The sequence below is a fragment of the Cupressus sempervirens genome, chromosome 3 (assembly GCF_028749045.1).
Source record: "Cupressus sempervirens isolate cs-2001-9-10 chromosome 3, ASM2874904v1, whole genome shotgun sequence".
In the NCBI taxonomy this organism is placed as follows: domain Eukaryota; kingdom Viridiplantae; phylum Streptophyta; class Pinopsida; order Cupressales; family Cupressaceae; genus Cupressus; species Cupressus sempervirens.
This window is the reverse complement of record NC_143120.1, coordinates 730,069,080-730,213,258: the sequence shown is the minus strand read 5'-3', so window position 1 is coordinate 730,213,258 and position 144,179 is coordinate 730,069,080. Positions and strand designations below refer to the sequence as shown.

Sequence of the window (144,179 nt, the reverse complement as noted above, 5' to 3'; positions counted from 1 at the left end):
GTGCTTTTACCCCATTACAAACATCTATGATCCACTAAATGAATTCGCAGTGAGGATTATAGCTCACAAATTCTATCAACAAAGTAGATTGAATAATGTGCCTTGTATGACTATGGATCAAGTGTGGAAGATTGTAATGAAAGATCATGAGTATGATCTTGCCGAGCTACAAAGAATACAACTTGCAAAAAATATGTCATCCATAAGAAAAGAAAAGAATTCAATGTCAAAGGATGAAAAAGAGAATGAGGGTACCTAAAGAGTTTGTCATGAAATATTACAATGGCATATATTTTCTTATGGATACAGAAAACACTTTTGTATATGCAATAAAGTTGATGAAGGGTTGGATACAAAGTTTTGACTATAAGATTGATAGTGATGTAGTGAGTGTGAACATTGATGCACTACTAAAAGAAGAGATGGATGTCGAGGCTAAACCTTTTGGAAAATATGAAGAAGCTAAAGTAAGAATTACTATGAATATCAAGATAGCTTCTAAGGAAAAGAAGAGGAAGAAAATGATTGAAGATTTAAAAGAAAAACTGGGCATCTTAGGCAAGGGAAAAAAACCATTACAATTGACTCAAGGTCTTGGTGAAGATGAAGAACAAGATGGTGGTGATGAGGAAGATGGAGAAGAAGAAGGTGACAAGGTTAAAGCCCTAGCTATTATCATGCCACTGAGCAAGAAGGCTCAAGGAATAAAGAAGAAGCTGAGAATGACACCCATCTCTCCTCCACTACCAAACAAGCCAAGGACTAGGGCAACTACTAGTGTCAAGCAGTTTGCAAAGCATAAGGTAGCAGAAGCTACTGAGCCTAGTGCCCCCAAAATCAAAAGAAAGAGATTGATCAGAGGACCACCCAATGGGATATATAAATCATTTGAAGAGGTATGTACAAATATACGAGGATCTTTAGGATTATCTAACTTAAAAATTTTAAAGTATGATACATTAGACAATGTAGATCAAACTAAGATTGAGGAGGCTATGGTGGATATGATTTCTAATCATAAGTTAGCTCCTAGAAAAATTGAGAAAGGGATACCCAAAGATTTATTTGAGAGACTAGAAAGGAGATGACAATAGGCAGAAGTAGAGGAGAAAGAGATAAGAACTGACACATTAGTCAGAGCTATGCCTGATTTGTCACAGGAGCAACATGACACATTTTTGGAATAGTATAGGAATAGATTTGTTCCTAAGTAAAAAATGTTTTTTTATATTATAGAATAAAATGGAAGATGTAGAGCATCAATATGAGTTGCTTTGGAAAAGCATTTTTGGGTTAATAGCAAAGACAACAAAGATAGACACTATAAACATCAAAGATGATTACAGTGGTGGAGGAAGCTCGAGAGTGTTGAATCTACAAGGTAGCATGTCCCCTATACATGTTGACACCCCTGACACTCCTAAGGCCGAGAAGTCAAGGCTCATAGGTATAAAGGTAGATGGTGAAGAGAAAGAAACAAGTGTAGATAATAAGATTGTTTCAACACCTCACATTAAGGAAGGAAAAGAATCAATTGAAGTTAAACCAGTGCAATTACTATTGTCTCGAGAATAGATGCACGAGCAAGAATGAGTGGTGACATTGACTCTCAAGATAGTGTCAAGCAACAACACTCCTTTACCTAGCAGAAAGTGAAAAGCAATCAAAGATGTTTCACCAGATATTGAGGTTAGTCTAGATGAAATCATTGAGATGCCACAATTGGATCTGGCAAATCTCACCTTGGAGAAAATAATTTTTCTGCAATAAGTTTTGGTGAAGAAGAAAAGGTAGGAAGAACTAAGAAAAGAGCTTAAGCAGATGCAGGTACTACATGATGTAAAACATATTCTTGTTGATGCTTTTGACATTCAAAATTTTGATGAAGATGCACCAATCATCAATCAACTTGTAAATATAATTGATCAAGTGAATGTTGGAAGTATGGAGTCAAATGAGAAGCTCATGGATTGGTCTGGTAGAAGATTTGAAATTAAGGTTGTGGACAAAGTCTCCATAAACATTGCCAAGTAGAAAGTGCAATTACAAGAGAGAGTACAAATTATGATAAAACTAATACAAAAGGTACAACATTTGTAAACAATTTTGTTAGATGTGCCAAGATTCACAAATAATATTTAGGGCACAAATAAATCAAATTCAAGCTAAGATAAAGAGATCCAACAACATTATTTCAGAGTCAGCAGGATCAAACATTGATCATTTCAATAATTTACTGCATGCTTAAGGTACATTGGTCGAGCTTCAAGTAGCTAATAGCAATATGAGATCCAAATTGATCTTTATTTAAGCAATGATGATAACTGATTTGCAAGTCATGCAGAAAGAATTGAAAATAACCTAGGATCTTATCATAGAAGATCATAATCTTTTAGTGGTTGATATTTTAATTGATTTGGTTGCAAGAATTTAATTGCAGAACCATGTTTTGGAAGGATCAAGAACCACATGGGATCATGCATTGTCCATGATTACTAGAGTTCACAAGGAATGTAAGGAAAATCAGGTGCGGAAACAACTTCCTACACTAATCTCTTAAGAGAAGTATGGTGCAAATCCTATTAAAATCTTTTACACTTAAAGATTCAATATCATGTAAACAACAATATTACAGCCAACCAAGCATAAAGAAAATAGATAGAGAAACAAACACATAACACAAAGATTTTTCGGTGGCGAAAAACCTTTCGGTAAAACAACCCCACCCCTCCAGAACCTGCACAATGTATTATCTTCAACACAAGGTTACATACACTTGCAATGCAAGTTCAACAGCGACAACAAAAGACTCCAGTAGCAACTCATAGTACCAACAATACACTTTCTCACATCCCTTCTCTTCATGACCCTAAAAATGCTTATATCATGTGCTTCACTTTAGGGCTACTCCCAAAGGTAACCGTATTAGGGTTTTACCATTCTCCGAGAAAATAGGAACCCCAAAAAAAATTTGTGGGGTAGAGTGTACAATACTCAAATTTATCAGTTGCCACATGTCTTCACCTATCATTGAATCTTCCTAACATAGCTCTTACGTGTCATAGGAATCCGTCATAACTGTTTTAGTGATGATCTCCTTATACACAATTCAAGATGCCGACACATCAACATTATTTGTAAGAAATACATTTTACAAAACAAATAATAAGAATAGGAATTATCCAAGGTTGAGACACCTTATTTCTAACAAGGAATTCATTGGAAAATATGGATTACTTCCACCTATTCAACCCCAGTAGTAATGACATTAGTGTTCAAAAATAAGGGGAAAAAGAGTTTTAAAGGGGGAAAGAATATTAGATCAGTAATGAGATGTCAAATAAAGGCAAAGGGAGAAATACAAATTTTAATAAAGGTGAGATTGATTTTTTATTCATTTTTCATTGTTCATTCATTATTCATTGGCATAAGTCACGAGACTTAGGGGGGGAGCTCATTTATCAAATTGTATTGTAACGATGTAAATCTGACAAAGTGTTTTTCCACTAATGTCAAAGGGGCAGATTGTTGGTATCTCTAACCATTATTGTCTATTAGTGTCAACCACTTATTCATTTACAAGTTGAGTCAAATGGTCATCACTCTGACCGAGCTACTCTACATAGGCCAAGTCATGTACATACGCAAGTATGTATTGAGCTCTATAAGAGCTAAGTAAGTGTATGGTCACTGAGTATTTCAATATGACTGGAGCTCACTAGCGACCGTGCAAGTATCAAGTATACAAGAGTCGAGTTACATAGTGTGTGTCAAGCATTAGAAGAGTAATACAGGCCAAGCAATAGCAATGTCAAGCATCAAAAAATTGTAAAGACTGAGCAATGCAGAGTTTACATAAAAATCATAAATGGAACATAATTTGAGGTAACATGTTTTACAAGCTGACTTGGAAGGAATATTTAAAGATTGTAGAGGTTGTTATAGAACGTTTAAATGACATGGAACAGATCCCTATGTGGTGCAATCAATGATTCAAATGAAGAGGCTATTATGGAAAAATCTAGAGAAATCTTCATGAAACTCTTTAAATAGAGATGAGCTTAATCTAGGTCGAAGAGTGTGTGAGAGTTTGAGAGAGTGTAGGAGAGTCTAAGAAGTGTGCAAAGTAAGAGCAAGAGTAAAGAAGTATATGCATACAAACAAGGAGTAAAGTGAATGATTGAGATCAGATCATAAGTTAGTGAAAGTCTGTGACATGCATCAAAAGAGTAATACAGGTTGAGCAACAACAATGTCGAGCATCAAAAAACAATAAAGATTGAGCAATGCAAAGTTTACATAAAAGTCATAAATGGAATATAATTTGAGGTAACACATTTTACAAGCCAACTTGGAAGGAACATTTAAAGATTTTAGAGGTTGTTACATAACATTTCAATGACATGGATCATAGATCCCTATGTAGTGTGATCAATGATTTAGATGAAGAGGTTATTATGGAAGGATCTAGAAAACTCTTTATGAAACTCTTTAAATAGAAATGATCTTAACCTAGATTGAAGAGTGTGAAAGAGTGTGAGAGAGTGTGAGAAGCGTGCAAAGTAAGAGCAAGAGTAGAGAAGTATATGCATGCGAACAAGGAGTAAAGTGAAGGATTGAGATCAAATTAGGAGTTAGTGAAAGGGTTTTGTTATCATCTAATATAAAAAGTGACCTATTCATGGCAATGAAGTGCAAGGGAAAGATAAGTAATATTAGATCAAAGGGGAGGATCAGTTAGTAAGGAGGAGACTCAAAATCAACTTGCAGAGAAAATTGAGTCGGGTACTAAATCAGTTTTAACCAACTTGAATCGGGGTAAATCTCTTAACAAAGTGGTCTTAAGAGATCTTTGTAAATCTCCTAATAGAGTCCTTACTTTTTTGTAAGTGTTAAATCCTCTAACAAGGTGAGAATTGGTAGTCTCTTAAGATTTTAACAGGGTAGAGCCTTCACTGGGTAGATCATATCTTATGATCAAGCATCATAACCTTAACAGGTTAACTTTGTTACTACAGTAGTGAAGATTTTTGGGTGTCATCCCCACCCTAGTTTTACCATCACCTTGGAGGGTTTATGGGTGACAAATATTATGTTATGTGTTTCATTTTCATGCATGTGATTGATCAGATATATATGTTACAATAGATTTACATTACAAGTTTTACATGTACAAGTTTACTAATAGATGTAAGTGAATGAATTGATGAAAAGTTTAAAGATTTAAAGATTTTGATTCACCCCCCACCCCCCCTCTTATTATCTTGTTATATTTTTTATACCTCCATCAATCAACAACCATTCCGACTTTTAGGCAAAAAACACAAAATTAAGAGAGCACTAATTCCTTCATCAAAATCAACATTTGAGGAAGATAATTAACTAGTAACCATACTAAACTCATTTAAATGATAGTCATATACTATGATAACACTATTGCAATCAATATATCAAAGAACCTAGTGATGCATACCAGAAGAAAGCACATTGCTATAAAATATCACTTCTTAAGAGAATTGGTGCAAGGTAAAGAAGTCATATTGGAATATGTAAATACAAAAGACAAAATCATAGACATATTCACCAAGACATTACTGAAATATGCATTTCTTTATCTAAGAGGTAAGCTAGGGGTCATTCCCCTATCTGAAGCTCACTAAATGAAGATTAGTGATGCATCAACCAGAGCATGTTGAAAATTAATCAATCGATACAATATTGATAAGGGTATATTGCAAATGAATCAGTACTTAAGGTACACTAACATTCACTAATCATTGTCTTTTGCATGTGTTGTCAAAGAGGGAGAATTTTATTGTCATATCTCATTTAAATTTTTTAAATAGGGGAAGTTTTTTGTAAGAAGGAGAAGTTTGTTTTCATAGAAATTTTATGAAGGGATATCAAAGAAGAAGATTGAACTTGGTCTGATATCAAAGGTAGAGTTTGCTATCATAAGAAGTTGCTACAGACAGAAGTTTTCTGACAGAGCGAGAAACTAAAGACAAAAAGATTTCACACTAACAGAGGAATTTCTCATGGATATGAATCAGAGTGAAACTAAGGATATGTTCCTTACTTTATTCTTGTTCCAAAAAATTTATTGTGTTATGACATGTTGCGTTGCCATCAATGCCAAAGAGGGAGATTGTTGGATACAATTGATTAATTGTGTATTATCTTTGATGTTACACAAATGTCATATTATTATCAATCAATGTATGTCGAGTTCACTCAGGCATTGAAGATAATTTTTTGTGGCTACCGAGCAATCCAAAGTTTGCCTAGTTTAGAAGGAAATGTCTACCAAGTTCACTTGGGCGCCAAAGGAAAGTCTGCAGATGATGAATGTTAATGGAGCTCACTCGATTAATGAAGGAAATGTTGGATGGAACCAATGCTAACCGAGATCACTCGATTACCAAAGGAACTTTGCTAGTATGTGATGTTGACCAAGTTTCACTTGGTTAACACAGGAAAATCATTTCGGAGTTAGTGTCTACCGAGTAGGGTCGACTATTAAAGGATTTTCTTATTTTGGCATATTGAGATCAATTAATTTATCTATTGGTTCCAGCCAACTAAGAAGATGAATATTAACTATTATAAGTTATATACGAGCTAACTTGACAAATGAAATATATAAATAAAAGATCAAGTTGAGAATTTGGACATAAGAAATTGAGAGATGTATATGTGATTTGATGATGCTAAGAGGAAGTGAATCAGAAGGATAAACATAATATCCTTGTGGAGTTGAAAGAATACATTCAATCAAGAAGGATCAAGTACAAGCCATAATTGAGATCTATAATCAGCAAATTCAGTTGCATCCAAGTTAGGTCATCTCATTGTTACTCTCTAACCATTGTAGAAATTATCTAAATCTCTTAACAGAGTTGGCTTAATAGCTATTTATAAATCCTTTAACAAGGTGGCAGTTCTATTAAATTGTTTAAAGACCTCTGACAAGGCCACTCCTAACAGGGTGATTAAATCCTCTAACAAGGTCACACCTAACAGTGTGTTTTGTAACCTTTAACAGGGTTGGCTCCTAATAGAGCTCACTTTAGAAGAGTGAAAATAGTAACTAGTTGCAATTGGTTGTTTTTCCAAAATTGGGTTTCCACATTAAATCTTGGTGTCAAATGTTTTCATGTTATTTCTTTTCTATGTTTGCAACTAAGTTAAAGTAATGATAATCACAGATAACATCTTAAGATTTGCATGTTAATTAATTACTGAGTATTCTAAGTGTTTACCGAGTTACAACATTTCTTTATTTTCCTAGCAATAGTAGAATGAAGTTTTGATAGAATTATTTTATTGACATCTAAGGGATCTGAGGTTTATTTTTGCAGTAACTGATTCACCCCTCTCCTCTTAGTTACTCCTCTTATATTTCCAATAGTTTATACCTCCATCAATCAACAACCATTCCAACTTTTAGGCAAAAAATACAAAATTAAGAAAGCCCTAATTTCTTCATCAAAATTAACATTTACATAAAATAATTGACTAGTAACCATATTAAACTCATTTAAATGATCAACAATCGGTCCACCTTTGATCATCTTCATATTAAATAAATGCTTCATGAGAAATACCTTGTTTGAAGTAGAGGGTTTTTCATACAACTTTGCTAGGGTTTGTATCAACACTTCAATTGACTTCTCTTTCATAATATTAAATGTCATTGATTACATGTCAGGCATAAACATATACTTCTAAGTGCCTTTCTGTCCAAAGTATCCCAACCCTCATTTGTCACAATTGTCAGTTTCTTAGATTTTCCTTTCAATGGCCACCATTAATCCTTCGGATAAAGATAATCCTCTATTTACTTTTTTCAAAATTGAAAGTTCTACCCATTAAACTTCTCAACCTTCAGCTTACCCTCATCTATCATCACTCTCACTCAATCATGAGACTCTCACTCAATTGTGAGACCTTCCTGCAGTAGATAACTGAAACAACCTCACTTTGATACCACTTGTTAGGATTAAAGAGACCGAAATAACAATTACAACCAAATATAACCAATATTAAACTACATAGAAGAGAATAGAAGACACGAGGATTTAGTGTGGTTCATCTAATCCTTGGGCTATGTCCACCAACAATGAGTCCAATATTCTTATTATCTAATGATTACAACCTGATTATAATATGCAATCCCTTATAGCTCAATATCATTGCAAGAAGCTACAATCTCATCATACATTATGAAATCCCTACCCCTAAGCTATTTTATACAAGCTTTGTGTTGCTTACAAAATTAGGGATAGAATAAGGGAACATGAATGATGCTTTGCCCAAGACCTCACAAGTGGCGCTACCCCTTAACCCCATCTTAGGGGCGCTTCCCCAAAACCCCAATCTAGGGGAACCCACATCGAATAAAGTGGGACAAATTAACCTCCAAGTCTAATTAGGCTCCACATCGCAACAAAAATGCCATGTTGTCCAACATAATTTTAGTAAGATCAAAACCAAATTTATCCACATAGAACACACGACTAATGTAGAGAGGGAATTGAACAAAGTGTTTCCCTCCCTTAAAAACATGGGATGTTTTAAAGTGTTTTAATTTTGTCAACTTTTTACAAATGATAGAAATAATTCTTGATTAATCTACCATATATGCACCTTACCATTGGCTATGCGGTTTGCAATAATTTGGGATCCCACTTCCAAATGTAAATTTTCCACTTTGGTCTCATTAGTCAATTCAATTACAAGAAGAGATGCCTAAACCTTTGTAGCATTATTACTATCATCCCCTAATTTCTTTGTTTCAATCGCTAGATGTTATCTTTCACATCTCTCGTGACACAATGTGTCCCAAATAGCCTTAGAAATGTATTGAAGCCCCATTCAAGTTGATTTTAACCCACCCTAAATTTGGCTTCATCCACTATACTTTATCTCTGAAACAATTATTAGGATCAACCCTAGAATGTTCCTTAAAAGGAAACACTCAAACAATATTAATGTATGTTAGATAGTAATAAATGTAACATGTCTTTGTTATAATGTTTAGAATAACTGAGTGGTGGGGGAAGTGAATTAGTTAATCAAGGTTCATTAGTACCAATTGAACAATCAAACATTTAAACATTATTTGTTTTGCTTATCCTGTTGTAACTCGATCTCTATTATAATTTGAATAACAATATTAACTAGTAGTTCACTATCATAATACAATAGACTTGCTTAATGTAAACATATAAATGTAAAACACCACAAAAACACAAGTTTGACACTAGGATTTAATGTGGAAATCCAATTTGGGAAAAACCACTAGCAACATGTCACCACTTTTTTCACTCTTCTGAAGTGAGCCCCATTAGGAGCCAACCCTATTAAAGGTTACAATACACACTGTTAAATGTGACATGGTTAAAGGATTTAATCACCATGTAAGGAGTGGCCTTGTTAGAGGACTTTAGAACATTCCATTAGAATGTCACCTTGTTAAAAGATTTACACAAAATTTCAAGTCCTTAATGACTGTTAGGTCAACCTTTGGTTAAAGAATTTCAATACAAACTATCGACAATGATTAGGAAAATAAAAATGAGGGTTTGATATGTATGATTACAACTCACTTTTATAGTTTCAAATCTCAATTTAGTTCATGTGCTAATTCCCCAATAAACCTTCCTTATTGCCTTTATCCTTGATTTTCTTGTCAACTCTTCAAGCATTCACCCTTCTCTTCACAACAATCTTAAGCCTTTTGCTTAGACTCACTTATCAACCTCAACACCTTTGTTCCATATCATTGGAAACATGTGTAGCTTCTCTGTTATGTTCTCTTATTTACATATATCATTGGTGCTCTACTCACCCTCTTTTGTAAAAGTTCATCTTTTTACCTCCTTAAATAGGAAATTCTAGCCCTTTGCCATTTTCACAATCACCGTAGATATTAGGGTTTACGATTTGATCCAATAGATCCATTATATTTGTTCATCTTCCTTCTTTTCTAGAAACTTCTCATCGAGTTTGTTCATTAGGTATCTTACCTAATCCTCTCCTTAAATTAAATGATCCAACTCATCAATCATATCTTCAACATGCTTTCCATATCCCAAGAAATCAATTGAGTCAGCTAGAAATCACGATTTCTCATACGCATTCAAAATACTGTTACTCGACCATTACTAACTTCTAACACTCGATCATCACTGATTTGCTCGATCATTATAGAGCTTCTATCTTGACATCAATACTGAATTTACTCGATCAATAATAATGTTCAATCAAAACTGAATTTTCTTAGCACTTAGTGTGGCTTGGTTGACACTAGCATCACTCAACATAAACTTCAAGTTCTTTAATCTTTTGCAATCTTTCTCAGTCAAGCTTATGCAATCTTTTCTAATATCTTCATATTATAAACAATCAAAGTATCTTGTCAAAGTCTAACTAATAAAGCATCCATTGTAGCTTCCTTTTCACAACTCAACCTTTCCTCTAGGTGCTTTTCTTATGAGCAACTTCTCAAATCCTCTTCATCAATCAAATACATATGACATTTAGATCAGATAGCAACATGTCTCATTAGTATATTTGACATCAATAACAACACAACAATTATTTCAATTTTAGTTTCTAACAATCTTATGTGGTACTACCAAAATAGGAGAATAATTCTAAAATGAGTAAAATAGGCTTAGTTCCTTAGAATTATAATAATGCAGTGCATTTCAAATGATCCATCAATCATATGTCTACTACTAATTTAATATAGTATAAATTATAACTTTGGAAAAATACAAATTATTCCAATAATCATGTTTTAAGGTGGTACATTTTACACATTGGAGAATATTTAAATGAATGTGACGTGTTTAATAAATTTACAATTGAGGCTTTGTAGTGTGCACTTGAGGAGATATTCTTGATTATTTGTCGCAAAAATATTTTCTTCGAGATATTTGATCTGTGTGGAAACAAAGGTATTTATTTGCAGGTCACAATCACAAATGCTACTGGCATAAATATCATAAATATATTGACATAACAAGAGCTTTGAGAGAGCTCAAGTCCCTGCCTCGTGCAAGGATAGAAGGTATGTTAGACATGTGACTTTGACTTTGTTGAGATCATTGAGCCCTAAAAATTAGGAGGTCACAAAATTTTGTGAATGTTCTAAAATAATTCTTACAACAAAATTTCAAACTATTAAAACACATCTCTAAAATCCTAAATAATCACATCAAATGGGTTGAAAAAATAGAGATACTATGAATAAATATAAATAATTCAATATACAAATAAAATTATTTTGTCTTGTGAACTAACACTTCTCATTTTGATAAAGCATAAAAGGGCCCATTTGGTAGCTGGAATTAGAATGGAATTAGCATTTGGAATTCCAAAAATATTCTAACCCATTGTTTGGGTCCGCACAATCGAAATTGGAATTGGGAAAAATAGAATCTGGTATCCCTATTTGACCCCCAAAACAAGAATTCCAAATTCCTTCAAAATACTTATTATTTGGAATTTCCATTTTTTGAAAATGAGGATTTCAACTAAAGTAAAATTCAATTGGGTTTGACATTTGGATGCCCATTTGGGGGCACCTATTTTTGCACAAATTTTTGAAATATATATTTTTTAAATGGGGGGAAATTTTCCGCTATTACTTGCTCATATGTTTGTCGCATCTAAAGTTGCTCACACTGATCACTGCCTTCATATATATCCTTCATACCTTTTGTTGTTTGTATTTTTTGGACTAGATGTTGGTAACAAAGACACCTGATACATATCTGCATTTTATTTGTCATAATGTTTTTAATGTTTCTTAATCACCGTCTGTTGAATCTGCCCATGATTGTATATTGAATCAATGCTTGAACTTCTTTCTCTTTATAAATGTGCATGTCCTTCTCTCTATTCAATGCAAAAATTGTATATATATATATATATATATATATATATAGCATTATTCATACCATCACCATTGCTGCTGGAGTGAATCAAAACTTTTAATAATATCGGGCCTTCACCAATTAGTATTGTTGTTGTGTATGCTCATTCACTTTTTAATTCATATAGTTATTTTGGCTAGTATTCCAATTCCACAATGTGCAACCAAACGAAGGAAATCTATATTCTCGTAATGAATTCTTGGTCAACCAAACAATCCCAAATCGAATTCCCTAATCATAATCTAGATTCCAAATTCTAGAATCCCAAGCTAGCATTCCAAATGTCAATGCTTAATTTATATTCCAGCAACCAAACAAGCCCTAAATAATTTTTCAAAGATTTATAAAGATGTTATATTTTTTAAATAAATAAAAGTTTGAATGTATGAAATGTTACGTATGAAATGTAGACTTAATATTTTTTCATATATTATTGATATTTTATAAATTTCAAAATTTAAATATTTTTAAATTTGAAATATGTTTTTCATATTTTTATGTTTCATTTTTTTTTTTATTGGTAAGAGGCCGAAGCCAAGATTCATTATTATTCTGTGATTTATTATTAATTATTAAGCTTGTGTAGAGTCCTTTTTATGTTTCATATTTATTGACTTATAAGTTTTATTTTTATTTTTATTAGGTTTATGAATTATTTTTATCGTCTGTAATTTTAGAAAAAAAAAACTATGTAGATATTAAATTTCTTAAATTTCATTATAATAGTTTTAAATTTAAACATATTCTACTTTTTAAAAAATGATCTTACAAATTAATAAATAAAAATAAATAGATTTTCTTAAGTTAAATGGAGCGAGCATAATTGTGATCTAACTTAGTTGATGATCTGAAAGTTAGTTTTAATTAGTTTCTTATATGTATTAAAGTGAAAAATCAAGTAAGAGTTTTTAAAATTAATTGAATTATTATTCAAAAAATATATAAAATAAATATTTGAGAGTTTACAAATTATTATAGAAATGTAGAATTAAAGGCTTGGATCTTAGGTTTTACCCCATGTTGTTGCTTAAGTACAAGGAGTTAGAGTGTTCCCATGCTATTTTTCAATTGCTGAAAAAAAGATAATTTAGAATCTATCCCTACTTTTGTCGAGTACCCACCACTTAAAATATAGAATTAAGCATTGAAAAAAATTGGGGGCTAGAATAAGTAGCTGCTGACATGTGACTCCACAAACTTGGTTTCCTTTTCTTTTATTGCATTTTATTTTTTCTCAAAAAAATTATCTATAGTATTAATTATTAAAATTTCAATCTAACATTCTATATTGGACGGCTAGAAAGAAATAAGTAGCAAAATTTAACAATTATGAGGTCATCATCTCCACAAATTGTTGCTAAATATGTTGAACAGCGGCTAGTAGCCAAAACAAGCTTAGTAGCCACATTGAAGCCTACCCTTAGAGTGTTAATATTCAAGCTGATAGGCTTATTGTGGGAGCATTGCTCCCATATTTTATTTGAAGCTAAAATTACAAATTAGAAAGTTTCAAAATTTTCTTCAGTTTAAATTCCAAGTAATTTTTCATTATAGAAGTTTTCTAACTAATAATTAGAAAGTCCCACCTTTATATTGAGGTCTATAAAAAGTTTGTGATCTAAAAACATAATTAATAATTAGAAAGTTCTGGAAACCATTTCTATAAAATATTCCCACCTTACATTGAGGTGTATGATTTCTTTTTATAGTATACCTTTTATTTCCTTACCTCCATGAATTTTCATGCATGCCTTCCCATTCCTTGAACAAATCTAGTCTCAATGGTGGAACATAGATAGAAGATCAAACCAATTTATCTCTCATCCAAAACAAGCACATTGGTGACTAAAACTTGTTCAGGAATAACATGCAACTTGCCTTTTGAAAGCTTTGTTATTTATAAGACTTTTTTTGGGGGGAATTTTGTTGTTGTTTTAACATTATCCATTATAGACACTTGAAAGTACATTATTTTTTCCTAGACTTTTATTCGGATCACATCTCTTTTGCTTCTCCTTTGTAAACCCCCCATTGTCTCTGTTTCCAATTTGCCATTATCTTTGTTAACCCTTGTTGTTGTTCTATTTTGATCACTAATCTTTCACATAAGGTTTTTGCCATTAGAAAACCTTGCTCTATCTTTCCTTTATTCTTTGGTTAAATGAATGGTTACGCATCGTAAATCTAACATCGTCATGATTGTGTAAATTGTGATAGATAAACCACACCGGGTATATGAAATATTAAAAGATCTATTAAATAAGATATGTTTTATTGCACTATGGAATATTAGAACCTCTATTAATTAATATATTCATTTTGGAGGTTTGTTTTTAAAGAAGCATGTTCTTTTAAAGGGTGAAGGGGAGAAACGAACGTACACTCTGTCTTTTTCATTATGATTCATTATAGTTTTTAGCCCGAACCTATATTTCACCATTCAAGTAGTTTTCTTATTTCTCTAACTTTTTGGGTCTGAACAATATTTTTAATTAACTATATTTGCTTCTTCTTGTTTATTTTGTCTTAATAATTTACAATATGGCTTGAGTTTGGATGCCAGAATAAGGTTGTGATTTCAATTGAGTGTATTTCCTCATAATAAAAAAGTATTCCACTTTTAATTCTAGATTATTACAAAGGACAAATTTTTCACTTTTTGATTCAAAGATCCACAAACTACATTATTAACAAGTTCAATGCACATATTATATCGTTCCAAATTTCATATGTCAAAAATACATGAAACAAAATACAAATATTTTTCTTCGATTTAATCCAACCTACAAGGTTATAATATCCAAATCTGGAATTTTGCATTTCAAAAGTTTTCAGAATTTATATGTTTCTCTTCAATTCTTATGTTCGTCTCTTTACTAGAGTTTTTTATAAGGTTATAATATCCAAATATAAAATTTCGCATTGGAAAAGTTTTTCAAAAAGTTTTCAGAATTTACATGTTTCTCTTTATATGTTTATCTCTTTACTGGCTTTTTTTTAAAGATTAAACAACACGAAATTAATTTCCAGTAATATGATTTCTAAAATCAAAATTTTGTAGAAGTTATACACCAATTGCCATCAACATTTATTTTAAACAAAAAATCTTTCTACACTTCAGCTATATGCTGATGTAAATGGCAGTAAGCTTATTAAAAATGTACTTCCAAATTTCATGGTTAATTAATAAGTTCAATGGAGGGATTATATAGTTTCAAAATTTATGGATTTGTTGCAATCTATTTCAAGGCTATATTATCCCAACTTATGACAATAAACTCCTATCGACTATATATATTGGTAAGAGGTCAAAGTCAAGATTAATTATTATGTGTTTTGATATATATGTATAACACACACACACACACACAGAGTATCTATAATATGTGTGTGTGTGTGTGTGTGTGTGTGTGTGTGTGTGTGTGTGTGTGTGTGTGTGTGTGTGTGTGTGTGTGTGTGTGTGTGTGTGTGTGTGTGTGTGTGTGTGTGTGTGTGTGTGTGTGTGTGTGTGTGTATTGGTAAGAGGTCGAAGCCAAGATTAATTATTATGTATTTTTTAATTAATAATAATAATCTATTTATTTAACTCGAGTAGATTCGAACCCAGTACCTCCCAAATAAGAGGCTCACAATTTGCTATTATGTTGCAGGCTCTTACTTTATTATCATATTCTTATTATAAATCATATTTATTTAAAAAATAAATATTAATAAATTAGTTTTAAATGTTTACTATAAAATGGTACATTACAATACTTTTGTATATTCCAAATGAAATGACCAAAATCTTGGGGATATTTCATCGCAGATTACAATTTTTTACTGAACAATGAATAAATCACATTCAAAAACCAACTATATAGTTTCAAAATTTATGGATTTGTTGCAGTCTATTTCAAGGCTATATTATCCCAACTTATGACAATAAACTCCTATCGACTATATATATATATAAAAGAGACTGAAGTCAAGATTAATTATTATGTGTTTTGATTATTAATAATAATCTATTTATTTAACTCGAGTAGATTCGAACCCAATACCTCCCAAATAAGAGGCTCGCAATTTGCTATTATGTTGTAGGCTCTTACTTTATTATCATATTCTTATTATAAATCACATTTATTTTAAAAATAAATATTAATAAATTAGTTTTTTGTGTTTACTATAAAAATGGTATATTACAATACTTTTATATATTTTAAATGAAATGACCAAAATCTTGAAGATATTTCATTTCAGATTACAAATTTTTACTTAACAATTAATAAATCACATTCAAAAACCAACCATGCAAATCCCTTTAGAAAGTATTGATCAAAAATTATTTTTACAAACTGTCAAGAATATAAACATTAAGAATAAAACTATGAAGAATTGTTAATATCGCTTGGAAAACTAAATCGTCAAAAAATAAACTAAGTATCTCTTTGGTGAGAAAAAATATGTCATTGAATATTGATTACAGAGACTAATAAAGTGCTTTGGACATAATGTTTCTTATTTGACTTTGGATTCAGGCAATACAAAAAGTTGTGATATTGCTATTAGGATTTAACTGTGTAGTTTTTGAGTCAAACTCATTGACCCATATTTCAAAAGTAGTGATTCAAAACGAATCCATCTCTCATGATAATAAATTCAAAATTATTATGTGTTTTGATATATATGTATATATAATACACACACACATAGGATATATAGTATATGTGTGCTAAAATGTTGTCACACTTCTATGAATCATTACATGTAAGAAAACTCAAGAATGAGCCCTCACAAATCGATCCATAGCTCTCTACTCATAGAGTGCAAGGGTTTGCAATGGAAGCCCTCAGTTTGACCTATTTTTGTGCCCATGCAAGTACACCATGAGATGAGAGATTCAAAGAGGAAAAGCAAGAATGCTAGTCTCCATGATCTTCAAATATGCATGAAAATAGGATCTAATCTATGAAAGCAAAATCTAATCTATAAATGCAAGATCTAAGCTAAAAGCCCATGATGGGTGCAAGAGAGAAAAAGACAAGAAAATAGAAGTTCTCCACAAAAAGCTTTTGTATTCAAACTCCTTCAAAAATTGGTCTTCAAACCTGCAGCATAACGATAGCATAATCATGGGTGTCTAACATGAGGAGAGGGCTCTCCCTTATAAAGGAAATTATAGAGGTGAGAGGCTTCTCACAACCAATATGGGATAATAGAGCTTGATCCATGTGAGAAAAAATTCCACCAATGAGAAAAGAGGAGTGGTTGAGAAGAAAGTGGTGATCCATGTAAGACAAGATTCCACCAATTAGAAAAGAGGAGTGGTTGAGGAGAAAGTGGAAAGATAAATCCCACTTAGATCACATTTTTAAGTGTAGAGAAATTAAATAAAAAGAATTTATTTTATTTCCTTTTTTCATCAAACGAGATATTTAAGTGGGATTTTTATTTAATTAAAAGGGAGCAAGTTCTTTTTAATTAAATAGAAGATATTTAATTAAATTAAAAGAGATGTTTTTTTTTAATTAAATGGGGATTTTATTTTATTTAATTAAAAGAGAAGATTTTCTTTTAATTAAATAAGACTTGGAATAAAATGATCAATCTTAGAAATGAAATAAATCGAATTTGATCAAGGAAATTGATTTGAATTGATTTAATAAAATATTACAAACCATTGATTCAGAAAATTTGATAAATTGATAAATTGAATAATGGGGGCCCATAGTCTAGGTGACCATTTTTGGGTGCATACATTTGCCCCTCTTTGACTAATGCGTGATCGATTTGGGAACACATGCAGTCAAAGAAAGAAATTGAAGTGTGAGGTCAATTTGGGATCACAAAACAACTCAGATGTGTGGTTGACTCGGGAACACATCAAGACAAAGAATAAAAATAAATTTTAACTTGAAAAAGTCGAAGATAAAATTGATAAAATTGAATCAAAGATTGAAATTGATAATTACTGCCCCCTCGTGATCGAAATCGAAATGAGATAGAGGAGAAACAACAAATTGATAAATTTGATCAAATCAAACAAAAGATAAGGTTCTTGATGTAAGATGAAAGATATAAGAATCATAGAACCAAGGTAGATCATCAAGCATGAAATATTATGCCCCAAAGGTGATTTAGAAGAAAAGAAGTGGGAAAAAAGAAAATGGAAGATAGAAGTTTGAAAGATATGGAAAGAAATAGAAATAAGAAAAGAAAATGCTCCAAAAATCAGTTAATTGTTTAAGATAGAAATTTTGATTGAGATCATGAAAGAAAATAAGGAAATGAAGATCAAAATGTGACCACAATTGATTAAATGTCCACAATAAAGATGAAAGGAGAACCCTCTCAAACTCATAATGCAGCCTAAAAATGCAAACTAACATGAAGTCTAATAATGCAAGCTACATGAAATGCAATGGTGTACTTGCAAAAGAGCAACTATAACATAGGATTTTGTGTTCATCATTCATTAGAGAATGTAAAAGAACTTATTTTCATCATTGGGCCATTATTAACGGACATCGAAAAATCACACAATCATCACTAGTTACAAATGCAACTATGAAGATATGAATGCGATTTATATTGGATTGAAATGTGGAAAGATTCTAACATAAGCATCAAAGACATAAATGTCAAGATGACTTCGATGTTAGCTTACCCAATTTAATATAGAAAAACTATGCTCACATCAAGGCATAGATGCCAAGATGACTATAAGAATGGTTGTGCAAAAACAATCAAGGATGGTGTCTCAAATCTCCTAAGTGTTTCAAGGGGACAACAAAAGACACTCTAGAGTTCAAGACCACACCCACAAGCAAAAAATAAAAATAAATAAATAAATAAAAACATGTCTCATGCCCCAAGTCTTCTAGCGATACATCATGGAGAGACTTATCAGACAAAGACACTCAACAAAAATCAATAACAGTTAGTACACAGAGATAAAAAAATCATGTTGTGTTTAAAAATTTAAGTGTGTTAATTGATACTGAGTTCTGAGGACAAGGATCAAATGCTTGCAGGAAGGTAAGATCACGTGATGATACTGGGTAAGACCAAACCAAAGCTAACATATTTATGCCCCCTAGACAAAGACCAATTCCAAACCAAGGTAACAAGGACAAGGCATGGTGGAGAAAGGCTAAGTGTCGAGGACATGTGCTAAGAAATAGGGGTGCAAAGGCCTCAAGTAGCGCCCGTTTCCAAGTTTTCACCACTTGGATTTTTATTTTTATTTTTATTTTATTTATTTTTTATTTTTTTAAAGGACTTTTTGTTAAAAAAAAAAAATTTGGAATATATAATTTTTTTGAAGATAGATCAAAGTGCCTTTTGCTAGGTTGTCACTAAGATGATCATTTTTTCAGGACATTTTTCAATTTTTAGAATTTTTTACAATATACCATTTTTTTGGATTTTTGAAATATATCAATTTTTTTGAATTTTTTTCAAGATCAATAAATATGTACAAAGATACCCCTAGACAGAATGTGCATTAAACTCTTAAGCAAGATCACATCATGCAGTCCCAATGTCTAACAAGGTGGAGGACATGATGAAGCAATAAGCTAATGGATATTATGGATAAGCAAGGAGTGTATGAAGCAAGTGAAAGTGATCTTCAAAGGTTGACTCCTCAAGAGTACCCAAGCTAGGGAAAATTTGTCATGTAAAGAACATTTGGACAAGAAATGAAAGGCCAGTATAGGATAATTCAAGAAAGCATAATGTAAAAGTGGGAAAGATGCAATCCAAAGAAGTAGACATGTCAAGAGACTTTATAGCATCATATTTTACTCTATTTTATTAGATCAAGACCAAAGGGGTAAATGGGAAAAGGGTATCAAAAGGCTAGAATGAATGGAGGAAAATAGATATGAAGGCTAAACATGAAAGGAATGAAAACAAGATCATCATAAGATATCTCACAAGATAGCCAAATGTTTGTCTATAGGTCAACATTGTCAAGATCAAAGAGAGAAGACGAAATGAATGAAAGATGTAGAAGAACTACGCATGATGCCTATTTGTTAGGTTTTCATCATGGTACTTATCCAAGGCACCACAAGAGAGTGGTTTTCACCATAGGATGAATTTATTTCTCTTTACTTTTGCTACCAAGGTGCCTGATTACCAGGTTTTCACCAAGGCACATTTTCGAATTTTTCATTTTTTTTCTTTCTTTCTTTTTTTCAATCTTTTTCAATTTTTTTTGGAAGAAGTCAAGCTTTTGAGATAATGCTCTTTGAATGTTTAAACCATGATATACAAAGGAATTCAAATGATATGCTCAAAGATGCTAATAGGGAAAGCAAGATGGGAGACAAAAATGGAGAATATGGCTTTATGCGAAGTGAGTAAGATTGAAAAATGGAAATGAAGGCAAGAACAATGTCAACGCACACCTTGAAGGGTGGCGAAAGGATGGAAAAAATGTGAATGAAGGAATATGTGAAGGAATATGGTGAGTGGATAGAAAAGGTTGCAGTTTAGGCACATGGAATGGAAGAATGCTTTTGGAAGAAGATGAAGAGGAATTCTTTGGAAGCTTGAATGTCAACTTCAATTGTTGTTCAACATTAGACTTTCTCAAGAAAGAGTTTGGAATCCATATAGCCGTAGGCTTCTTTTCATTTCTTTTTGATGATTTAGAGATAATATCTTCAATGATGGATTTTGGAACCCATACTTGTCTTGTAATTTTTTTCTTAGATATCTCTTTTGACTTAATGCCCCCATGTCGATTAGAAGAGACATGGTGGTCTTCTTTTTTATATGGATTCTTGAATTGCTTCTTTTGCTTGTATTGAACATTCAAGTTACTTCCAAAAGACTTGGGACTTGTGGAAGAAGAAGGATGATATGACTGGTTTAGGTGAGTGGGTGGATGAAAAGGATTCAAGGATATGCATCTACGTTGATCTTGAGGAAAGATAGGAGAGGGAGGGACATAAGGACCCAAAATGGATGAAGAACTAGGAGAATTGGGAGGGGAAAGTGAAGGGACATAAGGACCCAAGATGGAAGGAAAATGTGAAGGATTTAGTATTGGTGGGGGAGGTCTAAGGATGGATGCGGAAGATGCAAAAGGATAATCAATAAGTTCATTAACATCTATATGACAATCAAGGACATCAACATCTTTAGAGTGAGCATCAGGATTTTCAATAGGAACATAAACATCTTTAATAGGAGAAACTTCTTTGATAGGAGAACTTATAGCTTGAGAAGACTTAGGAAGAGTAGAAAGTGGAAGGGAACATGGAGTGGTAGAACAAGAAGATGGAAGACTTTGATCTTGACAAGGATCTTTGGATAACATAAGCATAGAATTGTTCTCTTGATTTTCAATAGGCTCAACATTGGAAGTAATAGCATCATTTTTAATAACCTTAATGGAAGTATCACCTTTGGAAGGAGAAAGTGTACTAAGGCCATTTTTATTGTCAATAAGCTCAGTGGTGCAAACAGTATCTTGATCTTGCTTAGGAGAAGACTTAAGACATGGTGGAATGAATGAGAAAGGGTGTAAGGGATCAAAAGAACCATGAAATGTATCAGAAACATTGTGAAAAGGATTGGATGACATGGAAGGTTCTTGATCTTGATCTTTTTTTATATTCTTTTCTTTATTATTTTTAGAGTCCTCTTGACAAGAAGCCAGTGCTAAGGAGAAGGAAGCATGTTGGAATTGTATGGAAGACTCTGGAATAGATGATGAAGGACTAGCTGAAGTAGGTATTATAGTGCATGAAGGCTTAGGCTCTTTAGGTTTAGCATTGTCAAAGGTATTTGTAGCCAAGTGAAGGTTAGCTTGAGTTTCTTTAAGAGGTAGCCCTTGAGGATAACTATAGGGAACTGCATGAAAAGCATTAGGATCTTTGTTGGACGAATGATTGGTAGAAGATTTGAGAGTCTCAGAATCTTTAGGGAATGTATGGATAGTGGAGGAAGTAGAAGATGGAAGGGGAGCATCAGAAGACAAAGGTTCAACATTAACATGATCTTGTTCAAGAGTGTAATCCTTATTTTCAGCATGAGGGTTCTTAGAAGAGGAACTCTTATCCCATTGATGTTGTATTTCAGCACAAAAAAATGCTTTCTCTTCATCAAAAAATGCAGATTTATCATTTAGGTATTGTTCACAAAATTTATCAATGTTGTTTTCAAGATTTGATTCATGTGAATTACCATCAATATCTTTTCGTGACTCATCCCCTTTAAGCACAAGCATAGGACTAGGAGGACTTTTAGGAACTGTTGGAATGTAATAATCATCACCATCATAATCATTGTCACTAGAAGAATTATAGATAGGCATATCACAAGACTTTTCATGTTGTTCATTATCATATGTCTTAATAAGAGGAATAAGACTCTTGGTAGAAGTAGAAGAAGAATGATATCGTGACAAAGAGGTAGGTGAAGACCTAGATGGATGATATCTAGAAGAGTCATGGTAAGATTTAGAATATGAAGAATGTGAATGATATTTAGAAGAATTATCATAAGACTTCGAAGATGAAGAATATGAAGGATATTTAGAAGAATCATGATAAGACTTGGAAGATGGAAAATATTTGGAAGAAGGATATTGTGATTTAATCTTGCACATGATCCTAGCAAACGTGTCTGATTTATCCATTTTTTAAATCATTTTTGTTGCAACGTTAGCATCCATGCATCTATTGGAGTGACAACACTTTTCAAATTCAAGAAGGAGGTGGATTTCATCTGAGCTCAAATGAGGATCCCTAAAAAGATATCCAAGATCCATGGCTCTAGAAGAAGAAGAATCAAGTATGGAAGAAGGGAAAGAATGAATAAAAGAAGGTAGACTATATGATAATAGGAGGAAAAGAATCAAGAAGACATGAAGAAGAGGAATAGTGGAAATGATAGATTAGAAAGACATGGAAGATAAAGAAGAAAGAAGACCAAGAGTCATTTTGGAAAATTTGATACCATTTGAGATCATTTGAATGTTGAGCAACATGTAATAGCACTTGTAATCAACATGAAAGAAAAGACACTAGTTGATAGGATAACCCTAAGAAACGTTGGTACCAAACTAGGATAGTAAAAGCTCTCACTTGTCCAAAAAAGATGTGATAAGATAAAATTTTGCGATAGGTGTAAACCAACACTACCACAGAGGTGCCCACAACTTTGGGTGAATACCCTAGCACATATGGACCAAGAGGATAATTGACCCAAATTATAAATAATTAAAATTGAACTTTGATGAAAGTGAATGGACAAGAGATTACTAAGACTCTCCAAGTGTAATATCAAAGGATCCAAGTGTATATCTTTCTCAATAAGGACGGTTTCTAACTTACCAACTCCAAACAAGGTCTCTTGCGAAATCAATGATTACTAGTTCAAGAGGTCAAAGCACAATAACCCATGGTGCAAAAAGGCTTTTAACAATGAGAAAAGTAGCCTAATCCAAATAGGACCAACCTAGGGAGACTAGAAATAATGGGATAACAAAGTTATTCGATCGTAAAGTCTCAACTCAAGAACTCAGATTTTGTTCATTTTAAATATCCAACTAGATGTATCAATAGATTCTTTATCATAAACCAAGCACACAAGATAGAAAATAGGGATTTCAAGCAAACAGTCTTCAAACAATGAACAAGGAGCAAAGAAACCTTGCGCATGAGCAATCAAGTGACTTAGTTTATGCTAATCCCTAGGAGAGCTAATTGTGTATGTTCTCAAAGAGTTTCACAATCATTGCATACATCCCTAGAAAATAAAAGTTGGCCTCTCTAAGGTTTTTAGTAATGGTTTGACTCTGCAACTTTTATGATTCATAGGGGTGACCTCCAATCCCGGCACACCGAGGTTTTGACACAGTCTAAGAACTTAATCTTCAAGAGCTGCTAAGGAGATCTGACAACCCACAATGAACCATACCCCATGGAGATTTCTTCCACGAGGACATTTATATAGCGATTGTTGCAACCACGACAGAAGTGGCTATTATCGCTTGAGGTTCCGTCCACAGTTTGCCCTGTATAGGGATTGTCTGCTATGGTTAACCCTCTCTAAAGGTGACCAACTCACAATAGTGGACCACGAGGGGACTTAGCTTTCAGATCCAAGGTTTTGACACCTTTTCACTTTTAGCCCAATCAAAGCAAGCAGATTAATTCGACACGCTAACTAAGATTATCTCAAGATCTATGATATCAACCCCTAGTGATCTATCAACCTCTCCAGAGAAAGGATGCCTCAATCAACAAGTTGAAGATCCATCTATCTAAGAGATTCTCAAAGTATCCTCCCCACCTACAAGGAATCCGTCTTTGAGAGGAGTTTCACTAGGAACTCACTCCCTCAAGATCCATGAATAGTATTCATGGGGCCTAATTACTATGTGTGTACAGATGTTAATTCCCCAAAAGCAAATCTATCCAAGAATAATAAAAAAGCACAAGGTGGTACACTTAACACTTTAACTAATGCAAGGTGAGTCCAAAGATGTGGAACACTTAACCCCTCACACAAGCCAAAACGAGTCCACAACTCAAAGATTAGTGAGTTGTAGAAAGCACAAGAGGGTTGCCAAGTGGAGCACTTAACGCTTCTATCCTGTAGACCCCTCCCCTTTAATGTGGCGCTGATCTTGTAACCACGGGGTGGAATGAGGGGCCGACGGATTCAGCGAGTCCAATAACCCAATATAGCTATCTAAATCTATCACTAATAATCAAGCTTGCTAAATAAAAATCAATGGAAATTACAACCTAGTATCAATTATGCATGTGTTTGAAAAATAAAAGCATAAGCAAAACACACAAGCTAGACACATGAGAGGTTTATTTTAAGGTTCCAAATCAAAGTGTTATCAGCCAAAGAAGAATACCTAAAGTCCTCGCAACGCGCTTAGTAGATCTTACCTATTTTTAACAACTTTAGCACGTTTTTCCAATGAAATCATAACTTGCTGCTATGCTGTTCTAAAAAAATCAGAAAACACAGAAAAACCCAAAACAGTGAGCAGTTAGCAGAAAAAACCAGAAAAACACGAAAATCCCTGCAAAAAAAATACGAATAACCTAGTCAACATGATTAGACCTTTTTTTTGCTATGATTTTGGACACAAAAATAGAAAGGAAAAGAAGAGACCCCTGCTAAAAACTAAAGAGATTTCCAAAAATGTAAGAAATTCAAAAAAATCTCTTCATTTGTGCCCTAGGGACCCAATTTTTCAAAATAGGCCAGATTCATCAAATCGAGTTTTTGATCCTTAATACGGCCTCAAAATTCAAAACACAAAGAAAGAACCCCCCTTAGAATTCAAAAAGCTTTATGAAAATGTAAATTTTTTTGAAAAATACGCTGATTTGCGATCAGAAATGGCTTTTTATGAAAAATAAAGAGAAATTCATAACTTACGCAAATCATGTCAAAATGCTCTAAAAATTGAACTGGAACATTTTGGGCACATATCCAACCCACAAAAAAAAATCAGAACCAAACTATAAGTGGTTTAAAAGATATGATTGAATCTTTAAACCAACTAGATTTTTTGCCTGCAAACCAATCTATATATGAGTTGGCCTTAAAACCAAAGTGAAAAATTTACAAAAGAACTTGATTAGATCCAATATGTTGCTGTAAAAAAATCAGAGATGAAAAATAAAAGTAAATGGAGCTAGAAACTTGATTCAAGCCCCACGGTGGGCGCCAAAAATGTGTGCTAAAATGTTGTCACACTTCTATGAATCATTACATGTAAGAAAACTCAAGAATGAACCCTCACAAATCGATCCATAGCTCTCTACTCATAGAGTGCAAGGGTTTGCAATGGAGGCCCTCAGTTTGACCTATTTTTGTGCCCATGCAAGTACACCATGAGATGAGAGATTCAAAGAGGAAAAGCAAGAATGCTAGTCTCCATGATCTTCAAATATGCATGAAAATAGGATCTAATCTATGAAAGCAAAATCTAATCTATAAATGCAAGATCTAAGCTAAAAGCCCATGATGGGTGCAAGAGAGAAAAAGACAAGAAAATAGAAGTTCTCCACAAAAAGCTTTTGTATTCAAACTCCTTCAAAAATTGGTCTTCAAACCTGCAGCATAACGTTAGCATAATCATGGGTGTCTAACATGAGGAGAGGGCTCTCCCTTATAAAGGAAATTATAGAGGTGAGAGGCTTCTCACAACCAATATGGAATAATAGAACTTGATCCATGTGAGACAAAATTCCACCAATGAGAAAAGAGGAGTGGTTGAGAAGAAAGTGGTGATCCATGTGAGACAAGATTCCACCAATTAGAAAAGAGGAGTGGTTGAGGAGAAAGTGGAAAGATAAATCCCTCTTAGATCACATTTTTAAGTGTAGAGAAATTAAATAAAAAGAATTTATTTTATTTCCTTTTTTCATCAAACGAGATATTTAAGTGGGATTTTTATTTAATTAAAAGAGAGCAAGTTCTTTTTAATTAAATAGAAGATATTTAATTAAATTAAAAGAGAGGTTTTCTTTTAATTAAATGAGGATTTTATTTTATTTAATTAAAAGAGAAGATTTTCTTTTAATTAAATAAGACTTGGAGTAAAATGATCAATCTTAGAAATGAAATAAATCGAATTTGATCAAGGAAATTGATTTGAATTGATTTAATAAAATATTACAAACCATTGATTCAGAAAATTTGATAAATTGATAAATTGAATAATGGGGGCCCATAGTCTAGATGACCATTTTTGGGTGCATACAGTATATATAACATATGTGTATATATGCATATATGTATACATATGTGTATATATATAATGCATGTGTGTTCGAAGCCAAGATTAATTATTATGTGTTTTGATTAATAATAATAATATATTTATTTAAATCAAGTAGATTTGAACCCAATACCTCCCAAATAAGAGGCTCACAATTTGCTATTATGTTGTAGGCTCTTACTTTATTATCATATTCTTATTATAAATCATATTTATTAAAAAATATATATATTAATAAATTAGTTTTAAATGTTTACTATAAAAATGGTATATTAAAATACTTTTATATATTTTAAATGAAATGACCAAAATCTTGAAGATATTTCATCACAAATTACAAATTTTTACTTAACAATGAATAAATCACATTCAAAAACCAACCGTGCAAATCCCTTAAGAAAGTACCAATCAAAAATTATTTTAACAAACCGTCAAGAATATAAACATTAAGAATAAAATTATGAAGAATTGTTAATATCGCTTGGAAAACTAAACCATCAAAAAATAAACTTTGAAGTATCTCTTTGGCAAGAAAAAATATGTCATTGAATATTGATTATAGAGACTAATAAAGTGCTTTGGACATAATGTTTCTTACTTGACTTTGGATTTAGGCAATACAAAAAGTTGTGATATTACTATCAAGATTTAATTGCGTAGTTTTTGAGTCAAACTCATTGACCCATATTTCATAAGTAGTGATTCAAAACGAATCCATCTCTCATGAGAATAAATTCAAAATTATTATGTGTGTTTGATATATATGTATACCACACACAGACACAGACACAGACACACACACACACACACACACACACACACACACACACACACACACACACACACACACAATATATATAATATATACGTATACATATGTATATATATGTATACATATATAATATATATGTACATATGTGTGCGTGTGTGTATTGGTAAGAGGTCAACACCAAGATTAATTATTATGTGTTTTGATTAATAATAATAATCTATTTATTTAACTCAAGTAGATTCAAACCCAATACCTCCCAAATAAGAGGCTCACAATTTGCTATTGTGTTGTAGGCTCTTACTTTATTAATATATTCTTATTATAAATCACATTTATTTAAAAAATAAATATTAATAAATTAGTTTTAAGTGTTTACTATAAAAATGGTATATTACAATACCTTTATATATTTTAAATGAAATGACCAAAATCTTGAAGATATTTCATCGCATATTACAAATTTTTACTTAAAAATGAATAAATCACATTCAAAAACCAACCATGCAAATCCCTTAAGAAAGTACTAATCAAAAATTATTTTTACAAACCATCGAGAATATAAACATTAAGAATAAAATTATGAAGAATTGTTAATATCGCTTGGAAAACTAAATTGTCAAAAATTAAACTTTGAAGTATCTCTTTGGCAAGAAAAAATATGTCATTGAATATTGATTACAGAGCCTAATAAAGTGCTTTGGACATAATTTTTCTTATTGACTTTGGATTCAAGCAATACAAAAAGTTGTGATATTGCTATCAGGATTTAACTGTGTAGTTTTTGAGTCAAACTCATTGACCCATATTTCATAAATAGTGATTCAAAATGAATCCATATCTCATGAGAATAAATGGAACACTTAGCACTCATTGGATCTAGGTGATGGTCACAGACGTGAAACACTGAGACTTCCTTGGAGGTCATCCATCCTAGTATTGCTCTAGTTTGAGCGCGCTTAACTACAAAGTTTCCTCCATGGTTAAACCCACTCTGCTTGCAACCCCACTTGTAGAACCTTCACCAAGTGTTGTGCCTTATGAACCATTCATTTGAAAGCCCCTTAAGCTCATTAATTGATAAGTACGAGATAATTCTAATAACAAGACAAATTTTGATATTGCTATCAAGATTTAACTATGTAGTTTTTGAGTCAAACTCATTGACCCAAATTCCATAAGTACTGATTCAACATGAATCTATCTCTCATGAGAATAACCAAAGAGAGTTTAACCATGGAGGAAACTTTGTAGTTAAGCGCGCTCAAGCTAGAGCAATACTGGGATGGGTGACCTCCTAGGAAGTCTTAGTGCTTCACCTCTATGAGCATCACCTAGATCCAACGAGTGCTAAGTGTTCCATTTATTCACAGGAGAGATGGATTTGTTTTGAATCACTACTTATGAAATATGGGTCAATGAGTTTGACTCAAAAACTACACAGTTAAATCCTGATAACAATATCACAACTTATTGTATTACTTGAATCCAAAGTCAATAAGAAACATTATGTCCAAAGCACTTTATCAGTCTCTGTAATCAATATTCAATGACATATTTTTTCTTGCCAAAGAGATACTTCAAATTTTATTTTTTGACGGTTTAGTTTTCTAGGAGGTCAATTTTTGTAAGTAGATTCAAACCCAATACCTCCCAAATAAGAGGCTCACAATTTGCTAGTATGTTATAGGCTCTTACTTTATCATCATATTCTTATTATTTATCATATTTATTAAAAAATAAATTAATAAATTAGTTTTAAATGTTTACTATAAAAATGGTATATTACAATACTTTTATATATTTTAAATGAAATGACCAAAATCAAGAAGATATTTCATCACAAATTAAATTTTTTTACTTAACAATGAATAAATCACATTCAAAAACCAACCGTGCAAATCCCTTAAGAAAGTATCGATCAAAAATTATTTTTACAAACCATCAAGAATATAAACATTAAGAATAAAATTATGAAGAATTATTAATATCGCTTGGAAAACTAAACCATCAAAAAAAAAACTTTGAAGTATCTCTTTGGCAAGAAAAAATATGTAATTGAATCTTGATTATAGAGACTAATAAAGTGCTTTGGACATAATGTTTCTTATTTGACTTTGGCTTTAGGCAATACAAAAAGTTGTGATATTACTATCACGATTTAACTGTGTAGTTTTTGAGTCCAACTCATTGACCCATATCTCATAAGCAGTGATTCAAAATGAATCCATCTCTCATGAGAATAAGTTCAAAATCATTATGTGTGTTTGATATATATGTATAACACACACACACACACACACACACACACACACACACACACACACACACACACACACACACACACACACACACACACACACGCGCGCGCGCGCGCGCACAAATACGTATATCTATGTGTGTGTGTGTGTGTGTGTGTGTGTGTGTTGGTAAGAGGTCGAAGCCAAGATTAATTATTATGTGTTTTGATTAATAATAATAATCTATTTATTTAACTCAAGTAGATTCAAACCCAATAGCTCTCAAATAAGAGGCTCACAATCTGCTATTATGTTGTAGGCTCTTACTTTATTATCATATTCTTATTATAAATCACACTTATTCAAAAAATAAATATTAATAAATTAGTTTATTGTGTGTACTATAAAAATGGTATATTACAATACTTTTATATATTTTAGATGAAATGACCAAAATCTTGAAGATATTTCATCGCATATTACAAATTTTTACTTAACAATGAATAAATCACATTCAAAAACCAACCATGCAAATCCCTTAAGAAAGTACCAATCAAAAATTATTTTTACAAACCATCGAGAATATTTAATTAAGAATAAAATTATGAAGAATTGTTAATATCACTTGGAAAACTAAACTTTGAAGTATCTCTTTGGTAAGATAAAATATGTCATTGAATATTGATTACAGAGACTAATAAAGTGCTTTGGACATAATGTTTCTTATTGACTTTGGATTCAGGCAATACAAAAAGTTGAGGTATTGCTATTAGGATTTAACTGTGTAGCTTTTGAGTCAAACTCATTGACCCATATTTCATAAGCAGTGATTCAAAATGAATCCATCTCTCATGAGAATAAATGGAACACTTAGCACTTGTTGGATCTAGGTGATGCTCACAGAGGTGAAGCACTGAGATTTCCTAGGAGGTCACCCATCCTAGTAGTGTGCTAGCTTGAGTGTGCTTAACTACAAAGTTTCCTCCGTGGTTAAACCCACTCTTCTTGCAACCCCATTTGCAGAACCTTCACCAAGTGTTGTGCCTTATGAACCATTCATTTGAAAGCCCCTTAAGCTCATTAAATTGATAAGTATGAGATAATTCTAATAACAAGTCAAATTGTGATATTGTTATCAGGATTTAAGTCATGACTTTGGATTCAGGCAATACAAAAAGTTGTGATATTATTATCAAGATTTAACTGTGTAGTTTTTTAGTCAAACTCATTGACCCATATTTCATAAGTAGTGATTCAAAACGAATCCATCTCTCATGAGAATAAATTCAAAATTATTATGTGTGTTTGATATATATGTATATAACACACACACACACACACAGTATATAATATATATGTATATATATGTATACATATATATACATATATATTATATACTGTGTGTGTGTGTGTGTGTGTGTGTGTGTGTGTGTGTGTGTGTTGGTAAGAGGTCGAAGCCAAGATTAATTATTATGTGTTTTGATTAATAATAATAATCTATTTATTTAACTCAAGTAGATTCGAACCCAATACCTCCCAAATAAGAGGCTCACAATTTGCTATTATGTTGTAGGCTCTTACTTTATTATCATATTCTTATTATAAATCACATTCATTTAAAAGAATATATATTAATAAATTAGTTTTAAGTGTTTACTATAAAAATGGTATATTACAATACTTTTATATATTTTAAATGAAATGACCAAAATCTTGAAGATATTTCATCGCATATTACAAATTTGGATTCAGGCCGTACAAAAAGTTGTGATATTGCTATCAGGATTTAATTGTGTAGTTTTTGAGTCAAACTCATTGACCCATATTTCATAAGTAGTGATTCAAAATGAATCCATCTCTCACGAGAATAAATGGAACACTTAGCACTCGTTGGATCTAGGTGATGCTCACAGAGGTGAAGCATTGAGACTTCCTAGGAGGTCACCCATCCTAGTATTGCACTAGCTTGAGCATGCTTAATTACAAAGTTTCCTCCATGGTTAAACCCACTCTGCTTGCAACCTCATTTGAAGAACTTTCACCAAGTGTTGTACCTTATGAACCATTCATTTGAAAGCCCCTTAAGCTCATTAATTGATAAGTATGAGATAATTCCAATAACAAGTCAAATTGTGATATTGCTATCAGGATTTAACTATGTAGTTTTTGAGTCAAACTCATTGACCCAAATTCCATAAGTAGTGATTCAAAATGAATCTATCTCTCATGAGAATAACTAGAGTGAGTTTAACCATGGAGGAAACTTTGTAGTTAAGTGCACTCAAGCTAGAGCAATACTAGGATGGGTTACCTCCTACGAAGTCTCAGTGCTTCACCTCTGTGAGCATCACCTAGATCCAATGAGTGCTAAGTGTTCCATTTATTCTCATGAGAGATGAATTCATTTTGAATCACTACTTATGAAATATGGGTCAATGAGTTTGACTCAAAAATTACACAGTTAAATCATGATAGCAATATCATAACTTTTTGTATTGCCTAAATCCAAAGTCAATAAGAAACATTATGTCCAAAGCACTTTATTAGTCTCTATAATCAATATTCAATTACATATTTTTTCTTGCCAAAGAGATACTTCAAAGTTTATTTTTTGACGGTTTAGTTTTCTAAGAGGTCAATTTTTGTAAGTAGATTTGAACCCAATACCTCCCAAATAAGAGGCTCACAATTTGCTATTATGTTGTAGGCTCTTACTTTATTATCATATTCTTGTTATAAATCATATTTATTAATAAAAAATATATATTAATAAATTAGTTTTAAATGTTTACTATAAAAATGATATATTACAATACTTTTATATATTTTAAATGAAATGATCAAAATCTTGAAGATATTTCATCGCAAATTACAAATTTTTACTTAACAATGAATAAATCACATTCAAAAACCAACTGTGCAAATCCCTTAAGAAAGTAACAATCAAAAATTATTTTTACAAACCGTCATGAATATAAACATTAAGAATAAAATTAGGAAGAATTATTAATATCACTTGGAAAACTAAACCATCAAAAAAGAAAACTTTGAAGTATCTCTTTGGCAAGAAAAAATATGTCATTGAATATTGATTATAGAGACTAATAAAGTGCTTTGGACATAGTGTTCTTGTTTGACTTTGGATTCAGGCAATGCAAAAAGTTGTGATATTACTATCAAGATTTAATTGTGTAGTTTTTGAGTCAATCTCATTGACCCATATTTCATAAGTAGTGATTCAAAACAAATCCATCTCTCATGAGAATAAATTCAAAATTATTATGTGTGTTTGATATATATTTATATATAACACACACACATATATAGTATATAATATATATGTATACATATATAATATATATGTACACACACACACACACACACACACACGTGTGTGTGTGTGTGTGTGTGTGTGTATTGGTAAGAGGTTGAAGCCATGATTATTTATTTTTATGTTTTGCTTAATAATAATAATCTATTTATTTAACTCGAGTAGATTCGAACCCAATACCTCCCAAATAAGAGGCTCACAATTTGCTATTATGTTGTAGGCTCTTACTTTATTATCATATTCTTCTTATAAATCACATTTATTTAAAAAATAGATATTGATAAATTAGTTTTAGGTGTTTACTAAAAAAATTGTATATTACAATACTTTTATATATTTTAAATGAAATGACCAAAATCTTGAAAATATTTCATCTCATATTACAAATTTTTACTTAACAATGAATAAATCACATTAAAAAACCAACCATGCAAATCCCTTAGGAAAGTATTGATCAAAAATTATTTTTACAAACTGTCAAGAATATAAACATTAAGAATAAAATTAGGAAGAATTGTTAATATCGCTTGGAAAACTAAACCGGCAAAAAATAAACTTTGAAGTATGTCTTTGGAAAGAAAAAATATGTAATTGAATATTGATTATAGAGACTAATAAAGTGCTTTGGACATAATGTTTCATATTGACTTTGAATTCACGCAATACAAAAAGTTGTGATATTCCTATAAGGATTTAACTGTGTAGTTTTTGAGTCAAACTCATTGACCCATATTTCATAAGTAGTGATTCAAAATGAATCCATCTCTCATGAGAATAAATGGAACACTTAGCACTCATTGGATCTAGGTGATGCTCACAGAGGTGAAGCACTGAGATTTCGTAGGAGGTCACCCATCCCAGTATTGCTCTAGCTTGAGTGCGCTTAACTACAAAGTTTCCTCCATGATTAAACCCACTCTACTTGCAACCCCATTTGCAAAACCTTCACCAAGTGTTGTGCCTTATGAACCATTCATTTGAAAGCCCCTTAAGCTTATTAATTGATAAGTATGAGATAATTCCAATAACAAGTCAATTTGTGATATTGCTATCAGGATTTAACTATGTAGTTTTTGAGTTAATCTCATTGACCCAAATTCCATAAGTAGTGATTCAACATGAATCTATCTCTCATGAGAATAACCAGAGTGGTTTAACCATGGAGCAAACTCCATAGTTAAGCGCACTTAAGCTGGAGTAGTGCTGGGATGGGTGACCTCTCAAGAAGTCTCGTTACTTCACCTATATGAGTATCACCTAAATCCAATCAATGCTAAGTGTTCTATTTATTTTCATGAGAGATGGATTCATGTTGAATCACTACTTATGAAATATGGGTCAATGAGTTTGACTCAAATCCTACATAGTTAAATCTTGATAGCAATATCACAATTGACTTGCTATCAAAATTATCTCCAACTTATTGATATAGAAAGTTCTTTGTATCATTTTTGGGGGAGAAATATGAGACACTGATGAGTTTTCGCATAGACCCACAATATGATTGATCATTTAGTTCCCTGCAAAAACCTTCTTGAAAGTTTTGTCATTTTCTAGGCTGCATATGATGATTTTTCTCGCTGAGGCTTCGGGTATGGTACTATAAGGAATATCCATTTCAGTTATTGTGTCGGCCCCAATCACCTCATAAATAGATGCAGGGTTAAAAGTGAATCTGCTCCCTCCACTTCTCTTCTCATGTCAAGAGTAACGAATTCAACCTCTTGCATCTACTATTGTCATCCTTTTGTGACAACTTAAATTGCAAGTTGGAAGCTATCAAAGCTCAAGACAATTCTTGATGTTTAGTATTGTAAGCTCTTTAAAATCTTCCATTCCTAGAAACCCTTCCAAATTGTTTCAATTAATCAACTCAAGATATTTCAGTTTTCTACAATTCAACATTGTATGGTCTTTACACAATATAGATTAAGAAGGCACAACTCTCTTAACTCTTCACACTCTTGAATATTCAGTTCTACAAGCATTTCATACTCATCCTACCTAGTTGAAGACTGCGAAGCGAACAAAAGTCATCCCCAAACACCTTGAAAGATATCTCTTTTGCAATGTTGTCCATGGTGTGTCAATTTGTGTTAAAAAATCAAACTTAGGTTGATAGCAAAGCAAATTGCACAGAAAAATACACTCCTCCAAATTTTTCTAGACCAGGTCTGCTTGACAAATTCTCACAGTGTTCTATTGTAGGTAGCTCGTTATCAAATTCAACATTTACCTTGAGAGGTTGTAGGAACCCCAATCGGTTATAACTTCTTCAAACACCAAAATCTTCTCTAGTTAGTTGTTTGACATTTTGTCAAACACTTGCAAGCAAACTTTGATACAAATATAATAACCCCAACTAGTTATAACTTCTTCAAACACCAAAATATTTTATACTTTAGTTGTTTGACATTTTGTCAAACACTTTGCAAGCAAGCTCTGATACCAGTGTAATATCCTCTTACAAGGAACTAATATGCAAGTGCGATTCTTTTGGTATTTTCAATGCAAATAGATGGAAACTAGATATGAAATGCATACCTATAGCTAATTGACATTTTGACAAACAATTGACATACAATAATGATTACAGTAATGCCAAAATTTGATTCTGAATTATCACAACAAAATCATATGCTTATGAAGTACAATGATAACTACTAATAGTTACAAGAGGAACCTAATAATAGTGATGCCCAAGAATGGAAATGAATCAAACATAGATATTGCAACATGACATCGTGCATGCATATAGTAGCAGCCAAAATCTATTCTCCAATTTAAGCACAAATAGAACTCCTGAATTGAAGCTCTCCTAAATACCAAATTCAATGGATATTTCACCACTTCAAATGGTTGCAACACTGAAGAGTTGACATTCTCCAATGGCTGATTGAAATCAGAAACCTTAGTTTCTTCTTCCAACTTAATATCAAATGCAATTCACAATAATCAGATGATAAACAATGAAGCTCTCACCTCTATTTATACTTTTCCTTCACCTTTATAGAAGGAAATAAAATATTAACTAATTGTATTCTCTAGAAGCTTCCCCCTTCCAATAATTAATGCACTCTCTTGAAGTTTCTCCCTTGCAATACAATAATTAATTGTGCTTCTAGAAAATCAAATTACTAGAAGCTTCCCTCTTCCAATGATTAATGCACTCTTTAGAAGTTCCTCCCTTGTAATACAATAATTAATTGTGCTTCTAGAAAATTAAATTACTAGAGGCTTCCCCCTTTCCAATAAGTAATGCACTCTATAGAAGCTTCTCCCTTGCAATACAATAATTAATTGTGCTCTTAGAAAAATTAAATTACTAGAAGCTTCACCCTCTCCAATAATTAATGCACTCTCTAGTAAATTAACTTAATTAAATATAAAGTCACCCTTTTTTGAGGTGACGACAACCCTGCAAAAATGTGATAGGGACACCTTGTCCACCTCTAGTAGTTGTAGGCACAACTTCAAGAGGTTTTTAAATGGCTAGGAAGGATTTAGAAGAAGTTTATAGAAATTTATTTCTTAAAATTTTTTGCGTCACTAAACTAATTTTACCCTAGAAAAATTACTTCTAGCCAATCAAAAAATAGTAATTAGTGATTGAAAATCAATTTAAAAATAAATTTGCATTTTAACTTTACAAGTTTAGTAATTGTAGCTATAAAATTAATTGTGACACCTAACTGAAAACATTAGTTCCTCTAACTAAAAAAATAAGAGACTGGCTTGAGGTTTCTAATAGAGATCTTACATAAATTCTAAATGGGAACATAAGACAAGTAAAAATATAATTCTTTTTTAACAACATATGGAAGAATTAATCAACAAAAGTTCAATACAAGGTAACTCATGTCAATTTAGATAGAAGTTGGGTAAATGACAAACCTCTAAGAAGGAATGAGAAGAAAGAATGTGCTATAAGCTATAGGGTTGCCAAAGGTGAAGTGAGATTGCACCAACACATCAACATTTGCTGAGATCCATATTCTCAAAATGACAATTCCATGTCCAAAACTCATTAATCTTATCAATCATCACCGAATAATTTTTTTTTTATTCCATCAAATATACTATTAAAAAATTATAAATTTAGGGAAGGGCCCTAGTTCACTCCTTGCTCACCTAATTCCTTAATTACTAACCTTAAAGAAAAATAAGATGATTAAAAGCCCCTTTATAAATTTCACATTTACCAATACACTCCCACTTATATCCCTAATAGTCAAAAAATTAGACTTTAATTGGAGTTGTATGAAGACTTTAATTGGAAGATTCACTTGACTTTATTGGTATCTAGAGTGAACGAACACATAAAAATTGGAAAAAACAATAATTAGAAGAAACTGTATTAGTTCTTACAAGACTAGTATTGGATAAGTTGGACAAACTTTTGAGGTGCTTGTAATGCGTTGATATTGGGGTATCCTTAAGTAGTTATTAGAACAACATTTTTGAATTTAGCCTTCATGTAAATATTGAATCACATAATGTTTGTCTTAACTACTAAAAAGCCAAAACTATATATATATATTTATAGAATACATGAAATTAACTATAATACCCTTCTACATAATCCACTAAGATTTACCCATGTTTGTCCTTATTCACCATTTGATGATGAAACTCAATCCAAAAGTAGTTCCCAACTCCAACCACTTGAGAAGACTAGAGGTTGTGTGTTTAACTTGGGAAATCAGTTGTGGGGTTTATCTACCCCCAACTTGCTCACATGGGAAAAAACAGCCAAAAGGTGTGTAAAAGCATGCATTGACCATACCAAATGGCACTCAAAAGTAGGTCCCTCACTCCATACGTACTTAAACTATTAAATTAAACTTTTGCTTTCATATGGAGAGCGGGGAGCTCAAAAAATCTCCCTTTCCCAACATTGCCAAGCTTCAATGTCCACGTCGCCACAATAAGATTTCCACTTGGCATTCCAATTCTCTTTTGTTTTCTGAATAAAATAAATGGGAAAAAAAAGCAGAAAAACAGAAAAAAGGGACCCCTGCAGGCCCCGTCAGTGAACGGAGGCCGAGTAAACTACTTTTTTTTTAATCGCAGGCAAACGAACGCCTGCAAAAATTACGACATCCCGTCAGCCTGCCGGCCCTCGATTTTTTAATTTTTAAATAATTTTTCCTCCTTCATCCTCTTTTCTTTTCCCGTCATATGACGAGTACTGTTGTACAATGGTACATTTACCGCAAGAGCAGTGGGAGAAGGCGAGGGGTGTGAGGCAAAGCGAGAGAGGAGCTTCTCAAACTGTGGAGCTGGTTCTGCGACGCCCATAGAACTTTTAGTCTACGCCAGTCTGAAAAATAGCTGGTTAATTTGGTTGCTGTGCTGTGAAATCGAGTGTCCTGGAGGATTCTGCTGGAGTTTTGGCGCTGAAGTTTCTGTGGTGAGTGGAGGCCTTGCTAATGCTATTTTTTATGTTCTTGTGTACGATTACAAAGTTCTTGGCTTTTTTTCAGCGGTGAACTGGATCCGGGGTTTAGGTGTTTGCAAGATTAACGTGATCCAGGGTTTGATGTATTTATTTTGAGTTAATTTTTTTCTTTGAATTGAGGTGTATTCAGGGTTTCATACGTTCTGTGTTCGGAGTTTGGCCACATTATCTGGTGCAAGAAATGAACATTTCGTTTTTTGAAGTTTTCTTTGTGGCGGATTGTCAAATTTATAAACGGGGCGCGGGGACTTGCATTCAGCTTATAAGACTTACGTGTGCAATGCTGTAATTTATTTTATAATGCACATTATTTACGTGCCCGTGGGGGATTTGAATCTACATTTTTCCAATGAAAGCATTCACTCTTTTAACTGTTTCAGTTGAGTTAATCTAATGAGATTTAGCCAATGAAGTTTTAATGCATATCCAGTAAAATGCGTGATCTACTTTTTATTCGTAAATTTCCCTTTTTTGGGACCACGGCACAGCCTTGGAGATATCGTGGGTCAAGTGCATTCCACTCTGTTGAATTCACCAAAGACGTTCACCCGTCCTTAACTTTTTAACTTAATACTACACATTGTCTGTCTATCAAAGGTTTAAACTCGTGGGTTTACCAGAAGTTTCTGTTCATTCGCCACCTTAACTCATCACATTGGACACCAAAGAATTTAACTGTTTCAACTTCTGAGTATTCTTTATTTTGTGGAGTTAATTAATGGCGTCAGACCTTGATTTCTTGATGGCTTTGAATTCCAATTTTCTTGGATAAAGGAATAACTCAATGCTTATTTGAATTTTTCTCCTGGGTTGATTGGAAAGCAGGATGGGTAGAGTTGGTGTGGGCACAAACCTGGTTAGTGAAAGGCATTGCACATGGGTGCAAGTAATTTGGACCTGATTCATATTGAGGCCTTGTTGCAGGTATTACCGGTACACGATGAGAGTTATCAATCAATCTCCAGGTGTGTCTTTGTTATGACCATTGCGACCTACACTGAAATTAATTTGGGATGAAACCTAAACCGGCCTATGTATTTACACAGGTTTCTTGGTCGGAAAAGCAATATGAGTGTCATAATGTCATAATAACGGTTAATGTAATTGCCTCCATTTAATTAGAAACAACTGTACTTGATGGGGGTTACTGATTTAAAACAGATCACTTCACCAAAGTTGTGTCTGAAATTGGTTGACGTGTAACTTCAAAGGAGTGGTTTCAGAGAATATTTTGACTTTGTACCATAGATGTAGTGGATTTATGGAATTCTCTGCTCACACCGGCATCTGGTGCAGATGGATGGATGTTTTAAGGGTTGAATTTATCCTTAAACTCTTTGAAGGATCAACCTTTAGAGAAGGCAAAGTAGTCAATTCACTAGAATCAATGCTAAAAAATCTACCCATCTGGAGAAATGAGCATCAACTCTCAAACTTGCATTCTCTTTTTCTTTCATTGAACCTGTGTTCTATTGTGGAGTGAGTTCCTGTTTAGAACACATATTCCAGGAGATGGAGACTAGTGGCATCTCCTTGAAGAAAATAAAATCATCATTGTCTTGGAGTAAATAATGTTTAGATTTTGCAAGGGGAATTCTAATACAATTAATTCAATTCTTGCATAGATCAAATGTTACTCTATTTTGCAACTGACAATGTACAAAAAACAGTTTAAAATCATTTTAGGCTTTGGCAAATTTGAAACACTGACAAAAAGTTGTAGGCATGTTGTATATATGACAATTACTTATTACAATCATGCTATGCGTAGAAACAGGTTTATGTATGGAATGCTATTTCTTGTATCCTGTTCAGAATAATTCTACACTGAATAGATTATAAATTAGAAAACTGTTAACAATATGGGACTCTATATTCACAAGAGTTTGTCAATATAAGTAACATTATATTTTAAAATTACTACGATAAGGCCTGTAAGTGGATAAGACAGATGAGCATAGACAAAATGATAACTAGCTCACATAACTGTCACTATTTTGAGGGTTTGGAACTGCATCAATAACCCTTTTTGGATGAAAGGTTGATATTAACATTTTCCATCAACAGCTTGTGAAATATTACTATCAATAACAACAGAGCTTGCAACAATCTAAAGATGACATGCAGTGGATTTTGTCATTGACTGAAAAATGGAAAGTATTACAGGTCAATAATTGTAGCTGATAAAAATCCCTGCATTATGGTCCAATCGATTTGCATGGTCTAAATGGAAAATACTAGTTCGTGGGCAGTCTGGAATTTAATATAATTGAAGTGTAGGGAAGATGTCAAACCGAGGATACTGGGGATATTGTGCAGATAATTCTTGTCACATGTGTGGCTTTTCTCCTCACTTTTGATCTTTGATGCATCTTTGGTGCTTTACTTGTCATGGAGCATGCAGTCTACCATAAGCATTTTTGATGTGTCAGTATCTCAGCTTCAAAGATTTTGTAGCTAATTGTGGGTCTCATATCATTAGGTATGTAATATTCTAGTCATTTGTGTTGTTAACCAGTCATGTTAAACAGAAGGGGGACAAAAATCATAAACTTGTTAAGTCCTTGCATTCAAATGTTTATTTTTTTAGTACATGATTGATGTTTGGTGCATCTCTAATGCTTCACTCTCAATGGGAATCATCTAGCCTACCATAAGGTTTTTTGATGTTTCATGCACCCCCTTTGTCTGAAATTGTTTCGAACTGACTGATGGTTCTAGTTAAATCAGGCTGGCAATAACTAGTAATTTGACTGGTGTTCCTGGTTTGTTTGCATTATCTGTCCGCACTTCTATTTTTATTGTTTTCATCAATTTCAGCATCAAATTGGACTGCTCAGATTTGTTGTCAATGAAATGCTGGTCACAATCTTATGAAATTCAGGCTTCTTGTGGGGTATCTCATTCTAACCAGCAATTAAACATTTTCGGGTTGCCCTGTTTTCATCTATATTCTAAATTCAGTTGCAAAAACAGACTGGAATATGCCGAAAACTTAACTTATGGGGCTGATATATCTAACCAGTGAGTATTTTCTGGTCAAATACTGTTTAGAATAGTCTTGCACCCTCTTTAACCAATATATCTTTGTCAACTTCCTGAAATTTTGTTCATATTAGAAGCATTTTACTTGCACTACTGCTCTAACAATGACAGTCCTTTATATTGTTAAATGAGATCACCTGATTTGCTAGCTTTATGTTTGTTTTGAGGGGAAAATCTGCTGCCAGCCCATCTACTTAAAGTAATATGTTCATTGATGAAGATGATTGTCTATGGTTGTCATTATAATCGGTTTTGAATTGCTACTGTTCTCATCATAGTTATAACGTATAGTTAAAAACCTGGTTGATAGAAGCTGGAAGCACGTTGGATCTGAAAACTGCTGAAATGATGGTGTGGGATAGAAGCCCAAGGAGGAGAGCACACTAGTATTGAGATTGTTGCAGCTTAAGCCATTTATGGCATCAGCGAGCCTAGGTCACAATGGAGGCGTAGGGAGTTCAAGGACACTCAACAGATTGAAAGCACCCAACAGTATCGACTGGCTTGGACAGGAGATGCTTGAGATGAGGATAAGGGACAACAAGCTGGACCTTGATGAAGAGAAGGTAAGACAGTAATTTTCTGTTGAATATATAATGGATTTTTCAAACAAGATGTTAAATTTTGAAAAAATAGTCAGACAGCTTTTTTCCTTGTAAACTTTCGTAAGTATGGTTGTTTAATGACGTATTAATGTATATGAATTTCAGGATATTGAGCCAGCTATTGTTGATGGTATGGGTGCAGAGGCAGGCCATATAATGGCTACAACCATAGGTGGCAGAAATGGCACTCCCAAACAGGTTTATTAAGAAAATTGTGGAGAATTAAAGGTTCTGTAGGCCAACACTAGGAGCCAAATTGGAACTTGTTTAGTTCTGCACTTGTATCATCCTTTACTAATTTTGTTTTTGTTACTCTTATTTACCAGATAGTCGGCTAAACTTAGATGATTAAATTTTGTTTTTGTTCAGGATCTTTGCTTATCAACTACTTATTTGCTCTTGTTTTGGCTTGCCAGACTATCAGTTATATTGCAGAACATGTTGTTGGAACTGGATCTTTTGGGGTTGTTTTTCAGGTGATAACTACCTCTGCTTGTTGCGAGTAGAAAATATTATTCAGTTTTTGTTTTGAATTTGAAGTAAAATTTTCGAGTTACATTCTGTAGGCAAAATGCAGAGAGACAGCAGAAATTGTTGCAATCAAGAAGGTTCTCCAAGATAAGCGGTACAAAAATCGTGAGCTGCAGATAATGCATATGCTAGACCATCCAAATATTGTTGCTCTTAAACATTGCTTCTTCTCTACAACAGACAAAGAAGAACTCTACCTGAATCTTGTATTAGAGTATGTGCCAGAGACAGTTAATCGCATTGCAAGGCATTACAACAGAATAAATCAAAGAATGCCTCTCTTGTATGTGAAGCTCTATACTTATCAGGTTTGTAACTGTTCACTTCGTTTGTGTTTATTTGTTATTTGTTATTTGTTGAAAGAGTGGTAGTTTTTTCTAGGGTGAGAAGCTGAATGAAAGCCTGTCCTGCCAATGAAAGTAAAAGCTTAGAATGAAGGTTACACTTTGTGTAAAATTATTATAACACTGAACCTTGATTAGTTGGAGGCTTGGAGCTGATTGGGCATTCATAGTTACGTATTTAATCATCCTTAAGGGTAGTTAAAGATTTAACAGCAAGCCTTGGACTTTTTTTCACCTGAGAGTACAACTACATGTAATTGAGAAGTTGGTGAAGAACTAATTAGATATTCTGAAGTCAAGTTTCTTGCAATAAACCAACGTCTTCCTTTCTCATCTTGAATTTAATATAAGAATAATGCTGTTTAAAATGGAAGCCCAAGCCTCAAATATTCCAAGGTATCATCCACATGGATCCAAAGGGCTTGGTATTGCTCCAGAGCTTTCTGTACATTGAAGTCATCGCTGTTGGCTTCATAGTTTTCGATTAATTCAAAACAGGTTTTTAAAGGGCCCTGAAACCCTTTACAACAGCATTACAATTAGATATTCAATAAGTTCATTGTCTCATAAGACCAAAACATGACACACCCAAAGCAAACATAACAGGAGACACAAAATACTGCTTAACCAGCAGTCACGACTGGCACAAACATCCAGCAAAACAGAACAAGCAAAACAAACCAAAACAGAATGCAGAACATTTAAACCATCTTTTTGAGGATCTCTGCTGTTTCCATCTCAAGATCCTCCATCCTCTGGAAAGCTTGGTTGATTTCATTGAACTCAGAAGGCTCCTGCTTCTTAGTTTCTTTTATGGCTTTCTTTTTCAAACTGCTTCTGGCTCTTTTCCGAGGTCCCTCACTCTGACCAGCAGTCGAATCTTCTTCAAGATCCACTTTGATGATCTTGTTGCTTCTTTTCTCCAGCATGACATAAAGGCATTTTAGATTACTAGTAGAAGCTTTAAGGCCCTTATGATTATGAATGAGAATTGACCTAAGAAGAGACTCATTTCACCGTCAATCAAATTCTGCTTTTTTTCATCCATAATATCTTTAGCTTTCCTCGCTAGAATGGCCTTAGTCTGCTCATATTTAACCTCCTTTCTGTTAATGTCCCTAGTTTCAAACACCTGCCCTTCAGCAATATTGGCAGCTTTCTTCATTTTTTCCTCAATTTTTTTGATCTTGTCATGAAGATCATCGACTTCATTGACCATCCATTTATCAATGCAGAATGAATAAATATACCTGGCCTTGGCTGTCTGAAGAATGCCTAGTGTGCTATCCTGTCATCTTTTAGATCCTCCAAATCCAGCTGAATGGATTGCTCCTTCAGGTTCTCTGCTTCAGTAGTGGGAATAGTACCACTTGGGTAAGGAGCATAGTTCTCCTGCAGTGGGGAAGCAAAATCCTCGTAATCCACAAGATTAGGATTACCTCGAGTGATCTTGTTCCTACCACCACCCATCTGCACAACCTTAATAGTTTCTTTATCCTGGGTGATACCAACAGACACCTTATCATGGGGTTTTGCAGAATCCACCCTAATGTTAGAAGCACCCAAGTTCGGTTCACCTTGATCATTCTCTATACCCTTGTCATTTCCATCCTTGTTCTCCTCTCTAGCCTCAATTTCCAAACCCTTCTTAGTCCCAGTTACCAATGTCCTTAACAGCCCCTTTCTTATTCTTCTCCACAGCCACAGGTTCAAAACCTTTCGCAGAATCTTTCTCACCACTAATTTTTTGAAGAATGGAAGCCACTTCGTCTTCAGGCCCACTTTGACTACTCATCATCTGAGTCTTCGATAACCATGACCTCCATAGTCTCTCTTTTATTCAAGACTCTCCAACAGTTTGCTTACCCTTTTTCTGACTCTTCACTTGGCTCTCGTTCTTTTCCTTGCTTGAATCATCCGTAGAGAAATCCTCCTCTTCGTCTTCAGTGATATAATCATCACTGTCAAAAACCTCCATTTTTGAGTCATTATTTTTTCCATGGGGGTATTTGTTCTTTTTTTTGGAGCTAAGAATCCTCCCTTTTTCTCTTACTTTGCTCCTTTTTAGGTTCCAGCAAAGAACCCAACTTATTATCTCTACAGTGCTCATAAATGAGCAAGATCAACCCTTCATGTAGAACTGATTTTGTTGGGTCTTTTCTGTTCTTCTTAATACTTTTCGCTAGAGAATAATAGAGATTATAAGGAAAAGAGATCCATATTTTATGGCGAAAATGATTTAAAAAGACAAAGTGAAAATTACTAGCATACCTTCCATCCAAAGTGAAATACTCCATAACCACTTTAAGAATTTTGACCCAAAAAGGTTTGATTTGGCGCACTTAAAAAAATTCTAGCTTAGACTTAACCAGAAGATCTTTTTCCTTCTGTTCTTTAGGAAACTTAAGCACACCAGAGTCTTAGAAATTTTCACATCTTTAAAGACCTTCATACTAGAATTCGATAGCCTTGTTATTTCGGCAATTAAGTCTGTAATAACTTGAATGCTCCTACCACAGATGGTGACTTTACCATTCTTCTAGTGCTCCACGAAACTTCTGGTTATTTCAGGATTGTTGCCATGCAACTTCTCTAGATAGGGTGTAGCTCCACCTTTAGCAAGTTTCTTCCACACTAGATCATTGTTCTTCCATTCACAAGCTTTCAATTCTTCATGATTAGTCCTTCCACCCAGTGTCACAGAGAACACCGAGAACTTGCATATAAAACAATGAGAGTCTCCAATAATTCAAGACACTTTTCATCCCCCAGAAAGCTTACTTGCAAAGATAACAATGTTGGACCTTTAAAAAAGGGACGTTTTTAATTGCCCATAAAGCATGTGGCATAATTATCAAAGTTATGAATATCGACGCCAGCATACAAATGGGGATTGAGAAGTGATTGCAGCGAGTACCAAATGTCATATCAATCATTACTCAAAATGCCCCCCTGCTCTAAGGGAGCATTTATCATAATTAATGATATCTTTTAATTCATTGATTATCTCAAAAGTACCATTCCATTTTCAAATATGATTACTTTTTGTACCAATATTAGCTAGTAAATCTGCCGCTCTATTTTTTTCCCGGAAATCATGAGATATTTTGAAGTTTCTAAAACTTTGAGAGACTTTATTTTTTCGATGATATGGTTTATGGAAACCTTTGATGTTATTAACAAATTATAGCGAGTCCCCGACTAACTAAATATTGTTGCATCCCTTTTCTTTAGCCAAGCTAATAGTTTGCAAGGCAGCCATAGCTTCTGCCACATGGCTAGTCTGAATACCCAAAGGCATAGCAAATGCAGCTAGACAACCCCCTCCTTCATTCCTTAAAATTCCTCCACATCCAGCATTTCCCGGATTTTCTTTGGCTTCTCTGTCGAAGTTTTCCTTGATCCATTGAGCTGGCGGAGCTGACCAACTCAAGTTTTCTCTGACTTTTCTAATATCTTTTTCCATTCCAGCAAAGTTCGAGTTCCTCAGATTGTTTCCATCGTCCTTCTTGAACACTTTACTGTTAACTATCAGATTTTTATTTACATTTCTAATTTTTTTTTCTCCAGTGATCTTTGCCAAAGTGTGTTTATTACAAAATATTCGATTATTTCTTTCTTTTCAGATATTCCATATAGCATGGGGTGCAATAAGCATCCAAATATTCTTAGGTCCTTCATTAGTAACCAGACACTTTCATTGTTCAAAGAAATGCTGGATAGGATTAGGGAAGACCTAGTTCAGATTTAGCCTATGGAAAATGAAAGTCCAGACTTCAGCCAGATAGGAACAATTCAGAATAAGACGAGTCGAAGATTCAGCTTCCTTTCAACAAAGATAACAACGGCCAGGAATAATGAAGCCTTTTTAACTGAGATTATCAATGGTTAGAACTTTATTTTGTTAAAAAACCCAAAAGAACATATTAATCTTAGGAATTAAAATTTTATTTTAAGCTCTAGACCAAAACGGTTTCTCAGAATCTTTGAACCAAAGAGAGTAGGTAGATGAAGTAGAGAACCTGCCATCAAATTTAAGCGACCAAATCAGCAAGTCATTATGATTAGGCCTAACAAACCATAAATTTAATTCCAGCTCAATAGAGGTGAGCCTGGGATCAATATCCTTTAAAACAATCCAATCATTATTTCTCCAGTAGTTTATAACTTCACTTCCAAAAGAGTTTTTGCAAATCTCTGCTAATTGAACAAAATCCGGATCCTCAACCAGAGGTATATTCTTTAATGAGCAGTCATCCCAGAATCTTATTCTCCTATCATTTTGTAGAATCCATTTCTTCCCTTGACTAGCAGTAATTTTAGCATTCTGAATACTATTCTAAATCTTAGATCCACTAATCAATTGATTACTTACAAAGAAGTCTTCTTAGTAGGGAACTCAGAGATATTTGTTTAAAATGATCCTATTCCATTCTTTTTCCTCTTAAAAGATTCTCCAACATTGTTTTGCCAGCAAAGATTTGTTTACCGTTCTTACTGGTCTCAACCCCAATCCAACCTTATTCCTAGGCTTGCAAACAATATCCCAAGACACCAAAGGAAGCCTTCCCTTAACTTCAATCCCAGACCAGGGAAACTTCTTCTGAATGCTATCTATAATATCCGCATATTTGGCAGGGATAGAGAAGAGACTAAGAGCATACACCGGCATATTTTGGAGAGTAGATTTAAGAAGCTGGACTTTTCCTGCTTGACTAAGCAGTGTTCCTTTCCATCCAGCCAGTTTCTTATTAATCCTATCAATAATGGAATTCCAAAAAGCAATAGGAGGTTTAGATCCAAGAGGGAGATCTAGATATGTTGAAGGAAGCAGAGCAATGTTACAGCCAAGAATTTTAGAGATCTCTTTTTGTCTATCCTCAAGAGTATTAACAAAGAAAAGATTTGTTTTATCTCAGTTGATAAGTTGACCTGTGGCATTTGTGTAAGAGTTCAGAACTATCTTCAAGTTTTTTGCTTCTTTAATAGTAGCTGCCCCTAGAAAGATGGCATCATCAACAATTTGTTCATGAGAACAGGTTAAAGGAGTTGAAGAAGTTTGTAAACCAGCAATCGTACCTTCCTGAACAATTTAATTTATATATCTTCCCAAAGATTCCGCCATTATAGCAAAAAGAATGGGAAATATAGGGTCTCACTGCCAAAAACCCATAGAGGGTTTGAATTTTTTTGAAGAAGATCCATTCACCAGGATTACTGCCAAAGAAGTTGAAATAAGCTGGTAAGTAAGATTAATGACTCTGGTATTGAAGCCAAAAGCCTTTAACATTTTACTTAAAAATAGCCAATCCACTCTATCATAAGCTTTCAAAATCCTTGGCTTCAGAGTTTCTGTATATAGGCTTTCACTTATTTGATTTTGAAAAAGTAGCTGCACAATCAAAATCTAATCGCTTTCTTCCTTTTATCTGTCCTCTGGGACTGCAAATATTGTTCATCTCAGAGCTTCTAGATGATTAATATTCAGTTTTGGAAGACTATTGTTAGCACCTTTCTCTCACTTTATCCCTTACCAAGAATTTGTCCTATCTTAGTCTTATGCATCTGTTATTCTGGGACGTTTAACAGGAGGAGAGGTTAAGGGATCGGAAATTCTCTGCTGGTAGAATGCTTGAGGCAGCATCCTGCTGCTCCAATACCAGAAGAGATTGAGAAGTTATAAAATTGAACCAATTAGATAGTATTTTTGTACCTTTATAATTATAGCCTTTCATGGGTAGCAATACTCACTAGGAAATTCATGTTCAGCGATGGGATCCTATCCGTGTGGTCATATCCACACATCTTTTGGTGGATGTATTTGACAATGTTGTTTGTATTTGTTCCATATCTTATACCCTGCTTGAAAATGATGTATCTGCTTGTGTATCCATATATTATAGGTCTAGATACAATGCATTAAAGCTAAGGGTGGGACTGAGGGCATTCTTTTGTAGGTAGAGAATGAAATACAGTCTGATATCATGGGATTCCATAGAGTGTCCTCAGTACACACTTTACTGAGATGTCCATTCCAGTAATCATCTTTGCACCTGAAAGGAATGTCTTAGAACCTAAGATACCGATTTGGCCTCTGGGAGACTGGATGCAGAAGCGGATAGACGGGTGCTGGAGGTGGATGGGTGGCACCCTCAGGGCACCCAGGAGCATCCATAGGTTCCCTCGCCCAGAAAAGAAAGACTTACATTTTTAAAAATGTCTTTAACATGTGGCGTGGTTCAATTTGGCTTAAATCATGAGTAAAACGAGTGAAATAATTAAACAAATGTAATGAAAGATAAGAGCGATATGATAGAGTTGAACAACAATTAGCCATTGATGCCTCAGAGAAACTGTGTGTGTGAAAACTTCAACCAAATGTGACTATATGCCTAGTGCTTAAAAATGGCTTACAAAACTGATTCCACAGCTCCTTTGGAATTGCAATAGGTTTCTTTTGGGTTGCAGGCTAGTTGAGCTTATATGGAAATGCATTTTGCAAAGCTTTTCAAGTTTGATGGCATTTTAAGTTGCCATTTTTGTGACAAATAGTGAGAGGAAATTCTCTCTTCAAATTATAGGGCAGGATTTTTTTTATAAAATTAATCTATTCCTAAAATCTGAAACAAGTAAACAGATTGCTGATTATGTACCTCGTACAAATAACTTTCTAGGGGTTTAGCATCTAAACAAAATACTTGAAAGAAACAATGTAGATCATCTTTTGATATAGAAGGTAAGAATACAAGACTGAAATTACTTATTTCTTTGCACACACACACACACACACACACACACACACACATATGATATAGAAGGTAAGAATACAAGACTGAAATTACCTATTTCTTTGCGCACACACACACACACACATATATAGCTGAGAACTAATGGGTTAATCCCCTGCTACAACAGACAGGGCAACCTGAGACCTTTTACAGAGAGTCCATGATGACACAGACACATGTAGATTGAGAATGATTCAGGTGTTGTTGCAATATGAACTTGTAGGGCTAACCATGAACTCACTTGCGGCATCATTAATTCATATGGGGGGATTAAAATTTGAAAAATGTCCTAGGTAGTGAATATGGTCGAGACCCAGACTGAAAAAATGGCAGGGAGGTTATTCAAAGGATTGAAATCAGTAACACAATATTCTATTCTAACACTTGCTCTTTTGGTGCAGCATGGTCTTGTTGATGTGAGTTTTATTCCACTACAACATGCAGAATCAAACACTTAATGTTTCAAAGTGAAACACCAAATATTTAATCCTCTGTTGATATGAGGTCATCTCTCATGCTAAGCTTGCAAAGTAAGATCATGAAATGACTTTAGGGTTCCCTTCAACGGTGGATGCTCGCTCAGTGAAATAGGTGATTTGTTGGTAATCACTTAGGGGACTTACGCTATTCATTCAATGGACATCAACTGTTGATCTTCTAAAGAGTTAACTTCAGAATGTGCAACGAAAATATGGTCTGATTTTTCCACTTTAGCTCTAACTTAAACTTCTAGCTTCTATTTCTACTAAAACTTCTACTATGAATGCAAGGAATCATGGATGAACTTGGACTCTACTAGATGTAGTTTAATCAATGATTCCAACCACCTAGTGCAAGCTTATAAGGATATACTCAAATGGTTTTCAAATCAATATCTACCGTCTTCAATCCCATCAATGGATGCAAACTAAAGATTGGATACCAATTGAAGTTAAGTTTTTTCACTAGTTCACCATACAAGGCACTCCTACCATCAGCAAGAGGCTAGTGGCCTATTCTATATTCAAGTCAAACAAGTGTACATCTACAATTCTTTCATCCAACTAAACTACTTCTAAACAAAATGAAACGAAATCCTAGGCCATTACTATCTATAGGCCTCATGGATCAATCATCCACACCTATTCATCCGATGCCATAGTGCCGAGGTAGGGGGTGGGCGATAGCCCTAGATATTATATACGTAACATGCCCATGCACCCTGGCCCAACCACGGAATAGTAGGGGGAGAGGATAGGGCATAGAATAGTAGGGTGCGATTCTACCTTAGAATAGTAGGGCACCCACCCCCAACGAGACCCTTTAGAATAGGGCGGGGCCTCCCCTTGCACGCCCATGTGACGTAAACTAAGTAGGGAAATATGGGTCACCATGCGATAATGCAAATTTGATCACGACAGTTCACCATGCAAGACACAACAATGAAAAGTAGAGCAAATTTGGCATTATATTAGCAGCAATTCTCCAACAAGTCCTACTTTACAAATAAGAGGGGTGGGGTTTATATAGGAGCCCCAATTGCAATGAATGACCAATATTGATTTGAAATAGACCCAAATTAATCCATTACAAACCCTAATTAGGGCAACAAAATGTTGCCAATCGAAATGAAGCACCGCAAAATTATTACAATAATAGATAAGTCGTCTATTATTAGTTAATGGTTATCTTGTAAATATCTTAAGCTTTAGTTTGCTTTCGTTTTTTGCTTTCTCTAGAATAGAATGTTTCTATTCTTTATGATCGTTTCCTAAGGAAACATCGTCTCATTCTTTTGTATAAATTGACCTCTCGGTCTCTGTTAATAACAAACAAGTATTTACCAATTACCTTATAATATGGTATCAGAGTTGATACTAGAATTTTTTCCAAATTTTTTTTAATTTCTTTTTGAAATTATTTGTTTAAATTTTTTCAAAATTATTTTCAGTCAATTTCTCAAAAACCCGCCTAGGGTTTTTTGCCTGGAGAAATTCGAATCCAACTAAAACTCAAGCTAGGGTTTGACCCCTTTATGCAAATCAAGTGTTGAAAAAAATCGCAGGTTTTTGTACTCTCAAAATTGCGATTTTGCAACTCACAACATCTATCTACAAAATCGTGGATTTTCTTTTTTTGGGCATTTTCGTAGCTCAGTTTGTAACTTGCTATTTGTTGCTGGAGAAAACTCGCGATTTATTGTTGGAGAAACTCCCATGCTGCTTAGCTCGTATTTCTTTGCGTAGTAAAATGGCTCTGCATTTTTTTACAGACGGCTTGGATTTCTCTGCACACGATTACCATTTTTTTTGGAGGTTTGACATCCACGTTTTTCATGGTTGTTTTTTTTGTCCCATGCGTGACCTCAAGGCGTCGGTTTTCTGAGTTTTCTCCTCCATCCTGTTGTGACCTCCTAGCACTGGTTGATTGTAAAACCACCATTTTTTTTTGCAAAATCAACCTTCAAAGCCGATGGCTAGGGTTGTGCCCGATACCCTACTTTTTGGGTCTGGAAATTTTTTTTGTTTGCAGATTCTTGGTGGGTTTTTTCGAGAGCTCAGCAAGGTTGTTCGTTTTTCTGGGTGCCTCGATTTTTGAGTCAGCGGATCTAGAAAATGACAGTAGATTCCTTCTAGGTTTTTCGAGCTCTCTTTTGGGTCACTCTGATTCTTCTGGGTCTTTCGTATTTTTGCCTCAAAGAATGTGCCTTAACAGATTTTCACAGTTTTTCATTGAAAAACATGCCATGGCATTCCTGACAAATATTTTGCTCGAGCATAATTCCAAATTCAATGGTCGCAATTATGGAACCTAGAAGCAGCGCATCATCGCAATCTTTGAATATCAGAACACCGATCAACTAGTTCTGGGTGTTACGAAGTGTCTGACTTCTCTGGGTCTTGATCAAGATACATGGGATTTGAATAATCGAGAGGCAGTAATGCTCCTCAGATTATCCGTGGCTAATGATCAAGTTTCTCAGATTCCATCCGACAAGACAGCTGTCGCAATCTGGACACATCTGAAAGGTCTTCATGAGACTTCCGACAAGAGCAGAGCCTTCTTTCTGAAAAACACTCCGTTTTCTATTGTCATGGATGAGTGCACCATGCTCTAGGCACACCTGAATCGGATTTAGGAAATCCGTGATCAACTACTTGCCATCGGTCGCAAGATGAAGAAGATATTGTGGTAATCACTCTTTGGAGTTTACCAAAATCCTATGAGCATTTTATCGAGACTCTCAACATCACATCAACTAGTGTTGATCTGAAGGTCATTGATCTCTGCACCCTGTTACTTTAGCAAGATCGGTGGAAACAATAGTTTGGTAGGAGCTCCAGTTCCACCTCCACTGAGCAAGCCTTTGCTGTGAAATTCTTTCAGAAGGATAAGTGCAAGTTTCAACAACCATCTCAGCAAAAGTCTTCTGCTCCAGCATTCGATGGTACCAGAAAGAAGAACATTCATTGCAACTACTGCCACAAGTTTGGTCACATGAAGGTTGAATGTCGGAAACGCTTAGCTGCCCAGTCTAAGCATTCAGGGTCGCAACCCAAAGTGAACAGTGTAGAGCACACTGAGCAGGCAGAATTTGCGTTTTACGCCTTTATGGCTAAAAGACTTGTAGATCATGTGAAGTCGTCTGCCTAGTACATTGATTCAGGTGCCTCTTGACATTTAACTCACCACAGAGACTGGTTTACTAACTATCAACCTTATTCCAACTTTGTTATTTTTGGTGGTAGAAAAGAGTAAACAGTTGTCGGTAAAGGCAACATTCAGATTCAGTCTGTTTTGAGGAATCTCATATTCCTTGATGTGTACTATGTTCCAATGATGAAACTAAATCTACTCTTAGTCAGTTAGTTGTTGCAACATTCTCCACACTTGGCAGTCACCTTTAGTTCATATCAGTCCACCATCACTGATAGGGCGACTAAGTCTATTGTTGCAGTAGGTCTTGAGGATCATGGTCTTTTCAAACTTATTGATTCTGGTGATTCTTAGGACTTAGCTATGGCTGCTCGACGATCTTCTGTCAGCACACTTTGGCATTAGCGATATGGGCACTTAAATGTGCATTATCTCTCACAGCTTGCTCGGGATGAGCTTGTTCTTGGTTTGCTAGAGATTCATACTCAACACCTTGGAGTTTGTGACGCATGTTAGGCTGGGAAGCAACATCGCACACCTTTCACTAGTGGCGATTCTTGGCGAGCTTCTCAGGTACTTCAGCTTGTTCATGCCGATATCTGCAGCCCTATGGCCACTCCTTCCATTCTTGGGTCCAGGTATTTTTTGTTGTTTGTAGATGATTTTAGTAGAAAAATGTGGGTGTATTTCCTTAAAAAGAAATCAGATGCATTTCCTATATTTTAGAAGTTTAAACCCTTAGTTGAAAAAGAGTCTAGGAAATCTATTATTACTCTTAGAGCAGACAATGGGGGGGGAATTTTGTTCTAATGTTTTCTCCAGCTTCTTGGATACACATGGCATCAAACGTGAATTAACCACACCCCACACACCACAACAGAATAGTGTAGTTGAACATTGGAACAGGACAATCATCGAGATGGCTCGTTCCATGCTCAAACACAGACATGTTTTGAAGTAAGTAGGAGATAATTTCCACAGCAAGTCAAATTGTGATGTGAATATCAGGATTTAACTGTGTGATTTTGAGTCAAACTCATTGATCCATGTTTTGAAGTAGTTAACACTGCAGTTTATCTATTGAACTGGTCACCCATAGTGGCGGTCAAAAGTAAAACTTTGGAAGAGGCCTGGTCAGGTCGCAAGCCTAGAATCTATCACTTGAAGGTTTTTGGCTCTCTTGCTTTTGTTTGGATCACTGATGCTTCACACACCAAGTTGGATGCCAAGAGTTAGAAACTCATGCTTGCTAGATATAACAGTCTTCACAAAGCCTACCGCCTGCTTGATGTTGAGACATCTCATCTCATATACAACCGTGATGTAGTCTTTGATGAGCAGTGAGGACCATTCATGCCGGTTTCTTCTGTTCTTGATCCAGCAGACCAGCCTATGCAGGCTCATGATTTGGGATTTCAGATTCCATTAGGTCCACCTGATGGGAGGGCTCCAGTTCTTCCAGTGATACTTGTACACTTGTACAGACTCCTCTGACTTCTCCTACAGGATCACCTCGCTTTGTAGATGCTTCACTTGAGTTTGATCCAACTTCTTCTGATGAGGATCTTGCTGATCAAGCATCTCCTAGTAATACTGTTGGTCATTCTCCTATCCGGCCTAAGTGGTGGGCTAAGACACTTGCTAATCTCCGTGATGATGAGCTCATTGATGGGAGAACTGCTCGAAAAAAGAGCAAAACTACAAATTCTGTTAACTTTGCTCTTATGGCCAACATTCACAGTATGTTTGAATCTCAAACATATTGCGAGGCTAAAGGAATTCCAGAGTGGGAACAGGCCATGACATCTGAACACTAGAGCCTGCTGAAGAACAACACTTGGGTCCTTTGTGATCTTCCCGCAGGGAAGAAACCCATTGGCTGCAAATGGGTCTACAAAATCAAATACAAATCAGATGGTACTTTGGATAAGTACAAAACTTGTTTAGTGGCGAAGGGCTTTTCTCATCGTCAGGGCATTGATTATGAGGAGACCTTTGCTCCTATTGCAAAGATGAGCACCATTAGATTAGTCCTAGCCATGGCAGCACAGTTTGGCTGGAAGGTCCATCAGATGGACGTCAAGAGTGCTTTCCTGAACGGTGATCTCCATGAAGAGGTCTACATGACGTAGCCTCCTGGTTTCAAGGTTGCTAGTAAAGACCATCAGGTTCTCAGATTGGTAAAAACTCTGTATGGTTTGAAGCAGGCCCCTCGGGCATGGTACATCAAGATTGATAAGTACCTTAGTGATCAAGGCTTTCAAAGGAGTTCTTCAGACTCAAATTTGTACATCAAGACTACTGACAATGACATCATCCTTTTGGTTATCTATGTGGATGATCTGATCATCACTGGTAGTTTGGTATCTTTGATTCAGGTAATCAAACAAAATTTATGCCAGTCTTTTGATATGATTGACCTTGGAGCTCATGCATTATTGCCTAGGTGTTCAAGTTTGGCAACAGTTTTTTGGTATATTCATCTCTCAGTCCAAATGTGCTAGGGCCTTGTTAGACAAATTCCGAATGCAGGATTGCAAACTTGCATCTACACCTATGGAGAAAGGTCTCAAGTTATCAGCAAAGTCTGATTCTCCTTCCGTTGATGATACTACATACATGCAACTAGTAGGCAACCTCATCTACCTCTTTGCTACTAGGCCTGATATCAGCTTCGTAGTCAGCGATATTTTACGCTTTATGACAGCTCCTAAGGCTAATCATTGGATGGAAGAAAATTGCGTGCTTCATTATGAGTAGGGCACTTTAGATCAAAGTAACAAGAATCGGAATCGGATCGGAATCGGAAAGGCCGAATCGAATCGTGAATCGGCAATGAATCGGCGATGAATCGGCAAATTTGAAAAAACCCTTTAAATTTAAATATTTTAACAATTTAAAACTTATTTCATGCACCCTTTATTGAATATAACTTAAACACACTATAACATCATCAAATAGAAGTTAAAACTTAACATACATAAACATGGAACATAAAATCCATCACATATGTAACTATGTTATCTAAAATGTAAATTGTAGGCTAGCTGAAGTAAATAGAAATCAAATGATCACAATGATTTAAATTATAGAATGTATGTAAGATGATCCATAAGACATCAAATCATAAATGTATGTAAGAATCTAAGATGAAGATCCATGAAAGTTTGAAACATATGTCTATCAATGATTCAGTATCAATATCTGTAAACAAAATATAAAAACAAGGCTCTAGCTCAAGCCTCAGACTCATAGTCATCATCATCATCCTCAACATCATCTTGAAGCTCGGCTGCAGCCTCAGCCTCAGCCTCTGAGTATCCAGTCTGCCTAGTAGCAAGGCGTCTAATGTAGGTCCTAGAGGACTGCCGAGCCATATCTCCCGCATGTAAGATGGGCTCATGAACGTTGCTAGGGCTTGTGCTTGTGCGTGCACGTGTGCGTCTACCAATGCCTGAAGAATGTGCTCTAGCTGCCTCAGCCTCTATATCCACCTGGTCAACCCACACACGGTCTTCCTCAGTGAAGACTGGATCCACAACCTCTGTGAGCCACTCTGATTCTGGATCAATCTCCTCCAGAATGATCGGAGAGGAGTCAGTGCCCAAAATCTGTCTGATCCTAAGACGGAGGTTGTAATGAACAAAGACAATATCATTCAACTTCTGCACTGTCAACCTGTTTCTCCTCTTCGAATGGATGTGCTCGAATATGGACCAACTGCGCTTACATCCAGAAGCGCTGCTTGGCTGACTCAGAATACGAATGACAATTTTTTGAAGTTTTGGGGTTGTGGCCCCAAACATTTGCCACCATCTATCTGCAATAAGGGAAAAATTGAAAATAGAAACAATTAGTCTCATTTACAAATTACAAGTTAACTCTAAAATTACATAATCAACTTTAAGATTAGAATCTAGATTCATGAACATTGAATATATTATTTAATTTTTACTTGGCTGAGGTGTTGTCTGAGCATTTATGGCCATCCTGCCAGAGAAAAGTGGCCCCTCTTTATTGTTGAACTGGTCTAGCTCAACAATCGCAGCAACGCTATTGTCATCGCTACTCAACTTCTGAATCACTGTGTATAAGCCAGTGAGAACCTCCGCATCTGCCTTGAACTCAGGACGGAAACGATATGCCGGATTCAGAAAGTAAGTTGTTGCATGGATGGGTCGATGGAGCTGATTCTGCCATCTCCTATCGATGATGTCCCAAATAGGGCCATACCTCTCCTGCACTCCTGCATATTGGGCTCTGATGGCCTCCTTGGCCCTATCCATGCCCTCATAAATGTAGCCTATAGAGGGCTTCTCCCCATCAGCAGTTCGTAGCAAAGCTACAAGGGGCTCAGTGACCTACATATAAAGTAAAACAAAAAACTTGAGTCAAAACTTAAATATAAAATAATATAACTTAAAGTAAAAGTAAAATACTAAATGTTAAATTGCAATAAATTTACCTGCAGGATTTCTCTAGCGGGTTTCCAAAAACCATCCTCATCAAATACGCAATCCGCCACATCTATCCCTATAGTGGTCGTAGCATAGGAAGAGGAAATCCACTCCCGCCCAACAAACATGCTCCTCAATTCATCCCTTGAAGTCAACAAGGACTGCAAGGTGATGAAATTCGAGGCAAACCTCGTGATACCTGGGCGAGCTAACTCTTTGCCTTCTGTGTACTTCCTCATTGTGCTAAGGACAAATGAATGATTATAAATGAATTTGCATATGTTTTTTGCCCTTTCCACACATGACTTGACAAACTCAAGTTTGCCAATTTCCTCCAACATGAGGTCAATGCAATGTGCCGCACAAGGGGACCAAAATATGGTGGGGTGCCTCTCCATCAAAAGTTTACCTACAACAATTTTAAGTCAATTAGAAATTCAAATTTCAAAATTCAAATAAATTTATTTTCAAAACTTGAAAAGTTAAAAGTTTACCTGCAGCAACATAACTTGCTGCATTATCCGTCACCACCTGGATCACATTTTGTTCTCCCACCTCTGCTATGACTTCCTTAATAGCCTTACATAAGTATGTGGCATTTTTTACATGTGCGGAAGCATCAATGGATTTGATGAACATGGTATATTCTACAAGTAACAAAACAACGAATTAGAATATTAAAATTAAATGGATCATCAACAAATTAGCATTCAACAAATCAAAATTTACAATTATGTATGTAGGAAAGTAGAATGATCAATTACCTCCACAGGATACAAGAAAATTGAGGAGTGTTCTATTCCTCCTATCTGTCCAACCATCAGTCATGATGGTGCAACCCTTTGCAATCCACTCCTTTCGGTTCTCCTCGAGCTCAGCCCTCATGTCCTCTACCATCTCATCCAAGAGGTATCCGCTCAACTCAGCCTCAGTTGGGGCTTTAAACATTGGACCACAAATAGCAACCGCATCTATCATGTTCTGCCAATAAGGAGCCCTGTCACAAATAAAAATTTAGATGTCAAAGACTCAAATTATAAAACAAGTAAATATAATTAAAGTTTTACTTTTACTTTTAATTTTAACTTTAAAGAAAACAACGAAAAAAGAATCAATTACCTGGCTGCAATAAATGGAATGTTGCAAAAGTACCAAAATTTGCATATCTCCTTTCTGGCAGCATCATGAATTTCCTTGTTCAAACCCATGCCCTCAAGCGCGGGTTGGGAACCAGGAGTAGTGCGAGGCACAAAGTAACTATCCATTCTGTTTTTCTGCACTCTAGGCTGCAATAGGTTGGTGTGGGACTCTGTCTCAGTATGTGACCGACTAGCACTAGCACGAGCAGAAGAACTAGGATAAAAAGGAGGCCTAGAAGAACCCTCTCCAACACAACCTACAGATGCAGAAGCTGATGCAGATGCAGATGTGGATGCGGCTGCAGATGCGGATGCGGGAACATGGGAGCCAATACCCCTTAACCCTTCAAGTTGCATTTTCCTATTGGCTTTGTCTTTTTCAATTTTTTCTAATGCCATTAAGCAAGTGCGTTTTGCCTCAGGAGTTTGGTGAGTGCAAATTGTAACATCGTGTCCAGGTATAGCAGCAATGTGGTATTTCAATCTATAAATACCCCCAGAAGTTATTTTTTCTTTACAAAAAATAGATTTTGTTTGATATTTGGTTCTTCTAGGAAACTCTTCGTTATATTTCCAACATTCATCTTTTCTACCCATTGCAAATTTGCAAAAAATGAAAGCAAAGGCTGCTGCAATAAAAATTTATATGTAAAATATCAAAGTTTGAAGCTAATAAAAGCTACAAAACAACAAACCCTAGTTTGCAACTTAGTAAAAATAAAGAACATTCAAGATCTAAACTAAAAATCTTGAAAACTATAAAAATTTAACAAAAAATGCATAATACGCTAACATGCAAAAAAAAAAAAGAGCACTTACCTCTTGCAAATGAGTTGAGGAGTGTTGAGATTGGCTCCCTAATGCTCCCAATGCAATTGATGGCCTCCCCAAATGGATTGCTGATCTCTTTTGTGCTCTTTCTTCTTGCCGGTTAGAAACCTATGGCTTTTCTTTTCTCTTCTTCTCTCTCACTTTTCCTCTCTTCTACTCATGTTAAACAAATAGAAGGCCCTTTAGGGTTATAACAAAGAGAATAGGTCAAAAACAAAGTAAAAAAAACAAGCAATTTTTTAAAATTTTACAACTCTATACTTTATTGGCCGCGGGCGATTCATGCCGATTTTTCCAGGCGATTCAGGCGATTCACTTGAAGAAATCGGCAATGGCGATTTCCGACTCCAAAAAAATCGCCATTGCTGAATCTAATCGCTGAATCGCCGATTCAGGCGATTCTCGTTACTCTGCTTTAGATTATGGACTTCTATACTCTCGGAGTTCTAATCCTGAACTCAATGGGTTCATAGATTCAGATTGGATAGGCTCCATTGATGATAAAAAGTCAACATCTGGATATGTGTTTAGTTTGGGATCCGGTGCAATCACATGGACCAGCAAGAAGCAGTAGCTAGTTTCTCTCTCTTCTACAGAAGCTGAATATAGAGGGACTGTTAAGGCAGGATGTGAAGCTCTTTGGCTTTGTTAGATGCTTGGGGATATGCAGATGTCACCAGTAGGACTGACTACTCTGTTTGTTGATAACAAAGACGTTATCAAGTTAGCACAGAATCTAGTCTTCTATGAACAAACCAAGCATGTGGATGTTCATTGTCATTACATACGATAGCTAGTTGAAGACGGGACTATAGATTTGCAGTATGTTACTACCACAGATCAGACTACAGACATTCTCACCAAGCCACTTGGTCTCGATAAGTTTGTCAAATTCAGATGATAGCTTGGTGTGTTTGATAGATTAACCATTAAGGGAGGGCATTACAGTAATAGGTAAGTCGTCTATTATTAGTTAATGGTTATCTTGTAAATATCTTAAGCTTTAGTTTGCTTTCGTTTTTTGCTTTCTCTAGAATAGAATGTTTCTATTCTTTACGATTGTTTCCTAAGGAAACATCGTCTCATTCTTTTGTATAAATTGACCTCTCGGTCTCTGTTAATAACAAGCAAGTATTTACCAATTACCTTGTAATAAAAATAAGCCAATGAAAAAACTCAAAGGCTTGAGGACCAATAAGAAACAAGGAAGCCACCTAGTCACCATGCAACTCATCATCCAAGATGTATATTCCTTTCACTTTCTCCCTTTTAGCAAAATCAGTGAACTTAAGTAAAATTCACTAAGTTCCTTCATGTCAATACTAGGAATACCTACATGTTGTAACTCTAGGATCTCTAACTTCTCCATGCAAACCTTATCTTAAGACCACCACCTATCCTTGGGAATTCTTCATCATTCTTGGACTTATTTCTCTTGGAAGGACAGACTTTAGAATGCTTGAAGCCTTGGTATTCCCACCTTCATCGTATGGAATTCTTTTGTCTTCCTCATCTTCGGTTTTGATCCTTGTAGTAATCCCTTGAACACATTAATTTCTTCCTTGGCATATTAAATTTCCTTAATCCACTTCTTTGCCTGGATTGATCATCACTAGGATCGCTCCTTGGATTCTTGTTTTTCTTGGCCTCTAATGTTATCTTATGTCCTTGCTTAATGATGGCTTGATCTTGGGATACTTCCATCAGCTTGATCCTTCAAGTTTCTTTCCTTTATTCTAGTTTCAAAGTGTGTCATCTTGAAGTGCCGTCCTTTGAACTCAATCACTTTTAGGCTAGTCCTCTTTCATTGTTATCCTTGGCCTTGAGCTTGAACTTGTCTTCCACCTTTCTTTGTTCACTTCCTTGTTACTATCCTTGCTTTTGATCCGAACATGATTCCTGCTACAAGGCTAACATGATTCCCGCTACAAGGTTCAAAGTTAGTAAGGATTCAATACTTAAGAAAATAATAAGCTTTAGATCATGAAAGTTCTTGAATTTATCCATGGATTAGATGATGTATTCAATAGTTTGTCTTCATGAACTAATCCAAATAAAGAAACAATTGAAATGCAAGTGAGAATATCAAGATACCACAAATCTTTAATCCTTAGAGAAACTTATGAATTCTGATTTTAAAACGAGTCATTATGACACTCTCAAATTAGTTCTATTTACTCGTCAAATTAACTCCAAATCATGACCTAAGATTCACACAAGACCTTGGAAACAAATAACAATCCGATCATGGCAGCAAATGAGTTGGTAAGTTCAAACATCTAGAGACAAGTCTGCAATTTCATTTTAATTTGTCTTAAGATAATCTCAGCATTCCAAATTAAGAAAATTCTATGTCCAGGGACTCATTAGTGAGCAATAAACAAAATGATGAAGCTTAGAACCAAGTTCACAATCAAAACTAACCAAAAGTTTTCTGAGGACAAGTCTGAAGATAAGTTGCAGTTGATCTAAACCATGTTCAAAATCTATAACAATAATCCATCACTTAGAATAGTAGAATCAGACCTCAGCAAAGTTCTGATTTTTGAAGACAATCCATGGCCAAGTCTGAAAATTAGTTTCAAATAGGTCCAAACCAAGGTTGAATGGGTACTCGTACCCACACCCCTGGTCCACGTACCCACGTACCCAAGTACTGGGTACTCAGTGGAGATCATCATAGCTAAGGACCTTGATTAAGATTTATGATTTTTTTCTTCAGTTTTTTGTTTGTGTATCAGCTTGTTTTTTATCAAGCCTAATTCAATACCTAATCAGTTTGAAACTTTGATACAATATTGATTAACAATAACCTTTTCAGAAGCTTATCATTTGGCATTTGCAATAAGTCATTGTCATATGATTTATGATCTTTTGTTCATATTTAAAGTCTGTCTTCTCTGTTATGCATCTAAACACTAATCATATATTATTATTACAAACATATAGCAAATCTCAAACTGAAAACAATGCATGACATTTGCAAACTTTCACTGTTCTTGTTTTGTAAAACCATTGTCATTACTCATAATTCAGATTTTCTATATATATAAAAGTACAATTAAAAATAAAGTTTGACATACCCAAGTACCTCCATCCCCTATTATGAAAAATTGTCATACCCGTACCCGTACCAGTACCTCAAGTACCTCCGTCCCTGTGCAACCTTGGTCCAAACACAAGCCCAAACCAAATTCAATCAACACTTATGCGTCTTTTGGGAACATGAATGAAGTTTACTATGATGAAACCTCATTGTTCAAATTCCAATTTTCTGAAGACAGGTCTGCAACAGACATCCACTGTGGCAATCCCTGCACAAGAACAAGCCCCTAACACTTAGTGATGACCCTTAGGATGATCTTTCAAGTTGGCTACTTATGGGGATTTTCATTTTTCAAAATGGCCCCTGTTGTGGAGTCTTCAGACCTCAGACCTGCAATTTTGTCCTTAGACCTTGAGATGACTTCGGATGATGACAAAAGTCTGTAGTGTAGTTAGAGATTAGAATCATATTACAATCAGAGAACAAACTCAGATCCTACAAGAAAAACATTCACTCTTCATGGCAGTCCTCAGACTTAAGTTTGTAGCACTCTCACCTTAATGCCATGGTGACTGAAAATGATTGAAAAAGTCAGTGGTCACTCTGCAAACAAGCTTGGGCAGTTTAGATTCTTAGAGTATTTTCTATAAATTTCCAAGGAAAATCGCCCCTGTTCATGAAATTTTCAGACTTGGTCTGATGAAAAGGTTTTTCAGACTTGCAGATGGCTTAGAATGTGTCTCAGGATGTCACCAAAAGCCTGCGACAAGGTTAGGATCAGATTGCAAACAAAAGCAAACCCGGAGTTTTTGGAAGAAAATTAGGTTTTTAGACCCAGTCCTTAAGACTTTTATTCATGGCAGCCTTAACTCAGACTTTCACTGACCAATAATGTTTGGAAATGATGAGCAACTGGCAGGTGAAGACTCAGAAAACAAGTTTGGATAGGTTAGACGCTTGGATTATTTTTAATGAATTTTCAAACAAAATCACACCTGTTCATGTAGTTTTCAGATATGGGCTTTCATACCTCATTTAGCCCTCCAAATTGATGCTCAAGGATGGGGGATTGGTTTAGAATGAGTGCTTGGCAATCTTGGGCACTTGAATTCTCAGAGATCTGCTGATTTGGACTGTGCAATCCTTGTCTCTGGTCCTCCAATGATCTTCAATGTCTCAGAGGATACTCTCCATAACTCTGCAATCATAGCTGGACCACTTTAGAAGCTAGGATGAATATCTCAAGTTTGGCAAAAAGTTACTTCCATGGAGGCCATCTTCAGATTTCAGTCACTTTCATGGCTTACCTCAGACTTACAACAATGTCAGGCCTCCTTTCAAAGGCAGCCATCTTCCTTCTTCATCTAGATTCCACTCACTAAGGTTGGATCGTGCCTCACCTTGTTCACTTGCTCCAGACTTCTCAGTGACTTAGCCTTTGTCTTCATAAATCATTATGAGTTCTTCTCTTAGTTGATGGCCTTTAAGAGGGGTATAGGTTGTTGATTTACCTCCCACAAGCAATGTGGGATAAAAGTTTGATACCCTTCTAGAGGCTTCTTACATTACTTTATTAATTTCCCTTTATTTACTTTATTTAATAATAAAAAAGGCCATAATAGGGAAAAACGAATGTGGGATAAAAGTTTGATACCCTTCTAGAGGCTTCTTACATTACTTTATTAATTTCCCTTTATTTACTTTATTTAATAATAAAAAAGGCCATAATAGGGAAAAACAACCCAGGTATGGATTCCCAAAAAAATTTGACCAAGTCCACATTTCCCTTTCCAACACATCATCCATGGATCCAAAGGGCACATCCACACTCTAATTCCAATCATGTAAAGTGGGAAAAATTGATCAGGGCTTGGATAGGATTCATCTTGTACTTTGAAAAAATTTGATCTTGCTTTGTCATCACGAGGGAGGAAATCAACCCTAGTATGGACGTTCTTGGGACTTAGAATTTTATTACAAAAAGAATTTTATTATAAAATTCCTCTTGGAGGGAAAATCCACATTAGTCTAGACATTTCCAACATTTCGAAAAATTTTTCACATTCGAAACTCCTCTTGAGGGAAAATCCACCTTAGTTGGGACAAATTTGACATTTTTTACAGTCCATACTTGCCACCTAGGAAAAATCCAAACTTAGGAAAAAATTATGAGTTCCAAACTTCCTCCGAGGGCAAAAGCGCCTATTTGGACAATGTCCAGACTTACAAAAATTTCCAAGTTCCCAACTTGTTGAGAATCACTCTTTGTCCGGATTTTTCAAGTGCTTAGACAATTTTCGAGCCAAGATCATCGAAAGTGGTGCAAATTCTTGGTATGCTTGGATTTTGACCTCCAACACTCAGAATGTTTTTGAAACTGCCAAAATAAGAAAAGAATTTCATGCTGATTCCGGATTTTGATCAAATAAGAAGGGAAATTCATGTATAGTCCGGATTTTGTGTGTTTTAAACTTTTTATGAAGAAAAATTAGTTTTCCTTAGGGTTTTAGCCATTTTGAATGAAAAAAACAATTTTGCAAGGATTTTAAGGCCCCTATGCATGGAATATTCCTTTATATGGAATTTCAAATTAATTGACTAGCCAAAATTTTAATACACTTAGGATTTTATGTTTAATCCACTATAACATGATCCCGACATACTTCAATTTCAATTTTCCCTCTTTAAACTCATGATTTGGCCATTTGGTTTTTTGTGTTATCCCTCAGTCTTTAAAGCTCTAAATTGCCAAATTTACTGCCAAAACCTAATTGACCTAACAACTGTGAGCAAAAAGTGGGGGTCCCCATCTTCAATGGGGTGATGGTGTGAAAACCTCACAACAGGTCCACCTTTAAAAGTAGCATCATTCTATAGCCATCAATGGAAACATAACCTTAGAATACTCTCATGGCATAATTATAAGCTCCAGCGGAGAAGTAATTTTCCAGATGCATAGATTTAGATATAGTTCTATAAAATGAAAGATCAGTCTCCTTTTGCATTACCTTTCAGAATCAAGGTGTCTCTTTTTCTTAGGCATTATTTCTTCCATTTATAAACTTGGCTGTAAGGAGCTATGAGTTGTTAAGATGCTACAGGAATCACTCTTCAAGAATCTGATGCTATCATTGCCCTTGATGTTTTACGCACTTAGTCAAGGGAGGATACCGCACCCTTGTCCAAAGGGTAAGAGATTGCATAACCGTCTAAGAAAATGAAAACTGTGAACAAACAATTGGTCTTGAGAAAGTGAACCCAGATTTTACACAAAGTTCACAGGAAACTGCCTAATATGTTGGAGTTTTATAAGCAACGGTGACATACATATACATGTAACTGTGGAGTTGCAATAAGTTTTTTCAAAAGTAGATTTCTCTAACTATTTGTGGCATATGTCAAGCTTATTTCTAATAACTTCCAATGATAAGTGTGTTAGTGTAAATAATTATTATTTACACTTTACTTAAGTTTACTTAAGATAAATGCATTATTTTATTATTTATTAGGTTAGACACCTAGGAGTATGTGTACTCATATGAGTTGTCGTATTGACAACACAAGAGTTAGCAACTCTATTTTAGCACAGGGTGTCTACAACACTGGAGTTTGCATAATCAATTGAGTTGTCATGTAGACAACACAGTTGTTCCCACTCTTATTAAGCACATGGTGTCTACAACATAATTTTACGTGACACACCTATGTAAGCTTATCCTCTCATCATCGCACTAACTCCTGTGCTCAATGGAAGATAATCCACTCTTGGTGGACATGTGCTTAGTTGTGAGGCTTATCATTTTATTAACTCTTAGTCATTCTAGAAGCATTCTAGAGGCTTTTATATTTAGGCACTCCTAGTGTGTATGTACATTATTCATTCTCATATTGTTATTATGATCATACATTATTTGGTCCATATTGTGCTTTGTTCTTGAGCTTCTTGATCTTGGCATCATTTTGCCCTAAGGCAAATTCTTACATGGTATTAGAGCCATAGGAGCGTCATTTCATAGCCATTGGAGACGATTCTTACTTCACCTCTCGGAGGTCCACCGATTCAGATCCGATAAATCTGCAGTCATTGGGAGCGTCTAGAGTCAAAGTAGACCTCACCATTGCGTCCAGAGCGCCGATTCGGTTAAATTTGACTATAAATTTGCCTACCTTAGGCCATAGTCAAATTTGAGGCAATTTTTTTTTGCAAATTGGCACCCGAAGGCCTGATTTGCAGAATTTGGTATGATTTATTAGATTTGCGAATTTATTTTTCAGATTTGTATATATTTTCTCTGTAATTTCTGTCTGCAATTTTCAGATTATTTTTTCCAAATTTTTTTCAGCCAATTAGGCCTGTAGAGAATTTCTTCTTGCAAGAATTGAGTGGTCAAATTTTAACCTCCGTGCGGAATATTCCATCACAGGATTCGGCATATTCCATTTAAACTAGCGACAGACTTCACCAAATTTGACGTTCATTCAAATCCAGGTCTCCACAACAAATTCGACATTCACATACGACCCAGCCTGTCCAAGCCACTTTAGTCTTTGTGGCATCACGCATTTATACACCTTTGGTTTCAAAGACCTTGCACATATGGGATTAAAAAATCCCACCATCAACGCATATTCTCCCGCACTCTACGCTGGCCGATCGCATTCCACGCCGGTTCTTTTGTCCCTCGTCGGCGACAATGTCGGCCTCTCGGCGGCTCTTCCACTTCCCACTGGTGATTCCCTTACCGTTGTCTGTCCAATCTCCGGCATTGGCGACGTTCGCAGCTCCTGCCGGTCCAAGCATAGTCAGCCATGCATATGACGACATGCCATGTAAAACACATCTGCCCAATCACCAAGCAGTGACTCCACGCCTGCCATGTTACAGAGTGACACATCTGCAAGTACACGTAAGTAGCCAATGCACCTGACACGTAGGCTGAGCCACTTCACTGTCGTGCGTCCTAGTCAGCTGCCACGTGTTATGCACAGTCACCCGTTTGTACTGTTGACGTCACCTACTGACGTCAGCATTCATACCTGCCACGTCATCCAGGGAGGGCTTTTTTGCTGACACAAGCATTTTACAACATTAAAATTGACGGTTGTTTGACCGTCATCGGCAGGCCAGATTGCATTGCCGTGGCGACTGTTTGGACGTCAAATTTAACCTTGTAGTTTACCGATCAGAGCCCTTGCCATATTCAGTTTTGATTTGATAGTCTGACTTCAGGAGGCCATATCTCAGTCATTCGGATTCCAAATCAGGTGCAATTTTTTTTAATTTTGGCTAGAATTTCCTAAACTATTCAGTGGTGCTATTATTTTTTGGTTTTGGTCCATGGATTTGTCAGAAATTGCAGTTTTTGGTGACTGTACTTGTCCAATCCTGCATTTTGCAACTTCAAACGCTCTGTATGGCTCATCTGGACACATTTTCAGGTTTCGTTTTTTTTGAAAGTGCATATTTCTTTGTCTACTTTCTAGATTTGCAATTAGATTATAGGCTTGTGTGGACAAAAATACCACTTTTAGAAATAGGTCCTTTTTTGCATTGTATTGCTTCAAAATTGTTGTATTTCTGAGCTACATTGTAAAGTTCCAAAGTTGAACTCCAAGAGGAGGTTGTAAGCAACAAAATTAGAAGACCACTAAGGCCAAAATTGGCAAGTGGCTATTGTAATCGCACTAAGTATAAAGTGTCAAAATCTTTCATTTGGGGGGGGTGGTTTCTTGATTGAGTGAAAAGGGGGGTATCTCTTGGTGTTGTGTTCCTCGTTTCCTGCTGTTATCTTTCTTTTCTTGCATCATGGGAAATCTTAAGATTCCAAAATTAACACCGCATATTTATGCCACATGGTCTGTTAAAAAATGGTGTGAATTGATGCATGACGAAGTTTCTCAAAATGTAGATGGTTCTTTTTCTAATCCAACAAGTGATCAAGTATCTAAAAGTGAAATTGATGCTTGGAAAAAAGCAGATAGGAAATCCCTAAGTATTCTTAGGTTAGGGGTTGAAGACAAGATCCTCTATTAGATCATGAAGTATGATATACATCTAAGGAAACTTGGGATGCCCTTAAAAACCTATATGGTAAAGTGACTGAGGAGGATGTCTACAAGATTGAAGATGAGCTTGTCGCCCTAGATCTTAAGAGCTTTGATTCTATTCAGGATTTTATCATTCAGGTGAATGAGTTAAGAACAAAACTTTATGATTGTAGTAGTCCTATTAAAGATGACAGGTTGAGTTATCTAAGTCACAATAAGTTGCCCTCTGAATACTCCACATTTGTCTCTTCATTCAACACCACAAAGACTACCTTAGGAGCTTCCTATAAAAAAATCACTTTTGATGATTATGCTCAACTGTTAGAGGATGAACAAGCTAAGTTGATAACAATGGGGATTCTCAAGTCTTCAAAGTCTAAGGCATTGGTGGCTAATAATGAGGGTTCTAAAAATTCAATTGGTGAAAGTTCAAACAAAGGAAAGGGCAAAAAGAAGAAGTGGAAAGATAACAAACAAGGGGATACGGAAAGATCAACATCAAATCATCAACAAGGCAAGTCTTCTCCTAATACCAACAAAGAGGGGGATACTAATCAAGAAAAGAAGGAGTGTGCCTGTTGTAAGAAGATGGGTCATGATGAGTTGAAGAACATCATAAAGAAACACAATGTTCCATTGCCTAATGCTTATAAGGAGAAAGGATCTTCATCTTCAGATTCTAAGGGCAAAGGGCAAACTTTACTCACAAACACTATTAGTTTGGGAGAATGGATCATTGACTCAGGTGACACACATCACATGGGTGCTTCAAAGAGAGATTTATCTTCCATGACACCTTCTGAGGTACCACACATCTTTGTAGGGGATGATACTAAAGTGGAAGTTGAAGGAAAAGGTGAAGTTGAGATGGACAATGGAGTGTTCAAGGATGTACTCTATGTTCCTAATCTTACCTCCAACCTTCTTTCAGTCTACCAAATTACTCACTATGGAGGTGGAAATAAGGTTGAATTTCTTCCTGATTCAGTGGTAGTGAAAAGTATTAAGGATGACTCTATGGTTGCAATAGGTGAAGCCAATCACGATTCAAGGCTTTACACTTTCTCTTCCTTTGTGCCAAAATCTAATGCACAACCCTTGTTAATGCATTCCAATACAGAAAGCAAACTGTGGCATGAGAGATTTGGAGACATCTCAACTACAGGTATCTTCATCAGCTTAGCAACAAGAAAATGGTTCATGGTCTACCTCACGTCTAGTTTTTAGAAGGTGTTTGTTCAGGTTGCTCACTTGGGAAACATCTAGAAAAAATGTTTGACAAGGGGAAGTCTTGGAGAGCATAATGTGTTCTTGAATTGGTTCATAGTGATGTTGCGGGCCCATTTCCAATCCCATCATTTGGCAAGGCTTGCTATGCACTCACCTTCATTAATGACTACTCTCGCTTTACTTGGGTCTTCTTCATGGCTCATAAGAGTGAAGTGTTTGACAAATTTCTCAGCTTCAAGGCTCAAGTGGAAAAGCAATCAGAAAAAGCCATCAAAATTCTTCAAACAGATAATGGGGGAGAGTATGTGAACTCAAGACTAATAGACTTTTGTACTCAAGAGGGAATTGACCTTCAACATTAGTGCCATACACGCCACAGTAGAATGGTGTTGCTAAAAGGAAAAACAGAACCCTTAAGGAGATGACCACTTGCATGCTACTACATAAGTCTCTTGATCAAGTTTTTTGTGTTGAAGCAATGAATTGTGCTAACTACATCCAGAATAGGAGTCCTCACAAAGCTTTGGATGGTATAACTCCTTTTGAAGCTTGGATTGGTAGGAAACTTTTTGTTAAGCACTTCAGAGTCTTTGGTTGTCCAGCATGGGCACGAATACCTCTACAGAAACGCAAGGGATTGGAAGCTCAAAGCAAACCTTGCATCATTGTTGGATATGTGGACTCACATAAAGCCTACAAGTTGCTGGATCCAGAGACACATGACATATTCTATGAGAGTAGTGTACACTTTGAAGAAAGTTGTCCAAGCTTTTCTTCTTCAACTCCTCCTTCCTCCTTCATTGAAGAGAGTGACAGTAGTGACAGTGACTTGGAAGATGTTCGTCCACAACCCAAACACAGGCATCGGCCAACAGAGGTTGAGGATATACCTTCTACATCTTCTTCCACTAGACCTAAATGGGCTCAGTTGACATTGGATGCGGCAGGACCATTGACAGGGAATCCTTTAGATACTAGGAGGACAAGATCACAACACAACTCACTCCCACATGCTTATATTGCAGTTGCTTCCGATCCACAATCATTCAAAGAAGCTTCAGGTATTCCAGAATAGGATAGAGCAATGGAGGAAGACTATAATTCTCTTATGAGAAATGATATATGGGACTTAGTCTCTCTTCCTAAGGGAAGAAAATTGGTTCGACGTAAGTGGATCTATCGGACCAAGTTTGCAGCGGATGGAAGTGTTGATAAACATAAGGCTAGACTTGTTGCAAAAGGTTTCTCTCAGGTACCTGGCATTGACTACATTGAGACCTTTGCACCAGTTGCAAAAATGAACTCTATTCATTTGACACTAGCTATAACAGTAGCTCAGAGATGGGTTGTTCATCAGATGGATGTGAAAAGCACATTCTTGAATGGTGATCTTCACGAGGAGATTTATATGGAGCAGCCACAGGGATTCATTCAGCATTCTACCTTGGTTTGCAAATTGAAAAAGTCTATGGACTTAAACAAGCTCCAAGAGCTTGGTATGCCAAGATGGATTCTTTTCTTCTCTTAGCATTGTTCACCAGATGTCATTTCAATCCGAATGTCTACATTCTTTAGAGGGATGATTTTCATTTGCTACTTGTGCTTTATGTAGATGACTTGATCATTACAGGGATTATTGATAGTGTCAGGGCTACTTTGCAGGACAGGTTTTCGATGACAGACTTGGCTCTACTTAATTATTTCCTTGGTATTGAGATACATCAGTGTTCATCAGGGATTACATTATCACAACCCAAGTATGCTTTTGATCTACTTGCTTGGTTTCGCGTGAGTGACTACAAGGTTGCACCTACTCCCTTTCTTTCAGGTGTTAAGTTAGAAGCAAAGTGTTCCACTCCACTTGTTGATGCTACTTTGTATAGACAATTGGTTGGAAGCCTCATCTACTTGACACATACACGCCTTGACATCTCATTTGCAGTTGGCATGGTTTCTCGCTTCATGCAAGAGCCACATGAACTTCATTGGAAGGCAGCCAAACGAATCTTGCACTATATCTAGGGTACACATACATATGGGATATCCTATGCAGCTGGTACTGGACTACAGTTAGTGGGATATACAGCTTCAGACTATGTAGGAGATCTTGATTCTCGCAAATCTACTTCAGGATATATGTTTCATCTTGGTTCCAGCCCCATTTGTTGGCAGAGTAAAAAGCAAAACATTATTGCTGTTTCATCGACTGAGGTTGAGTATCGAGGAGCTGTAAATGCAACAACATAAGCTATTTGGTTGCAACAGATTCTGAAGGAGTTTGGTTTTGATCTACTTAGACCCACAATCATCCATTGTGATAATCAGAGTACCATTCAAATCTCAAAACATCCAGTCCAACATCTGCTGACAAAACACATTGAGGTTCATATGCACTACATCAGAGAGCTGATTCATGAGCAGGTCATTGTATTGCAGTATTGTCCTACAGAGCAGTTGATAGCTGACATCTTCACCAAACCCTTCACGGATGTCAAGTATCTTCATTTGCGAGATCTCTTGGGGGTGAGGGATTTTTCACCAGGGGGGTCACATGACTCTTCTCTTCTTTATTGTACTTATCTCTCTTTTTGGGGGAGGGTTTTTCCCATGAGGTTTTCCCTCTTTCTCCATTTTCAGAGAGATTGCGTTTCATTGCATTACATTGTATGTATAGCATTGCATTTGTACTTGGGTACCTAACATGGCCTTGTAACCGGGACCCATTATGCATTTCATCATAGCGTTTGTGAGCTTAAGTGCATTCCTCTAAGTTGCACTTAAGGGGGGATGTTAGTGTAAATAATTATTATTAACACTTAAGTTTACTTAGGATAAATGCATTATTTTATTATTTATTAGGTTAGACACCTAGGAGTATGCATACTCATATGAGTTGTCATATTGACAACACAAGAGTTGGTAACTCTATTTTAGCACATGGTGTCTACAACACTAGAGTTTGCATAATCAATTGAGTTGTCATGTAGACAACATAGTTGTTCGCACTCTAATTAAGCACATGGTGTCTACAACATAATTTTACGTGACACACCTATGTAAGCTTATCCTTTCATCATCGCACTGACATAATTTTATGTGACACACCTATGTAGGCTTATCCTCTCATCATCGCACTAACTCCTGTGCTCAATGGAGGGTAATCCACTATTGGTGGACATGTGCTTAGTTGCGAGGCTTATCATTTTGCTAATTCCTAGTCATTCTAGAAGCATTCTAGAGGCCTTTATATTTAGGCACTCCTAGTGTGTATGTACATTATTCATTCTCATATTGTTATTATGATCATACATCATTTGGCCCATATTGTGCATTGTTCTTGAGCTTCTTGATCTTGGCGTCATTTTACCCTAAGGCAAATTCTTACAAAGTGAAGTTGTAAGAGTCTATTTATGTTGGACTTAGTGTCCTTGGCCACGTGCATTATATTAAAAGGATCTGCTCCTCATACTTTTGGAAGAATCCATAAGATCCAGGAACAGTTGTAGTTCAATATGCATTATTTGGCATTTTTTAAGTCCACGATCAATAACTTTCAGGTATCATGAAGCAGTAAGTGTCTATCCTCATTGTCTTCAGATTGGGCTCACTCTTCTTATAAATATATGTTGGACATTGTAACAAATAAAGAGCATGGAGAGCTGCAGTTCAAATGCTTGAAAAGCTACGGGGGAATGGTTTCACAACTCTGCGATCTTGTAATTCTTGTTGTAATAGCCCAGAATGATCTAAACCAGTACAACACACTTATGAAGTCCAAAGAGACTAGACGCTATGCTTAGGAACAGAAAATGTAATTATGATGATGTATGGTTTGCACAGTTCTTCTGTAGCACATCATTTTTATTTATTATTATTAGACTTACTCACTGGATGTTTCCAATGATAGTTAAGGATGGTTCTAGTGCAAGAAAGTGAATTGGTTGATGAATCTTGGATTAAAATGCTGTTTTGAAAAAGAAAAAAATAGAACACTATTTTTTCAATTCTGTAGAATAAGTGCTTTGGTTTGGTTAGGTATCTTTGGGCAGCAATCTCTCCATTCTAAAATATGTTTTGTTGCTATTCAGATTTGCAGAGCACTTGCGTACATTCATAATTGTGTTGGTATTTGCCACCGTGATATCAAGCCACAAAATCTCCTAGTAAGTTATTTGCTTGTTATTCTATTGAAGAAATATGACTGTGATTTTGTTTAAGCAGGTGCTTATGTTATGTGATAGATATCACTGGGATCTGTACAAAAATTAGTCAACACAGAGAATCATTGTATTTGTGATAATAAGTATTGAAGAACTTCTGAATTGGGATATGGTTATTGTTGTTTTATATTTATATGTATTGATTTATAAAATTAAGAAATAACAATAAAAAAACTAAGGATAGATTAGCTAAAATTACAAGTTTATAAATAATAATAATAATTAATTTTAGAATTTGTAATTATGATGATTTCTGCTCTTCTTCAACAATTTAGTCAATGCACAATTCTCCTTCTGGCATTGCCTCATATTGTAGGGACCCTGGGTCTCCTGCCCCAGTTACACAAAAGGTCAACATGAGCTATCAGACCATTATTTTGGGAGCTCATTCAATCATCAACACGAAGAAATGAATTATCAGACCATAATTTGGCAGTCTGGCTCAACAATTCTGCCTACCTATCCTCTCAGACAACCAAATGCGATTTCTGTTTCCCCTGTAGGGTGAGTGTTCAGAACATAACAGAACGCAAGTAAAATTTAACAGTACACATATGCACAATTTATAGAGAACTGACAGATATATTCATTGATCATTGAATTATCATTACGATGTATCTCCAGAAAAGCCACAATGACATCACCATTCTAACATTCTTACACCTCTCGAAGATAAGTACAAAGTTATAAGGGTGTCGACCTGCTGTGAGTGCCAACTGTCACTCGACAACAACTAACAACTAATTATCCTGACAACAGTTTCTTCATTAGAAGAGCACTTAATTTCAGTAAGTTGACAACAGAAGAGAGAATGCATCATGTTCCTGTCTAATTAATCTCTGCATCATCTTCAATCTCAAGTCCCCTAATGATGGGTTTTATTTTTGGCTTTTATTGGGGCCTTCTCCCCCACCATCATGGGTGCAGTTTTGTTAAATTTAAAATTATCAAGGTATTTTTCTTGATGGTATATTTCACCTTAACAACCCTGTGCTTCCTGCCCCAGCTTAGACAAAAGAGCATAGTATTGTTGCAGGTTTACAGCATCCCATATCTTCAGCCATTATCCTTACACTATGAGCTACTTCCGTTTTCTGAATTTTCTCAATGCTCCTAGATCAATGTGAACTTGTTATATCTTTTCTCTGTCAGACAACTAAATGTTTTTTGAACTCACATTCTTGCTCTCTTCATCCTGATAATGGATCATGCTATCTCCTCCTTTTGGATATTTTCAATGGTATTAGATCATAGTTCTCTCTCAGAAAGCAAAATGTTCTGTGAACTCACTTTTTTGCTCTCTTCATCCTGATAATGGACCATGTGGTGTGATCTGAAATGTTGATGATAAAAAGTCTCAAGTTTGACTGAAAGCTTTTGTGTTAACAAATATGGACTGGAAATATAATGTTGCTAAACTACTTGTTAGGTATTCTTAATTACGATAATGCCAGACAATAAAGAAGAGAAACATATTACCTCGTCTTACCAATCTCTGCATTTCCTTCAGATGCTAACAAAGACTGTGCTCATGGGTATTATTTGGCTCATTTTGAAAATTCTACTACATATCAATGTCTATAAGTTTGTCAAATTAACAAGGGCCTTGACTGATAGTATGTAAAAAGTAATTAGATATTAGTTAAGTCACTTCAAAATATTTTATGCATTTGGCTTAATTTCTCTAATGTCCCAAAATGGGCACATTACAACCCTCCCCATAGCTCGTACTGGTAATTACGTAATCAGGATGTGCCATACCGTGGAACCTAAAATAAGGAAGCAGCTTATCCATCAGTAAGATCCTTAGATCCCATGTCAATCTGTGAAACACCACTGCAACTGTATGCTGCGTGACTCTTGCATCAAATTTTAAACTGTGTAGTATCACAACATAGGATCACAATAGGATGCCCTTACCTCAACCCTAGGCCCAAGAGCGGAAACTTGGTCCCCCTTGGCCTCATGCTTCATGAGGTGTACCTAGTGAGGCCTCACTGTAACCCTCTTATTGCAATTGCTTCCTATCGATATGGATTATCCTTCACAATTAGTCTTTTTCTATGATGTGGCCCATGCCCATTCCTCCACAAGCCTTATTCCTTGTCTTTCTATGTGATGCAGGAGCATCTTGCATGGGAAAAAAAAAAGAAAAAAAAAAAAAAATTTGTGGAGAGAGAAAGTGACGAAAATAGGAAGAAAAATAATTAAAAAATAGAAAACAGGAAAAAAGGGAAAAGAGGATTTCTATTTTCGAGGTGCATAGGTGGCATACTAGAAAAAAAAATAAAAAAATGGTTGTCATTCCATTTATTGAGGTGTGGGTAGAATTCTAGAAAGTTATGAATATTGTAGAAAGTTGTGGATATTGTAGAAGGTTATGGAAGTTGTAGAAGGTTGTGGATATTGTGTAGGTGGGATTCTAGAAGGTTGTGGATAAGTCATGCATTGGGTGGTAAGTGCCTATTTAAGCAAGGGATATGAGCATTTCTAATCAAGTTTGAGAAGTAGAAGCTAGAAGGCGTGAAGACTTCAAGGTGTGAAAACTCTAAAGGTGTAGCTCTTCAGGTAGAAGTTATTGGTGAAGCTCTTGGTGTGAAGACTCTTATTTAGGATTTCTCTTATGTTGAAGAAGTCATATCATCTTGTGGGTGTTGTAAGGATTTTTCAAGTATAATAAAATTATTTGTGAAGCATTTTTTTTCTTGGTCTCTATATTGTTGCATTCTTGGTTGTGAGTTGTTAGAGTGGTGTGGCCCTCTATCACTATGGCATAGCCCATGCCTATTCCACTGCAGGACTTATCCCTTGCCTTTGCATGATGTAGCCTGACCCATACCACTTCAGGACTTACCTATCTTGTAAGGTATTAAATAGCATAATTCATTGTTGCCCTTTAGAATAATATACGATTCTTCTAATTGATCTCCCTCTTTTTAATTTCTTCTTCAAATGGAATCTTCTTAATATCTCCTTTGAGTGTAGGGAGTCACACCCTTTCATTTTCTAATGCCCTTTATGAAAGGGTCACACCCTTTGGTTATGAAAAGAGACATCTGTTTGAGAACGCCTATAGCCCCTTTCATTCCTTATTTAATTCTTACCTATCTCTCTCTTATCAAATCCATCTTTACTATTTTTCTAATCTAAACGTATCCCATTTAAGATCCGCATATCCTCTTCTTATTTTCTTCTTTCCTGCTCAATTCTTATTTGAGGTCCTACCTTATACTTTTGCTCTAAATCTGCTTTAGATCTCCTCTACCCCTTTTTCCCATCAGTTTGATCCTACTTATTTGTGTCTTCCTATGTGAGGGAGAGGTCACACCTCTTCATCATGTCCACCTTTTGGCAAGAGTCATGACCCTTCATAATTGTCTCTCTTTCGAAGGGTCACAACTTGTCATAACTATGACCTTTTTGAGTCGCAACTCTTTCAAATAGTCACAATCTGATCAGAGTGTCATAATCCTTCACCTTTTGAAAGTCACTTCCTTATTTTCTTCCCTTTACTTTCTCTTAACACCTCCATAATTCTTATGCTCCACTCTTTCTTCCTCCTTCCCCTTCTTTTAAAATAAAACTCTCATCTCTCCCTTTTATACCTATCATTTGAGGGAAACACAACTTTTCCATTCACACCTTTTGATATTTTGTTTTACTTAACTAATATTTAGTTACATTTTGTTTTACTTAACAAAATCAGTTTTAAAATTCCATGAGGCTAAAGATAGCCAATGGGACAGATATCATATAAGATCTACTAATAGCTTACCGCCGTTAATGTACATCACCAGGATAGAGATAGCTTCTCCAAAGTTTGTAAAGTCTATGTGGTTTGAAAGGTCATCTAGCCTTGCACGACAAACATACTTGAGAAACCCCTTGTCTACTTGTAAACTGGCAACTTTTCCATAATTAAGTGCAACTTTTTTGAGTTCATGATAGTGTTGGATTCAAGTTATATCCAATAGCATGGAGAGGGGAGCGCATTTGTCATTCCCATCTCCTATTTATCATGTTCCATGATGGCATGTACCTGGCCCTATTACATTCCATCCTACCTCTCATCGTCTCCTTGGTCCTATTCATGGCCTCGTACAAATAGCCAGGGGGTTATTGATGCAGGAGCATCCTGGGTTGCCGTGCTATCCTGCTCATCTTTGTTCATTCTACCAGTTAACGCCGAGTTCCAGTGGTTGCCGAGTTGTAGTCATTGCCAAGTTCTTGTATGTGTCGAGCTGTCTAGTGTTGGCAGAGCATCTCTGTATGTGCCAAGCTGTCCAGTGTTGGCTGAGCGTTCCTTTGTGTGTCGAGTGAACCTGATGTTTGCTGATGCTTGGTACCTTATTTGTTCAAGTTTGTCTATGATTGGTTCTTAGTTTTAGCCGACTTGTATATTTAATTTGGATTGTGAATTTAATGTAAGGATCTTGTCTTGGTATGTGTGCAAACCGTTTTAAGGTCAACCTTCTATTATGTAATAATTTAGAAACTTCCGTAAGCCATTTTGACAATTATAAATAGGGGTGTTTAGGCTTAGGTTACGTATCACTTAGAGAGTTGGGAGCAGATGATCTTGGAGGATCGAGTCTAGAGTTGGATTAATAGAGATTGGATCTTGAGATTGAATATTTGTATTGATCGTAACCCAGAAGGCCTTGCAGTTGGGCATGTAAGCTGATAATTTGATGAATCAATAAAGTATTTGCTGTTCCTTCTCTCCTTGGTTGTTGTTCTCCGGGTCGTTTTCTTCTGTTGTGTTTACTCAGGAAGGTGATTGGATGGTGAGGTGTGCCTTTGGCCCTAGCTTTTCAGTTTCCTTCTTGCGTTAGGTGGTATCAACTCTTAGTTTCGTCTTGTGAGGATTGAATCATGTAGAACCATAAGTTGGATTTGGTTGTAGGGAGGCAGATTTGCGGATTCGACCTATAACTTGCAGAGGGTTACGATCTTGCAGGAACTTGTTTGTCAAGATGGGTCGAGGTAGAGGAAATGTTGACACTGCTATTATGGATATGTTGAGATAGATTGTAGCCAGATTAGATGTTGTGGAGATAACCCAAAGGAGAGGAGGGCATCTTGATGATGTGAGTGATGATGAAGCAATGGTAGCAAACCCTAATCCGGAACCTAAAGAAGATCAAGATGAGTAAAGGTTGTTGAGAGCATTGTCTAGGGCACATTCAAAGCATGTTGTGGAAGTTGTTTTTTATGATGGAAAATTGAACACTAATGTTGTGTTGGATTGGATCTCTAATATAGAGAAGTTCTTTGAGTTTGAAGGCACTCCTAATAATAGGAAGGTGAAGATTGCAGTCACTAGGTTGAAAGGTCACGCCTCATTGTGTAGAGATATGGGGGCATTTGCAAACTAATAGACAGAGGAGGAATGGAAAAGATCAGAACTTGGTTGAAAATGGTGAACAAGGTGAAGAAGTTCCTTCCCGCTGATTACCAAGTTAGCTTGTCGAGAAAGATGCAAAATTTGAGACAAAAGGACATGACTGTGAAGGAGTATATTGAGGAATTCTATAGATTGGACATTAGATTTGGACATGTGGATGATGAGGTTGAGAAAGTTGTGCGATATCTAAATGGATGGAGATTTGGAATTCAAGATGAAATAAGTTTTGGAAAGTGTAGAAGAAGCATAGCAATATGCCTTGAAAGCTAAGGAGATCTTGACAAAGAAGCATGAACAAAGATAGAGAGGTAGAGGCGGTAGATTCCAGAGAGGCAGAGATAGATCTTATGGAGAAGGTGGCAGATCTTACAATTTTGCACAAGATAAGAGTAAATCTGAATGGAAAACTAATGATAGAAGAAAGACTGAGTGGAAAGGTGGTAGTTCTTGCCAAGGAGGTACTAGTTCTTATCGAGGAAGAGGTCTAGAGGAGGTTTTTGTGGTAATTGTTTCAGATGTAGCAAAGAAGGGCATAGATCCTTTGAGTATAGGTACTCTGGTGAAAATAAACAAGGTAATAGAAATGCTGTAATTCAAGGAGATCTTGAGGGTTCACCTTGTGGGCTTGAGGTTGGAGAAAACTTGATGGTAAGGAGAACTTTGTGTAATAAGACTATTGATGAGGAACTTGTTCATAGGAGAAGTATTTTCAAGACCAAATGTAAGATGACAGTAAAATGCTGCAAAGTTATCATTGATAGTTGAAATACAGCGAATTTGGCATTAGAGGAGTTGGTTAGAAAGTTGCAATTGCAGAGGTTGAGACACCCTAAACCTTATCATGTTTCATGGGTCAAAGATGAGCATAAATTGTAGGTAAGTTAGCAATGTGTTGTGAAACTAAAGATTGCAAACTATTTTGATTAAGTTTTGTGTGATATTATGCCTATAGTTTGTTGCCATATTTTGTTGGGTAGACCTTGGCAGTGTGATAGACATGTTGTGCATAATGGTAGATTAAATCAATATACACTTTGGGTGAATGGAAAAAAGAAAATACTGTTGCCTTTCGTTGAAGTTCTTGATGCAATAAATTGTACTATTGTTAGAGTTTGCATGGTTAATGGAAAACAATTTCAGAAGGAAATGAAAAAGGACTAAGTATGTTTTGCTATGATTCCTAGAGGGTCGAGTTGTGGTAGAAATAGCCGAGCGGTAGAATATAGTAATGACCGAGCAACATATAGAGGTCGAGTAACAGAACATAGTAGAAGTCGAGTGACAACAGAAACTGATAGTTTTAGCTGAGTGCTAGTAGGAATTGAAAGGTTGCTAAATGAGTACAAGGAGATTGTTGTTGGAGACATACTTGATGGTTTACCACTAGTAAGAAGTATAAGTCATTATATGGATCTGATTCCTGGGGCTAATTTATCGAATAAAGCACCATACAAATTGAGACCTACAAAGAATGAAAAACTTAACAAACAAGTCCAGGAGTTGTTGCAGAAAGGTTTGATTAGTGAAAGCTTGAGTCCTTGTGCTGTACTTGCTATATTGGCACCTAAGAAGAATGGAGAATGTGGACTGATTCCAGAGCAATTAATAAGATAGTAGTGAAATATAAGTTTCCTATGCCAATGATGGATAATATAATGGATTGTTTGAGTGGATCAAAGTATTACGAAGATTGATTTGAAGAGTGGTTATAATCAGATCAAAATCAGGGAAGTGACGAATGAAAGACTACTTTCAAGATAAAGGATTGTTTGTATGAATGGTTGGTTATGCCTTTTGGTTTGACTAATGCACCTAGTACTTTCATGAGGTTGATGAATGTTCTCAAGAGATTTTTGGGTAAGTTTGTGATTGGTTTTTTTAGATGATATTCAGATATTCAGTAAGACTAAGGAAGAACATCTTGGGCATGTTAGACAAGTATTGTAGAGGTTGAAAGAGGAGAAGTTGCTGATGAATTTGAAAGCGTTTCTTTATGCAAGAGGAGATTGTGTATTTGGGATTTATGATTTTAGCTGATGGATTGAGAATGGGTCTTGAGAAGGTTAAAACAATTTTGGAATGACTTACATTTGAGAATGTGGGTGAGGTAAGATCATTTCATGGTTTGTGTAACGCTCCGCTTGGGAACCCAAAAGAAATAAACCTAATATGTTACAAAGTTTACTGAACTTTTTTTTTTGAAGTTTAAACAACATCAAAGTAACAATAATGCGGAAGCAATATTTACATATACATCAAATACACATAAGAAATTACAAGTACAATTTCAGTTCCTCAAGGGTTCCTTCACGTTGAGTCACATTTAAGAAAGTTTTATTAATAAGTGTAAGTCTCAATTACAATGTCCATAATCATAAAATGAATAAACACATACATAATCATATAAGCAAATGCATAAGTACAACTAATAATATGAAAGCACATCTAATGAATAACATCACAGATGTCATAGGGTATGTGAAAATAGATACAAGTACATCAATATACAATACAATATCCCGTAGGATCTTAAAACACATGATACATAGATACATCAAATGTATAGAAGTCTTCAAGATAAGAGGAAGAATGATAATGGTACCACTGTATCAAGAGTATCCAAGATCTATCAATCTGAGGGGGACCCAAATGGTAAGAATACACTACCTCCCGACCGCGTGGTTACTTAATCAGGCTCCCACTCCCACTGTGCAGGAGATATAAGGTACGATCCACACATAGATAATCAAATTATAAAATAATCTGAGGCAAAGACTCCTGATAGCCAAAACTACGTCAAGGGTAACACAGACTACTCAATTAGAAGAGATAATCAAAATTGAAAGGACACTCATTCCAATACCAACACTACATACCAAGTCAACATACAAATACCAAGACAAAAAATATACAACCACCTCGAAAACAATGTCAAGTGTCACAAGCACAATGACCAACAGATAACAACTGTCATCAATAAAAGTAAACTACCAATCACTAACTCCAACAATAAAAACACCACTAATGAATAACTAATCATTCATTAATAAAAGTCAACTGTTAATAATAACTAACATCTAATCAATGAGTAATAACTCACAATAGATACATCATCAAACTAATATCCAACAAGTACACCACTAGAGGCAAATATTAAAAAAAAAAAACATGAAGGAGACTTGGGCTACATATTATCGAGTGTCATCACATGAGCCAACTCTAAGGTTACCTTGACAGTCTCTCAAGACCCTGACCCCCTAGTGACTATGCGGAACCAGAATACTTATGATGACGAAAAAACTAGTCATACCTCTTAAGGTATCATCTCCATCTTATTCTTAGTCTATACAAGCATTCAAGGCATGGATGAGGAAAAATCTTTAACTTATCTTTTTAATGTATCTCAAGGCAAAGGGCTAGGCAAGATATTTTAATTACTATATTATCACTTGTTACACAGCTTACAATGAGTTACTCTGGCAGCCATTGCAAGCCACTCCTATAGACATGCACCTCGACTACCTTTCCAAAAATCACAAATCACAAATCACAATAGTGTCCCATACCACAAAAGTAATATTGATCGAATTTGGTTCCTTAACAGGTAGCTCGAAAATAATATTGGTTCTCAAAACCTAAGTCCTCATTAATGCTCAATAACATAAAGCTCTTAAAGTATAAATCTCAATTCAAATTACAAATATCATCATAACATCCAGTCAAATGATCATAAAAGAAAATTTAAAAAACGCCTCTAGTTCACATCCTAACTTAGCCAACTAAACAATCCACAGAGAAAAACTATAAAAAAGAAAACATCACAAGACTAAATAGAATATTAGAAAACACATAGTTTTTAGTGACATGATTTAATTCCACCAATTTCTTTTGTTTTAGTTTGGGTCATAAAGATGTGTTTAGAAATAAAGTAAGAATATACATATTAATATAAATTGTCATGCTAATATACTTATTTAAAACGATAAGTATTTAAATATCCAATCTTTTTGTGCATATAAAATATCATGCAATATTATCATATTATTAATTTAAATAATCTTAAATCATAAATGATTTAATTAGTAACGTAAATGTATATTATTATATTTAAATATTGATATTAATTTCAATTTCTAAAATATTAATATGACTTTTATTTAAGTCTAATATTAATATTTACTTTTCCTTTAATTCATAATGCAAATAGAGATAAAATTATAAATTTAATTTAATTATTTATAATTTCTCTCACAAAGTCAAATAATTATTAACTAAATGATTACAAAGTGAACTCTACCACAACTTTTCTTAAAATATAATAAAGTTCTAAATATTTATTTATTGACCTTCCTCTTGCATTAATAAATATAAAATCATTTATATGCCACTAAGAGTTTAATTAGATTTAAATAATCACTAATACTAACATTCGCTTTATAATTAAATGGATAATATTTATTTAATTTTAGAAATTAATAAATTATTATTATTATTTAAATAAATAAATCTGAAAATTAAATTATATAAATAAAAATACGCATGCAATTAGTATTTTCGCATGTCTTTGATCTCTCAAATCATGCAACTATGCTATACTTAGTTTTCTATTTTTAGCATATTTGTTTCACATACATGTAACAATACTATATTTAGCGTTCTATTTTTAGCATATTTGTTTTCACATGCATGTAACCATGCTATACTTAGCTTTCTATTTTTAGCATATTTGTTTTCACATACATGCATAAGTTTAGTTACAACATGCATTCCTCTCAATTAATCTTTTTCTTTTTCTAATAAATTTTGCAATTAAATTATTTTAGATATAAAAATAATATTTATCTATATTTAGAAAATTCATGATAATCTCATAGTTCCAGTGACAAATTTATAGTTGAAACTCTAACTGTGCAATTTATTGTTTTGTTCCAATTTCCATAATCAAATATTCCTTATATTATCTAAAGGGGTTTAAAAGAATACAGTCATAATAATTTTTTGCATAATTTTTTATAATTTTTCTCATTCAAGTTTTCTTGATTAATAAATTTTTATTTTCAAAATCTACAACATAATTCCTTATTTAACAATCAATACAGTGAATTAATAAGCAATATGCAAACACCGAGGAAACACGAAGTAGACAAATCTTTCAAAATTCTACAATGAATTTTCAAACCCTACCTCAAAACCACAGCTACAATCTGAGACAATCTGTGAATGCATGCAAATCCAAACCCTCTAAAACTTTCAACAATTCTTTTGATTCAATTTGGAATTTTGCTCTCCAAAATCTGTGTAATTGCAAAATGAGCTCTAGATCTCTGATAAAGAGTTCTCCCCTAAATTGGGGCTCTGATTGTGCAATCACGAGAGGGAACTCACTAATTAATTACTGTTTATTACTTTGTTACTTTTTACCTTTTCTTGCACAACTCTTTTAGATATTTAATTACAAAATATCTTAATTTAAATAATTAGCTTTCTCTCTTTAATTAATTTTTGAAGCGTTTTTAATAATATATTTATTAATTTAATTAATAACACTATTTATAGTTTATTATTAAAATAAAACTCTTAAATAATTATCATTAAATGAATTAAATATAATTACGCCACAATTAGAACTATAACTTTATCTTTAAATTTTATTCTTTTGTATTTTATTTTCCTCTAGTTTATTAATTAGTACAAGCACTAATTAAAGCATGGTTTATTATTTAAATTAATAATAATAATCAAAGCTCATTGTTTAAATGCAACTCTAATTTAATTATTATTAAATAAATAATTATAATAAAACAATATTAATTTTTTTATATTTTAATATTTTAATTCTCTTTTTGTCCAACTTCTTAAATTAAATATTTTAAATTGAAGTACATATTTAATTAATTAGATATCATCATATTTTAGATTACTCTTTAGCCAGTTTTCTAAATTTAGACTTTTAAATTAAAACACATTTAATTAGTTTTTTTAATTAATTAAATATTCTTATATTTTAATATTTTCTTTTTAATCAAATAATATTTAATTATATGATTAACACAGATATTATAATTAAATCATTTACCATATATATCACATAGGGAAATCCACATAAAAACAACATTACCAAATCAAAACCAAAACCAAAACTCAAACTCAAACAACACAGACAAAGATAAACTCATGGGTTTAAAAAGGGTGGAAAGTTAGTTACGAGTCCTCCTTGCAAGACAAGTATTTAGGCTATGGCCGAGATTGTACTTGAACATTATCTTCCCATTTTTACCATTGAGTAATTGTGATAGGGCACACTCATCTTGACAATTTAGGGAAGTCGATGCCCGGTGCCTACATTCTGCATAAAAAACTAGCATGTACATGTATATAAATATATCTAAACTAAACAAGCAATGACAGGGGATGGTATATCATGTAGATCTTGACTAGCAGGTGATTGCGACTCCCTCCTTTAACCACATCAAACATGACAAACATAAAGATAAAATAGACACGCACCATACGCATGCAAGTATGGGGTAAGTACCATAATAATTATAAGTCGAACATCAAATGCTCAGATAAATTAATGCATTGTTATGAATATGAAATAATCATCATTAAAGCATCATCTGACATTGCTATGAAAGAAATCACATTTATTAACTATGAATCATTAAAGCATTATTAATGCACTAGTAACTATAATCATTAAATAACACATGAAATATAGTCAACTAAGTAATTCTTTATTAATATACATGTAATCCAAGTCATGAAATAATTTCATAATTATAAATCCAATACCGTTGAAACTAACACATGCATGAAATAGGCATATACATAGTCTAGTAAATATAATGGAAAAGTAAACTATGGGTGGGCACTACAGTTTGACTAGTTTCTACAGGAAGTTCATAAAGAATTTCAGTTTTGTTTGTAATGCTATGAGTGAGACCATATGGGAGGAGATAAAAATGATTTCAAGTGAATACATGGAGCTAATAAGAGTTTTGAGACTTAGAAACAAAAGGTTGTTGAGTTACTTGTATTAGTTTTGTCTGATTTCAATAAGGTATTTCAAATTGAATGTGATGCAAGTGGTAGTGCAATAGGGGCTGTGTTGAGTCAAGAAGGTAAACTTGTTGCTTTCTATAGTGAAGAGTTGAATGATGCTAAAAGGAAGTATTCTGTGTATGATTAAGAGTTTTATGCTATTGTTTAAGCCTTGAAGAAGTGGTGACATTATTTGATTCCTAAGGAATTTGTGTTATATATTGATCATAAAGCTTTAGAGTATTTGGAAAGCCAACATAAGTTGAATCAGAGACATATGAAGTGGGTTGATTATTTGCAGAGTTTCACATTTGTGATAAAGCATAAGAGTGGAGTTACTAACTGAGTTGTAGATGCATTGAGCAAAGGATGTTCTTTATTGACCGAGATGAAGGTTGAAGTTCTTGGTTTTCATGAGATGGAGTTGTATGATACTGACTCTAATTTTTTTGAGGCGCAGAGAGAGTGCAGAGCACCAAATCTATCAAGTCAACTGAGTAAGTATGATGAGTATTTCATTCAAGAAGACATGTTGTTCAAAGGAATTCAGTTCTGTATACCAAGAAGTTCTATGAGAGTTATTTTGATTAAGGAAAAGCATTGTAGTTGATTGGCTGGACATTTTGGAATTGATAAGACATTGAGTTTGCTTAAGGATAAGTATTATTGGCCACAAATGTATAAGGATGTTCAAAAGTTTGGTAGGAGTTATGGAATTTGTCAAGTTGCAAAAGGAGTAAGTCAGAATACTGCATTTTATACACCTATTTCTATTTCGGAGGAACCTTGGAGTGACATCAGTATGGATTTTGTTCTTGGAGTACTTAAGATAACAAGAGGGTATGATTCCATATTTGTTGTTGTGGATAGAATTTCTAGGATGACACATTTCATACCATGCGAGAAGACATCAGATGCTGTGCATGTTGCTGATATTTTCTTCAAAGAGATTGTTAGATTGCATGGATTGCTGAGAAGTATTATTTCTGATAGGGACAGTAAATTTGTTGGTTATTTCTGGAGGGCTTTGTGGAAGAAGATGGATACTGAGTTGAAGTTTAGTTCTACATTCCATCCACTGACAAAGGCTGTGAATATAAGTTTGGGTTATTTGTTGAGATGTCTAGTTGGAGATAAGACGAGTAATTAAGATATGGTATTGACACAAGTTGAGTTTGCATATAATAATTCTGTGAATAGGAGTATTGGGAAAACACCTTTTGAGATTGTTATTGGAATGCAGCCCAAAGGTATGTCAGATTTGAGGGATATTGTTGGTGAGGAGAAGAGAAGTGCTGAAGGGAAAGTATTTGCTGATTTTATGAAGTTTTTGCATGAGGAAGTGAAGTTGAGGTTGAAGCAAAGTAATTGGAAGTATAAGGAGAATGCTGATAATTGTAGGAGACATCATGTTTTTGAAGTTGGTGATGGTTCATTTGAAGAAATACAGATTTTCAATTGAAATGTATAGTAAACAGAGAATGAAGAGGTTTGGTCCTTGTAGAGTTTTGAGGAAGTTTGACAGTGGTAATGCTTATGAAGTTGAGTTACCTAATGATATAGACATATCTCCTATATTCAATGTTGCTGATTTGCACAAGTATCATGAGTTAGATAATGAAGTTGTTGTACCAGATGATTATCCTAAGAAGCAGATTGAGGAGGTTGAAGAGATATTGGATCGGAGAATTGGTAAAAACACAAGAGGAAAAAATTACTATGAATATTTGGTGAAGTGGAAGAACAAACCAGTTGAAGATGCTACATGAATTTTTGAATCTAAGTTGGATTCAACTCAAGTTGTGACACTTGCATGATTCAAGAGAATCATTTCTTTCAACCTCGATTGACTGATGCAGGAGCATCTTGGGTTGCCTTGCTATCCTGCTCATCTTTGTTCATTCTGCTAGTTAATACCGAATTCAATGGTTGTCGGGTTGCAATCATTGCCAAGTTCCTATATGTGTCGAGCTGTCCAGTGTTAGCCGAGCATTTCTATATGTGTCGAGCTGTCCAGCGTTGACCGAGCGTTCCTTCGCATGTCGAGTGAACTTGATGTTTGGTGATGCTCAGTTCCTTCTTTGACTGAGTTTGTTTGTGATTGGTTCTTAGTTTGAGCTGACTTGCGTATTTAATTTGGATCATGACTTTAATGTAAGGATCTTGTCTTAGGATGTGTGTAGACCATTTTAAGGTCGGCCTTCTATTATCTAATAATTTAGAAACTTCTGTAAGCCATTTTGGCAAGTATAAATAGGGGTGTTTAGGCTTAGGTTAGGTATCACTTAGAGAGTTGGGAGCAGATGATCTTGGAGGATCAAGTTTAGAGTTGGATTAATAGAGATTGTGGATCTTGAAGTTGAATCTTTGTATTGGCCATAACCCAGAAGACCTTACAGCTGGGCATGTAAGCTGATAATTTGATGAATCAATAAAGTATTTTTTGTTCCTTCTCTCCTTGGTGTTGTTCTTTGTGGCGTTTGCTTTGTTGTGTTTACTCAGCAAGGTGATTCGATAGTTAGGTGTGCCTCTGGTCCTAGCTTTTCAGTTTCCTCCTTGTGTCAGTTAACCCCATCCGCTAACCTCAAAACTTGTAGTAGAGGCTTTAAAATTTTTTCAACTTGTTTTGCTATATTCCAAAAACCATCAAATGTACTACTATTATTATGCCATCTGTTTGGTTTGTGAAGCTAGTCTCCATCTACTCATTTGAAACAAACATTTGCATTAAATTCATTTTAGTTGACAAAGAGTGTAATTCAAGGAACTGCATGGCAAATTTTGTCAACCTTGATTGAACTAGTTCCTTGTCCTTAATGAATGAGCACATCATACACAATTCCTCAAGTATTATTGTAGATGAATTTGATAACTGTTTATGACTTTTTTCAATATTATCTACCTAATCCGTTTGAGTTTTGCCCTCTAGGGTTAGATCAAGGCAGTTTGTTGTGAACAGGTTAAAATTCATTAGAGGGATACTTGTTCATCAAGAGTCACCATAGCAACACAAACAACATTATTTGCAATAAATGGGACCATATTTGGTGGCCTTAAATACATGATCACCTCGTCAAACAACATGAATAGTGTAACCACATATTTGATTCATCTATTTCAGGAAGATTTTGTCAATATCAAGAGACAAGGAAGTTGACAGGAGTTAAATTCCTTCTATCTGTCAACCCACATGACATTCTGATGCATACATTCTTTGACCGCTATAATTGTTGTTTGTTAATATCATTAATATCTTGCTGAATGTCTCATAAGATGGGACATTGAGCCCAAGATCTATAGCTGCAATATTGACCACAAGTTTTTGTCAATACAGAGGTCCAATAATGTGGAATGACAAGCTAGAGTAGTACTAGAGATTTGTAGTTGCCTTTTTGCCTCTTATTAGCAATCTTCCTCCATTTTTTTTACTGTCCAGAGTGGTCTGTGAACTTCTTGTAGTAGGAGGTGCAAAGGAAGAACTAATGTTTATTGCATCTATGTTTGGGCCACATGCTATAGAAGTAGGCGTTGACATAGACTCCTAAAAGGACTCTTGTGCACTGGCTAAATCATCCGAAGGATTGCTCTAAGTGGTAGAATTAGAAGCCACTTCTTTCATGGTTCTTGGTTCTTGAACCTTACAATAATAATTTATTGAGGAACTTGTTTTTCCTAATATGTGACATTTGCAGGGTATATTGGGCAAACAACAGTATCATGTCTTCTTTTCTTCACCAAACACAATTTGAAGCAATATTTGTTTCCATTGACATCATTGAATCATTCAAACATAAATTGCTTTTGACTTTGGTTGTACGCAAGGCTTAGGTGCAGTGTGCTTGCACAAATTCTCATTTACATGCCATTAAGACCAAATCTTCTAAATTATCTGAAGAATTAAGTCTTTCATGATGACCAAATCTGGAGATTTTCTTTTTCCAGCTGAGTACATCAGACACCTTGCAAACATTACTACTTACAATAAAGTCAAGTCAAGCATCTCCCAGTGGGTTATCAATAACATTACAATTTGCGCAACAACATATTTGTGCTCATCTTGTTCAAATAATTTGTGTGACTGCACGATTTAGTTGCATATTGCTGTAAATTTTTTATTTTATATGAGTAACTTTGCGAGAGTGTATGGTCATCTTAAAAGTTACAAACAAATTTGTATTTATTTGTAATTCAAATAATCCTCACTATTGATAACTTCATAGTAACTCTTGATCAGGGGCTGATAAATATTGACTGGCTGTGGAATCATATATCTATCGCACTCCATAATATGGTTTAAGAGATCACAGTTCTGTACATACTCATTCAATGCTGGTAGAGCAACACATAACAAACCAGAGCTTGAGGAGGCCATCTGTGGCCTGACATAGTAAATACCACAAAGCATCGCCTTTGCAGAAATCAAGGGAGACTTGAAAATTAACAATACAACTGCAAGTAAAATGTGCCAAGTTAGGATGGTTGTCATTTCCATCTAGGGGATGGTCTGTGTAAGAGTGTAAACATGAATTTCTCCTGGGATGTACTGAACAAAGAAACTTGCTGTTGGTCCCAACAAGTCACTTAATGATTAGGATGAATGGCATGCCCCCTTGTTGCTGTATGTACAGTGAAGATTTAATTAATTCAGGTAGCTATTTACATAGTCATATTTTTGCATGCAGCTATACATTGTGCTTGTCTCTACTGTGCCACTAAAATTTGTCATATTTTATTTTTTATGTTCAAATCATATATTGACCTGCAGCTTATGATATCATCTGAAGTAACTTATCTGTTTAGCATTATCATTTTTCTGTAATATAACACTCCATCAAACCAATGGTTAATACTATCAAGCCTGTCCCTAATTGACCAAAACTACTACCTTGCGTCTACTTATAATTGCATGAAGTCTTGATTAGGTCTTCATTGTTGCATTTTCTTGCATTTCCACGAAAATGCAGCAGACAGGTTCAATTTCTACATCTCTGTTGGCACATCGGATTCAATACCTGATGAATTTTGAGCCATACCAAAAGTACCATGTATTTTCTATGATTCAAGGGTGATAAATTTGAAAGCTATGTACACCAGAAGAATCAGTACTGATATTGCAGGTTATGGATAGAAATTGGAGGCTGTGCTATTTCACAAGATACACATAAATAGAACAGCAGTGGCTTGATGATTTGAGGGAAAACCTTTTACCTGAAATAATGCTTGATTGTCATGTAGGCTGATGTACTAGGAACCTCAAGTACCAAAAAGTCAACTAAGACTTATTAGCTGTGCAAACTATATCAAATATTGTAAGAAAACAAGGTCAAGAGATAATTTTGTAACAGTATCTGCGCTGTTTAGCTTAGGAGCGTAATTTTCACCATTTTTTTTTTGACGTAAATATGAAAAGAACACATCAAACCTACGTGCTGTTACATTTAATATTCATATTGATAAGGCACGCAATGTAAAAAACACAGTAATCTGTCACTAGAGAAAACAAAGTCTCTTGAAAGCATACAGAAAATGTGCAATCAGCAGATAATATCACTGATATCTAAGCTTGGCTGGTTGGATTTAACTCTGAAGACCACCTTGCCACTGTGGTTTTGAAATGTATTAACCTTCATGACTGACAATCATCCATCAATAAAAAATGCCTTAGCCTCATGTGGCACGTAGTTGTCACAAGACCCTATTGTGTATAAGGTATATCATGGAGTATATCATATGTAAAAGAAAGTGGTGAGATTTGTCAAAATGTACATGCATGTGAAAAAAATGTTGACATTGTCTTTAAATGTGATAAAATCATGAAATAGGTAAAAAGTTGGCAGTCAACATTTCTTGTGGAAATCATGATCATAACAACTAAAAATTCATGATCTCTGCCAATGTGCCAACAATCATGGTTCTTTTTTGACTTTTCCTTGGAAATAAATAATCAGAATAATTCAACAAGTGTAGAGAATATTTTGCCATCTATGACGGTCTTCTATGCATTCAAGGTGTAGATAACTAGATTATTTGATGGCCACAAACATCATACAAGGGCTTATTATTGGTTTTTATGATGATTTTGATGCTTCCTTTATTAAGGGTGTTTAGGATTATAATGTCCTAACTTAATGATTCTGGAGTTTTCAGGTGAATCCTCACACACATCAATTAAAGCTTTGTGATTTTGGCAGTGCTAAAGTACTGGTGAGATGGTTGTTTTCAGTTTGGACATGTTTGACTCAACATGCAAAGACTTAAGACTTTTTTCTACAAGAAAATACATACTCATAAAAGAGGACATTTTGTCTATCTAAGCATTGATAATTAATATTTGATTATTTTTCTCAGGTTAAAGGAGAACCAAATATCTCATACATATGTTCTCGATATTATCGAGCTCCAGAGCTTATTTTTGGGGCTACAGAATACACAACTGCCATAGATATGTGGTCAACAGGTTGTGTGATGGCTGAGCTGCTGCTGGGACAGGTTAGTAAGCAAACTATGTTTTTGCTGAGTAATTTGCCTTGGTTGGAATTTAATATAAATATATTTCATTGCTTGATTCAATCTGTTACCATGCAGCCTTTATTTCCAGGAGAAAGTGGTGTAGACCAGCTTGTTGAGATCATCAAGGTGATTGCTTTTATTGTCAGTAGGTGCTAAACACTAAAATTCCTACAGCACATTGTTTTACATGAACTGTTGTTTATTAAATATTTATCATTTATGTTACAGGTTTTGGGGACACCTACCAGGGAGGAGATAAAATGCATGAATCCCAACTATACAGAATTCAAATTTCCACAGATAAAGGCTCATCCATGGCACAAGGTACTTGCGGAATGTGTGGATTAGAGGCTTAGGTTTATCATGATGCATAGCTTGAGGAAAGTTGCACTTTTTTTATTTTCTTGGGAAATTTGTGAGCGTGAACATTTGCAATAGTATTTTTACTGAGAATTTGTTGAAACGTTAGCAATAAGTAGAAACATCTCTCTCTCTCTCTCTCTCTCTCTCTCCCCCCCCCCCCAAGCACAATGTTCAAAACTCCTTGAACCTACATAACTCTCCAAGCATATTGTTCAAAACTCCTAGAAACCTTCTCATATCAAACTTTGTTCCATTTCAATTTTTTTGGTTAATATTGAAATTTAAACATCTGAGGTTTTCTTCTTGCCCCCTACCGTTGAACTATTATAGACTTTCATATATCATTCTTTGACTTCACTGGACATTTTTTTCATCCCATGCAGTTGCTTCTGTCTTTGTGGGATGCAACGTGCATTCAAATGCAAAATTCTTTCTAGTTATTTTGATGGAGAATGTTTTAACTGCACTTGCACAGTATGTTATATGAGAGGCAAGGATTTGATATTTGTGTGAGATCTAGAAACATTATGATTTTGGTGTTAGCTGAATAGTATGAATTTCTTGAGTGCCACGTATTTGCTTGATTAAGTTCACATAACTCTTGAGCAGAGACAATCTCTCTGAATATGGAAAATTACAAAACAATTCCACTTTGTAATAATCTCACATTGTGATTATTCATAAAATCTTACACCTTATTTTTACTTTTTATGTGAGTATTTTTTCTAGTCAACTTTGACTTTATTATAAAAATGATGTGCTTTCCTGTGAAAATAGCAAGCCAGCAAGTTTGTGTTTAATAAATATTCTCAGTTATGTTTTGCTCACAAGCATGAAGTGCCATCTATAAGTAATATACCAATATACATAATCACACAAAATTAAAGGATAGACGGGTAAGGACCCAAAAATCTGTTACGAACATGTTGCTGCTTAGTAACAAACAACAAGAGTTGTGTGGCAGTACCTGTTCTGTGGCTGGCTTCTATAAACATTTTTTTTATTAACATACAGAAATTTTTACTTGTGAGGACAGGAAATGACCTGTAATCAAAAGGACACCTATTACGCCATAAAACTCAAATGGATCCTCAAGTTACATTGCCTGGCCCTTAAGCCTACCATGGTAAACATTTTATAGTACCCCCTCCTTGAATTATGTTGCCTCAAAGCAATTGTAATGCTAGGTGCCGCAATGTTGATGGATCCATCTGCATGGCACTCTCCAAGCAGCACCAGAGTTCATACTATCTTTTCCTTGCATTCCAGATACTTTAGGGCTTATACTGTTGAGGCCATTTTTTTCTGTTCCCTTTAATCCCCTAGTCTTCTTCTTATATGACTAATTTTAAGAAGATCCAGTCACCTACTTCAATCTTCGTTACTTTGGTATGGGTCTTTTGAAATTTCATCCCGTCTTGGACCAGTTTCAAGTTATCCTTTAGTTGTTTTAAAATCTGTTGATTTTCTTGAAGTATATTATCGATAACTAACATGTTAGTTTTTGATGGATCAATCAATCAAAAAGGGTTGGTGATAATTGTAAAAGGCCTTAAATAGTAGCATCTCAGTAGATGTATGATATGTTTTATTGTACCATTTCTCCACCAAATTCAACTGTTTGGTCGAGAGATATTATGGTCTACAACATAATTTCCTAAGTACCCATAATGGCACTTGTTAGCAATTTTTGCTGTCCATCTGTTTGAGAATGACAGCTAGTACTTGGAAGTTAAATTGGGTCCATTATGCTTAAACAACTTCTTACTTGTAACTATAGTTCTGGTCACTTACGGTATTCTTGGAAGACCATGCAGCTTATATCTATAACTAGTAAATTAAAATAGCTGAACAATTTGTGAAGCTATTTCAATAGCTACAACCTCCATAGAAATAAAATGAGCACACTTTGTTTACCAATCAACTACAAAATAAATCGACTTTTCTCTTTCCATATTCTTCATTGGGAATGGGAAGGGCTTCATGTAATGTCCCCACTTAAGCAGTTGACCAAGTGTGTGCGTTAGCCTAGTTCTACATGGTCCTGAGGGCTAACGAAGGGTTTAAAGGGATCTTAGAGTGTTTTGGCCTAGTCATCTCCAGTTTGGGCCAAAACGGAGTTGATCTACTTAGTTTTAGGCATATTTACTATTTTTAGTAAGTCAGAAGGACACAAGAGAGGCTAATTTTGGTGATTGAATTTGATACTCCACAGCAAGAGCTTTCCGACGAGCTATCATTCGTGCTATTCGGAGTCCGATAGCTAATATATTTTTATGCTTGAAGTATTATTAAAGTAACAATTAATTTAGTCGTAAAATATTAAAGTGTTACTTTAATATTAAATTTTATGGGAATGTGTGCAAATCAAAAGGGGTGCCTAAGGGAGACATAAGTGATTATTTAATATATTTTATATTGCACATCTTTTATCCCACATTGCTCATGTGAGTGGAATAGACCATTGGAGAAATAATAAAAGGGAGCGTTAGTGGCTTCATTCGGGAGGTGGAATATGAGAAGAAAATGGATGTGTGAGTTGCAGATCTATTCTTGGCATTAGAGGACATCTATCCTCTCGTGTGACATTCTTGACATCATTCCCTTGGGATTTGGCCTTTGGAATTCATTGCTATCAGCTTTATAACCGGCAGATTGAGTGCATTTCTAGCTACAACCAAGTTCCTGTAGCAAGTTACTATAGCAGCACATCACTGTAGCAGCCGCGTTAGTGTAGCAGTGTGTCACTGTAGCAGCCGTCACTATAGCAGCCGTGTCACTGTAGTAGCCGAGTTACTGTAGCAAGTTGCATATTGTTTGCAGCAGGTCAATCCAACTATTTGATGTAAACAATGTTTTTTTTCCAATTTATTGCTGGAGTATTCAGCGAGTCAGCTATGCACTTGTTATTAATTCTTGGAAATCAATATAAAATATAGTGTGCTGGTTATTTCTGTGATATATGTTACGCGTTTCCAATTCCTATATTTATGTGACATGCCAAAAACAACACAATACAGAAAAACCTTTTTGAGCCATAAGGGTAGTAGCACATAACGGGAAATTAGAGACTGCAAGCTAAGTGTTTGATAAAATTACCATCTAGCTGTGAATACTTGTAAGCAGATTTTGGGGGTATCCATTACACTTCAACAGACACAGGCTTATCATGTTCTTTATTTATTCCTTTGCCAGACTTGACTTGAAGCGAGAATGTTCCTTACATCATCTTTCATTGTTTAAAAAAATTGTGTCTTGTGCTATTGTACACCTTAAAAAGCTAAAAAGCCAATATACAACTGGCAACAACATTATTCTAATAGCTTTCTTTTAATTTTGAATTGGGTACAAGATATATGTGATCTTTATTAGAAAGTTTAAATATCACATCCCTTGAAAAATTATACACGCTTCCTGAAAAATTATACATGCCGCTTGCTTGCATTCTTTCTTTGTCTTGCAACATTGCAGTTTCTCTCTAGATTAAAATTGTAGGGTTTGTAATTTTTGACCGTAGACAACTATAACTTGAATATGAGCTTGATCAACCTTGACTTCATCAAAGTTGATTATATGCAACACATAAATAAACCTCTTCTTTACAAATGTATAATTCAATTGTTCTGCAAATAATGAGTTTAAGCTTAAGTTTTCTCAAATACTTTTCGAAAGCAAAATAATCTACATTGCTTTTCCTATAGGCTAGGATATTATTGGTCTAAGAAAATGAGAATTGATGTCTTGGAGGAGGGCTTTGAAGTTTTGGTTCATTATACCTTGGAACATGTTTAGTGCATCAGTTAAAAAAGTTTCACTTGAAATTCATAGTGGCTATGGTGAATATTAGATGCTGTCCTATGTTTGTGACATTCCCCCTCACTCTTATCTGGCTGTAATAGATCTCAAATCAATCTTCATTAACAATGCAGACTAGCTTTTCCAATAGTTCATTTGTGGATGATGGGAAATCTGTTTTTAACGGTCTTTTTATTCAATCCCTCGTGGCAAACACTCAAAAAGCATACAAGTGGAACTCCCCTTCTTTACTGTTAAAACTATAGGGGAGGCAAAAGGGTCCTTGTGGGATGCTATGTTATCAATGCCATTAACTCTCTACTATTTTGATTTTCTGATGCCATCTTTGAGTAGCTTTGGATATATGTAAGAAGGAAGAATAGGTGCTTTGAAGTTTGAACCCTTGTTCCAAGTTGATAATGTTTTCGTTCTTCTCTTTTAATTTGGGGTTAAACTTAGCCCATTTACTTCTTTTTTTCTAAATTTTGTGTTTCCACAACGACTTCAACATGCAAGCCTTGAATAGAATTAATTATTAAATTGAAAGATCTAACAAAACTGGTTTTTGGTGAGGTGTTTGTCAATTTTTGAGTTGAAGTTCAAATAAATAAGTTGCAGCTGTTGGATTCCCTGTAATTGTCATTGGCTGCTTTAATCATATTTGATATACAGGTCATCAAATTCAGGCAAGGTATTCAAACATTGGATTCTTACAATCATCAACACCTGCTTGAATGAAAAAATAATTCATTCTTAACCAGCTGCATTTTCATGCCTTTTATCAAGCCATTACCCTCCATCATGGTGTCATTGGTTTTTGGCAGATGATAATGCTGAATGCCACAACCCTCAGAGTTGCAGTTGTAACCAATTTGGCATCTGTGGATTAATGAGTGAACTGGGAACTATTAGAGTCATCATATTCTTTCCCTTACTTTTCTTCATAATTCAATGGTTTTATGTACAGTGATACCAATAACAGCAGCAAGTGAAATTTTGGGTATATTCATACTGGTTCACATTCACTATATGGGTATCTTCTCCTGTTCCTGTTGTTTGATCATAATCAATTTCAGCCATTTCCATATGCTCTTTATCCATGTCTTTGGTCTCATGGAATCTTACAGGGGATTGGCCTATTAGGGCCCGTGTCCTTTTGACTCCTTTAGTTACCCAGTTCTCCCCTTGGCCCTTTGAACTAGGCAAATTTTGAACCGGTTTTTGGTTCTGGTCCTGGTTCCCTTTTGGGTTCCGCTTGGGTTCAAACCCAAGTAGGTTGGTTCCTTCAGGTCGAAACTAGGTCAAACCAAGGCAGACCCAGGTAGACTGAGTGCAGACTAGGTAAAGTTCCATTGGGAACATTATATAATTAAGTGCAGAAAACAATTATGACAGAATTTGAATAAAGATTTATAACATTACGAAACAAAACTTACTGAAGTTCAAATATTTATTACATCAAATTAAACTAGCCCTCAAGATTTCTTCCAATGAATTTTTTATATCCAATTGCTGATAATGACCCCTGTCCGAATAATTGGAAGCTCTGTATAGCGATAAATCATATTTGAAACATTAAATAACATCTTCAATAGGTGAAGGGAATTACAAGCTACTTTTGTAACATTTTTCAAGTAGGATGTTAATTACAAACAGACCAGCTCTTTGTACAATGAAAAATTAATAAGTGTTGGACAACTTGGCAAGCAGTAATGTTATTAGTGCAGTTGATCCCAATAACATTGACAATGTTTGTGAACAAACTAATACCTTTGACGACAAAGAAGAAGACGAGGATTTAGATAATCCATTAGATGATTGAAACTAAGCATAAAGTTCTAATTGTTGAAAGTCTAAACAATGATACTTGAACTCGATATTATTTTAATAGTTTGGTGTTGATAATAGATATTATGCTAAGATTACAAGTTTATAGTGTTTTTGTTGTTTTTATGATACTATGTAGCATTTTAATCTTAATTCATTTTTCTAGGCTGCATACTATATTTACCCATTTTTGCACTAACGAACCTAAACGAATCCACACCCCATTTTAAGATTTTTCCGTACCAGCGAACCAGTTCTTCAAACCCTATCTCGAATTGGTAACTTAGCTTTTGAGCTGACCTCTAAAATTGAACAAAGTTATTATTATCATAAGTCAGCAATACCAGCAGAGTCTACTTGTTGTCCCTTAAGGGGATTTTTAGTTATAAAAATACCTCTTGGTTTCACTTTTGCTGCAAAGTTGGTTTTCACTATTGTGCTTTGGCTTCCCTTGCTCTTTCTCTAAATGAAAAATACTGTAGGATTCATTTTAGTAGAAGAACTGTTCATTCTACCCAATTGAGTTCAGTATCTCTCTCTAAAAACCAATTCATAAGAACCATTCAAAAGGACTAGGGAAAGTTGTGATTATAAATAATCATTTTGATTGGCTCAATTCTGGAGACAGGACATTTTATTGATAATTACCGTTAAGTTTTAGCTTGGAGCCTTGGATAATAGTTGGAAGCACCTTTTGCTGAAACTGTCCATATACTAATTTGTTATCAATATATATAGTGTTGGTATTTATTCTCACATGCTTTGAGAAGTCTAATAGGAAAATTATTTTGGGAAAATTAGGCTGAGTTGTTTCAAGAGTTTTGGGCGTTGACCATATTTCCAGGTAATAGGGTTTGGTAGTTTAGAAGGTGACAGGGACGGATGGAAGTTGGGATGCCATTTTTTTGGGTCGGTAATGACTATAAGTACATATTTTATTAATGTAAAAGATTTTTACATATATAGTAGGGTCAATATACATCTCCCTAAAAGATCCTTCCATCAAATAGTACAACTAGCTAGTATATCTACCCTTTACATAATAGCCTCTTAGAAGGCCTATAATCATTATCAAAACAATTACATCCATAGTCCAAATTGCCCAGCCTCCAACTTGGATCTGCTTACATCATCCACACACATCTGCTTCATTCTTCACCTTTATGCCAACCACCTCGCCTGCTTCAAATTGTTTTAAACCAGAGGATTCCAATCCACCAAAAACCATGTTCAGCTGCCTTCATTCGATAGCTTCTATCAAAAAGTTCCAGCTGGTCCTTCAAAACCATCAAAACCCAGTCTTCCATTTACTAGTTTTCTTGTTAAAACCATAGCAAAAAACCACCATTCTGCCTTCACACAGGCAAAAACAAAGCACATATCATCAACAAAAAAGAGGGCTCACACACCAGAGACTAGTTTGGGAAAACAACTGGAACCACTATTCTTTGACGATGTGGAATCTCAGACCGACGCCTCTGTCGTTGTGCAACCAAAAACTCCGGCTTACATCAGCCACATGCACTTGCTTCATTCTTCACCTTATGCCAACCACCTCAACTGCTTCAAACTTCGTTAAACCAGAGGATTCCAATCCACCAAAACCATGTTCAGCTGCCTTCATTCGATAACTTCTGGTCCTTCAAAACCATCAAAACCCTGTCTTCCATTTACTTTGTTTTCTTGTTAAAACCATAGCGAAAAACCACCATTGTGCCTTCCTCTTCGCCATCACAATCTTGTTACACAGGCAAAAACAAAGTCAACAAAAAAGAGGGCTCCCACACCAGAGACTAGTTGTTTGGGAAAATAGCTCAAACCACCATTCTTCAACAACGTGGAATCGTAGACTGACGCATTTGCGAAAGTGCAACCAAAAACCCCAACACCCTGCATCCATTATTCTGAGCAACTGAGCACATTTTCCCCATCCACTCCATCCATAGGTTCCTTCAATCCTTATAAAAAAGGCCACCGCTTCCTCATTAATCTCCTTTACATCCTGGAGTAGTCTGCCTGCCTCATTTTCTTGTTACATAGGCAAAAACAAAGCACATTTCATCAACAAAAAAGAGGGCTCACACATCAGAGACTAGTTGTTTGGGAAAACAACTCGAACCACTATTCTGCGATGACGTGGAATTGTAGACCAATGCCTCTGTGGTTGTGCAACCCAAAACTCCGGCTTACATCATCCACACGCACTTGCTTCATTCTTCACCTTATGCCAACCACCTCGACTGCTTCAAACTTCGTTAAACCAGAGGATTCCAATCCACCAAAACCATATTCAGCTGCCTTTATTCGATAGCTTCTGGTCCTTCAAAACCATCAAAACCCAGTCTTCCATTTACTTTGTTTTCTTGTTAAAACTATAGCAAAAAACTACCATTCTGCCTTCCTCTTCGCCATCACAATCTTGTTACACAGGCAAAAACAAAGTCAACAAAAAAGAGGGCTCACACATCAGAGACTAGTTGTTTGGGAAAATAGCTCAAACCACCATTCTTCTTCAACGTGGAATTGTAGACTGACGCATCCGCGAAAGTGCACCCAAAAACCCCACCACCCTGCATCCATTATTATGAGCAATCGAGCACATTTTCCCCATCCACTTCATCCATAGGTTCCTTCAATCCTTTCCTTATAAAAAGGGCCACTGCTTCCTCATTAATCTCCTTTATGTCCTGGAGTAGCCTGCCTGCCTCATTTTGTATAGATTTTTTTTTGTTATGAACTTTTCTCATCTTCGCCGAATTATGGAAAAACTGTGTTCTGATCACCATCATTTAACCATGTCTCACTTGATTTCTGTCTCCAATAAATCTCTTCCTTAGCTAGCACCTCTGCATATTCCTTGCTGAGGACTTTCTCCTCCTCAAAATCCTCTTCCTGCATCCTATTCCTGATCACCTTATCACTTAATTTCTTCAAAGATTCTTCCAATTTTAGTTTTTGATGAAAAATATTCTGAAAATGCTCCCTATTCCACATTTTCAACTTCTCTTTTAGATACTGCAACTTCTTAAAGAAGCTAAAAGCCTTACTACCTTCATAAACCTGAGCATAATACCGCCAATCCTTAATTAAATCCTGAAAGCCATCTGCTCTCAACCACATAGCTTCAAACTTTAATGAGCATCTATCGGGAGAAGAATCCTCCTGCAAACGAAGACCTATCGAGAAATGATCTGATCCATGGATTGAAAGGATATCAGCTTCCGAAGTTTAATGAAAACTGGCGCTGTCCCCTGCAAGTAAAAATCTTTCCAGCTTCTCTGCTATATTAAGAGACCTAGCTCTTCTGTTTGTCCATGTAAATTCACCTCTTTTAAGTGGAATCTCAAACAAGCCATTATCAATCACAAAATTATTAAATTCAATCTGACTTGAGGATCTGCAACCCCTGCCACCCAGTTTTTTCAAAGGATTTAGGATTGCATCAAAATCACCACCCAAGACCACAATTTTCTCACTTAATACCTCTAGCAACCCTGAAAGAAAATGCCAAAGATCGCTTTTCTGGTGATTCTGAGTAGGTTCATATACATTAACCACATTAAACTCTTCTCCCAATTGCTTAGATCCCACCTCCAGCCATTGCCAATGTTGCTCCTGCTGCATCACAACCACATTAACTGACTCCTCTTTCCACACAACTCCTAGACCCCCTGAGGCCCCTTGAGCTGCCATCCATGAACACTTCCATCTACTGAATCTCCTACACATAAAATCAAAGTCCTGCTTAATCTTCGTTTCCTGCAAAAGAACCACATCCGGCCTCTCTTGAATAAACCCACGCTTCCGGGAAGAGACATAGCCTCTTCGCAATCTTAGTTTACTTTGACCCTTTGCACTTCCTGCCAATTGGATCAAAGATTTAATTGGTTTACGTCCTCTCTTCTTCTGTTCTCCCACATTAATCTTGAGATCATTTGCATCTGTTTGTGACAAAGTTCTCTTTTTACATAGCACCACATCTTCTCTCAGGCCTAGGAAATCCTCCTCCATCTCCATCTCCATCTCCTAGTCTGATTCCACTAAATCCCCACTAGAGCCTCTTACCGAATTGAAAGAGCCCTCCAGATTTCTGATTGGAGATGTTTCTATATCTCTAACATGAACATCCTCCTGTCAACCGTCATTGTGCGATATCTTCTGATCCCATCCAGCCCTGTTAGCAGAACACATCTTAGCCTCCTTCTCCCGCTTCTCAATCCTGCTAGATAGTCTTTCTGATTTACTTCATTCATCCTCAGGATCTGCCATCTCATTTGGGGTTCTCAGCATGCTTATCATCATCCCAGCTTCCATTTGGGCTTGAGCCACCATTATATCCATTTTTGTCCGAGGTTAGCTAAGCCTACCCCACTAAATTCTTCTCCCCCATACATTAGCATCCTTCTTCGCTTGCTCCCTTTTAGGTATTCTAACAATTGAAGCTTCCCCAGATTCTGTAGAGGCAATCAGCATATCTTGCACCTTGCACTTATCCATTTCATCCAACAAGGGATCCCTCCTTTCACAATCAGTCTCCATGTTCCCCTTGTTCACAATAGCACACTCCCATCCCGCTGCCATCTCTAAACAATCTTTGCAAAAACTTCCTTTTGATATGAAAGAGTTTCTGAAAGATCTATTGCTCTCAGCACTAACTTATCCTCTTCCAACTCTTTCCCTTTCCCAAGATGATCACAAACATGTGAATCACAATCCTCGCTTAAGCAGTTAGCACACACCAACAACTCTTCCTTCATACAAAGGGCTTGTCTCCACACACCTTCCGAACAATGTAGTTCTACCATCTCCACTAATGGGTGGCATGCATTCCATTGAATGCATAAACAGTGAAACATTTGTAAAGAAACTTTGTCAACCATCTCTACAACTCTTACATATGAACCTAATTTGTTTCCTATGAGCTGATAAGAATCATCATTGCATTGTTCCCAAGGGACATTATTCAGCCGGCATGCATTCCATTGAATGCATAAACAGGGAAACATTTGTAAAGAAACTTTGTCAGCCATCTCTATAACTCTTACATATGAACCTAATTTGTTTCCTATGAGCTGATAAGAATCATCATTGCAATGTTCCTGAGGCAGATTATTCAGCCCAATCCATGTAGGATATGTCTGAAAAACTCCTTGGTGGGATCAATGTATGGTTCCCATTGCTTTATATAGAAGCCCTTTCCCTTCAAAAAGTAAGGGCGACTATTCAAAATGAGATCCCTATCATGAGCACTGTCAACGGTAACCATGCAAAACCCATTTTATAGGGTTTTGAAACCTCTGACACACCCCCAGCTCTGATCACACCAGTTCTTCACCTTACTAACAGCTGGCCATTCCCCACCCCATTTAAGGAAAGCGGCATGGCTTTTCACAAAGCTTATCGTTGCCATCAATGATTGATTAGCAACCTTTAAATCACTAACAGTGCATCTCACCTCCGAGGGTTCGACAATCGTTTCTGCCATCTGTTTCTCAGCAACCTTGGGCCTCCAGATTTTTTGTGCCCTTGCACTAAAATCTACCCAGCCGCCCAGATTAGTAGAAATAAATCGTTGCATCAGATGATGCTTCTGTTGGTCATTGCAATCTCTCCCGCACCCTTTCTGAGCATTTCCTGCCCCATTTGTTTGTTTCTCCCTATACTTCTCTGGAAAACCTCTCCGTCCCATGGAAGGTCAAACAATTTGATTTGAAAAAGGCCATTGTGGCTTCCGTTGATTTGTATAGATAAAATCAGATTGCCTTTGAAAAGGACCCATACCCTCCTGCTGGTAAGCTGTCCTGAAAGCACCTCGAAACAATATGCGATAGCCCTGCTTAAATCCTAAACCCTGCCACTCCATTGCTATTGCGTTCAGTATTTTCAATGCAAGTCTAATTAGTAGTTTGATGCCAATTTTTTGAGCAGTAGAATAGTGGGGTGTTTGATAATTGGAAAAATACAAAAAAAAAATGATTAAAAAATAATTTTCATTTGTAAAGACAATGAGGATTTACAACTGAGTTTGTGGTATGAATTTCAAAGATACTGTGCCGCTTTGCAAATATCCACTATGGATGCATTTTTTTAGTTTCATCTTCAGTCTATTATACGATGTTATTCTTTACTCTCAAATTGATACAGAGAAACAAGATTGGTTGGATTCTTTTTCCATTTGCCATGCAACTTTTATATTGAGATGGATTAGGGGTCACCCTCTAGCTGTTCTCTTTTGTTGAGAGACAATAAGGGGACAAGCATAACAATAAACGTGGTTTTTTAAGATATATTCTTTTTCTGTCAGGTATTCCAAAAACGTTTACCTCCAGAAGCAGTGGATTTGGTATGCAGATTGTTGCAATATTCACCTAATCTTCGCTGCACTGCTGTAAGTTTACAATATCAAGTTTTTTATCCTATAAACTCAGAACTGTAACGGTTGTAGGTCCCTTTAGGCATAATTTATGATAAGCATAATATTGGTTATTTTCATTTAAATACCAAATTAGTTAAGATCAACATAATCCTGACTATTTCATCTAGATACTAATTATCTTCTTGCTGTTGCTTTTGTTTATAGTTGGAAGCTTGCATCCACCCTTTCTTTGATGAGCTGAGAGATCCTAACACTCGGCTACCTAATGGCCGGCCTCTTCCACCTTTATTTAACTTCAAACCCCAAGGTATGTTTAAAATGTTAAATTTTTTCCATTATTTTTTCAAGAATCCGAATAATGTGTAGGAATATCTGAGTTTCCAAGCTTTTCTTGCAGAATTGACCGGTGTACCTCCGGATACTTTTGAGCGACTCATTCCCGAACATGCACGAAAACAGAATTTATTTATGGCCCTACATACATAATTTTCAACAGTACCGGTCCAAATTAAAATGTATCTTTGCAACTTATCAAGATTTAAAGGTGGGATGGAATTGGAAGAACTCATTTGGAAGATTCTTTGGATATCTTGAGTGTTGTGAGTCGTAGTTCTTGCATCCCATCTTGTCGTATCTTCACCCAATGGATTATCATGTACCATCATAGCATCTGGTTTTGAGGTTGTGCTAGCCTTGGATTTGTAAAATTCTCTCTTCCAAAAGCTTTCTGGAGGATATACTTATTTCTTCTTAAAGGATTCTGGAGCATTTACTTTCCCCTATAGTATGTGTGAAGGTATACAGGACAATGATTATAGTACATCATCGATATCCTATGTCATTCATACAGGGATTGATATCCTTTAAATGTTTGATGTTTTGATTTCTAACGCTTATAAATGTATTTGCTTGTAATATGTATAAAACTGTCATTTTGTAGTCTACATAGCTCAAGGATGTTTACTAAATGTTAAGCTGGTACTGTATTATTCTTCAAATTTGATTTTCTGTTTGCAGGTTTAAATGAGCCGTATGTATTGAAAGGGATCGATGCTGATTTATGTTAACAGGAATGTGGTCCAAGAAGTCCGAGTTGCCGGTCTTACCAAATCCCTTTGTGTTTCTGGATGTGTAACTGTCACTAACTGCACACTATGAAAGTAAAAATAGCCAACTAAATTGATTAAACACTCGTTTTCTTGTCACTAAGACGAAATGAATACAAATTATGTTAAATTGTTTTTAAATTAAGAATAAACAATAGAAGGTTTCTTCTCCTTCTCTGGGGTTCTCAATGTTGCTAGTCTTGTTTGATGTTACACCGGTGACAAAAAATGTCTTCGCTTTGCTCCCATTTTTTGGTCCCACTATAGGATACCACATTAGAAATAAATAGCTTCGGTGCCTTTGATATTTTATTATTTTATTGGGAGGGGAATCTGTTGTGCTTCCTCTTTTCACGGGGGATTGTTTTCGCTATTTTCCCCTTTGTTTTTGATCCCAAAGGCCATATAGCTGACTAATATTGCAGCTAATAATGTATTTACACTATTGTTGATTGTAGGATTACAAATAGGCTGAGCTGCAAAATGGCTTGCTTGTCTCTAATGGTGTATAGTGGCTTCATCTTGCTCAAATGCTCAATTTTCCTTCAGTTGCAGCTATAATTTGCTACATTTTCCTTGGTAGTTCTCCAACTTTGGTAGTTCTGTCGATTTTTGAAAAAATCATAAATGTGGTGAGTTGGCCCTGCAGAGAACATCTATTATGTGCATCTACTGTTTTTGTAGCTCAGTTTTTTGGCTATGGTTGGGAATGAGGCATTCATTATAATTTTTTGAAGTTTGCATTTTTTAAGTTCAGTTTATTTAGTCTGTATGTCATGAACACGTGTCCTGAAAAATAAGAGTAATGCAATATAAAAGAAGAAAAGCGGGCCTACCATTTATTGCTTGTGTGTATTTATCTTTTAGCACCAAGGATTTTGGGTATTACACAGTCCACATATAGGCTAGAACTAGAGCATTGGTTGGTTTGATTTTTGTATACCCCAAAGAATTTTGGGTCCTTATATGCATTCTCAGTCCAGAGAGTACCTATATGCATTCACTCAGTCCACATATAAGCTAGAGCCTAGAAGTAAAGCTTTGGTTTGCTTGATCTTTAATGTTATGCAGTGGCTTCATCTCCCTCAGTTGCTGGATTCTCTCAATTGCAATTACAATATCCTTCAAATGTGAACAGTAATCCTGGTGAAGTGATTGCAGGAAATGGATAAATATAGGTGGCTGGCCATGATGGGAATGTTCTCGTTTATTAAAATCTTTTACTTTGTAAAACAATTGTGTACTGTTTCAATTCAATACGACAGCTATTTGTCTAACTCATTCAGTAGAATTAGTTTTCTCATCTTCTGAAATTTTGCTGAAACTGTTTTTCCTCCTAGAACGATGAGCGAAGACCACATAGAGGTACCTTGATAGTTGGTAAGTCAGACAGGGTGCTATAGAATTGCACAAATTAATATCTGCTTAAGTATACAAGCTGGATTATGCTTTAAAGAGAGGCTTTCTGTTGTTAGCTTCTTGTTTGGTTGCTTCCTCCAAAGTGATTTGAGTGCTCACATTAAATTAGAACTATGTAACTATTATCAAAAGCATTTTGGTGAATTTCTCATTCTAGCATTTATTTGGCACCCTATCTCATTGTTTTGATCCCTACAAGTAGTGGTGGAATGATTTTGACTGCAAGGGCTAATTGGAAGTATGTATCTACTATTAAAAAAACATCTTAATGAATCTCCGACTTCAGCGTTTTAAGGGAGAGGATCTAATTGAGCATCCTAACTTTCAAGTCACTCTTAGTCCTTACATCAGCATACTGGCAAGTACCGTACTTATAGCTAAGGTTGTAGAGTTGCATTATGATATATGATGCTAAGATAGTTGTGAATTAAGTTGTGTTTTGTGGTGCATTGGTGTCATAATGTGATTTGTTGCTTTTTAGATCTAAGGAACTCATTATTTTCAATTTTCGATATTTGTCATTAACACTAACAACTTTGTAGTCTTAACTTCAAGTGCAATATGGTGGATTTGGCTCTGCGCTTGTCTCCCGTCCTCCAAATTTTTAATGTGGGTTTGGCTGGTCCATTGGCCGGGCTCGAAGGTGTAGGCCATGCTGCTGCTTGTGGGGGGCTCATCATCGACACTTGGGGATTTTTTCGGCTCCACATGGTTCTCAACATAGGGCTGTTGTTGCATTTGAGATTGGAATTGTCGGCACTGCTGCGTCGGGCCCCTCTAACTCGTCACCACTGGCTTTAGTTCCATCTAGCATGGGTGACAATGGATTGGCTCGTTTTTGACGTGTGGCAGATGGAAATGCTACGGGTTGGGTAGGTATTGTGTTTTCTTTATTTGTTGCCTTCAATGTTGGGTCATCAAATTTCTTTAGCTCTTTGTTTAGGAATGTTGGAGTTCGTTCTTCACTTGGGGGCTAAGGGTTTTCTTATTTAACAAAGGCTTTTGTTGGTGAAAGTAAGGTAGTCAAATTGTGCCTTCCCCAGTTTGTTGGTCAATTGCTATCACACTCGAGGACGAGTAGATAGCTAAAATAACTCAGATGGTTTTTGATTTGTCATCCTTAGCGATCAGATGTAGATTCAAGGGTTTATGGCCTACTCTTCTAGACTCCATGAGTGGATCACTAAGTTTTGGGAGCATTTCATTTCAATTTTGGTTTAGATCTTCCCTCTTGCTAGGGTTTTTTTACTATTAAGTTTGAGAATGTTGCAAACAGATAGACTATTCTTTCTAAGCTGTTTTTTTAACTTGGGATAACCATTTCCCTTTAATCTTGAAGCCCGTGCATGAGGATTTTAATCGCTCTTTCGAATTCTTGCGCAAGATGCCAATTTGGGTTAGACTTTTGTACCTCACTCTTCATCTCTTGGTGGATTCACTCATTTAGGAGGTGGGTGACACTCTTAGTGATTTCTTAATGGTAGATGTGGAGTCATTTGATGTGCTTCACTCCACATATGCTCATATTTGGTAGTTTGACACTTTCAAGGGGTTGTCGTGTGAGATTAAGCTTGTGTTGCCAAAAGGAATCATGGATTCAATCACTTGATTATGAAGGTATCTTTTTAGATGTAGAAAGTGTTTCAAGCTTGGACATCTTGCAACAAAATGTGGGTTAGAGAAAACTAAATTGAAGAAGTCCTCTTCATGGTGGATAGGTGCCTTCTCACAACATTACACTATTCATAAGCGCTCACAATTGGAGGGACAAGACCATTCTAAGGAACCAAAGTCGATGTCTCCTTTTGGTTTTGGTAACACTTCAATATATCTTTTATGAATGTTGCTCATGGTGATCCCTCTATGATGGTTGTCTTTGGTGGTGCTCCTTATCATTTGGAAGCTTTAATGTTTCGACCCCTCCTGATGTTGTCTTTGCTAGTGCATTTGCTAATGGTATTCCTATTGGCTTGTCATTTGGTAATGATGGTTCACTTGATGCTGTTACCTCTTCTTGAACCCTTGTACCTGTTGTATTTATTGTTTATTGCATAACACAATGGAAGCTTGATGGAATCAACTTTAGTCATTGCAATCCAACCAACTTAGCACACATACCCATTCAATAATCCCAAGGATCTTCCTACAACCCAACTTAAACACATTAGCCTCATTATACAATGTCATCAAACCTTCAAAAAATAGAGCTACTTACTATTTTTCGCCATACATGACAGTCGCCAACATTTTGGAGCTCATATAGACCTTACATATTCGTACATAACTTTTGAACTAGATAATATTTTTCAAAATCAATCTAGTGAGATCCTTCATAATTTGGTTCTTAACTACATATCCAAAATTGAATGAATTCCAATGGTTGAATTGAAAGATATGCTTTGCATGCTGAGACTGCAATTTCCATGACAATCACACAGTCACCCTCAACAACTTGGCAACTTTTGTCATCCAAAACATATACTATTAGCAACTTGGTTCCCTACAAATTTGATGACATGCAATACATATAGGTCCTCTTCACCATGCTCGATTTGGGGTCTTGATGCATGTGGAAGTAGAAGGAAACTACCTTGATATCTCTCGGGTTTCACAAATAAGGGTTTTTGGACATTTTTGATTCCAAACTTGATATCTTTGTCTATACAAAACCAAATCAAGTGCCACGAAAGCCAAAATACAAATGACTATATGGTTTAACAAGATGTATGAAATAATCTTAAAAAAGAAACAATGTATTGTAAAAAACAATGCTATAAATAGTCCCAAGAAAATTGTCAAACAATAAGAAAATGCAAAAAACTTAGTTTTTATTGATCTCAACTTCTCACACCATCTCCTTTGTCAATTTCAACAATTACAAGCATAGATAAAGGTATTTGTTCCTTGAAATTGATGACCACCCTTCCAACTTCCCAAAAACCTAATCTTTTAGTTAGTTGGATTCCTAATTCAAATGTTAACATAACAATAAAGATGTTAGTGTCATGCCTTATATTGTGTTTGCATCTTATCATTTGTGTATTATCTTCATATATTTAAAATAAACCTTATAAACTCCAAAATATAAATTGAATCCATAATTTCACCCTTAGACCCACCTATGAAATACTAAAGGAGGGTGGATGGGGTGTGGGGAGGCGGTGCATGAATCAGGATCTATAAAACTTCTACCATTTGAAACAAATATCAAATATGACAACTTCACCTTAAATCCTTCTAACAAAAGTATCATAAATCACATAAACATTTCCTACAATTATGAATTAGCTCTAACAACTAATCACATCCATGAAATATGAAGGTAAATGATCAACACATAATACAAAGATTTTGGTTACCCATAAACTCTCCAAGGTGAAGGTAAAATTGGAGTTGGGATGACACCCACAAATCTTCACTACTGCAACAATAAAGTTCGCTTGTTAGGGCTACAATTTTGATCACTTCTAATAATAAGGAATACTGAGAGGGGGGGGGGGGGGGGGGGGGGGGGGGGGGGGGTGGGGGGGAGGTGGCGGGTGTGGGGTTGTTGTGGTGAATCGGTATTCTACAAACTTTAGCCCAAAAATGAATATTCTTTTATTACCTTATAACTTGCATATGAAAGTAAATTAGCAATGCAAAACAATAAACATAACCATACATTAAGAGAACTCATAACTCCATATTTTGTTAGCTAGGGAAACCTTGGCCAAGGGAAAACCTCGGTGGGGATGGTACCCACAAAATGATTTACTAATCAAAAGTATTCGATGAAAAATACTGACCTTGTTACGAGTTTATTACATTTGTATACTGGCTCGGTCCTTGTTAGAGGACTTAGGCTTTGTTAGAAGCCTCAACCCTATTAGGGTTTGCTTCACCCTATTAGGCATTGGTACATATGCATATACAAAATGTTGTACAGGCCGAGCTCACTGCCCATACATGTAACTATATAATAAAGTTCTTCAACACAAGAGATAATAACAAAACATCTTTACAGTGTTGATATCTTCAATATCTGATCTTTCCTTTGCTGCTTATCACAAAACTTGCAATCCTCTAATTGTACATAAAAATTTGCATATCATATATAGTTCGCACATAGTACACACTACACACTTAATTGTGCATTTATAAACTTTCCTTTATACCTTTGCAATTCACAAAATATTGTCGAGTCGACCTTCATTCCTTTGCATACTTAACAAAATACAAAATAAACTCTTTCCCTCTTAGGGTTAACATTTATGATGTCTTCCCTAATTAGTCAAGTAATTATTTTGTAAATAAAATGATTCCTTAACTCACAATTAACCATTTCTTGTTATTATCTGTTATGTTTGTATACTGCGACAACTGGTAAAACTGTTATATCTTCTTCTGTATTGAGCATACTGACTCGCGCACTTAAACACGTCATCTTGACACTCTCATGTCATTACCTAAGTGCGCATGTGCTAGTAATGCCTTTGTCAATTTTACATACCAAAACTGTATCTGCTTTGTCAAATAAACTAACTGATACTTAAACAATGTTCTAAGTATAACTGCTATACCTTCATCTTCACATCATGCTCACTTTATACAAGAGTATATGTTTGCATAAATGGAAATTTAAACTCAACTACTCAGCCAAATTGCCAACACTCTCCCCCTTTGGCATTGTTGGCAACATATGGGAAAATGGCTAAATTTGAAAATGTTGACCAAAACTTTACAAAAATATTGGTCTTAGACAAAATTTACAAAACTTAATATTTGTGGATCATCATTTTTCATTTCCATCTTCCCTAATATCTCCTATTACATGATAGCTCACCCTTTGACTATAATACTTTACATTATTACTACTCCTTTCTACATATATCATACAATTTTCCTATATGACTTCCCCTTTGACATCAACGACAAAGGTGTCAAAACTTATAGACAATTTGAAAATTGGATCTATACCTTCGTATAAGGTAGATAGCCATGTTGTATAGTCATCAAAACTTGTCTTTAGACTCTTGAAGTTCTTCTCCCATGAATCTTGAACTCCTTACAGATATGCTAAGAAGGGTGCAAAGTCCATAGGATGCAATTTCAACTGCATTCAAGTCTGAATAGGCAAACTTATCAAAATATGTCCTTGCCTTAAGACATTCCTTTACTTGTTGTTCCAAAGTTTCTATCTTCAAAGACAATTTTTCTCTAAGAAGTGAAAACCCCTTTAGCAATTCACTCTTTATTCATCTCAATAAGACTTATTTCATCATAAGTCTTTCCAATCTTAGCCTCAATGTCTTCTATCTTTTGATCAAGCTACTGAAGCTGATTTACTAGTACTTAGAGTTCTTCATCCTTCTTCTTCAACTCTTCATCACTGTCTTTAGTGAACTTAAATGAGAATGTACACTTTGCATACAATGCCTTTCTTTCCTATTTACATCTTCTTAGCTCCTTGATATATGCATCAAGAGTTCCCAAACCATTTTTGATATTTTGACAAACGATGTCAAAGATATGTGCATCATGTTTGGCCTGTGCTTGAACGGTTGCAATATTAGATAAACTTATGAATTCTTCATCAAAAGCTTGCACTACAACTTTTGCTTTGTCTTTTGGATCTGACTCTGTCATCTTCATAGCTAAAGTTTTCTGAAGTCTCTTTGTCACTTCCATCAGTGAACTTTGTAGACTTTTCACCTTTCTATTCTTCTCAATAATCTTGCTGAGTGATGAGATTAATTTAGTCTGATCATCATCATCGAATCCTATTAATGCTGCTAATGTAAGGGGCGTCCTAGAAGAACTAGGCACATTGTCCTTTTTCATATCTTTCTTCTTTTTCTTCTTCTTCTTCTTCTTTTTTCTTCCTATTCCTTCCTCTTCCTTTTTCTTCTTTTCTTCCTCTTCCTTTTTCTTCTGGTCTTCCTCTTCCTTTAGCTTTCTTTCTTCCTCTTTCTTTCTGTTTTCTTCTTCCCTTAGTCTTTTCTCTTCTTCCTCCTTACTCTTTTCTTCTTCTTCTAGCTTCTTCTTTTCATCATCCTCTTCTTCTGAGCTAGTATAGCTAGTCAAATTTCCAAAATTAGTGCCAAAATCCTTGATAGGATCTTTAGAAGTATCAACATTTACCTTGGTGCTATCAATTTGCAAGGTATCTGATGCATGCCCATCCTAGGTGTAAGAGAAATCTTGCATCACCAAAAAATATTTCCTTTCAGTTGTTTCAATAAGGGTTGTCTCAATGCAAAGTTGTTGTCTGTGGAGGCTTGCTACTTAGTAAGTCAGTCATACAAGTTCAAAATGTTATAATTTTAGTGGTGAAGGTTCATTTTAGTTATATCAATTTGTCAGTGGAGTTTCATGGCCAGATTATATGTATTTGTGAAGTTATTATAGATTTTTGGTGTGTAATTTTGGTATGAAAAATTCAGGCTTAGTTTTGAAGGCCTTAGAGGCTCCAGATGAGGCCCAAAAATTCGAAAGATGGGGTGCTTGTGCCAATCTGAACCTTTAGATTAGGAGTTGAGGTTTCTGAAAAGTGGTTATAATAGCCAATTAGAGCAACAATTCAAGAGTTATGGTCTTCCAAAGTTGGGTGACCTGAAATTTCTAAAATAAATGTCAAAAGTGTATTTGGCTAACTATATATGTATTGTTAGGGTCTTTCAGCCCTAGGTGTTAAGTTTGAGTGTCTAGAACCTTCCGGGTGGCATAAAATTGCTTATTTAAGAAAAACTTAAACATTGTCTAGGACAACTCTGGGTGATAGTTCGTAGCTTTGTCTTACAAATTACTGTAATGAAGGCACCCATGTGGGTTAGCATATTGTAATTGTGAATTCTATAATTCTGTATTTGCAGCGATAATAAGAAGCCCATATTTTGTTCTCACAATTTTTGTTGTTTCTTTGTTTCTGTTATGTGTTTATGGTATTAAGGGGAGCACCCTTCATTAGTATCTTTGTCAATGATAATCTATGGTGCTACTGTTGCTGCCTTATTCAGATCTTCCATCATTTGTACTATGAATTTCTCTGTTTCTTCATTAACCTCTTGATAATTACCTCCCATAATATGTATACCTATAGTCTTGTTCATCACATAGGGTTCAAGACTCTTCGAGACACTTGCTTGGTGCTCATCACTATCAATCTTGCACAATTTTTTGATATGATTTTGTCTGATTCCTTTTTCCTCATCTACTACTCTCTTTCTTCTATTTATCAGTCTCTCATATAGATCCATAGGATTTTGATCTTTTATGTCCTCAAACTTTTTATTAAACAATATCATATGTCTAATAACTGCATTCTCAAGCTCCAAGCTATCGATTCCAGTGTATAAATGGTAAAACTTATTTAGTTGCAGAAAGTTACCTTCATCTATGATAACACTATTCAACTTCTCAATTTTAGGCTTCCAAGCCTCTCTGCCTCTGCTCACATCTTTTGGTTGCTTCTCTATTTGTGACTCAGGCTCTGTGTCAACTTGTCCTCTCAACTTTTTCTTGGGTACACTTATCATTATTTCCTTGTGTCTCTTCCCAGGTCCTGCTTCCATAGCCTTCATTCTTTTCTTCCTTGGGCAATCAGGGGACTCTTGTTTAACCTCTGCTAATATGACTGATTTTCTCTTGAACTCAACTACTTCCGCTTCTTCATCATAAGGCTTAGATAGTGGAATAGAAGGTGTGATAGGTGGCTGATCCTGAGATACTACTGCATAAGATGCTATAGGTGTGGCTGCAAATGGAATTTCTGTAGTAACACCATCTGATGTTCATGTTGATGAAAAGGGTGGCACATACATCATTACTTGCATACCTATGTGCCTCATGCCTGCAATGGTTTTCTTCACTACACTCATCTCTTCTTTTGTCATGCTTGCCTCTTGCATTGATTTCTTCATTTTTGAATCAAACTTTCTTCTTACTAGATTTTTCTATTTTTTCTTGGCTTACTAGTTGCATCAGCCAACCATAAGTTCCAAGCCTATCAAATTATTCATCCTTGTCTGATTTAAGGATTATCTTTGAATATCCTTCAATTTCTTCTTTTGATATCTCATAGCCAAGTGGCTCAACATATAACATTCTAGGCTCTACTGCCCCAATGTATGAAAAATTAGTATCCACCATGAAACAAATATCATCTCTAAACTTTTCTACCATAGGGGGTGGTATTTTGAATCTTTCTTTCATCTCATTCTGAAAGTTTTCACAATAAGATCTATGCTACTATTGATTTTATCAATAGGATGTCTATTATGCATCTCTGTTATTTTCTCCATAGTGCACTTATTATTATTGAGCAATTTAGCTACTAACATAAAAGGAAATCTCTTAATCAATTGGAAAAGCATTTGTGTGATTAATGATTGGAATCTAAACTATCTATTCTTAACCTTCTTAATCCTTTCAATATTCTCAATCAACTGTGCTCTAAGGATCTCACTTAAATTTACCTTCTCTCTTTCTCTCTCAATACACAATTGATAGGTTGCTTGTATGAATCCATTTGCCGTGTCATCATATTTGGAACTGGAGCAAATCTTACTTGCAATGATTCTGCTTAAGAACCTTATCCATTATAAACTGATTTTGTGTTATCCAAAACTATCTTCTTAACATTCTTCTCATTAACAGGTATACTGCCCTCATTGCAAAGACCAGTCACTTCATGAATTAGGTTAGCTGAAATTTCTACTACATTGTCTCCTAACCAAAACTTCCCATCATGGATTCTACTAATTATAACCTTAGTCCATTCTTTATTATCAAATTCGTAATAAAACATAAATTTCACTGGGTTACTGTCTTTCAGATGCTCAAACCCTTGTTTAAAACTCATATCTTGGTTGTAAATTAAACCAAATTCCTTAGAAGCATGTTCTTCTCCTACTATTTCAAGCTTTCTTCTGATGTAGCTACGCACATCTTCTAAGTGAATGACTCTTTCCAAAACTATAGAAAATGTGACACTAGCCTCATCCTCTAAGGGATTGACTAGGTTGATTTTCATCTCAAGTCTTGCTTCTTCCTCAACATTGTGAATTAAGGACTTCTCCATTTTAACAATCAAATTCTAAACTTAATTCACAACTCAATTCTTGCGTCAAATGCAAAATACCTCGATTCTGTGCATAACTAGGGTTCTCTGAACTTCAAACTTCAATTTGCCTTCAACTCGCTTTCACTTTGTTCTTTATTTCTCCTTAAATCTTCACACATTCAAATGGTACACATGATCTCATTCACATCCTTTAAATCTCACCAAATTGATCTTTGCATTAATTGCACAAGTACACAATTCGTAAAAGGCTATTTTTGATTACCAGTAGACTTGATTTCATTTGCGCACTTCACATATGATCTCCAAGTCATATATGCTCTTAACCATAACTTCAACTCATCATGACATTCCTCATAGTAACTACACAAGTCTTAATTCACCATTTGCTACCTTTTCTGTCTTTTTTATGCTTATTTCAATTATAAAAGATGCTTAATTCAAATAGGATGATTCACATATAATTGGTGTGTTAAGTCTTCCTTTAGGTGCATCAAATGACCGCTCTTCTAATACTACATGTGAACTGGATGGATCTTTGGCTTTGAAAAATACCTCTTTGAATTCTTCTATATGCTCTCTCAAGTAATCTTTCGGATTATTATTGTTGCTATCATTCCTTTTCACATTTCTATTTGTGTTCCTTCTAAAATTTGGGTTCCTATTGATGTTCCTCATATCCATTTTGCAAAATCTTACTAAATGACTGAAGTTATTACATAGTTGACATACTGGTGCATTGTTTTTGTAACTAGGTCCAAGCTGGTTAACATGTGCTCTACAATTTCTACCAATGTGTCCAAAGTTGTTGCATTTATAACACACAATATTTTTTCTTGTTCCATTAGTTCCTTCATTGGATCTCCTTCATTCTCCTATAGGGTTAGTACCTCTAAAAATTCTACTATTACTACTATTATTATCAAATTTAGGTTTCCTGCAATTAACTGCTCTATGACCAAAATCATGAAAATTATAACAATAAAAATCAATAACATATTTAAATGGCTTACCTATGCATTCCCTTTTGATAGGACCAATTTCATTACATGTAAAACATCTTCCTTTAAATTCATGCCTTACTTCATTGTGTGATTTAGTCTGCTCAAATTTCTTAGGTTCATCAGTTTGTTTAGGTTGGTTAACTTGTTCAATATCCTTAGGTGAATTATCAGATTGATTTGCCTTAACTTTGTTTAGTTCTTCTTTCTCTTGTGTAGGTTAATAAATTTAAGGACCAATCTCCTTTCTAGCTTTATATTTCTTAGCTGACATTTCTCCAATAAAATATCCAGGACCAGTCTTATCATAGGAAGGTCTCTAAAAATATAATTTATCATCAATTTGAATATAACTTCTTTAATTGTTGCTTAGTTTAGGTTAACTTTCCTTTCACAATAATGTTGTACTTCTCAAGTTCTATACATTCTAACTTGGTGGATTCAAGTTCCGAGGTAACTTTTGTAAGATGGGATCTTAGATCTGCATTCTTAGATTTTATATCTAACTCAATTTTGCTATCATCTTTCTTTAAACTTCAATTGAGTGATCTTCAATTCATGTTTCAAGATCTCATTTTCTTTCTTCAATCTTGAAACTTTATCATTATCCTTAATTTGATCTTTAGGTTCCATCCTGAATTTGAGACGATCAATCTTATCTTTTATCTTACCAATGTATTCTTTTGCATCTTTTGATCTTTCTTTCAGTTCATCTGTTTCTGAGTAACTGAGCTCTAATACCAATTGTTAGAAATGGGGAATACTGGAGGGGGGAGGGGGTGAACCAGTATTCTACAAACTTTAGCCCAAAACATAAAATTCTTTATTACCTTATAAATTACATGTGAAAGTAAACTAACAATACTGAATAGTAAACATAACCATACATTAAGAGAACTCTTAACACCATATTTTGTTAACTAGGGAAACCCTGGCAAAGGGAAAACTCCGGTGGGGATGTTACCCACAAACTAATCCACTAATCAAAAGTATCTAGTGAAAGGTAATGACCCTGTTAGAAGTCTATTACATCTTTATAGTGGCTTGGTCCTTGGTAGAGGACTTAGGCCTTGTTAGAAGCTTAAACCCTGTTAAGAGTTGCTTCAACCTTGTTAAGAGTTGGTACATATACATATACAAAATATTGTACAAGCTGAGGCCACTACCCAAACATGTAACTATATATAAAGTTCTTCAATATAAGAGATAATTGCCAAACCTCTTTACAGTGTTGATATCTTCAATATCTAATCTTTCCTTTGCTGCTCATAACAAAAATCATAGTCCTCTGATCATACATCCAAATTCACATATCATATAGTTCACACATAATACAAAGACTACACAATTAACTACACATTTACAAACTTTCCTTTATACCTTTATAATTCTCAAAATACTGTCCAGTAGGCCTTCATTCCTTTGCATACTTAACCAAATACAAAATTAAATATTTCTTGCTTTAATTAGTCAAGTAATAATTTTATAAAAATAATAATTCCTTAACTCATAATTAACCATTTCTAGTCATTAGCTCTTATGTGTGTATACTGTCGCAACTGGTAAAACTAAATATCTTCTTCCACACTAACCATACTAACTCACACACTTGAACATGTCATGCTAATACTCTATCCTATCCATACCTGAGCGCACACATGCCAATAATGCCTCTTTCAATTGTGCATACCAAAATTGTATCTACTTAATCAAATAAACTAACTGTTACTTAGACAATTTTCTAAGTATAACTGCTATACCTTTATCTTCACATCATGCTTACTTTATTTAGGAGTATATGTTTCCATAAATGAAAACTAAAACTCAAATACTTAACCAAATTTCTAACATTACCCTATGAGGGGTCTTCTCTATTAAGAGCTTACAAGGCTTATTCAGTCTACCTTTATTAAAGGATTTAAACTTATAATTAAATAATTACTCTATTAGGAGATTTACAAGGGTCTATTAGGACCACTTTGTTAAGAGGTTCACCCTAAAATACTTTCTAGAATGTATTAGTAGTTGATCCTTTAGTCTTCTTTTCAATTATTGATTACCGATCTCCTCTTTTCAATCTTTGATCTGATATCCAATCTGATATATCTTTAATATTTCCTTCACTACTATGCTCAGTTGCTTTATTTGGTTCACCTTCACTTTTCTTCTAGCATACAAACTTCTCTTCTTTCGTACACTTCTAAAAATAGGTTTTTGATCCTCCTTTTATAACCCTATGTAGAAGTTTGTAGATCAAAATCAACGATCTAGATCCTTCACTTTTTTTTCTTAATCCTTCTATTTTTCTAATTGTTAATCACCTTACATAGGGATTAATGATCCATAATAAAATGTGTAATCATCTCAATGGTTAACTCTTTGATCATGAAAACATGCATTGAGTCAGCTAGAAATGGTTTACCTCAATGTTTGTGACATTCCAAACAAATATGTCAAAACTAGTTTACTCAGCATATGAATGTTCTGATGCTTAGTCATGTTCAATGTTCATGCTATCACTCAACTTGTATCTTCTCAGGTCATACTATGTGACTCAACTTCTATACACCCAACATACACTATCTTCTGTCTCATTCAACATGTGTTGGAGTACTTAGTGACGAAAGACTTGCTTGGCTTCAACTGAGTTACATAAAAGTCTTCTATACATAGCTTGGTCTTAGTAGAATGGCTTGGTCTTTTTGATGGTTGACGAACTTTGCCTAATGAATAGCTAAGTGTTCAACACTAATAAACAACATACCTTAGGGATCAACAAGTTGTTCCATCTACATATCATCAATGCATCAAATTTATGCACCAAGGCACTGAGATAACCATCCATACTAATCCAAAACCCTTGGCCTATTGTAATGCTTTAGAGGAATTCTTCAACAACCATTTTCCTAAATTTGCAATCGAAATTTCCATTGCTAGCTCTTCAAAAACTTGCCATGAATTGCACACCATCCTTGCCTCCACTTTATCCACTATAAAGATTAACCACTAGGGATGTGGTGAATATAACCTTAGCGATGCATCTGCAGTTGGTGACTTGCCCCTTGACCCACTTACACAAGGATGCCTGTTACACCAAGTCAAAAAGAAGAAAATCACCCCTCAACTCAAGCATATGGGATCTTGCACATTTGTCTCCAATGACATACTGAACGAGAAAGAAATGACACTAGACATATGAACCTGGCTTTACAAGGAACCACCTCCTAAGTAAAAAGGCTTCCTAAACTATTTGAAAGATAAATATCCATGTTCCCATAAACTTGTGATAGAATAAAGGTTACTATCAAGGAGGTTGCCTAGGAAAAAAAGAGATAGCCATCACACCACCTATAGAATTTTATGAAAATACAAAGAAGAAAGTCCTTGGATTTGGATTACCCACAACCGAGGGCACAACTAAGAATAATCATGCTTTCCTTAATATCCAAAATGAATGCGTAGAAGTTGAAAACATCCCAAAAGAAGTAGAAAAGAGACCCTATGGCGATACCCCTAATGACATCTACCTAGGAAAATCTATCCTCCATGAACTATCCATTCACCTCGTTGAACTCTCACGTACACATCCCAAACTCATTGATTGGGGCAAACCTAGCATGCTCCATATTGACAAATTTCCAAGTGAGATCACACTCCTAAGATTCATGGTAGTTGAATCACCACATGAGAAAGTTAATGTATCATTAGCATATGTCTACAAATTGGATCCAAAGGGATACTTTGGGGAGGAGTAAATCTCTAGTTGCAAAAGTGAAAATAAAAGATAAAAGAACCTACACATGTCTAGTTAGTAAAAGAAGAATTAGAGAAAATGCTCACTGCAATGGTCATTAGACCTATTGGTTATTCAGAATTGATCTCCAACATGGTACTTGTTACCAAATTATCAGGTGACATCATAATCTACACCAACTTTAGAGATCTCAATTTTTTTTCCCCTAAAGATGGCTTTACAAAATATAGACATGATTGTGGAACTTACAACCAAACATTAGATTTTTTCACTCATGGATTTTTTTTTTTTCAAAATATAACCAAATCCACAATGTAGAAGAAGATCAGCATATGACAACATTTATAACCCTATGAGGTACCTTTTGTTATAACATGATGCCATTTGGATTAAAGAATTTCAAAGCCACATATCAAAGAGAAAAAATAGTATCTTCCATGACTTAATCCATGAGACTCTTGAGGATTATGTATACAATATCTTGGTCAAATAACTAAACAATTTGGATCATCTTTATCACTTAGCCAAGAACTTTGACTTTCTAGAAAAGTATCATTTCATGTTGAATCCAAAAAAGTGTATCCTTGTTCTTACCTCAGGGGAACTTCTAGGATTCATATTTTTATGGAAAGGTATAGAGATCAACCCCAAGAAGGTCAAAGATATCATGGACATGTCTCCTCCTAGGACACTTAGACAATTCAGAAGCCTATGAGGAAAGCTATAATCAGTGCACAGATTTATCTCACAAGTTGTAGATAAATGTCATACATTCACACATCTATTGAAATGGGACCAAAGTTTCAAGTGGGATCCTATTTGTCAATGCAGCTTCAAAAGAATCAAGCAGTATCTCAAAAATCCACTAATCTTAGTGCTACTAATTGTAGGAAGACCATTGATCTTGCACATAATACCTACACCAATAGCCCTGAAGGTGCTCTTAGCTTAGCTAGATGATAATGGAAAATAGAGATCCATTTACTACATAAGACATACTCTTGTCGGCTATGAACTTAACTATTCACCTATGGAAAAATAATGCTTGGCAGTGGTCTTCACCACCCACATTTTTTCCATTATGTGCTCGACCACACAGTAAAACTCATTTCAAATATTGACCCATTAAAATACCTGCTTTCATAGTCAGCTCTCACATGACATCTAGCAAAGTGGGTCATACTGCTCAGTGAGTTTGACATCCACTATGTAGATCAAAAAGTAGTGAAAGGAGAAATTACTATAGATCAATTAGCAAATGCACCTTTGGAAGATAAGAATCCTTTGATTATAGAATTTCCTAATGAATATCTCTGTATGATAGAAGAACAAGCTCCATGGACACTATACTTTGATGAACATTATACATCTAATGGTTTAGGAGCAAGGATTTTTTTGGTCTCCTGCAATGTGATTACATTCCCAAATCCTTCAAACTGAGCTTTCCATGCACAAATAACATAACAAAATATGGGGCTCTCATGGGAGGACTTAGAACAACCATTGAATGGAACATCATAGAAATAATTTTTTTAGTGATTCCCAACTCATCATCAAACACATCCTGGATGAGTATCAAACAAAGGATGACAAGTTGTTTCCATCCAAAAAGAATGTCAACAAGATGAATGAACATTTTACCAAGCTCCAGTTCACACAAATCCCATGGCTTCAAAATAAGGATTTCGACACTATGGATACTATTGACTTACTCTTGGACATTCCACAGGAAGCCTGATAATACCTGTTCTTTATTGAACAATTACATGATACTGCTTATGAAAATGATGGATAAAATAATGGTTTGCATTTTGGTTGGTCTCCAATCCCCTTGGTACTATGAACTTCACACTTACCTCAAAGATGGTATCATCTCCCCCCATCTTACAAAACACTAATACCTCAACCTCATTTGAAGATCTTTCTGCTATACTTTTGTGATAAACACCTTATATCATCAGGGTTATCAAAATACTCTTTCTCAATGTCTAGACTCAAAGGAGGCCACTATAGATTTAAAGGAAGTACACTTTGGACTTTGTGGCAACCACACAAGTAGAATGGTCTTAGCTAAGAAAATCTTAAGTGTTGGGTATTATTGGCCCATATTAGAATACAATTCTTGTAAGTTTGTTAAGAAATGTCTACCATTTCTGCAACATGCTAATCTGATACATGTACCAAAACAAGATCTACAACCCATTGCACCACCATGGCCCTTTGCATGTTGTGAGTTTGATCTTGTTGGGGTAATCACACCCCCATCTTCTAATAGACACAAATGGATGATCATAACTACTAACTATTTCACCTAGTGGGTTGAAGTACTCCCGATTATCAATGCCACATGAGTCCAAGTTTCTAAACTCATCCTCTGCCACATAATTTGTTGCTTTGGTATCCCAACCAGTATCTTTTCAATCCATGGGGAAATTCTGGAAACCTTAATATGGAGGAATTGTGCTCCTACCTACACATCCATCACCTCTTTTCCATCCATACTTCTCCCATGACAACAATTAGGCAGGGGAAACTAATAAAACCCTAGTTAAAATCCCAAAGAAGATTGTTAATGATTTCAGCCAGGATTGACATCTACAAATCAACCCTTCCCTTTGGGATTACCCAACTTCATTCTATGCATCCATTGGCACAAACCCATACTCCCTAGCTTATGGTATCGAAGAAGTCTTACCCATAGAGGTTAAACTCCCATCCTTGTATATATCTTTGAAAGGAAAAGTATATGATGATGACTATATAGTTGCTAGACTCACCCAACTAGATCTACTTGATGAGAAAAGACAACAAGCCTACAACCACTTTGTAGTTTACTGAAATGGACTCAAGAGGAATTTCAATAAAAAGGTTCACCCTTGTTAGTTGCAAGTGGGTGATATGGTCTTAAAAGAAAACATGAAGGTCCAATAAGATAGGGAGAAGAAAGGAAATTTTGAGCCTGCATGGCTAGGTCCATATGTTGTCACAACATCTTTTGGCTCAGGAGCATATCATTTATCTACTCTAGAAAGTAACCTTTTGAATGATCCCACCAATATCACTCACCTTAAGAAATTCTACGGCTGAGCCACTTCGTGTACCTTGCTAGTACAAAAACATCATAAAAAGTCCTAAAATAGTAATAAATAAATAAAAATATTAAAAAAAAGAAAAGAAACAATTAGAAAGGAGAAAAGCACAAAAATAAACGTCCAACGGTGGAAACTTTGAAATTCAAGCACCATTTAATAAGTCACTTGGTGAAAACCTAGCAATAGGAATCATGCTTACTTGGACCTTTCTATTATCTATTAGCACTCATCCCTGATCCCCATGACATTCCTCCATCCACTTACCCATATCCTAAGGTGTTCCAAAATTGTACAACTAAAACACTTGCACCAATCACTATCCCTATAGAAATCCCAAAAACATTGTTAGAAAGTAAAGTCCACCAAGAAAATTGAGAGGGGGGTGAATCAGGTATGCACTTAAAACAACTCTCAATAACTTTATTAATTTTGAAACATGTAAACACTAGATGCAATAACTATAGAAAGATAACCGTGCACAATAATACTAAATATGTTAACTAGGGAAACCCTTGATTCAAAAAATGATGTAATAATATAAAAGTTCCTTGTTAGAGGATATAAACTATTAGGAGTTAATGAAATAAAATCAATACATATGAGTCCCTATTAGGAGACTTTGAATCCTTGTTAGGATATTCCAATCCTATTAGGAGTTGAAAGGAGGACCACTGAACCCATTGTCCAAAATCAATACTATTCCTTTTAAATAATACAATGTGAAGCAATAACTATTCAACCAAAAAAATGTCTTTCCAAATACAGTTCCTTGTAATCTCATCGTGTGTCAACTACACCAAAATCCACTCTCATCTTCATAAATTTTCATACCAAGCTCATACAATAGATGTTGCAAACATATGACCACATATCAAATAATCAAATGTGTCCTTAGACAAAGCTTTTGTGAATGTATCTTCTTTCTACTCCTTTGTGCTAACATATTCCAATCCGATCTCTTTTTCTAAAATTTTCTCTCTAAAAAAGTGATACTTAATAAATATATGCTTTGTCTTTGAATGTAATACTAGATTCTTTGACACAATTACAATACTTGTGCGATCATAATGCATCATAATAGGTTTAGTGAATTCTATCCCAATGTATTTAAACGTTTGCTTCATCCAAATAATCTGATTACAAGTGTTTGTTGCTGCTACATACTCTGCTTCTACTATTCTTTTTGAAATGAAATCTTGTTTCTTTCTGAGCCAAGAAACTAATCTTCCTCCCAAGAAGAATGCTCCACCATTGGTGCTCTTCTATCATCTACACTTCCTACCAAATCAACACCAGTGCATACACATAAAGTGAAATCATGTGATTTGTCATACTATAATCCATAATGAGGTGTTCCTTTCAAATATTTGAAGATTATTTTTACTGTTTCATAATGTGTCTCTTCAGGATTTGTCTAAAATCTTGCCACAATTCCAATTGCATTAGCTATATCAGGTCTACTGTGCGTCAAATACTACAATCTGCCAATCATATATCTGTACTTGTTCTTTTCAATAGTAGGGGATTCATCTTTGCTAGATAATTTATATCCAATTACCATAGGTTTTCCAACACGTTTACAACTTTCAAATCCAAATATTTTCAACAAGTCTTTAAGACACTTTATTTGTGATATAAAAATGCCAGATATGTTCTATACAATCTACGTTAGAGAAAAAGGTTAATTTAATTTAAATTTATTAAATTACCTTTTCTCCCTTGTTAAGATTTCACTTTATGCACTTATGCATTGATATTTAATAATTAATTAGTAAATATTAAATGACATTTTACCTTTTAGGTTACCCTTTTTCGAGTTTTGATCTTCTTCTATAAGGATAGATCTTTTGTAATTATCTCTCATCTTTTTCATTTCAGAGAATATAATTTGCATATTTTTGGGAAAAACTGTTGCCTCTTGTCTTTTTCTTCTTTATGATAGTTTTTTTACATGTACGTATTCTTCAGGCTTTGTGGATTTATATTTCTCAAATCCTTCAATCTACAATCCCAAGAAGTATTTTATCTCTCCAATCACACAAATCTCAATTTATTTCTTCATTTCCTCTAAAAATACCTCAATTGCTTCATTATTACCCCAAAAAATAATGTCATCCACCAATACTACAACAATTAGTAATCATTTATCATTCTTTCTTAGATGCAAATTACTATTAGCATTACCTTTCACAAATCCCAAATTCATCAAGTGTTTATCCAATCTTGCATACCAAGCTCTAGATGCTTGTTTCAGTCCATACAATACCTTTTTCAATCAGAAAACTATATTATCTTTATCTATCAAAGGAAAACTATCAAGTTGTTCAATGTATACCTCTTCTTCTAGTTCTCCATTTAGAAAATCTGATTTGACATCCCTTTGATAAACTTGAAAGTTCTTGTTTACTGTATATGGTAAAAACATTCTTACTGCCTCTATTCTAGCAATAGGTGCAAATGTTTCTTCAAAATTGATTCCTTATTGCTACGACTAAACTTTACTATCAATCTTGATTTTTTTCTCACAACTTCGCCTTATTCATTTATCTTATTTCTAAATACCCATTTAGTTCAAATAACATTCTTATCTTTAGGTTTAGGAATCGATTCCCAAGTCTTGTTCTTTTTAGTCTAATCTTCTTCTTCTTCTTTCGTAGATTTTATCCAATAATCATGTTTACAAGCTTCATTGAAATTCTTAGCTTCATTCTTGAATTCTATTTTTTTTTATCAACTCTCACATTAACACTCTCAACAATAGTCTTTGATATCTGATTAAAACATCTACATGCTTTGTTTTTCAATGAATATCCAAGAAACATTCTTTCATCACTTCTAGAATCAAACTTTCCAATATCATCATCTCTCTTAATATAACATTTACTTCCAAAAAGTCTAAAGAGTTACTTCATAGTAGGTGGATGTCCAAACCAAAGTTCACAGGGAGTCTTACCAGTTCCTTGTCTAATCTACACTCTATTCATATTATATACTATTGTATTCATTGCTTCTCTCCAAAAGATATGTGAGATATTGTTTTCAATGATCATTTCTCTTTCTACTTTTGTCACTAATCTGTTTCTCCTTTTTACTATCCCATTCTGCTCAGGTATCTTGAGGGCTTAAAGTTATCTCTTTATACCATTGTCTTCACAAAAAATTGTTAAACACATTTGAAATAAATTCTCCTCCTCTATCTGATCGCAATCATTTAATCTTCAAACTAGATTTATTCTCTACTCTAATCTTAAATATCTTAAATATCTCAAAAGTTTCACATTTTTCTCTAAGAAATGCAACCCACATCATTTTGATGAAATCATAAAAAACAATAATTAAAAAATACCTTTTACCATAGAATGCTCTATTCTTTGTAGGACCACTCAAATCTATGTGCACAATCTCCAATTTGACTAAAGTAGTAAACTTTTTGATCCAAAAATAACTCTTTTTTTTTTTTCACCTTCACACATTGTTTACACATCATGTTAGTAGGTTTCACAATCTTAAGGAAATAGTTAACTACAAATGTAGTACTAGACTTCACAATATTATCAAAGTTGATATGAAAAATCCCTTATGCCATAGCCAACTATAATTGGCTTTAGCAACTAAACATGTCATTTCAATAGGGTTGAACTGAAATACATTACCTATTATTCTTGTACCAATACCAATTAATGTGACATTCTTATCTTTGACAGTACAATTCTTCTCAGTGAATTGTAACTAGTATCCCTTATCAATAAGTATTGTTCAATACTCAAATGATTATGTTTCCAACCACCCACAAAGTAAACATCTTTAGTGTCACTCTTGAGATCAAATGTAATAGATCCTTTCCCTTTTATGTGACATGAAACATTATTTCCAACTCTAAATATTCCACAATCATAACTAGTGAATTCAAAAAATTTGTTCATATTTGTAGAGAAGGAAATGTGAATCAAGGAAGGAAAACTCTAAGTTCATCATGAATCCCACTTACACAACTCAAAGAGGGAGTTAAAAAAATTGATCCTTTCAATCCCAAATCTAAGGTATCTAGATCTAGGAAGATTATTGCCAATGGAGTGATAAAGGAGTACTAATGCAAACAAAGATCTAATAGTTATAGGGCTAGAGAAAGGATACAAAGGTCCTTAGAAACCTAATTAACAAGAGCTATGAAAAGAATCCAAGTAGACATGCAATGTAGAATTGAGAAATGATAAATTATATTAAGATAAAAGAGGGAAAAAGATATATCTTGTGAAAAATTTGAAAATCAAGCTATCAAATGACATCTAAAAGGGTTGATTCCCGCATTCTAGATTGAAAAATGCATTGCAAACAAAACTTGAAAACTATTCGAGGAGAAATCAAGGGTGACCTGGTCAAATTATTAGTGCATTACAACCTTGATTCACCCATCAAGAATGAAATACAATCTTTAGGGATGAACTATCAGGGGAAAATTAGTTCTATAGATCATCAGGGGTGTAGTGACAGTGTCTGATGTTGATCATGATTTTGTATTTTTGAAGAAAGCCAAAAAGTGTACTCACATCTACAACTTGTTTGTCAATTCAAGACCCACAAGCTATAATAAAAAATGGATTTTGTAATTGATGGGTGGTTTTCCTTGTTCAAACCCTAGTTTAGGAATTAACCTTGAATTAAAATAGCATGTAAAGTAAATGTACAAATTCACCTTACAATAGTATGGGTTAATCTTAGATTAGTTTTGACAAAATAATTACTCATTATTTAGCAAAGTGAAGTGCATGCCGAGGATAATTATTTAGATAGTACATGCCAAGTAATATGCAGTTAGTACCAAGCACTAGTAGGTACCGAGTAGTCAATGCATGCCGAGTCATTGAGGTGTCGAGCCAACAGAGGGAGCTAAGTGAATAGTATGTGCTAAGTGATTTTGGAGCCATGTAAACAAAGTGTGCCAAGCTATTCAAAAGTTGAGTTACACCATTAAGAGCACAATAAAGACCAAGCATCAAAGCCTTTGGATGCCAAGTGAATAGTTTTGACATAGATGTTTGTAATGGAAAAAACTTCTATGTAAACCATTTTTGGGCTGGCATAATCATAATTTTGATTATAAGAGATAAATTTGGAGTCATATTATGAATCCCTATACAATACATGCAACCAATTAGATTGAGGGAAGCATTCGATGGGAATAAGGATCAACCTCAGTCGTTGATTCTTACCTAATCTGTCACCACCAATGTTTACTTAAGAAAGGAAAACCTTAAAAGATTATGAATGTGTGAGGAGACAAATGCTAAGAGTTTAGAGGGCATTCATGGTGGTCTAGATGGCTATGATAGAGTTATACATTGCAAAATTAGCTTGAGAAGAACAAAGGAAAGAAGTGAAAGGATAGAGGAGACATATCTGACAAGGACGATCAAGGTTTAAACAAAAAGGAGGAGATTTGACATCAAGCAATAAGGTGCTAATTGAAGGATCACAGTGCTAAATCATTCTAACAGGTGATACAAAGAAAATATCTTAACCAAGTAGTCCTAACAGGCTATTGTAAATCTCTTAAATCCTCTAACAAGGTGAGACCTAACAACTTTTGTATGCCTTTAATAAGGAAAACCTTTCACAGGCTAAATCATAGATTATGATCAAACACATTGTAGCCATACTTGGCAACAGTTTACAACTATAGTAGTGAAGATTTTTGGGTGTCACCCCTACCCTAGTTTTACCTTCTATTTGGAGGGTTTTTGGGTAACCAAATTTATTGTGTTATGTGTTATTTACTTTATGCTATGGATGTGATGCATGTTAAGCTATTTCAATTTATATGTTAATTTATGAGATGGATGTTGGTGATAAGTTTTAAGAGGAAAAAGTTTTAAGTGTTGATTCACCCCCCCTCTTAGAACATACTTTCCCATTTTTATTTCCAACAATTGGTATTAAAGCTTTGTTCTCTAGAAAGGAAATTTTCACAGCTTTGGAGGTAAGATCTTGAAGATGGAAGTGTACAAGTTGGGAAAGACTATTGAGAACCAGAAGATTGAAATAAAGCTTTCCCTACATCAACTCAAGGAGGCAAGAGATGAATTGTAGTGTTCATTGAAGAGAATAAAAGAATTCTCTATTCAAAAAAATGACACTCAATACCAAGAAGATAGTACTGGATTGTTTTCAAATAGAATCTCAAATGATTTTGATGCAGCTATTGTAGATATGATGGAAGATAATGGTGCCCTAATTGAATAAGAGAAAATGATACTGACTAATAGACTTGAAGAGAAGACATCAAATGTGCAAAAAATTGCTAACATGCAATTGGATACAATGAATTAGTTGATGCTTGCAGACCATGAATTCAATGGAAAGGACATTGAGATCACAACCCTAAATTCATAGAATGATCTAATGGAAAATGAACTAAGAGCAGTAAAGGAATTCATTGAAGGATTCAACAAATCAATTGAAGGCATAAAACATTTTGAGAGATTGATGGAATCACCAAGACCTAATAATGATACTACTAGATTGGGATACACTAATACTGAAGGAGAATCATCTAGAAGTGGTGAGGAAAGGAATAAAAAAGGTAAGAACTACAAATAAAGTTGTTATAATTGTTAAAAATTGGGTGATACAATAAATTTTTGCAAGAGAAAAACTGCTAATCAGAACCCCAAGTAGAAATATAGAGGATAATGCTACAACTGCAACAAATGAGAACAATAGGAAAATGAATACATGACCAAGACCATGAGCACTCAGAGATTTGAAGGATACTATTACAATTGTTAGAAGTATGGACACAAAGCATATGAAAATAGTTCTAAGACCAAGTGGACATCAAACAAATAGACAATAGTACACCAAAATGGAAACTCCTATGATTAGGATTACAACACAAGGTATAGTTGTCACTATTGTTAAGAATATGGACATGTTCCTAAAAATTACACAAGGACACATTTTAGAGGCAACTAAAATAGATGGTGGAGTGAGATTACATTCTTTAGTTGTCTTAAGACTAGTCATGTCAGCAGAAACTATCCAACTAGGCCGCTAGCACCAAGCAATTAATCCAGTAAAGGTAAAGAAAAGGTCAATGTTGAGAAAGTGAAGATGTAGATGAACACGACATGGAGAAAGAAGGAAGATTGTAGTACATAAAGTTTAGATGAGGTCACTTCATCCATGGATCAGGTGATCACATCACCCCCAACTAAGCAATAAAAGGTATGTGTGGAACTAACATTTAAAAAGTTATATTATGCATAATTTCAAAATATCTAAGATCTATAAAGAATAAATGTGCATGCATCAAGATACAATGAAGAAGTTAAGAGTAAAAGTTATTCTATAGATATATTATTTTCTATGTTGTTTCTGAGTGATGGAGACAAGAATAGTATGAGCTGAGCTCGCTATGTTAGCCGAGCATGTTAAAAATCCTATAATAGCTGAGCTTATAGTTGTGTAAGCATTGATCAATTAATGCCAAATTTGAAGGGTTATATAGTTGATTTTTGACTCATTTACACTTATCAAAGTTTGAAGAGCACAATGAAAACAAAGGAAAATTGTAAAAGGAAATTCTAGTATTTGCAAACTAGATCTAATTGTACTTGACACCATTCTACGGATTCAAGAGGTATTCAACTTGTGTCGAGTTATATTGTTTCATTTATCACAGACCCAGGGAAATTAAAATGACAAGTAGTTCCTTGTGTACTATTAGGAAAGAGGGGAAGGACGTTTTTAGTGTTTAGTTCATTAGTAATGATGTTAGGCAACCCTCTTTCCGAGCGATTCTTGAGATTGCATACAAGGGAGATCTATCTGGTGTGCTATCTATGATACCACCAAAGGTTCTTATAATCCAAGATGTGGGGTGTTGCTATAATAGAAATATTGGAGAGGTAGGAGACATGGAGATTAGTGATACCTATAGTAAGTTATGTGATAATGGTGTTTTGAGGGAAGAGAATAAGATTGTCAAGCAAAAAGGGTTAATCCGTGCCCTAGACTTTTCTCAAATGTTCAAAACAAAATGGATTTAGAATTTTCTAAGCCATATACATGATAACCAAATTTGATTAGAGGGTGGACCAATTAGGATTTCTAAAAGGATTGTGCATAGGGTAACAAGGTATCCTACCCTTGATCAATCAAAGAGCATGCGAAGTGATGCAAAGGAGGTTATTGAAAATAATACAAGTGCTGTGTGAAACAAGTGAGGGATGTCAATTGACACTATTTCAGATCCCATTGTTACTTTTGCAGTCAAAGTCATTTCCCATAAGTTCTTTCAGTCAAGATGACTAAACAATGTTTCCTATATGGAAGTGGACTTAGGTTAAAAAATTGTGAAGAGAGATCATTCCTATGACCTTGTCGAGTTACAACTATAGCAGTCATTAGAAAACTTGGAAGCCATTAGTAAGGCCCAAAGTGCATCTTGGAAGTTTGGTTCTTTGATTGTTTGCATATTTTTCTATGTGTAAAACACATTCCCCACCTTTGGCAATTTTTTTTGGAAGACCAATACGTTAGTTACACAAAAAATTTCAGCTTTCATTGAGCAACTTGGAGACAATTTTGAGTCAGTCATGACTAGCTATTTTGAGGATTTTGAGAAATCTATGAAACAAAGATTGAGGATTCCTATATCATTAGCAAAACAACATTACAATGATGTTTGTTTCCTAGTTGATGCAGATTATACACATGTGCAAGAAACAATGCCTAGGATTAGATGGTTAAAACCCTTGCCATATGAAATCAATGTGGATAAAGCATCAACAACAATCACAACCTTATTAGCAAAGGAAATTGACAAGGATGTAACATCCTTTGGAAATTCTGATGAGGAAAAATCTAGCACAACAATTAATTTATAGTATACCTCTATTATAAGAAAGAAGAACAAAATAGTGAAGAAACTAAAAGAGAAGTTTGGTGAAGGTGACGAGGAAGCAGTAGAAGTAGTAGAAGAAGAAGATGATGATGAAGAAGAAGGAAAAGGCTAAGTACCACTGAAACTTACACAAGGCCTAGCAGAAGATAAAGATGTTAATGCAAAAGTTGCCAAGGGAGAAGAAGCTGATGAAGCACCTAAGGTTGCCGAGAAAAAGAGGAAGGAAAAGGAACATGCAGTGGAGAAAGAGAAACCCAAGAAGTTTATGAAGAATTCACAAAAAAAGCCTGCTATACCTTTAACAATGTCAAGCACTAGGGAAACCATTGCACATGCCAAAGAAATTACAAAGCCTAAAGGCAAAAGAGCAAGTGACACAATAGAGCCAAGCCAACCTACTCAAAAGACCTTCAAGAGATTAAGGAAGAAGTACAAGCCACAAGAGAATTCATATGAGGAGAAGACAGAGTCTGATGACTTGAGTCAATTCAAAGTGGTAAGCCACAATCCCTCTTCTAACATTGATAACTTGTGTGAAAACATTAAAACCAATGCAAATTTGTCAAGTTTTACAAAGGCTGATTTTGATAAGCTAGGGAGTGTTGATAAAAATAAGGTTGAAGAGGCCATATATGATATGATGGATACTTTCAAAACTACCCCACTAGAGATTGCCCACTCTTTACCTAAAAGTCTTTATGACATGGTTGAGAAAAAATGGCAATTTAGTTTTACCACGGAGAGATGTTGAGCTGTCATTTTGCATGATGCTTAATGATAGGAGTCCTTTCAAACTCCTCTCTTGAAAATTTAATCTGGGATTAACTCCAAGGTTCCAGGTGATCTTGCAACCTACTAGAATCCACTTAGTCGAAGATAAATGTATTTGTTCACAGGGAAGCCTTTGTTGATTCTTTAAATAATTCAGATAAGATTTTGAATCTACTTGGTAGTTCAAAAAGTATAAAATACAAAAAAAGAAATATTATTTTGTATTTTTCTATTTTTTAATGAATGCAATCTAACAATGCAACTATATGAATTCCTACTTTAACCAAGGGGTTAGTAAAAGAAAATAACGAAGATAGGGTAACAAGAAATTTAAGAAAATAACATGAAAGTAAAATCCTAAAGGATATAAGCTAAGGAGACAACGTGTTTGCGCATTAAGCCTTTGAAAATATTGGTGGGTAAACAATGAAAATAGGAGAAAAAATTCCTTAATTCTACTAATGCAATTATCGATGGGAATTCAAAAACTGTAAGATGTTTCACTTTTCATCAAATCACAAGGCCACAAAAAGTGCACTCATGCAAGACAAAAAGCTATGTAGGAACAATATGGTGATCTCTTCTCAAATAAAGTATGTCAGTGGAATTTGTAGACCCATAGAAAACACCAAAATTAAAAGATCACACAACAAGAACAACACAATACAACTATTGGCTCAATTACACTTCATGAACATAAATTCACAAGATATAACACAATTAGGCAAGAATCACTACACTCCAAATGTGAGCACCAATAGCATATATTATTACTTCAAAATAATGGTGGCTTGGAATACATATTACATTCCTGAATTTATAAGAAATCTTCTCCTCAATTTGTGTTGAGAGAGAGATATCTTTATGCAAACATATGCTTCTAAACTAATAAAAACCAATAAAACAAATCTATTTATCTACAAACTAACTCTCTAACTAGTGCTTAGTAGGATTCCATCCATATTTACATCATTTAATGGATGCATGAGCCTTTTCATGTCTTAAAACCAAGAAATCACAAGAAAATAAGAAGAAGAAAGCCTTTAGATGATGTAGGAGTGTCTGGAAGTGCCAAAAAACAGAAGCTCCATCTTTACTAGGTGTCTGTATGAGTTAAACTGCCATCAAAATGCATTTTCAATGTATGAAAAGCCCTAAATTTAGAATTATCAGTTAACTATCAGTGCACCTATAAATTCTTCAAAATCTTCTAGTACACCTCTGAAAAAGTGCACCTCAGAAGTAGTGCACCTACACACCTGGTGCACTTGCACACCTACACACCTGGTGCACCTGCGCACCTAGTGCACTTGTGCACCTTAGAAGTAGGTTTAAAAAATGAAAAATTTTACCCAGTGTCAAAACTGAAATTTTGGCTTCTGGGTTTTGTTCCCCTTTATACCAAACTATGTCTGGGTATTTGCCCTTGAATTTCTCAATAGTCTCAATAACTTGAGCTGTATTTGGAAAATATAAGGCTTCATACTTATCCTTCACTTTTTGCCTATAATTGCCCACCTTGATGTGAATCTCTACAAAATCTCCAAGTTTTACATCCAACTCTAATAATGTTTCCTCTGTTCTGAATGCTTGTATGATGTCATCATCATTAGCAACTTCTTCAAAAGTCTTCCAAAATTTATCAACTACTACCTCTATAGTTATTAATTTATCCCTAGAATCATCTTCAAAAATGTTTAAACATACATCACTATAATGTTTCTTTGCCTCCAAATTTTTCTCTTAGGTTTGATCCTTGAGCTTGTGAATCTTTGTGTGTAATATTTCCATTACTTTATTGCCATCCATAATCTTCTCTATCCAATCATCAATCTTATCTAACTCTTTCACTGTATACACCTCCATTAACATCCGATACCTTTGGCCTCTAATTGCCTGTAGTGCCTACAAGTCCTTGCCCCAGGTATATATTTTGTCCATCAAACCAAAATCTTGATTTAATATGGTCACTAGCCTATTAACATTAGCCTCCATATTGTGTAGCAATTTAATATTTCCCTATATAATCTATACACTTTTCTCTTCAAAATTTTCTCACCATTGCTAACAAGCTCTCAAAAATGGATCTAGCTATACTATCCCCTTGTCTCTTCTCTCTAGTGCTACGTTCAAAGTTTCCTTAGGATTTGCAAGATCTAAAGGACCAAAAAATTCATTCAGATATCCTTTTAGGATCTCATTATGTCTCTGAAGTGTTATCAATTCTTCCCCATCTTGTTCTAAGTGCCTAAACACTTCTTTAATTCCTGTTGTCACCATCAACTTAGCTGTATCCAATGTAGGTTTCCCATGCATGAACTCCTTGATCTGATAATCTTGTGGAGTCAATTTTTCAACATCTACATGTAGAGGAGTGATATATACATGAGCAAATAAGTCTTGGTTTTGACCACTCATAATGAAGGCTAATGCCCATGCATCCTTTGGTGGTGACTCAAGTTTCCTAAGAACTTCAATCAATTCCATCCTATCCTCTTCCTTTGTAGTGAATTGCTACCTTTTGTTTCTAATGACTTCCTTCCTCAACCATCTTGGAACATGCTCTATTAGGGATTTTCCTTTTGAAGATGAAGGAGTTTTCTCTACTATGCTCTTCCCTTTATTCCCCCTCTCCATAGTCTTCTCCTTCTATGAGAGATCCACACCAGGAGCCTCTATATCTGTGGATTCCACAGTTCTCACCTTTGTGTCTTGGGAAGTTTGTTGAGGTTTCTCACTTATTTTCCCTTCCTCAGACACTTCATCAGTGGATACTTGTTGTTTCTCTTCCCCTTGTTTTGGTTGAACTTGTTCTTCTTCAGTGTTTGGAGGAAGAGGGGTAGTTGATCCCTTATCCGCAAAAAATGTAACATGAATGGGTGATGCTGGAGATACTTTGGGTCCCCATGGCTTAGGTGGCAACTAACTTCAATTCTCCTATTGAGGTTGATTAGTTAGAGTGTCCCTTATTTTCTCCCCCACCAATTTAGTACCAACTAGCATAAAACCAAAATATGATATCTGAAAGACATTATTGCCTCTCCCTCCCACTCATTAATCCATTTTTGTAGTTCATCTTTTAATGCAGTAAACTAAATAGGCTTCTCAGGAATAGATGGTGGTGTAACTATAGAGCTTCTTTTCCATTCTAACTTTGTAGCTCTTTCAAGAGGAGTCCTCCAGTTTAAAGGAAGGTTATCCTCTTCATCCTCATCATCCTCTTCTCCTTCTCCTTTTGGGATAACTTCTAGGACTAATGGGAAAGGAATCACTCTCCTAATCACCTTTTGTCTCCTCTTGACTAGAGTCTTAATATTTCATCTTTTAATAGTAGATGGGGAGGCTTGTACCTCTTGTTGAGATGGAGATACCTCTTGTATTTCCATTTTAGCTCCTCCTTGTCCTTGATCAGTTGGTAGGACTTGAGGGTTGTCCTAGGTCTGTATAGGTCCAACATTCTTTGACCCTTGTACTTTTTCTTCCCCTAGCTATGGAGGTGCTTGAGTTGCTTCCTTTTCTAGCTTGGCTTGTTGAGAAGAAGTCCTCTTCCTCTTTCTTTTACCCTTTTGAGCCTTATAATATCCAACTTGTCTGTCAAGTTGGTGCATTGTTTCTTGTCTCATAGGGGGCTAAGCTGTAAATGTAGGCACTATAACCTTAGCTCCTCGACCTCTCACTGGGTGGTCTTGAGCATGGAAAACTATTGCTAGAGGAATTGGATCCAACTTAAAAGGTCTATTGATCCAATCCTTTGTCAATTTGATGACATGCCTAGCCCTATGATTAATCTCTGAGTTTTCTTCTTTTTCAATCTCAACATTCATGCTAGGTCGATCATCAATCTTGTCCCTATTGAATAATGGACTGAGAACATCCTCCATATCCAGTTGCATAACCTTCAAAGGGATCTTTAGTTTCAAGGCACTACTTACAAGATAAAGAGTCATTCCATATTAATCCCTTATATGGATATCATAGTCATCTATTGCATTCATCTACTGATCCTCAATCACATCTTCATGCTGAAATGTCTTGCCAACCAAATATTATACCCTTCCAATGTTATCAACATAAGGGTGAGGAGAGTTATATTCCCCCAAGGGATATTGATCCCATTCAGGCTTGAAAGATGGAATATCTTATCTCCAGACCACACCAAATGGTCCTATCATAATAAGCCATACCCATGTTATTTTATGCTACTTCCTAACTCTATCATAAGCAGACAAGAGTTGTTGAGCTATCTCCAATAGTATAAGTATATCACTTGGGTACCCAGAAAGCTTCTTGGGATTGATCATTATACTCGTTACCCTCAAATAGGTGAATGTTCAATATTGGACGTAATAGGCTCCAACCTCTGAAATCTTTTTAGCTGCCTCTTCTGACATTCTCTTCGCATAATCCCATTCAATGAATCAAATTATTGAAAATATAAATGCATCATTCACTATCCTATATTCCTTGCTGTGCTCTAGAAGCTTCTTTTTCACTAGCTGAGGATATACCATATAGGGCCATGCATTTTCATCTTGCATGCTACCCTTTTTATAGAGTCCTGGATAATCTATCACCCTTACAACTAACAAGTACACCAAATATGATGTCATATAAAACTTATGGTTATTCTTAACTGCCACCAGCTACTCACTCAAGTTCTTGCTAAGAATCTAAGCCCAATCAATTGGCATCTTTGCTGTCTTGATAGTTTCAATAAAGTGCACCATCCAAATGTTTAGGTGTCCTGATGTTGGCAACCCCATGACTCTACTCAAGAGTATTATAGAATATCCAATATCTTCCTTCATGTATCCTCTCGTCATGTCCACTTTGGCTAGTTTATGCCCTAGAGGAGTCTTCTCAATAAGATATGAGGATTGGATGATTTTGGAAGCTTCCTCTACATGTTCCTTGTATGATATTTCCACTTGGTAATAGGTCAATCTGATGAACTGATCTGCCCTCAGAAGATGGAAGACCTTTTCTATGTTCTTGGGTTGGAGATCTAGGATGATCTCTCTAGTTATGCTCTTTATGACCCTTTCTTTAGAAACATAATTCTCAGTGAGTGTCATAATCAGTTATGAAGATTGTACCGATGTTGTGTGTGATGTTGCATTGATTAGTCTTGATAAGATCAGAGTAGATATCAATGGGGACCTCTCTATGGGTTTGTTACACAAAGCTAGAAATGTGCTCAAGTCTGTGTGACCCAATTTGGTGTCCCAGATCTCTAAATAATCATCTTTAAAGTTGACTTAGTTGGAACACCTTGAAACTTGAACACCATAAGTTTTGGGACCATCTTTGTAGCAAAGGAGGATGATGAAGAGGCCATTGAATCTACACAAAAGCAATTTCTATTAGTCTAGAGTCAAAGATAAATTAATTAATACAAATCCTAATGATGACTCAAACAAAACCTAGAAAACCTAAATGGCAGAAACACCTAAAAACCTAAAATAAACCCTAGAATGCAAAAAAAGGCCACACCTATTGCACCTCAGAGGTGCACGAGGTGTGCCTAATCATATGTTAAAATTTCAAAATATGGAGTGCATAGCAACACACCTTAAGGGGTGCACTGATGCACACCCTATATTACACTTTGGCCTAAGTAGGGTGCACATTTAGTGCACCTCATGGGCCCTTTCTTGTTCCAAGGGATACAAGGTGCACAACAACATATGCACAATAGTGCACCTCAAGGGTTATGCTGCTGTGCACCTATGATAGGTGTTTCCTTATTTTTTAGTTAAGTTTTGCAAAATAAAAGGTGCACAGTTGCACACCTAGACATGTACGTAGTTGTACACCTTTTAGGTGTTTTAAAAAGTTTTTTTGTGTTTGTATTTAAAGGAGGAAGTGGTGTTGCACACCTTGGGAGGTGCAATGCTGCGGCATAGAGAGCTGGAGGAGAAAAATGAATTGGGGAGGGAGAGGGTCCTCAAGTTTTATAGACCTGGGACCCTAACACACCCCTTGGTGCTATGTAGTTGTGCATCACCAAGGGGTTATGTCTTCTATTTGTGCTTCCCTTTGAAATTTGGCACACTAGTGCACTTGGGGAGGTGCATTGGTGTACCATTTTTGTTTGAAAAATGACTTATGCTCTCTAATGAGGATTTTCAAAATCTAGATTTTCAAACCATGGACCTAGATTTGACCAAAAACACTAGGTGAAACCCTAAAGATGACTCAGACCCTAGACTAGGGATCTAAAAAGCTAAAAAATAAAGTAGGGGGTCCCCATTTCTAGGTGAAATGGGGCGTGTGTTGTGGAACCACAACAAGAGACAAATAAGGGAAACTATAGTACCACAAGTTATGCCTGAAGTGGATAAAAAGATGATTGCTAAAGAAATGGAGAAGCACAAAGGGAATTTCTCTCTCAAATAAAAAAAATTCCATATTTTGAAGAAGAACATAGAGGATGTGGAAACCAAAAGTACATCAATTTGGAAATCTATTTATGGGTTATCGACTATAGCAATAACTAATAAAGGTGAACAAGAAGAGCAAGAACTTGATAAGAATGAGGAAGATAAAGATAAAGAGGTGAACCCAGTCAAGGAAGATAATGTGAAGGGAATTGAAGGAACAATAGAGAAGGAAATAACTAAAGGAGAGCAACAAGATGTCCAAGATACAGATATGCCGAGTGCCATTCCCCCACATGATGAGCAAGAGAGTCAACAAGACTCAGTGAGCATCAAGGATGTTCCTAATAAAAGATCACAAAATGTTAATCTTTTGAGTGAAGATTATTTGAAGAAAATTTTGCAAGACTCTACCAATGCAACACTTTTATGTAGTAATCAAATATTGGTGAGAGTGGATGAAATTGAAAAGGTAGAAGCTGCATTTGTAGGGGAGAAAAATAAAGATACAACAAATGTACCCCCACAAACTATAGAGATAAAGGATAAGGAATCACATGATCTTCAAAGAGATCACAGTATAAACTTGGAATAGAAGGATGCTACAACTGGACACCATATGAAATTCCAACAATTTTCATTCAGATGAAAGAGGCATAAGCACAACCTATAGATACATCAATGTCAAGCCTAAACAGTTTAGGTTTATCAACTGTAGTGATTATTGGGAAGGATGGAATAGAAGTTCATAAGGGTCAAGAAGCAAGTCTTGTACCTATTCCACCATCATAGGGTGAAGTATAGTAGGAAGTAGACAAGATTGAAGAGTTGAAGCTGACTACTGAACCTGAGGAGAAAATTACAATATAGACTCTGGTTAAATTGCCAGTTTTTACATCTCCTCTTAATTGTCACACTCTTTAGAAGTTGAGTACACATGCCACACCATTATAGACTTGAATGCTGAGTTTCAAGCACATCAAGGAGTGTTGAAGTTACATCATTTAAGGATGTAAGTTTAAATGAAGTGATTGTGCTACCAAAATTTGATTTGAACACAATCATAATTGAAGAAATGAGCATTCTTCAAGACTCTCTACAAAGGAAAAAGAGGCAAGAAATCTTAAGAAGGGAGCATAAGAAAAAGAAAGTTTTGCATGAAATCAAAGACATATTTTTTTATGCTTTCAATCTCCCAAAATGAATGAAAATAAGCCCATTATAGAGAAATTTGTCACCATTGTGGAAAAGATAAAGGATGAAGACCTAGATTCTAATGTCAAATTATTAGAATGGTTAGAAAGGGAATTTCATACAAAGGTTTTAGAGAAGATATCTAGTGCTATTGCAGTAAGACAGGTGGATTTTGAAACCAAAATAGAAAGTGTGAAAAAGGTGTTCGAGAATATTTTCTTTCTCTACACAAAGCTATGCAATGTTGATCTATTCACTAAGTAAAATCAACAGGCTATTGACCAACTAAAAGGAGATCTACAACTCATATATAGTACTTTAAAGGCTATTGACTAACTACAAGGAGATCTGCAACTCATAGGTAGTACTTTAAAACTATCTCTTGGTAATAGTTAGATACACTTTTAGAGGTTACTGAGGACTTAGAGTAGGCTTGCCGAGTTGCAAGCAAAAGATGCCAATATCAAATCTACTCTAATCAATATCCAGTCAATGTTAACATGAAATGTCCCTTTTCTGATTTTATATGATATTTCAAGCCTCTAATCAGATCTTTACGATCAAACAACCAATATTTCAAAGATCCACCAATTTCTCAATAAACCCCAAATCGGGTATGCCAAAAATAGTGCCAAAAGCTTCACAACTTCACATATTATTAATAAATCTGAAAGTGGAAATTTTTATAGAAATTTAAGCAGCATAAAAGCCTAAAAAATGAAATTTCTAGATCTGTATAACATTTACACAACAGCTTCCAAATGGAGGACAAAAACAATGCTCATCGAGCTCCCAAAAACAACACAAAATAGCCGGAAACACTACAAAAACACTAATAATATATCACAGAAGTATAATCATAGTCAAATAAATATATTCAGCTCTATTTTAACATCTTAATTTATGATATACAGCAGAAACCCAAACTGATATGAAATACTCAACCAGAAACACCAAACTCTTACAAAAAAACACACTCGAAAACCCACAAATCTGCACTGTTCAGCACAAAGACAAACTCTGCATGAGCATGCACATGGAATGACTTCAAAATCCCATCCTTAGCCTTCCTAGAAACCTACAAACTCCTGTTCTTGGGTCTCCTTCTCCATAGGTTTGGCAGCCTCTGAAGAACAACAAAGAAATGAGCTAAAATCAAGTTCTGGAATGAGCCCAAAATGCCTCCAAACCCCTTAAAAGAGGGCATAACCCTAACTCACGTCCAAGAGGGGTTAATAAAAAATATTTTAATATTTATTAGTCCATTAGCTTCCAAAGATTATCCCCTTTTTCTGAAACTTCACCTTTTTGGGCCTGCTTGCCTTAGAAAAGATTATTATTTTTAATTATTTGAAAAGGGACATGACAAGTCCTCCCCTCCCTAATATTGCTTGTCCTCAAGCAATGGATGAACAATAAACCAATCAATCCACCTAGATCCCAAATGTAGTCATGAACTATACTACTATCAATTAACACAGGCTCCTGTAATATCCTCTGCAATATAACCAAGAGGAATCCATAACCAAACTGACAATTATAGCTCAACCAAACTCCAAAATCACCACTATCACAGTCAAAAACCCACGAGACACAAACTCTTAGAACATCAAAACCCAAGTAAAGTGGACAAATCAAATTGTCAACACAGTAAATACCATCAACACATCCCACTGGCCTATACGGAATGTACAATTCAACTCTGCAACAATGGTGAATGCTCCCGAATGAAACTGTACCAAATATGGAG

General features: G+C 35.1%; 1 protein-coding gene across 4 annotated transcripts; it reads left to right on the top strand.

Annotated features, from left to right (window-relative positions):
- Positions 1-38,255: 38,255 nt before the first annotated feature.
- On the top strand, positions 38,256-106,688 carry LOC149568846 (shaggy-related protein kinase kappa-like). 4 transcript variants are annotated; one of them, XM_089821721.1, is made up of 14 exons: positions 38,256-38,456; positions 39,330-39,469; positions 41,860-42,115; positions 42,260-42,352; positions 42,571-42,630; positions 42,721-42,993; positions 74,293-74,367; positions 93,023-93,079; positions 93,224-93,364; positions 93,461-93,511; positions 93,614-93,709; positions 105,675-105,758; positions 105,951-106,053; positions 106,144-106,688. In XM_089821721.1, exons 3-14 carry the CDS (start codon positions 41,966-41,968, stop codon positions 106,230-106,232), a joined length of 1,272 nt encoding a protein of 423 aa, XP_089677847.1. In that variant the 5' UTR covers positions 38,256-38,456; positions 39,330-39,469; positions 41,860-41,965; the 3' UTR covers positions 106,233-106,688. The 4 variants fall into 4 exon arrangements, with proteins under 4 accessions (XP_089677847.1, XP_089677848.1, XP_089677846.1 ...); XM_089821722.1 differs by lacking the exon at positions 39,330-39,469 and having other exon boundaries at positions 41,863-42,115; XM_089821720.1 differs by lacking the exon at positions 39,330-39,469.
- The last annotated feature ends 37,491 nt before the right edge of the window (positions 106,689-144,179 follow it).

What these genes read in the sequence shown, in the direction of transcription:
- LOC149568846 (XM_089821722.1), top strand. Translation starts at nt 41,966, where the DNA reads ATGGCATCAGCGAGCCTAGGTCACAATGGAGGCGTAGGGAGTTCAAGG. An exon ending in GAAATGGCACTCCCAAACAG is followed by an intron (nt 42,353 to 42,570) that starts GTTTATTAAGAA and finishes TTGGCTTGCCAG; the next exon opens with ACTATCAGTTATATTGCAGA. An exon ending in TCAAGCCACAAAATCTCCTA is followed by an intron (nt 74,368 to 93,022) that starts GTAAGTTATTTG and finishes TGGAGTTTTCAG; the next exon opens with GTGAATCCTCACACACATCA.